This window comes from Cimex lectularius, unplaced genomic scaffold (genome assembly GCF_000648675.2).
Source record: "Cimex lectularius strain Harlan isolate CLEC.00 unplaced genomic scaffold, Clec_2.1 scaffold326, whole genome shotgun sequence".
Taxonomy (NCBI): domain Eukaryota; kingdom Metazoa; phylum Arthropoda; class Insecta; order Hemiptera; family Cimicidae; genus Cimex; species Cimex lectularius.
This window is the reverse complement of record NW_019392931.1, coordinates 257,306-401,484: the sequence shown is the minus strand read 5'-3', so window position 1 is coordinate 401,484 and position 144,179 is coordinate 257,306. Positions and strand designations below refer to the sequence as shown.

The 144,179-nt window shown below is 33.9% G+C and overlaps 3 protein-coding genes and 1 long non-coding RNA gene across 5 annotated transcripts; 3 read left to right on the top strand and 1 right to left on the bottom strand.

The window, feature by feature from the left end:
• The first annotated feature begins 30,847 nt into the window (after nt 1-30,847).
• Nucleotides 30,848-32,418, top strand: LOC106669227. The gene is made up of 4 exons (XM_014398546.2): nt 30,848-30,934; nt 31,861-31,977; nt 32,057-32,176; nt 32,253-32,418. Exons 1-4 carry the CDS (start codon nt 30,861-30,863, stop codon nt 32,254-32,256), a joined length of 315 nt encoding a protein of 104 aa, XP_014254032.1. The 5' UTR covers nt 30,848-30,860; the 3' UTR covers nt 32,257-32,418.
• Nucleotides 32,419-39,830: 7,412 nt separating this feature from the next.
• LOC106669226 lies at nt 39,831-41,856 on the top strand. The gene is made up of 4 exons (XM_014398545.2): nt 39,831-39,917; nt 40,850-40,966; nt 41,041-41,160; nt 41,240-41,856. Exons 1-4 carry the CDS (start codon nt 39,844-39,846, stop codon nt 41,241-41,243), a joined length of 315 nt encoding a protein of 104 aa, XP_014254031.1. The 5' UTR covers nt 39,831-39,843; the 3' UTR covers nt 41,244-41,856.
• A 12,605-nt stretch (nt 41,857-54,461) lies between these two features.
• On the bottom strand, nt 54,462-84,101 carry LOC106669246 (protein son of sevenless). Of its 2 annotated transcripts, none has more exons than XM_014398583.2 (25): nt 83,859-84,101; nt 71,500-71,666; nt 71,333-71,432; nt 71,185-71,268; nt 71,047-71,127; nt 65,633-65,857; nt 64,770-64,910; nt 64,509-64,706; nt 64,333-64,451; nt 64,129-64,259; nt 63,856-64,068; nt 62,829-62,946; nt 62,473-62,629; nt 62,304-62,411; nt 62,114-62,232; nt 61,881-62,037; nt 61,708-61,815; nt 61,472-61,627; nt 61,223-61,405; nt 61,045-61,162; nt 60,810-60,979; nt 60,623-60,739; nt 56,742-56,970; nt 56,450-56,680; nt 54,462-56,381 (listed from the first exon to the last, which is right to left on the bottom strand). In XM_014398583.2, exons 2-25 carry the CDS (start codon nt 71,580-71,582, stop codon nt 56,146-56,148), a joined length of 3,582 nt encoding a protein of 1,193 aa, XP_014254069.1. In that variant the 5' UTR covers nt 71,583-71,666; nt 83,859-84,101; the 3' UTR covers nt 54,462-56,145. The 2 variants fall into 2 exon arrangements, with proteins under 2 accessions (XP_014254069.1, XP_014254068.1); XM_014398582.2 differs by lacking the exon at nt 83,859-84,101 and adding an exon at nt 74,020-74,433.
• Nucleotides 78,135-124,149, top strand: LOC106669247. Its single transcript, XR_001340907.2, has 3 exons — nt 78,135-78,983; nt 115,039-115,063; nt 124,083-124,149. It is a non-coding gene; the product is annotated as an uncharacterized LOC106669247 (long non-coding RNA).
• Nucleotides 124,150-144,179: the final 20,030 nt, after the last annotated feature.

The window sequence follows — 144,179 nt, the reverse complement described above, 5'->3', positions numbered from 1 at the left end:
TTTTGCTATCGGACGCGTTTTCGCAATTCAACATTTCCAGTGGTTTTTATCCGGGTTATTTTGTCAGTTATACATCCACTTTTGTATATTATATTAAAAACTTTTATGCTTTTTTAAAAATTTGCACTTCATAACTGTTAGTACATATGTAATGTGATTTATTTATGTGCACCCTATACATTCTTGTACATACTACAAATGATTCCAATAATTTTTTTTCACACGGTCAAGTGTTCTACTTTACTTAACGTACTTCCATGTTCTCCTGCATTACGCAGGAGAACAGGGAAACGAAGAAGCATATGTCCTTAAAAGAAAGGGTGCTGCCACTCTGGTGTTATGACCCCCCCCCCAATCATTAATTCAATTCAAAAATATCCTTGTAAAATTTGAAAGGAAAGAAATCACGCATCAAGCTGAACCGATGACACTGCAGATTCTATGTGTATCTGGCGGCAACCAACACAGGGTCAAATCAACCAGAGGAACTCCAGTACACAATCTGTCTGACTGTGGTGTTGCATATCAAAAGAACCGTGGATACAGCCATTACAACGTAGTCCATTAGTATCTTAGGTGTACTATAATTTTAGAGTGGTAGAGTAGCGGCGTATCAAGCCGAAGGTCGTGGGTTCGAATCCCGCTCGTGACAATGACTTTTTTATGTCAGCTTAAAACCTTAATTAATTGAATGATATTAATTGGTCAAGCGGACCACGAAAAATAGTAAATTTAATTAATTAAAATGAAGCACACTTCACTAATGCTCTCCGTGGCCATTTCATTTGTCGCCGAGAATCAAATAGATTACACGACATTTGGAAAATGGCAAAAAGGAGAGAAATTCAAAAGGTGCGGTTGAGATGGGAAGTTAGTGCCCTAGGGGATCGAAGTCACGATAGCTCAAGTGGTAGAGCAGCGGCGTATCAAGCCGAAGGGCGTGGGTTCGAATCCCACCCGTGACACTGACTTTTTTATCTCAGCTTAAAATCTTAATTAATTGAATGATATTAATTGGTCAAGCGGATCACGAAAAATAGTGAATTTATAATTTTAGAACCGAGGATACCATAGATATTAAAGAGCTTGGTGTAGCAACCCCCTGAAAATTTAACCATTCAACCATCAGACTAGGATCTAAATACATAAAACGTGGTAATTTTCTCACAAATGTGACCGCATTAATGCCTGCGCTTAACCTAGAGGACAGATGTTATGAGCAACCACCAATGTTAGTACTCAGTGTGAGGGGTTAAGGGGCAACGTCTCGAAGTTATCGTCGATTAAGGATTGATCGAGATGTTGGTGTGAAAATTTTGGAATCGGGGCTGGATCAGTTCGCAGAAGGAATGTTGAGTGACATGAGGTTAGTTGATGACAAAGAGGTTTGTCTATTTATCTGAAGACTTTTGATTGAAAGCATAGGATGGCTTAACAAAACCCCGCAGTTCCACTCCGTATGTCAAAAGTGGTTATGAATTGTTGTATAAAGTTAAAACTGTCAAGACGGTTTTCGGTCCTAGAAATCTATGGTAGTTGGTCAAGTCTTCTGTTCAGTTGTCTCTTAAAATGCCAAATCAGTAGTCATAGTCTTAAGGATTTGACCTGAATTGAGATCTGTATCTCTTTGTTGGTTGTGTACAGTGAGGAAAGGAAAGCCAGCCGACCTCACTAAAATATTCCACAAGGATTTGCATTGTGAAAAAATTCAGGTAAGTTTTGCAATGTGCAAGACTTGCAACTTGGTCGTCTCCAAACATTCTGGCATTGTTTTCTCATTTCGCTTTTTCAATTGCTGGTCTCTGTGTTTGGTCAATTTTTTGTCTTTCACATCCCGCCACATAACATATAACAAAAACAAAAATAGAATGTTCCATCGCAGAATGAATCCAAAGAAAACAAAAGGAGAAGTGGATAAACTCTAGCGGTGCTAGACAAAGTCAACTTATGATGAAACGACCCTCACCAAGACTGGAAAAATCACTGCTGCAACTGGAGAGAGCTAAACTCAGAGGAGCGGTAGGACTGGTCAGTGGCATCTGAGAACATGGGGATACAACGATGATCCCATTTGCAGATTATGTATTGAGGAGGAGGAAACAGCCAACCATATCATCTTCGAATGTGAAGCAACAGCTCAATGGAGATTTAACCTAACGTACGGAAAAAACTTAGGGAATCAAATTGCAGCAGCGTCAGTCAATGACCTGATACTTCCAAGGAGAAGGATTGAGTCTATTGCAGTGAACTAAGGAACTAGGAAGGCTGCAGTGCCTGGGGAACGCAAACCCCGCTTCCTAGTATCCCTTTTACCATACCATATCACCCCATCCCGCCATATTTGAGACCCAATACCGATGAAAACTTTTCTCGAATCTTGTTGGATCCAACTAAAGATCTTCCTAATGTTGATGATCCCAACCATTACAGCCTTCTGGTTTATTGTACTTTCCTAGTTCCATAGTTCAGTCTGTCGATTAGATCCTTTTTTAAGGATTGCTAGGTCATTTGTCTGTCGTTCCTAAGGTTCCTCCTTTCTCTAGGTTTTCTTTGGAACCCAGGTTGCTTCTCCATTGAGCGGTTGCTTCACATACGAAGAACGTTCGGGTAGCTGTTATTCCTTTTCATCACATGATCTACAAATGGAATAGCCATTGAATATGTCGTGTAGATATTTTCTGAGATGCAATTCTTCTTAAGAAATAGAGCGTTGGTTTATTAAGTGGGCGAAAATACTCATTTTGTAAAGTAATAAAAAGTGTCTTTCTTTGCCTGTTTCTATTTGTAATTTTTCGGTTGATTGTGCACTTTTATGTGTTTATAAAGCACGATCGTTACAACTTAACATTTTACCATATTCTAAATTGTCAATAGTTTCGCCTTTAGCTAAGTAAGCCATATTAAGATTTTCATAAGTGTGAATGTTTTCAATTTTTTTATTTTATTTTTTAACATTTTTATTAACAGTTTTATCAGCGAAAGGGGCAGCTTTCTTTATTGTTTCGGACATTCTCAAAAAGAAGAATGAATTAATAAGACAACTTGAAATGTGGAAGAAACAGACCAATACGTTGATGGTAGACAGATCAAAACGATCGTTAACGACCAAATTACTAATGTATACAATTAATTAATCTTTAATTTAGGATTTGGTTGAGATAAAAAAGTCAGTGTCACGAGCGGGATTCGAACCCACGACCTTCGACTAAATACGCCGCTGCCCTACCACTTGATGTATCGTGACTTCGATTTAGCCGAGGGTTGTGGGTTCGAATCCCACTCATGACACTGAATTTTTATCTCAACCAAAACCTAAATTAAAGATTAATTAATTGAAAAGAATTTATTTGGTCAATCGGACCGCGAAACCTAATAGAATTTATTCAATATTTTCAAGAATTTAACACCTTAATGAATACTAAATTGATAAATGTAAACAACAAATTATAAAAATGACTAGTGTGTATTGTATGGAGATATATATATGAAAATATGGCAACTTAATTTAAGGTTTGTTTTAAATCATTCAACTATGTGTGACCGTGAAGCATAGTGGCATGTAGCCATGCCTTAGGACCTCGGTATATCCAATGTATGAGTTAGAATATGTACTACGATTTTTCGGAGATCATGAGATGCGGTCTGATGTGACGTAGGTTTTNAAAAGAGTCAAATTCCTACGAGTAACAAGGTAATTAATCATTTTTTGACCCTTGCCTCTTCTCATTCAAATTATTTATTATACCGTCAAATAATTTTTTCAAAAATAAGACTCAAATTCCCACCAATAACCTGGTCATTAACCATTTTTTCGTCCCTTAATTCTTCTCATTCAACTTGGTGTGCTCTTAAACGATGTATGGTGATAATTCCTTTTTTTTTGGCATGTCCAGGTTGCTAGCTAAACTACGATTTTATTTTCACGAGAGAAAAAAAGGTCTTATTAGGACATTCCCTTGTATGAAGATGTGTTCAGCCCATTCCCTTTACACTCTCGGTTTTGACATTTGCGATTTTGTAACGATGAGCTTGGTTATCGACCTGCTGGAAACGAAGTTTTTTCCGAGGATCTACGGAAGAGGTCAACACAGAGAAAAACCTCCTTTCGGTTTTCGCCGACCTTTCGACCTGTCATCTTCAGGGCCTGTTTTATTATCATATAAAAAAAAATCGACAATTAAAAACATGAAAAAACAAATTGCACAAAAATTGAAATATCTTACTTAAACCTTAATGGGGAAATAAAAAGACATGGTGTTTTCGGCACAGAAGTACATTACGTTTTTGTGGTGCTCAGCATCTAAACATTTTTTAAATTGAATAAATTAATAATTAAAAATTACAACTATAAGTACAATAAAAATTAAAAAACGAAGTCGAGAAAAGGTTACCCCATAAAAGTCTAAAAAACAAGTAAAAACCTTTTTTTTCTTTTTTTCAGGTACATGCGATCACAGTGTGTTTCTTATGCATACATATATACAATTAATTTATCTTACATTTAAATTACTTTACATTAAGATCACAGATCAAAAAAACAAAAAACAAAAAAAGGAGAGAGTTTGTATGTACTTTTATGAGGTAACCTTTTCTCGACCACGTTTTTTAATTTTTATTGTACTTTAGTTGTAATTTTTAATTATTAATTTATTCAATTTAAATAATGTTTAGATGCTGAGCAACAAAAAAACGTAATGTACTTCTGTGCCCAAAACACCATGTCTTTTTATTTCCCCATTAAGGTATAAGTAAGATATTTCAATTTTTGTGCAATTTGTTTTTTTCATGTTTTTAATTGTTGTTTTTTTATATGNATTAATAATTAATAATTTAAAAAATGTTTATAAATCCCCGGCCCTGAAGTTGATCTCAATAAAGATCGAAATGTTGGCACAATAAAGAAAATGTTTTTCTAAACCTATGTCACTCCAGAGCGCATCTCACGTTCTCCAAATAACGTAATTAACTTGCTTTCGTATATTTTTTTGGAAACTCAAGGTTTTCGTAACAAATGAACCGAAACCATAAGTTAATAGTGGCAGAGGCAAAGTTTTAATGCACTAATCATAGCCACTTATTTCCAGAGAAACGCCCTGAATATTTGGCGACGTCAAATAATAGGATGAATTCTTTGCCCGGGCAGGTTTTCTCTTCTAGACTATTTTTTAAATATAGCCGGCCTGTAAGATGCTGACAGTTTTGTTATCAGGTATAATGTATAATTGCACAGAAGGAAGAAAGGTACGGCACCTCCTTTAAATACAACGTCGGCGTGACTTGATTTATGGGCAAGGTCTCTCATATCATTGGCTTAAAAGAGAACATGACCTGCTACGAAAACTGGCACGGCTGATGAAACACAAGAAACAGGTACTAATAATGTATCTTGCTAAATTAGCTGATGCAAAGGAGACTATTTTTTACCAAAATAGTCTTGTGTGTCCAGCCCCTTTTTCCCCCGGGGGTTTGCACTTTCGGCATATTCTCCGAATATTGTGCCTGAAATAGGACGGAGTTCGATCAAAACGGATGTCGCGATTGGTCAACAATGACAAAGCTGACACACGCTGACAACCTGCGTAATCGGACTTATCAGCGAATAATTTACCTCAGGCATTCAAAATATCTCATTTTTCGCTTGTCATTGCTATGACACGTACATACATTCGATCTTCAGAGTTATTACATGTCACATGTGGTCTTTCTCGTTTGTTTAAGCTTACACAATAAATTAATATAAATATTATACAACACTAATCGAAAGTTAGATTTTAATGTTTATTGCTATTATAATATAATAATTACTATATACGGAGATCGTGAGATGCGGTCTGGTGTGACGGAGGTTTTAGAAAACCGAAAGGAAGTTTTTCTCTGTGTTGACCTCTTCCGTAGATCCTCCGAAAAAACTTCATTTGCGATTTTTACTATTCACGTATAAAAAAATTTGACATTTGCGGGAATAGGATTTTAAGGCTTATTACACTAAACACAATTTCAAGGGAATTTTAAATTCGATTGAGTGCAATTCAGATGAAACCGTAACAAGTTGCTGGAAGAAATTTAACATTGCCGACTGCATTGCAAACTTGGCAGTAAATGAAGCCTAGCACAATCAACGCTTGGCGAAGAAAGATATGGCCACAGGTGGTCAAAGAAACTGTACCACCAGTTCAAGATGAAGAAGAAATCTTTCGGCTAGCGCATCAGATTGGAGGTGAAGGATTTGATATGAAACAAGACGAAATTAACCAATTGATGTATTCTCATGAAAGAGTTTTTGGATTAAGGCCTTTTGCGACGAAAAAAAGAGGAAACTAAAGAATCTGAGGAAGTGGTGTGCGAAGACGAGAGCCGGGAAAACACGAGTAGTCTTTTGGCACGTGTTTATTTAATTTTTTTTCTTTCAGGTACATTTCATCTGAAATACAATGTACTACTTTACTTTCCAAAACAGATAAATATTTGTGGTACTGTACCCGTAAGATCCTGTGAAATATGGACCACCCGCCCCCTATCCGTAGTAATAACACTTGGGCCAAATCCAATTCCGTNGAGGGAAAGCTCAAAAGGTGGGGTTGAGATAGGAAGTTGGTGTCCAAGTGGATCGAGGTCAGGATAGCTCAAGTGGTAGAGCGGCGTATCAAGCCGAAGGTCATGGGTTCGAATCCCGCTCGTGACACTGACTTTTTTATCTCAACTAAAAACCTTAATTAATTGTAATTGACAGCAGTTTCTGGAACGAAACACCCGCGAACGTTAATGGATTATTTTATACAGTTTGTCATTCTATTTAGATTTTCGTTTTTACCAGTTGGATATTTATGGAATCTTTAGGTTAGGTGTCAGCTTTCTGATTACCGTATAGATCCATGTGACCTTTAATCCACACAAGAGAAACCCTCTGTTCTATAATAGATAAATATTGACGATGTTTTTAATGTCAGCTACTATATAATTTTTAATAGTTGCGGAGGTATTTTGCAAACATTGTAAACCACTGACACTGTCCGTGCTAATTTTGATTTTTAATATGAGGAGAGTGCAAAACAGTCAGTGCTGTTGCGATTACTGATAATTTCGCCGAATAAATTGTTATTTAATTCTTAAGTGATTTATATAGATGAAGCAATTTCAGCACATGCTATAATATAATTTTTGGGTCTGTGTTTTGTCGTCTTGCCATTATTCTTCTTATTATTATTTGTTAAAATTACATTATTATGATTGATCGTTCGGGTGACAAAATCATCAGATACGTATTTTACAGAACTATTGCCCTCGTTCGACCTTGTACACAAGCCAAGGTTTTACTTAGACGCGAGACGAGGCGGACCCCTTGCTATAAATACAGCATCCTACACAAATACTATATTTATAATGTACAAGATATCTGGACAAGAAAATTATATTACTTATGTTTATATTTATTTGAAAAATGAGCGAAACAGCCAGATTAAACACAAAAAAAGAAAAATTTGAATCTGATGAATGTTTCAAATAGCAAAAATAAATAAGGATGTGTAGAGATTAGTGACCGTTAATCGATAGNCACCCGACCGCAACTCACGATATCTGAATAACTATAAATAAGGATCATAAATTAAATCAGTCAATAGTTTTTCAACTTCTCTAAAAATAATTTCGAAATTAATAGTTCTATCTCTGTAAAATGTAATAATGCACTCTCTGGTATATTTTGTCTGGAGTTCCACAAGGTTTTCATTTATGACCTGTTTTGTTCCTAATTTATTTTAATGATGTATGTCAAATATTTAAAATTCGCAAATTTTCGATGTTAGCTGATGATTTGAAAATTTCAGTTCGATTTTATTGGTTTAATAACTTGCAACTTGAATTAAAAGTTCATGATTGGTGCTATAGTAATAGGGTTCCATTGAACTACAAGTGCAAGTTATTTTTTAATTTTTTACGAGGGTTCGCAACCGATATGATGTTTTTGAAAAAAAAGCCCATTTGTAAGTATATCGGATTCGAATGCGGGCTGCTGGATTCGAACCCGGGACCTTTACCTTACAGTGAGGAGCGCCGTGACAACGCCTAAAGGTTGATTTATACAGACACGTGAAGGGAACGAGCCGAGTCTGTGTTTTGGAGGCTTGAATTTATACATGTACGTAAAGTGACCGTGACGTGAATTGCCACACTTTGTTCAGTTGTGATCAAGTTGCAAGCATGTCGCAGTTCCATTTTTCGATTGAAAATTTGTCTACTGTAGCAGTTTTGTTGGAGGAGGAGGAGAAACGGACTCCTACGAAGAAAACGAAGAAAAGTGGAGTGTCCAGCATGGAAACTCCGCAGAACGCACGGCGAATTTAAAATCTTCAAACAATTAATTCCACACGATCGCATGTTTTTTGAATACTTTAGGACGAGCAGGTCAACATGAATTGCTTCTCAACAAAATCAGACCGCTCATCGAAAAACAAAACACAAACTGGAAGGAGCCTATAACTGCAAGGGAACGTTTCACTGTGTGCCTCAGGTAGAAATAAAAGTCTAATGTCAAAACATTTTTGAATATTTTATGTCACATTATCCGATCTGGTAATAGTATGATTTCTACAACACTTATTTAAAATTAATGTAACTAGGGATACATGTTGAAATATTCACGAAGAGAGTTATCTGCAACTGCGGGTTGTACGATGAAAGGTTGATCACTGTGACAAGAAGACCAAAGTGAATCTCTATCTGGGCTGTTATTCATACTTGCTACGTTTTTGATGTTGAATTTGTATTGAAACAGTTTTGGGAGTACTGAGACGAGACGTTTGGAACGAGATCTTCCCACTTTGCTGCGGAATATCCTCCCAACGGCAGATGATGAGGTTTGGGGCTGGTTGGTTTCAGCATCATTGGGCTCTTCTGAGGGTGTTTCTTCCATTGCCTCTATTGTTCAGTTAGTGCTGATGTTTCTTGCACTGGAACATTTGTTAATGTGTCTGTCATTTGAATAGGACAAGAGAAACTTCAGTTGATCTTCATATTTTATTTTTTGTTCTCGTTCTCTTTACGTTCCCTTTACGTGCCTGTATAAATCCACCCTAAACCGTTGCGGCCACCGACGCCCCCAAGTGTAAGTTATTAAAGTAACCTTTTTTTTAATTACATTTATTTAGATGGGATAATGAAACAATAGGAAGGCCCACCCATCGCACTTTTCCTTATGGGAAAACACGTGTAGCCATGAAGCAGGTAAAACTAGACCACTTCACTTCTCAGTTCCTCACAGGACATGGTGATTTTAATGAGAGGCTGCACTTTAATCTCAAAGACTCCCCACGATGCCCCTGCAATGAAGATGATCTCAATAAAGATCGAAACGTTGGCATGAAAAAGAAAACGTTTTTCCAAAACCTACGTCACACCAGACCGCATCTTCCGATTCCGAATAATATTTATATATTTATTTATATTGTTAATTATTTATTTATTTACTTATTTATTTATTACAACTCCAACAGAAAGAATCTACAAGAGGAGTAGTAAAAAAAAGGCACATAATAACAAAAAGAACAAATGAACAATTAAGCAATAATAACAAAAATACAAGTCTTAATGATTCAAGGCAAGTAAACATTTTAATTTAAATTCACTAATTTCGTGGTCCGCTTGACCAATTAAATCATTACAATTAATTAAGGTTTTTAGTTGAGATGAAAAAAAGGTAATGGCACGAGNCCTCTGTAAACCAACACAGTCGTGAGTAGAAGACACTGAATTAAAACTTTTTAAATCATCCGCCAATAAAGAAAACTTACAACCCTTGAATATACTACAAACATCATTGAAATAAACAAGAAATAATATGGGCCCGGAGTGAGAACCCTGAGGTACGCCAGAAAATGTAGAAATCCTATCTGATACAGAGTTATTAATGAGAACAGAAAAAGAGCTGCCAGATAGAAATGATTCGATGAAGGATAACAAAGGATCACCAACTCCAAGGAATTTCAATTTAAACAGAAGAATCCTTATTTTAATATAGACTTCATCCCTCCGCATGTGGTTTTTTTAACATAAATTTTTCCCACAAATTATTACATTTCTCATATCTCTTTGTATATAAAAATGAATTGTTGTAAATATTAAGAAACCATAGTGAAACTTAACCAACATTCTAAAATTATTATATATATCTTATTACACTTGTACAAATAAAAATTTATTCTTTTCTATTCTAACAAATTTTTATGTGATGTGTCGGTGAAGATAGTTTGTGACTTTAAAAAGTAAATTTGTTACCTAGTTATTCTATTATGGTTTTATCATTTTGCCCCCAATAAAAAAAAAAATCAAATAATTGATTTTTCGTTTTAAGCCAATGATGTGATTTGCTGAATTATTTCGATTTATCCTGTAATTAAATTCGTAGTTTGATTTAAGTAAAAGTTTTGTTTGTACAGTTATTTTTATTAGTCTTTACATTTTTTACCCATAGTTTGTTTGAAATTTTTACGTAACCTCGATTAGAGAAAATATGACGTATATAAATGACGATTTCTCTTTTTAATTGCGTCTTATTCTAAATTGGAAATTTTCTATTGTTATTATCCGAACCATTGGACCGATTGCGTTTTAATTGATCTTTGAAAAAATAAAAAATCTTATCGAATTCTTCCCCGGGCGTACCTTTTTCGGGAATATTTTTAAATGGCCAAGTATCACGCTGACATTTATTTAATCTAATCCCATTTAAATTCAACACTGTTGTTAACTTTGCACTAAAATCTGTCAATTTATTGAAAGTGAGTTAATTGCACGTCATCCCCCAGGAGAGTTGGAGTTGAGTCAGGTAATTATCTTTCGAAACTTCGACGCCGCAGATCCTTTAGATTCTCTCCTCTTACTTTATGATCAAAAACTACATCCTGAAATGTTTAACGAAGGTTTTGCGCTCTAAACACTCTTAAACAAACAACTTTGAACTTGAAAACACCTATGTTCATTCGAATAAAAATTCATAAAAAACAGGCCGATGTTTCGACCTTTATTCATGTCATCTTCAAGGCATAAAGGGTGGTGCTATTCTTGTGGTGTCATATTGGTTTTGTGTGAAAGTCTAACTTTCAGATAAAACCAATATGACACCACAACAATAGTACCTGGGGGCGTCGGTGGCCGCAAGGTTTAGTCGTTGACACGGCGCTCATCACTGTAAGGTAAAGGTCCCGGGTTCGAATCCAGCGGCCCTGCATTCGAACCCGACATACTTACAAATGGGCTTTTTTTCAAAAACACCGGCACCCTGAGGGTTTATATGACCTCTGCTGTTGCGAACCCTCGTTAAAATAAAAAAAAAAAAAAAAAAAAAAAAAAAAAAAAAAAAAAACCACACTTTAAGCCCTGAAGATGACCGGAATAAAGGTCGAAACGTCGGCAAAAAAATAAAAAAGGTGTTTTTCTAAACTACCTCATTCTTGACCGCTCCTCACGACTTAAACATATAATAAAACATTTTTTAGTTTTAAAAATCGTTCCGAATATAATAGTTAAGAAAGAATTTTAGTTGTACTACCAGGACGTTAACATTTAATATTGTGTCGATCAACTTTGTTCAACTTGAATATAGTCGGATGGGTCGCCTACTCACTTGCTTTAGATGTCAGTCAAACCCGGTTCGGGTTACGCCATCTTCAGTGAGAATTTGTCTCAGTACGAATAGTAATCCCAGTAGAGCAATCAATTGCCAATCAGTTTAACAAATCAAAAATCGTTAACCTTTTTTCTAATCCTTCTTAAATAGAAAGGATCGAAAAGGGTGAGAGGGAGGAAAGTACGGAGAGAGAAAGAGAGAGAGAGTGAATAAATTAATATCGTTTTATTTAAATAATTTCGCAAATTTAAAGAAAGAAGGAGAAAGAGATAGATAGATTGATATGTAGATAGATAGATAGACAGATAGATAGATAGATAGAGAGAGGGGGGGTGAATGAATAAAATAATATCGTTTTATTAAAATAATTTCGAATTTCGCAAATTTAAGTAAAGAGAGAGAAAGAGAGAGAAATATGGAGAGAAAGAGAGAGGGAGAGAGAGAGAGAGAGTGAGAGGGAGGGAGTATGAATGAATAAAATAATATCGTTTTATTTAAATAATTTCGAATTTCGCAAATTTAAGTAAAGAGAGAGAAAGAGAGAGAAAGATAGAGTGAAAGAGAGAGGGAGGGAGAGAGAGAGAGAGAGAGAGAGAGAGTATGAATGAATAAAATAATATCGTTTTATTTAAATAATTTCGAATTTCGNATACAAATTACTCTATAATAACAAATATTACTTTTCTTTAATTTTTGAATGTATTTTGAAATTTGAAAAATTAAAAACACAGGGATTTATTAAAAATTGAAACTTAAATGGGAGTAATAACGAGTTTACAATATTTTAATATTTTGCTTATGCTTAATTACATAAATACTCAATTAATATTGTTTTATTTAAACATTTTCGCAAATTTAGAAAGAGAGAGACAAAGAGAAAGAAATGACGGTAAGAGAGAGAATGGGAGCATAATAATAGGAAAGATAGGCAAAGTGGGAGAGAGAGCGACAGAGAAAAAGAGAATGAGAAAGAGAGAGAAAGAAAGGGGGAGAGGGAGAGAGTGGGAGATAGAAGGAGAGAGAAAGAAAGGATTACAAATGATTATTTTATCAGCTTATGCTTAATTACATAAATAGTCAATTAATATTGTTTTATTTAGACAATTTCGCAAATTAAGAAATAGAGAGACAGAGATAAGGAGAGAGAGGATGAGAGAAAAATAATAGAAAAGAGAGACAAAGAGAAAGAGAATGACAGTAAGAGAGAGAATGAGAGCAAAATAATGGGAAAGATAGACAAATCGGGAGAGAGAGCGACAGAGAGAAAGTGAGTGAGCAAGAGAGAGCGAGGGGGAGAGAGGGAGTGAGAGAGCGAAAGAGAGAGAAAGAGAGGGAGAGAGTATGAATGAATAAATTAATGTTAACTTTTTAATTCTGCTTAATTACATAAATACTAAATTAATATTGTTTTATTTAAACAATTTCGCAAATTTAAAAAGAGAGAGAGTGAGTATGTGAGAAAAATAATAGAAAAGAGAGGCAAAGAGAAAGAGAATGACAGTAAGAGAGAGAATGAGAGCAAAATAATGGGAAAGATAGACAAAGGGGGAGAGAGAGCGACAGAGATAAAGAGAGTGAGCAAGAGAGAGAGAGAGGAGAGAGACAAAGTCAGGAATTCTAATAGAGAACCACTAAAAGGGATGGAAATGGGAGAGAGAGCGACAGAGAGAAAGAGAGTGAGCACGAGAGAGGGGGAGAGAGGGAGTGAGAGATCGAACGAGAAAGAGAGAGAGTGAGAGAAAGAGAGGGAGAGAGTATGAATGAATAAATTAATGTTAAGTTTTTAATTCTGCTTAATTACATAAATACTCAATTAATATTTTTTTATTTAAACAATTTCGCAGATTTAAAGAGAGAGAGGGGGAGAGAGAGCGACAGAGATAAAGAGAGTGAGNGAGAAAGAGAATGACAGTAAGAGAGAGAATGAATGCAGAATGCAAAATAATGGGAAAGATAGACAAAGTGGGAGAGAGAGCGACAGAGAGAAAGAGAGTGAGCGAGAGAGAGAGAGTGAGAGAGCGAGAGAGAGAGAGAGAAAGTCAGGAATATAAATAGAGAACTACTAAAAGGGATGGAAATGTGAGAGAGAAGAAAAAACGAGATTGAGAAAAGAATATACGAAATATGAACCATTGAGTGTTAGAACTCGACTAATTATTTGGAACAAATGTTTTTGTAAACAATTTTATCAGAATTGTAAATTTCAAAATTATGCCGATGTGTTGGCAAAAGCTTGAGTAGTTTCACTTAATCCATTGAACTTAAACTTATAACTATATTCGTTTAACAGCGTGACAATTTGAGAGTTCTTAAACATTTTTTTTAATTTCCACATACATAAATGTAATCTCATTCTTTTGATTTTTCAGCGCGTTTTGTTTATTAAGAAATGCGTTTCATTGAACGAAATAAACTCAGATAGTTATTTATAATAAATAAGTTATCTTTACGCATGTCCTAGACTATTTTCTCAATCATTCGATCAAGGTTGACATTTTTTTGTGTTTCTATTTATAAAGGACACGGTTTTAGTTCAACGAATTGTTATACATTTTTTTGTTGTGAGTTACATAACAAATCGAAGATAAAGAAACAAGACGGGCGAAGGTTGATTGAACGAGCGTACTATGAAGAGTCGTAGTAAAAGATAAACCTACAGATAACAAGTCATTCGTCCTACTGATGCTAATAGGTTGTGTTGACAAGATATTCTTGTTGATTTATTGTTATAGAGCCAGAACAAAAATAATAATGAGTCACTCACTTGAGTGACACTTTAATACAACAACTAATAATATAAGATAACTTGGGGTATAATATTTATTGTTCGTCTAAAATTGTCTTAAGCCGGTGCCCGAAGAGTCTGTTCTAATCGGTAATTATTATTACCAAATTTTTCCGCTATAGATAGAAAATATAAATAGATTGGTCTGACAGTATTGACTGATTTAAAAGAAATCTATAAAAAAAAATATTTATTTTACTGCGGTGGTTCTATAGTCATTCAATGTCTTTTTTATATTATTTTATTTGTATCCTACACATATTCGTACATATTACAAATGTAATTAGTAAAAAGTTTTTTCACAAGGTCACAACACCAACACAAATGCCAGGATGAAGATGTTATGAGAGGCTGCCAGTACTGGCACTCATTGTGAGGGATATGAGGGGCGACGTCTCGCAGCCATCGTCGAATAACGCAACCTTCTCGGGATGAAAATGTGTAGCTGAAATGGATGGACCGAGAGGTTGGTGTGAAACGTTTTGATCGGTAGAGGTCAAAACGTGTGCTGAGATAGTTGTGAATAGTGAGGTTAGTGACGTAGTAAAGAACTTGGATGATTTATCTGAGGAATTTTCATTGGAAGGATTGGATGCGCTGGATGTGGGATGCCTTGGTAGAATAGTTCTTTATGTCCAAAATGGTCGCGGTAAAATCTTGTATAAGGTTAGTTTAGTTTTGACGGTCAGATTTTGGACCTAGAAATTGTCCAAGTCTTTAGATATGTAGTTGTCTCTTTAGTCTAGTGTTGGGTTTCCATGTCAATCTGCTGCCTAGGTAAATTCTGAAGTATTTGACTTGAATGGAGCTCGGTTTCTCTTTGTTGATGACGTAGAGTGGAGGGCTGTTTTTCAATGTGAAGTACACTGAATACATTTAGGGTTGTTTTACATTTAGGATCACGGGAACAATAAACGGTAGGTCGTGTTGGTCTCGTGTGTATCCTGAAAAGGTAAGCCAGATTTCCAGGTAAAAAATAATAGTGTAGCCTTGATAGCGTGGCGCACTCTCTAAAGGTGGCCATTCACGATCGCTCCTAGCAGTCCAAACGGAGCGACGCCGTTCCAAAAGCCACGTCAATAGCAAAACTGAAATGGCGTGCCCGGCTGTGCCGAATATTGGTCCAAACTCCATCGCGCCACTCCAAATATCGGCGGGCATGGCAAAGAGCGACTGGCTGTGGAGCGGTCTTGAATGCTCCCTCAAATTTCAGGCACTCCAAATGGAGCTGTACGGCTTGGCGCGGTTCCATTTGGAGTGATCGTGAATGGCCACCTTTAAAGCTGGTTCGTTTTTTCCCAGCGTGCATGATCTCCGTAAGCACCCTCCGCGTGCATATAGAAGATCGGAGAAAGGAAGCGTATAGCATGTGAATGTGCGAAGACTACGCCTACAGAGTCCCCCGAATGCTTTAAGGTAGTTGTTGGCTTCTAAGCCAGCCGCAGAAGACGGGTCATGATCCGGGGCATACGGGGGTTAGGGTCGTCTTGTCTGCACCAACTGAACGACGGGATAACAGTGTTTCAAGTTCCAAGCCCATAGCATGCTCTGTGGGAATGGAATTGTGGTTGGTAGTAGGTGAGACCCCTGGCGGGTACTTAAAGCAGACCCTGTTGTTCGGTGGTGCCTTGATAGGCTTCCTTTGCCGAAAACAGTCTCCTCTCGGTGGTCCAAGTCTTCTGTTGAGTTGTCGTCGGTAAAAGCATCTATGGAGATTACAAGTCAGTCTGCTGACTAAGTACAGTTCTAAGTATGTGACTTGAATGGAAGTGGGTATCTCTTTGTTGTCGGTGTACAATGGATGGCAACAACGTTTTCTCAGTACAGTAAATACGTTTTTCTTCATACAGTCTTGTCTTCCACTTTTTGCCAGTCTTGCTCAAGGTAATCTTGGGTGTTGAAGGTAGTTTGGATAGGATTGGAGGTAAAGGACAAAATTGCACTACCGTCCGTATGTGGTGAGAATGGTATTGGCGTTAATAGGTTGGGACCAAGAATGCCCCCTTGTGGGACGCTGAAAGGCTCTTTCAAGGAAGACACAATGAGTGAGCCGGATGTGGCCGATTCGAAGCCGGGTTTCTTCTATTCAAAAAGTGCTGTACGATGATTACTATTTTTTACTAAATTGAACTTCATTCCGAGGAATACCAGTTGGGGCCTTTCTTACCATTCGTCTGCCTTTTCATTCTTGACTATGCCCGCGTAGCCTGGAATCAATTTAAATAATATTTTTATATATTTTAGATTTGTAGCTGCTAGTTCATTTCTTCTTCATTTCAATATAAATTTTGTTAAGTAATAATTTACAATTTTACACCTTATTAGCATGAGATTATACCTTAAAATATATTTAGTGTCCAGATTCCTTGAGTGTTCAAAAGGTACGGCATGATCTTGAAAAGGTTAGTGTGACGAGCGGGATTCGAACCCACGACCTTCGGCTCAATACGCCGCCGGTAACGAGTTAACGAAGTCACGATAGCTCAATGGTTAGAGCAGCGGCACATTTAGCCGAAGGTCATGGGTTCGAATCCCGCTCGTCACACTAACTTTTTCATTTCAACCAAAACCTCACATAAAAAGATAATTGAAAGAAGTAATTTGGTCAAAAATACCACTAAATATAATGGACTTAATATTATTTTTCTCTTTTCCTTCGTTATCGACCTTATAATTAACTTCCTTTCCAATATTTAATGCCGAATCACAAATCCAGAAAATCCCCATTCTCAACTTCCTTTGAGTTAAATAAAACGGTCCATGATCAAAGAAATTTTCCCAGATTTACCGCATTCGCCACCTTGTCGCAGAATACAAATTCACATTTCACAACACTCACATAAAATTGATACAACACTACAAGAACAGCACTACACTTTATGTGAGTACGAAATACTCGGTCCAAAATTTATATTTACATCTTAACTTGTATTTTTTCCAATCAGCATATGTTTTGTAATTGACCCAGGCCCTGAAGATGACCCGAATAAAGGTCGAAACGTCGGCAAAAAAATGAAAAAAGTCTTTTTATCTCATTCTTGACCGCTCCTCACGTCTTCAACAAATCATTAATAAAATACTTTCAAAAACTTTGCCTATAGCAGATTGTATACAAATTACTCTATAATAACAAATATTACTTTTCTTTAATTTTTGAATGTATTTTGAAATTTGAAAAATTAAAAACACAGGGATTTATTAAAAATTGAAACTTAAATGGGAGTAATAACGAGTTTACAATATTTTAATATTTTGCTTATGCTTAATTACATAAATACTCAATTAATATTGTTTTATTGAAACATTTTCGCAAATTTAGAAAGAGGGAGACAAAGAGAAAGAGAGTGACGGTAAGAGAGAGAGAATGGGAGCAAAATAATAGGAAAGATAGGCAAAGTGGGAGAGAGCGCGACAGAGAGAAAGAGAGTGAGAAGAGAGAGAGAGGGGGAAGAGGAACAGAGTGGGAGAGAGAAAGAAAGAAAGGATTACAAATAATTATTTTATCAGCTTATGCTTAATTACATAAATCCTCAATTAATATTGTTTTATTTGAACAATTTCGCAAATTTAGAAAGAGAGAGACAGAGATAAAGAGAGAGAGAGAGGATGAGAGAAAAATAATAGAAAAGAGAGAAAAAGAGAAAGAGAGTGACTGTAAGCGAGAGAATGAGAGCAAAATAATGGGAAAGATAGTCAAAATGGGGGAGAGAGCGACAGAAAGCAAGAGAGTGAGCAAGAGAGAGAGGGGGGAGAGGGGGAGTGAGAGAGCGAACGAGAGAGAAAGAGAGAGAGAGAAAGAGAGGGAGAGTGTATGAATGAATTAATTAATGTTAACTTTTTAATTCTGCTTAATTACATAAATACTCAATTAATATTGTTTTATTTAAACAATTTCGCAGATTTAAAAAGAGAGAGAGAGAGTGAGAGAAAGAGAGAGAGAGTATGAATGAATAAATTAATGTTAACTTTTTAATTATGCTTAATTACATAAATACTCAATTAATTTTGTCTTATTTAAACAATTTCGCAAATTTAAAAAGAAAGAGAGAGAGTGAGTATGTGAGAAAAATAATAGAAAAGAGAGGCAAAGAGAAAGAGAATGACAGTAAGAGAGAGAATGAGAGCAATATAATGGGAAAGATAGACAAAGGGGGAGAGAGAGCGACAGAGATAAAGAGAGTGAGCGAGAGAGAGAGAGAGAGAGGAGAGAGACAAAGTCAGGAATTCAAAAAGAGAACCACTAAAAAGGATGGAAATGGGAGAGAGAAGGAAAAACGAAAGATCGAGAGAAGAATATACCAAATATTAACGATTGAGTGTTAGAACACGACTAATCATTTCGAACAAGTGTTTTTTGTAAAGAATTTTATCAGAATTGTTAATTTCAAAATTATGCCGATGTGTTGGCAAAAGCTTGAGTAGTTTCACATAGTCCATTGAACTTAAGCTTATAACTATATTCGTTTAACAGCATGACAATTTGAGAGTTGTTAAACATTTTTTTAATTTCCACATACATAAATGTAATCTCATTTCTGTGATTTTTAGACAGGCCCTGAAGATGACCCGAATAAAGGTTGAAACGTCGGCAAGAACGGAAAAGGTGTTTTTATAAACTAAAATAATATTTTTCCAAATCATTAACCACTTAAACGAAGCATTAATAAATTACTTTCAAAAACTTTGCCTATAGCAGATTGTATACAAATTAGTGTACAATAACAAATATTACTTTTCTTTACTTTTTGAATTTATTTTGAAATTAAAAAAAAAAATTAAAAACAAGGCTTTATTAAAAATTGAAATTTAAATGGGAGTACTAACAAGTTTACAATATTTTAATTTTTTGTTATGTATTTCATTCCAGAGATGAAAGCCTAGTATGTACGTTATGACGGTTTTAGTTTTGGCCACACTTCTTATTATAGACATATTATTATTGTTTTTATTACGGCCAAGGTCATTATTATTTTCCTAAGGGCGGTTCGTTAAAATGTAATTGATTAAACGACCTAAGTTCAAACATTTTTTTTTCTCTCTCATTCAACCCATTAGTCCCATTGATATTTAAATATCGTGGTCGTTAATTATATGAACGGTAGTGTGAAAAAATTACGTAATTTTATCGTTCGAGAAGTCTATTATGGCCTAATCAAACAATCTAAGGCGTATTAACAAGGCACGCGACTTCCTTACAGACTGACCGGATTTATTTAATTAGTTTGATTTAAATTCCCGTCGTATCTCTCCGTTTCAAAAACCTCGATAAGAAATGGTCCATGCACTTATAGACTAAGATAAGAAACAATTAATAAATAAATATAAACTCTGGTATTTAGACAGGAATTGGGACTAATGGCTGGTCTTAGTCATGTTTTGTCGTTTTTAACGTTTGTTGGAACTAGACGTTACAGATTGACATGTTACAAAAGCTAAAATCCTTTCAAAATTTTCCCGAGCAATATACATAAAAATTTGCTCCTGTAAGGTATATAATTTAAGACAAAAGCGATTTTCCTTTAATCAAAACTTTTGATGTTGTGATGATTACTTAATTTCGGATTTTTCTTCATTTGAGCACTTGTTTGTTTACATATTAATCTAAATTATCTCATTAAAGTTTGCCAATTTAAACCAGCTGTAATTTTTACATTTTAACTTCATCATCTTCTTAAATACGAGAAATAACAACAAATACTGTATTTATTATTAACTTAATTAAATAAATGAGCCGAAAAAAAATAAAAACGTACATTATTCTGCTGAAATGGAATAGTTCTAATTTGTTAGCGCGCGCGCACACCCACAAATACACACAGACACGAGCACGCGTACCCAATCAATTAGACGATATTACAAGCGATAACGTACTACCAATTTGAACTGGGGCTTTTGGTCACCGCCAGAATTTTATTTTACTGTAAAAAAAAGTTCTATTAAATGTGATGTGTAGGTTTTGTATGTGTTTGACTGTTTAAGAAGAAACCTTTTAAATCTATTGTACAATTAAATTTATCTAAATCCTACAGTTATCATGTTATCATTAATCTATTATAACGATTTGATAGCCCTCAAGTTTCATTTTGAAACTAATCTAAAGTCTAATCTACGAACTAAAGAGAGAGAGAGAGAGAGAGAGAGAGAGAGAGAAAGATCGAGAGAAGAATATACCAAATATTAACGATTGAGTGTTAGAACACGACTAATCATTTCGAACAAGTGTTTTTTGTAAAGAATTTTATCNAACAGAGGTATATTAAAATGTCTGACAGAATTATGATTTAAATTAAGCATAGTTTTAAATTGAATTAACTTTAATTTTAACATCTCTTATAACAGTAATTAAACTAACAATAATAATTAACATAATAAAAATAAAAGAACAGAGAGAAAAGAAACATTTTTTAAAAATTTTCTGACAATGTTACACATACTTTGAAAGTACCCGAGCTTTTAATTGTTTTTTAAAACTTTCTATTTTATTGCATTTCTGCATGCAGTTTGGGAGTTTAGAGAACATTTTGGTACCTTTTACTACAAACGAATTACTAAAGGTTTTTGTTCTATATTTTTGTACATACATATAGAGAGAGAGAGACAGAGTAAGACAGAAAGAGAAAGCACGGGAGAGATACAGAAAAAGGTGCATAATGTGAGAGAGAGAGTGAGAGAGAGAGAATGAGAGAGAGAGAGAGAGCGAGATTGCTTGGAGGTATAAAGACAGAAAGAAACGCACAATGAGAGAGAATGAGAGAGAGAGAGATTGCGTGGAGGTATAAAGACAGAAAGAGACGCACAATGAGAGAGAGAGAGAGAGAGAGCGAGAGAGAGAGAGAGAGAGAGAGAGAGAGAGCAGGAGAGAGATACAGAAAGAGATGCATAATGTGAGAGCATAGGAAGAGAGAAAGGGAGCATAAATGAGGGAAGAATGATAGTAAAAATTCAAACAGTCAGAGAGAGGGAGGGAGAGGGAGAGAAAAAAGAAAGAAAGTAAAATTTGATTATGTCCTGAGAACAGGTTCCCCTACAATAATATAATATACATATAATAGTAATAATAATATATGTGACACATACGCATACACGCATACATATACATTCACACATATATTCACATACATACACACATACAAATATATATACAATATACAACATAAAACATATACATAGTACATATAATAATATATATAATGTAATAAAATAATAATAACAATGCAATATCAAATAAGACAAAATAAAAAGCAGATTAAAAACAAAATATTTTTTTTTATAAATTTTTATTCATTTCTTTGTCTATATATTTTGTTATTTATTTATTTTTATTTTTATTTTTTCATACAAATGTCAATGTTTTGCTCTATAGATAATTTTGTAAGAGGTAACTATATATTACGTTTTTAAAAGTTTGTGGGGTTTTTTATACCAGTGAGGAGGGAGTTCCACAATTTGGAAGGACAGATTAAAAATTGTTTTTGGCAATTCTATATGGAGGCATACATAAACTGCATCAAAACCCCTGGTTGATCTCAATTCAAGCTGACCTCTACTCATAAATTGATTATATAAATATTGAGGGATCTGGTAAGAACCGATAGAGAAACAAATTCAATCAATTAAATAAAATCTCCCAACATTAAGCCACTTCAAACCGTGATGGTATAGTGTTCAATAGCTCTCTTTAGTTTTGTGTCCGAATTTGCTGTGATATCAAGAAAGACAAGAGAACAGTAGTCCTAACACCGTCCTCTAATTTACAAGATAACACATGGACGTAAGCCTGGAGGTCATTTGGGTACATTAAATATTGTAATAACTCTTGGGGGGAGATATATCTTTGACACATATAGAAAATAAAAGTGGGCCTAAGATAGAACCCTGTGGAACTCCGGACTTAAGAGGTTCCCATGAAGACGTTTCACCATTCGCCCCAATCACAGCATGTTTCCCTTCCTGTGAGATGTGGTACAAACCGCTTCAAAATTCAAATTCACTTCAAATTCAATTGCCTTGACATAGCACAAGAGCAAACAATGATTCACCGATTCAAAGGCTTGCTCTACTACTAAGACCATGCGTTTATCAATAGCCCAGCATAGGTCATCCAGTTCCAACATACACGTCTGAGAGAGAAAGAGAGAGAGAGAGAGAAAGAGTGAGAGTGAGGTGAGCAGGGGAAAGATACAGAAACAGATTCATAATGTGAGAGCATATGACACATATAAAAGGAGCATAAGCGAGAGAAGAATGATAATAGAAAAACAGTGATAGAAAGAGATAGAGATAAAGAGAGACACTCGTACTAAAAAGGGGCTGGAATTAAATGATGATTATTTTTTAAAGCAAATGAAATATTCATCAAATAATTTAGTTACAATATATATTTTTTGTATTACGATTACATAGGTTTCTAATTAAATATCGTTAATATACATAACATGTTTGAACCGAAGGAGGTTCTGCAGAATCAATTTCTTGTCGACAATCAGTAGGTGTCAATCAAGGCTGCCTCCTCGGTCTACTTTTGTTTAAATTTTTAATTTAAAAAACTTGTGGATCTCTTGTAGTTCGGAATTAATGTGGTTGACCAAAGTTTCTGTTTGCAAATCGGATTTGTAAAGAGAATATTTTTTATGAAACTTTGCTTCACTACTTAGATTGGTCATTTCTATACATACCGAAACAAAATTGTTTGTAAACTAAATCTGAAGAACGAATTTTGGACTGCACGTAAAGCAAAAAGCAATTTTATTTAAACGTAGCCATGTCAGAAAATTTTTGGTTTTTTCAGAAATTATCTATACAGCAGTTAGGCCCCAAAAATAAATATGCAACTTACACATTGAAGTGTATGTTCGTTTTAAAATAAATGCACATATCATGCGACTTCATATGTTCACTTGGCAACACTCATCGACGAAAATACCAGTTGCGTTTCTTCAGCAAATTTATTTATTACAATATATGTAATGTAATATAGTATTATGTAATCTTATGATTCATATTTACAAATAACATGGACACAGCAAATGTCTTGAGGGGACTGCTCCAATGCCCAGTTCAAATAAGTTTCAAACCTCATCACCAAAACTTTTTTTAATTTTAGAGTTGATGTTGGGTGTTGGTCTGCGAGTCGGTGAACCCATGCTGAACCGGCGTTGGGTCTATTATTGGGTCCGTCTTCACTCGCGGGTTTACTGAACTACAAAAGCGCTTGGGCATTGTGCCATCATCAGTGAGGAACTATACTGTTTTGTTCTCGAATGTTAAGTACTTGAACAAACGGGCCCATGATCCACGATGATACTTTGCTTCGATAAGTGAAACGTGTGAGACCTTGTTTATTTTTTCAAACATTTTGTCCGTTTTTTGTGTTCAGTAATAAATAAGAATAAGAAAATTTAGACTGATGATACACTTTCGAATAGTTTTGCGGATTTTTCATTATTTAACGTGCCAACTCCCAGGTAAAATCGACAATTCCCAAACGCGATAATTGGTCTTTTTCTTGTATATACGCGTTTAAAATCTTCGACACTGGCTGTTTTTCAAATTCAATAACCTCTGACACAGATTGGCCGTGATGTAGCCCAATCCGTCAGTATCTTTGATAGGTGACGCCATCCGATCGCTCTTTTAAAATAAAAACATGTCCGAGGTTATTCATTATGTAATTAATTATAAATTACAAACACCCTCTATTAAAAATTATACAATCCCCTCGCTCAAAACCACAAGATAAAAATCCGCCCAAATGTTATAACCATCAACAACAGACTTACAGCACACATCCTCTTTTTCTCTCTCTATCACGCTTTAATTTTATGTCCCTCTCTGTGTTGTGCTTCATTTTTTCTCTCACGCTCCTACCCTACGTATCTCTGTCTGTCTCACCCTCTCACAAACACACAAATACACATAACGCACTTTCTTTATCTCAATAACGAAACATTTTGCTTCGGTATGTATACAAACAACGAATCTAATTAACCAAGGAAAGTTGGAGCATAAAATTTTTTTTTGTAACACGGCACGAAACCACATTAATTTCGAAGTACAGTTGATCCACACGTCGTTTAATTAATAATCTAAACAAAAGTAGGCTGAGGAGGCAGCCTTGATTGACACCCACTGACTGGGGATTGATTCTGTAGGACCAGCTTTGGCCCCTAATTTAATTAAACCCCTTTATCATAAATATATTTCTCCCCTCCCTCTCTCTCTCTCCTCTCTCTCTTCATCTGTCTAACTTTCTCTCTATCTGTCTCTCTCTTTGTCTCTTCTTCCTATCAAATCTGTTGAATATAACTAACAATATATTTTTTAAGTATCACACACTTTCACTTTCTCTCTCTCTCCCTCTCTCTCTCTCTCTCTCTCACTCACTCACTCACTCTCTATCTATCTATCTATCTATCTATCTATCTATCTATCTATCTATCTATCTATCTATCTATCTGTCTGTCTATCTGTCTATCTATCTATCTATCTATCTATCTATTTGTCTGTCTATCTATTTATCTATCTCTCTCTCTGTCTGTCTGTCTGCCTACCTACCTATCTATCTGTCTGTATATCTATCTATCTGTCTGTCTGTCTTCTGTCTGTCTATCTATCTATCTATCTGTCTGCCTGTCTGCCTACCTACCTATCTATCTGTCTGTATATCTATCTATCTATCTATCTATCTATCTATCTATCTATCTATCTATCTATTTGTCTGTCTATCTATTTATCTATCTCTCTGTCTGTCTGTCTGTCTGCCTACCTACCTATCTATCTGTCTGTATATCTATATATCTGTCTGTCTGTCTATCTATCTATCTGTCAATCTATCTGTCTATCTATCTATCTATCTATTTGTCAGTCTGTCTATCTATCTATCTATCTCTCTATCTGTTTCTCTCTTTGTCTCTTCTTCCTATCAAATCTGTTGAATATAACTAACAATATATTTTTTAAGTATCACTCACACTTTCACTTACTCACTCTCTCTCTCTCCCTCCCTCTCTCTCTCACTCTCTCGCTCTCTCCTTCCCTCTCCCTCTCTCTCTCTCTCTCTCTCTCTCTCTCTCTCTCTCTCTCTCTCTCTCTCTCTCACTCAACCCATCTATCCATCTACCTATCAACATATCTACCTATCACGCTCTCACTTTATGCAGCTCTCTTTCTCTGTCACTCAATTTTCCTTTAGTCTCATTCTAGGTCTTTCTGTCTTTATTTCTCTCTTTCTCTCTCACTTACTCAACCTATCTATCGATTTACCTATCAATGTATCTATCTATCAATATGTATCTATCTTGATATCTCTTTGACGTTCGTGTAAAAAATCATTTCTCAGTTCTCATTTAAAATTTCGAAGTTGTATTGGCTACGAAGTTTCCTGACAACAAATATTTTTAAAAAGCGTTAAAAATTTAAAACTATACTAAAAAATATTAAATACATATGGTTTGCTTTTTTATAACGTATAACGTTATCTTTTGAAGAGAAAACCGGACCAGCTAAAAAGGACGCCCTACAATGTAAATATAAGGTAATGCAAGTAATATTTCCAAAATCGATATTAATAATATAAAAAAGTAAAATTTTTGTTGTTATTGGGTAAGGTAAAACAGTACAGTGTTCACGACAGAAGAGGTCCTATCGAGGTGTAGGTGCTCTTCGAATGCAGGACGGCTGGATTCGAACCCGGGACTTTTACCTGACAGTGATGAACGTCATTCCAATAAAAAAAGATAGACGTATAACAGATTTTTATTTTGAAAATTGTCTATTTGTATTAATCCGTGCTTTAATAAAAATATATAACTAAACTGTTTTTGTAATTAACAAATAAAAATTAAATGAAGTTGAACTTACGGGGTTGAGGATAGACCATAGCGGACGACACGGACACATTTGTTCCACTTACGAGCCTACGAATCCGATGTAAAAATATACCAACGAGTGTATTTTATATTTTGAATATTTTTTTTCATATAATGACGATAAATATTACAATTTAGTTGGTGTTTCTTGTCGGCCGGATGACTGATACATGATTGGAGAATTTGTCAGGACCAGAGAATGTACAATACATGACTTTTTTATTATTATCGACGTTTGGGACTTATTATAGTCCTTCATCAGAGAAAACGTTCTAGAAGGAACGAAATACAAATAACAATACATACACATTATTCTAGTACAGCTTTTAACATTTTAACTTTTTATACTTTGATTTCTGAATGTTGGTTGGTAACTTGTGCAAGCATCTTTTCAATTCCCCTGCCTACATTTCCTAGTAAGTGGCTGTAGTAGATTGTAACGAATAATGTGTAGAAATTGTTATTTGCATTTTGTTCCTTCTAGAATTTTTCTCTGATGAAGGACTATAATAAGTCCGAAACGTAACTATTGGGTTGTCCGGAAAATAATGCAGGATTTTAAGTTTTCATTAAAAAAAATCTATATAAAATATTCTGTTTACGTTTACAGGATTACTCATTTGTATNGAGAGTATGGGAAATTATTTTGATTAAAGAACATTGCTTTAAAGTAACTAGTTTCTTTTTTTTTGTTTAATACCAAAATCCTGCATTATTTTCCGGACAACCCAATAGTAATAAAAAAGTCATGAGTTGTTCATTCTCTGGCCACCACCCTGACAAATTATCCAATCATGTATTACAATTTAATTTCACACTTAGTGTCGAAATAATGCAATTTTATACAACCTTCCTAACCCATTGGTTATCTATTGTTTTTTTCCCTAATCGTTAAGGTCGGTCTGGGTCATGACGCTTTTCAAATAAAGGAGGTGTGTCTAACTGATAAGTTGCTCACATTATCATATTGGGGGGTCCTGACGTTTCCTGACCCCCTACTATTAAATTCGTAGAATAATAATAAACATATCTAATCGTCGAATCTCCTTATTCCTTCATAGGTTTACAAAAAAAGGCAATTTTTTTCAAAGCAAAAATGTATCAAATGTTCTAATATTACAATAGAATGTTTACAAGGCGGAGATAACACTCCATTGTTTTTCGCCAAATGAGTTGTTAAAAATTATTAGAAATAAAACCTTATTGACAAGAAAATAATTATATAAGGGGAACTAAAAATTAATACATTTTCTTAAAAAGAATTCACATTTCATGAACTATCAATTCATAGAACAAAAATAGACAGCTCAAACATTCTAATTCATTTTTTGCGCATTAGGTTCATAAATAATTGTTATTAAAAAAATTAAAATGAACCGATATTCTTATTTTTTAAAAATAAATAAATAAAAATGTTGATTTGATGTACTCATCTTTGAAATATTTGGTGATGTAAACAAAAAAAATAAAATTAAAATTAAAAATAAATATTAAATTCAACAATAATAACCACATTAACAAGTTACTACAAAATTAAATATATATACAATAAATAAATTGATAAGGAAGTCAAATAATAATTTATTCAAAATTAATAAATAAATTCACTAATTTCGTGGTCCTCTTGAGCAATTAATACATTACAATTAATTAAGGCTTTTAGTTGAGATGAAAAAAATGGCAAAAAGGAGGGAAAACTCATAAGGTGGGGTTGAGATAGGAAGTTGATGTCCGAGTGGATCGAGATACGACTGATAGCTCAAGTGGTAGAGCAGCGGCGTATCTAGCCGAAGATCGTGGGTTCGAATCCCGCTCGTGCCATTAGATTTTTTTCATCTCAACTAAAAACCTTAATTAATTGTAATTAATAAATAAGTTATTATCAGGGATGTTATAGGTTGTATTGTACATGCCTATGTTTCGACACGTGGGATTTTTATGCTCTGTCATTACTTACGAAACGTGTCCAAAACATGAGTAGAAAAGATTATATAGTTAGTCAATATTTTATGATATATCCTACAGGGTGGATGTGTGTTAAGAGCTAAATTTTAAACACCGAAAATTTTAATAAATCTTTACCCCTTAGAAAAGCAAAGGCCTAAATTATTTATTTAAAAAAATAAATCGGCTATTGAAATCGTTTCCATATGTTATTAAAATTTTTACAAAGAAGGGCGATCTTCACAGAACTATTTATAAAGTAAAACTTTACAATTACTTAAATAGGATGTTTTTTTCTTGAACAAATAACGTCCTTGGAAAACCAAAAAGTACGTATTTAATATTTTTTAGTATAGTATTAAATTTTTAACTTTTTTTTTAATTTGTTTTCTGGATACTTCATTGCCAGTACAACTTCGGAGAGATGTAGATAGCACCTGTTTTGAAAAATCTCAAGACATTCATAAAACCAACTAGCACTAAAACTGTAAAAACATCAAATGAAAACACTTAATAATAAAAACAGAATTACAATATTACTTTTTAAAATTTGTGCCTTAGCTCTGTTATTCTTTGACCAATTTAAATTGTGATTGAGCCATCGTTTTCAATGTAATATGAAAATAATAAAACAAATAAATGTAATAAAATTATATATATATGTATGTATGTATATGTACATATAGAGACAGAAAGGGATGCATAAGGTAAAAGCGTACGAAAAAGGGAGCATGGACAGTATGGAGTACGTAGAAAAAAAAAATTAAATTTAAATAAAATGAAACAAGTATAAGACGTTTGTTGCAGATTAATGAAGAAATAATTTAAAAGGGCATGTTATCGATTTATTTAACTTCCGTAAAGAAAAAATGTAAATTAATTTAGTAAAATTATATATATACATATACACACATATGTATACACATATACATATACAGATACATATACATATGCATATACATATACATATATATACATACACGCATATACATATACATGCATATACATATAAGTATATATAACGGAAGTTAAATAAATCGATAACATGTCGTCCTTTTAAAGTAAATCTAAATTAATCTGCAACAAAACGTTTACTTGTTGTTATACTTATATANAATGCCCTTGGGCACTCTCAACACGATAGACAAGAATGACACATCAACACGGGAAAAAAACGCTTTGAGCTCTGAAGATGATCTCAATAAAGATCGAAACGTTGGCACGATAAAGAAAATATTTTTTTAACTACACCAGACCGCATCTCACGACCTCCAAATAATTATTTATTTATATTACAATGTGCACGTGTCAATAATGAAAAAATAACCACACAAAAAATTAGTTCATGTTATAAATAGGTTTTTTTACGCGACGTTACAATGACCTATTTAAAAACAAAGCACGAAATTTTTAGAAAAATTAACAAACAAATTACCTATAGAAAGCAATAATAAAAACGAAATTTAGATTTTTAGATTTAGATTTAAAATCTCAATTTAAAATATGATTGAATCAGCGTTTTCAATGTAAAAAATCCTTTAAACAGTAGGTAAAAAAGTATACGTTCTCATTTAAAATTTCGAAGTTGTACTGGCTATGGACTTATCCTATGAACAAATATTTTCAAAAAGCGTTAAAAATTTAAAACTACACTAAAAAATATTAAATACGTATCTTTTGGTTTGACGTTATACTTTTAAGAAAAATTCAGTCAGGCCATCTAAAAACGACACCCTATGTATGTAATTGTAAAGTTTTACTTTCTAGATACTTCTGTGACGAAAATCGCAGTTCTTTGTAAACATTTTAGTAATATGTGCAAACTTTTTCAATAAACTATTTATTGATTATTCAGAAATCGTGAGATGCTGTCTGATGAGATGTAGATTTCGGAAAAACATTTTCTTTATCGTGCCAACGTTTCGATCTTTATTGAGATCATCTTCAGGACTCAAAGTGTTTGTTTTCTGCGTAACTGTGCCGTTCTTGCGTGTCGTGTTGAGAGTGTCCAACTAAACTATTCATTTCAATAATTTAGGCCTTTGCTTATCTAAGTGGTAAAGATTTATTAAATTTTTTGTGGTGTTCTGTGTTTGAAATTTAGTTCTTAAGACACATCCAGTGTGCAGAGTATCTCATAAACATTGACTAACTTTTACCTATTACAGCATTTTTTACTTATGTTTTTTACACGTTTCTTCGGCAATTTAGCCAAAAATACTTGTCAAATGTAGAGCGGTCGATATCTGGGCAAAAAGGTCCATGAGTCCATTATAATGGACATTGGTATAAGGGCCTGGCCTCGACGTCTGGAACCTTATGTCTTTTGGTTGAGGGTTGAGGCGCCAACAGGAAATGAAGGAAAGATAGTAATTGGTTGCATCATACTAAAAAATCGGAGATGCCTGACGAGTCGAAGGACGACGCGCCAAATCCATTTCCCTGTACATAAATCGAGAAATTTGGAAAAATTACTCAGATGCCATCCATCGGCCAAAATCTCCGGAATATGTTTCGATCAATTTTTTTTTCTGTAAATTGTTACAAAATTTTGGAGAGGGGGTTCTCGGGTAGTGGGGAGCGCTATATATGAAGGAGCCGTTCTCTTCTACTTCACAACTGTGAGTGAACTTCTCTTCTCAAAATGTACCTGAGACTTTCATATGTGTTTATAGCCGTTTTATCGGTTGTTGTGTTCTCAGATTGTTATTTCATAAGGTAATAAATCTTATTTACTCGTGATCCTTTTTTTAATCTATATATATGTGTGTGTGTGTGTGTGTGTATTTTTTATTATGATTCGACCATCCATTGATAACAGGGTTCCTTCTTAATCTATTGACGTCCAGGACTGTTTTTTTATATTCAATTTTTTTTCTCATTTTTTCATTTTATACAGTTAAACAAACACACTGTGTTAAGTGTTTTTTTATATTAATTAAAGCAATCAAATATATTTCCAAATATATCGTTTAAAATTTATACAACTTTATAATTATATTTATTTACAATAATGGTTAAAAAGCTTTCAAATTTATTTACTTCTCTTTTGAGAACAAGAAATTCCGAAAAATGGTACTGGGGTTGCAACTCAGATATACTGTTGCGTAAGCCAAACTTGAAACAGCTGAAAATGAAACGTGAACGTGATGTACCATGGTACGCTAGACTAACTAAAAAAAAAAATTTTTTTTAACTGCTTCAAGGTCTTCAAAATACGTCAAATCTCGTGGAAAATAAGAAAGTACTGGCATTCAAATTCCCAATTATCAAACCGAAATCTTTTAAAAATTTGAAGCGTCGGATTCAGGGTGTAAACATTTTGACATGAAAAAAATGATTTTCCAACATAAATTATATTTCATTACTATATCATAGTGTCATTAAATATTTTATTACAATGACAATTTTCCTTAATCCTGGCTGTAGGAAATTTTTTTCAAAAATATTAGGGATATTCTTTGTTTAACAATAAAAAGGGAAGAACTGGTTTATAATTGTTTTCCCCGCGAACGAGATGGTTCTGGAATACTATTCTATACGTGATTTGTAGGTTAAGATGAGTCATATTTAGTCACAGTACTCTTTAAATTGGATCAAAGCTTTTTTAACGTTTACTAAATTATTGTGGGTTTTCTTTTCAGATACAAGAAAGGTTTTGCGATTTCTTCGGATCACAGAATGAACGAATTGCAGGCGGAATCCGTCTTGGTAACTCAGCCTTCTTCAGTCGGTTTTGGAGTGTTGAATGTGACCAAATTGTAAGCATCGATGATTCTACTTTTTCTGTTTAAAAACATATATTTCAGAAATAATTAGAATGACTTTTTTTTTAAACAGCGGTCGCCGGCGACGAGAGCTGACTGTAGTTCCGACCCAAAGCTTAGAAAGAAACGATTTTTTAAAGGAGGACAAAGAAAGCCTTTTTCTTCTGCGATTAAGGAGCCCTCAAAAATTAAGGTAAAGTACTCATTACTTTATTGACTTCAACATTACAAAAAAATTAATGTTTTAATTCATTCCTTATTTTTTGTAGGTGAGATAAGTACTGTCCGTACCGAGCTTCGGACGGATTACCGATAAAGTATTTTTTCGATAGAGAATGCGGTCGGGGGTTGCACTAAAGTTCCTTCTTTATAAAAATATAATAAGCATTGTACTATTGTTTACAATTTGTTAACTATTTTTATATATTTTTTAAACTTATTTTGTTCACTTAAGATTATTTTGTATTATATTACCAATTCAGTATTTTTTATAATTTCTGCTATACTAAACAGTTCAATTTTTTCCTTTACGTTTGTAAGTTTAAAATGATTAGGTTAAGAAAATAAAATTTTAAAAACGTGTAACAATTCAAATCATAATAAAGTACAAAAAGTACGATTAGTTAGAATTTTTAAACTGTATGTGTAAAAAGTTTTTGAATAATGCTATTTTTTTTTCTCTTGCATAGTAGAATTTGTGGAGAAATATTTACGTATTTTGAATGTAATACTTAGTTTAAAATATATTTGTATTCGAAAGAAACATTCCATTTAGACAAAATATTTCTTATTTTTATAAAAGTGACTTGAGAATATTTAATAAGTTATTGAACCTTTTTAAAAATTAATTCTAGTCATGAAATCATTGTGTCCTATTTGTATTATTATATTATGTCAAACTTATTTATTTATTTTAATGAAATAAACGAAAGGAAATGTACTGCATGAGACAGTTTTGTTTATTTTTTTACTGTACATCTTTTATTCATCTTGTAAAAAAATTTTCATATAAATAAATACTGTAATATCTCGTTAGTTTTTCCTTTACGTCCTGTATCACGTGTAGTTTTCTTCAAAAACAAGAATCGATTTTGAAAAAACTGACTAAATCTTGAAACACCTTTTTTTTTCTTTTTGTTCAAACACCCTAGAACGAAAGATTGTTCTAAAAATATGTACAAGTCAGAAGGCTTGCCTACAGGTATGCCACATAAAAAACAACAAATCAATGGCCACCCGAAATCTTGAACAAGGATTCCCTAAAGGTCCTGTTGCGAACCAGGGAGGTCAATATGTCTGGTTTGGTTCCATAACGACCTGTTGTTTTTAGTGTCAGGAAAACCGCGTTTGGTGTACAAAAACTGGAAATAAAAGTATATTGCCCATAAAAAATAAGCACACAAAAGCAATATTAGATTTAACTCGTTGAAACTAAAATAATATAACAAATAAAAGAAGAAGTCAAGAAGCAAACGCATCCTTTCAGATGAAAGGCTCCAACAAGTAAATCAACTAAAATACCTTGGAGCTTTTTTTGACAAATGTTTTAATTTTAGGTTTATGAGGCACCCATAATCGTTCGTGGACCAAATTACCGCATTGATTCCTACATTGCGTATCACATTTTTCCGCCAGTCGGGTTCGTTGTAGCAGCTCAGCGAGGATCAGGGATAACGCAAAAAGGTAAACTATTGCATACAGAATTTATACTGTTGGGAGCAAATGTGATGACGACGTCGGATTCGCAATGGTAGTGCATGGATAAAAGGAGCGGATTCAAAACATACAGCACAAAATCACTAGTTGAGTGAAGAACCTGACCAATTAGCTAAGGAACAGCAGAAGTCGAGAGCAACATGAAAATTACATAGTAAAATCTTAATAGCCTACATTAATCGAAGATCAATAGAAAAAAACCTCAAGAATTTGATACGTAGGGAACCTAGTTCAAACGAGGCGACAACCAAAAAAAAAAAAAAATCCTCTTGCATCTCAGCCATAAAATCAACCCAAGTCAATGGGGTTTCTCTCTCTCTCTCTCTCTCTCTCTCTCCCCTCTCACTCTCTCATTCACTTACTACTTCTCACTTTCTATCTCTCACCATTCTTTCTTTTCTTTATTAAATGCCTTGTAAATATACCATAATATAGTAAGTACACCCTGCTCTCCAAAACACGAGAATAGGCGGATCAAGTGATGGTTAAAATGGATTTTATCACTTATTTTAAATATTACAAAAATAATGTACCCATCTAATCCATAATAAAAAGAAAAATTCAACGTCTAACATTCGACACGATATCAGAGGTAAATAAAAGATTAAAAATTTTGTTCGCAAATTACACTATTTTCAGTTGGTTTCTGATTCATAAGTTGTTAGCTTTCTGATGAACCATAACTTTTGGATCTGCTTATAATCTTATGTTTCATCTGTCGTCAGATCATGGAAAATAGATGGACGCAGTATGATACGCTGGTGCAATTGGAATAGGCCACTTTCGTTCATACAAGTGGTTTTTGCATTGTATCTACTTATTTTAAAAAATGAAAAAGGTATACTATTCTTATAACCTTCGAATCCCTGGGGGTTGAAATGATTTATTAATTAAAAAAAAGGTTTAAAATGAAAAAAAAGGCTTTGTATATATTTTGTAATTGTAGTGCTATTTCGCTTTTTCAACTGATAAAAAGTTAAATAATCAAGAAAATGGAAATAGAACTTGTTTTAATCCTATGACTATTACATTGTGGAGGTTGATTAACTCAATTTTTAAAGATGCATCACGAAATCATTAACAATAGAAATGTTCAAAACACATAGATGACAGATAAAAGAATAACTTCTACAAATTATCAAATAGTCTGTACCATTTTTCAGATAATTCAACTGAAGAATAGGCTTTAGAAAACTAATAAAAAGTATCTTCCATACCTAAGAAAAATATTACGCTACAATTAGTTAAGGTTTTCAGTTGAGATAAAAAAGTCAATGGCACGAGCGGGATTCGAACCCGCGATCGTCGGCTTGATACGCCGCTGCTCTACCACTTGAGCAATCGTAACCTCGATCCACTCGGACACCAACTTCCCATCTCAAACACACCTTTTTGAATTTGACAAAAAGAAATGGCAAAAAGGAGGGAAAATTCAAAAAGGTGTGTTTGAGATGGGAAGTTGGTGTCCGAGTGGATCGAGGTTACGATTGCTCAAGTGGTAGATCAGCGGTGTATCAAGCCGAAGATCGTGGGTTCGAATCCCGCTCGTGCCATTGACTTTTTTATCTCAACTGAAAACCTTAATTAATTGTAAGATGTTGATTGGTCAAGCGCACTACGAAACTAATGAATTTAATATTATGCTACCTTGACAGTTGTAATAATTATTACAATTAATATATCTTATTGAGATCGTTAGGATGTAGACTGTATCGAGTCCAAATCATTAAAAAGCTGGTCTATATTTATATGACTATATCATTTGACATATATGAATTAACTGTTCTTCAATATTTATCTAAGAAGAAAAGGAAATAATTGAATTTTTCTTCTCCCCCATCATTTATTCACTCTGCAACGTGGGTTATTTTCTGTAGGAACATTCCTGAGCCTGAGCAACTAGAGGGAAATCTTGAAAAATGGACAGACTATGAGACATCATCACCGTCTTCATCGCATTTTTCCCCTTTCCGAAAATAAACCACCATCAAGCCGCTAAAATAAACCACTTTGCCACATCTTGCCAACTATGATGATGAGTAACAGCTATAATGCGAGCATAACATTATTACATATTTCAAAATTTGTTTAACATATAAGTTTGCAGGAAATATTAATCTAAGAACTTTTAATTACAGCCATGGTTAAAAAATAAGCAGATAATCTCCTTGCGAACACACAATATGAAGACTATATTTAGGTTTTACTGATATTAAAGCTTTCTATTCGTCAAATTGATTTTCCCATTCATATTTACTTTAATCTGTTCATTATACAGCATCGAAAGTAATTTCAGTTTTAATTAAACACCTAATTCACTCAGAAGAGCAATAAGCCCGATTTTATAATTAATACTTGCCAATCTATAAAGTAGTCAAATAAACAAGGTTTGTAGACCATCGTTCTAATTCATTTTTTAAAAATAATCGAGCTTTTCATCAACCTAATGATTTGTTGCTTCCAAAAAACATAAACTAACATAGTTTCCAAAAAGCCATATTTTACTAAAATAAATAAACTGACAAAATAAGTATTTTTCCTCCTCCACAGTTCCCCTGCAATGGAAATTATTATACCAGTTCATGTGAGACCTCTGGCTTTTAGCTTGCATAAAATACAACGATTATACATAAACATATCATTTTACTATCAACTGTCACTTAATAAGGTCAAATATAATTAATTTATGATTCTTATAAAGACTTTACTCTTGTTTTCGAGAAGCACCTCTAATAACCGGACATTCCCTCCCCTTTCTTATTACTGTGGCACTTTCCTTTTCAAAATTTGGTCACTCGAAGATTATGTGATCCCATGACTGAAGAGAGTTCGTGTATTTTTTAATTTTGAACCTTTTCAGTTAGACGTACAGTGGCCAGTTATAGCTGGATTGTTTTATAGTTCGAAAGATCACTGACAGCTTTGAGGACCTCGTTGGGAAAAATTGTTTGTGTTTGCTTTGCCTGCTTTTGCATATTTTCAAAACGGGTGACAGTTTCATACTGCAATTTCGGACATATATATAAAGGGTTATAAAAACCAACGTGTGCCACCCAGGTATCGACTATTTTCCTACTATTTTTATGAATCCTCAAATATTTATAACTATTCTATGCTTTCCGGCAACTAATAGCTCCGCCTGGTTATTGAAGTACCACTTAAGCCTGGATTTACAACTGCATGTAGGTAAATCCCATAAAAACAGTACAATATAAAGTACAGTAATAGTATAACACTAATCAGAGATGATGACAATTTAATCTTCTATTATTATCGATATTCAGTTCACTTCAACTTTTTCATTATTTTTACCGACTCAAAACGATATAAATAATTACAATTAATTAAGGTTTTTAGTTGAGATAAAAAAGTTATAAATAATGATTATTTAGAAATCGTGAGATGCGATCTGGTGTGATGTAGGNTAAACCTACAGTTCGTTATTGTACATATGCCTAGCCTAGTTTTGCTCTTATGCTCTTTATGATATTAATTAATTTATCGATCATTAATCATGCACATAACGTACATGATAGCTACAATTTTTAAGTTAAATTATGTCAAAATTTCATTATTACTTTGTGATTTTTTGTTTTAAATTTTTCCACAATTATAAACTTGCACACTTATGAAGTGTTATGAATGTCTTGTCTAAAAGTTAGCAAATGTTGTGACAGAATGAAATTGTGCCACGTTTATAAAAATTATTTATTTATATTACAACATGCATGTGTCAATAATTACAACAAACAAATAACCGCACAAAAAATGCCCTTGGGCACTCTCAACACGATAGACAAGAATGACACATCAATACGGGGAAAAAAACGCTTTGAGCTCTGAAGATGATCTCAATAAAGATCGAAACGTTGGCACGATAAAGAAAATATTTTTTTAACTACACCAGACCGCATCTCACGACCTCCAAATAATTATTTATTTATATTACAATGTGCACGAGTCAATAATGAACAAATAACCACACAAAAAATTAGTTCATGTTATTTTATGTTTTTTACGTGACGTTACAAGTATAATGAATGTCTTTCTAAAAGTTAGCAAATATTGTGACAGGATGAAATTTTGCCCCGTTTATACAACTTATTTATTTATATTACAATGTACATTTTTAAATAATAAATAAACAAAAAAATGAGTTCATGTTATTTATGTTTTTTACGTGGCGTTACAATGACCTAATTGAACACAAAGGAGGGTATTTTTATAAAAATTAACAAATTACTTGTTGAAAATAATAAAAAAAATTTAGATTTTTTTTACATTTTGTGCCATAACTTTGTTATTCTTAATTTAAATGCCAATTTAAAATCTGGTTGAGCCATCGTTTTCAACGTAAAATTTTTTTTTAAACATGGAGTAAAAAATTTACTTTCTTATTTAAAATTTCTTAGTTGTACTGGCTATGAAGTATCCTGACAACAAATATTTTTAAAAGGGTTAACAATCTAAAACTATACTTAAAAAATATTAAATAGATATTTTTTTTGGTTTTCCGAAAACAAGAAATCTAAAATCGCCATACTATGTACTTGTGAAGTTTTACTTTCTTAATAGTTCTGTGAAGAAAATCGCAGTTCTTTGTAAACATTTTAGTTATATGGGCAAATTGTTTCAATAAAGGATTTATTGTTTAAATAAATAATTTAGGCCTTTGCTTATTTAAAGGGTAAAGATTTATTAAATTTTTTTGTGGTGTTCGGTGTTTGAAATTTAGTTCTTAAGACACCTCCAGTGTGCAGAGTATATCATAAACATTGACTAACTTTTACCTATTACAGTATTTTTTACTTATGTTTTTTACACGTTTCTTCGGCAATTTAGCCAAAAATACTTGTCAAATGTAGAGCGGTCGATATCTGGGCAAAAAGGTCCATGAGNATTATTCAGAAATCGTGAGATGCGGTCTGGTGTGATGTAGGTTTCAGAAAAACATTTTCTTTATCGTGCCAACGTTTCGATCTTTATTGAGATCATCTTCAGGTCCTGCGATTTACAAACATTGTTTAGATTTAACAAATGCATGTAGGATGTGGAAAAAAGTGAATTTATACAATGCAAAAAAATATATTTTTATATTCAATCAAAGTACGCAGAAAACAAACACTTTCAGTAAGTAGAAATACTTTGATTGAATATAAAAATATAATTTTTTGCATTGGATTTTTCTGAAACCTACATCACACCAGACCGCATCTCAGGATTTATGAATATTTATCGACTAACGGTCACTAATCATCACACATTTATAAAAAAAACATTTTCTTTATCGTGCCAACGTTTCGATCTTTATTGAGATCATCTTCAGGGCCTGGGATTTATAAACACTTTTTAAATTTTACAAATACATGTAGGATGTCGAAAAAAGTGAATTTATCCAATGCAAAAAAATATATTTTTTATATTCAATCAAAGTATTTCTACTTACTCAAAATCCCACGTGTCGAAATATAGGCATCTATCATACAAACATCCCTGATAATAACTTATTTATTAATTTTTATTAAATTATTATTTGACTTCCTTATCAATTTATTTATTAATGTGGTGATTATTGTTGAATTTAATCTTTAAACCTACAGTTCGTTATTGTACATATGCCTAGCCTAGTTTTGCTCTTATGCTCTTTATGATATTAATTAANATTACAGTATTTTTTACTTATGTTTTTTACACGTTTCTTCGGCAATTTAGCCAAAAATACTTGTCAAATGTAGAGCGGTCGATATCTGGGCAAAAAGGTCCATGAGTCCATTATAATGGACATTGGTATAAGGGCCTGGCCTCGACGTCTGGAACCTTATGTCTTTTGGTTGAGGGTTGAGGCGCCAACAGGAAATGAAGGAAAGATAGTAATTGGTTGCATCATACTAAAAAATCGGAGATGCCTGACGAGTCGAAGGACGACGCGCCAAATCCATTTCCCTGTACATAAATCGAGAAATTTGGAAAAATTACTCAGATGCCATCCATCTGCCAAAATCTCCGGAATATGTTTCGATCAATTTTTTTTCTGTAAATTGTTACAAAATTTTGGAGAGGGGGTTCTCGGGTAGTGGGGAGCGCTATATATGAAGGAGCCGTTCTCTTCTACTTCACAACTGTGAGTGAGCTTCTCTTCTCAAAATGTACCTGAGACTTTCATATGTGTTTATAGCCGTTTTATCGGTTGTTGTGTTCTCAGATTGTTATTTTATAAGGTAATAAATCTTATTTACTCGTGATCCTTTTTTTTATCTATATATATATATACATGTATTTTTTATTATGATTCGACCATCTATTGATAACAGGGTTCCTTCTTAATCTATTGACGTACAGGACTGTTTTTTTTATATTCAATTTTTTTTTCTCATTTTTTCATTATATACAGTTAAACAAACACACTGTGTTAAGTGTTTTTTTTATATTAATTAAAGCAATCAAATATATTTCCAAATATATCATTTAAAATTTATACTTTAAACTACTGTATTTATTTACAATGTGTGGTGTTTAGAAGTGTTTTTATTTACAATAATGGTTAAAAACTTTCAAATTTATTTATTTCTCTTTGGGCTCTTATGAACAAGAAATTCCGAAAAATGGTACTGGGGTTGCAACTCAGATATACTGTTGCGTAAGCCAAACTTGAAACAGAAATGAAACGTGAACGTGATGTACCATGATCCTTTAGACAGAAACTAGGAAAAAAATGCTAGAAGGACTTCGAAATATAGTATTGGACTTCAAACTCCAAATTGGCAAACCGAAATCTTTTAAAATAGTGAAAATTTCTAGCAGACTATATCATAGTGTTATTAGATATCCGGTAGATTTTATTACGAATCTTCGTAAATTTTCCTTAATCCTGGCTGTAGGAAATTTGTCAAAAAATTAGGGATATTCTTTGTTTGACGTGTTTAACAATAAAAAGGGAAGAATTGGTTTATAATTTTTTTTTTCGCGAACGAGATGGTTCTGGAATATGGAACTATATGCGATTTGTGGGATATAGGGGTTGTAATAAAACAGTCACCGTTCTCTTTAAATTTGATCAAAGCTTTAATTATTTTAACTACTACTACTATTTACTACTAACTACTTTTTACCAAATTATTGTGACAAATACTAAGTAGGTTTTTCTTTTCAGATACAAGGCAAGTTTTCCGTTTTCTTCGGATCACAGAATGACTGAAATACAGACGCAAACCCGCTTGGGAAATAAGGCTTCTTCGGTCGGTCATGGACTGTACAATGTGAGCAAATTGTAAGCATCGATGATTCTACTTTTTTCCGTTTAAAAATGTATTTAGGAAATAATTATATTTTTTTTTTAAACAGCGGTCGCCGGCGACGAGGGTTGACTGTAGTTCCAACCCAAAGCTTAGAAAGAAACGATGTTTTGAATGAGGACAAAGAAAGCCTATTTCTTCTGCTATTTCGAAGCCCTCAAAAATTAAGGTAAAGTACTCATTACTTTATTGACTTAAACATAACAAAAAAAACTAACGTTTTAATTCCTTATTTTTTCACTTTTTAGGTGAGATAAGTACGATCCGTACCAAGCTTCGGACGGATTGAAGAAAAAGTATTTTTTCGATAGAGAATGTGGTCGGGGGTTGCACTTAAGTTCCTTCTTTATAAAATTATAATAAGCATTGTACTTTTGTTTATAACTTGCAAACTATTTTTCTGTATTTTTTTAAACTTATTATTTATTTTGTATTATATTACCAGTTCAGTATTTTTTTTATAATTTTTCTGCTATATTAAACAGTTCAATTTTTCCTTTATGTTTATAAGGTTTAAAATGATTCGATTAAAAAAATAAAATCTTAAAAACGTTTAACATTTAAAATATTCAAAAATAAAGTATAATTAGATAGATTTTTGTAAACTGAGAGATTGTTATACAATTCTTATTTTGTCCCCTTTTAGAGAGTAGAAGTTAAGGAATCTTTATTAATTCAGAATGTATTACTGAGTTAACATTGTATTTGAAATCTAAAGAAACATTCCATTTATACAAAATATTTCTTATTTTTATAAAAGTGTCTTAAGAATATTTAATAATTTAATGAACCTTTTTAAAAATTAATTCTAGTCATGAAATCATTTTGTCCTACTACTATTATTATGTTATGTCCAACCTATGTATTTATTTTAATGAAATAAACAAAAGTAAGCATTGCATAAGACAATTTCGTCTATTTTTTTACCGTTGTTAACCCATTGTAAACTTTAAGTTCTGTTGTGATGTAGGTTTCAGAAAAACATTTTCTTTATCGTGCTAACGTTTCGATCTTTATTGAGATCATCTTCAGGGCATGATTTACATATAAATTATACATTCATTGAATATAAAAAATGAAAAAAATATATTTTTGCATTGTATAAATTCACTTTTTTTCACATCCTACATGTCTTTGCTAAATTTAAACAATGTTAATATAAATCCCAGGCCCTGAAGATGATCTCAATAAAGATCGAAACGCCGTTTCTGAATAATCATCGACTAACGGTCACTAATCACCACACATTTAAGTAAATAATTATTAGATGGTAGGTTATTGTTGTTTAGCTTTTATTAAGGATTATCGACAGACTCAACCGTAAATTAAACTCAAGTCAATAATAATTGGGTAGTCGTGAATAAGTAAGTGCACATGCATGTTATGAAGAGATGAAAAGTTCTATATTTCTGAGGGCCCAACTAGCAGAATACATAAAGAACAAAAAATGGTAAGTAACAAGTCACTCACTCACTCTCTCTCACTCTCTCTCTCACTCTATCTCTCTCACTCTATCTNTCTCTCTCTCTCTCCCCCTTCCTCCCTCTCTCCATCCATTTTTTGTTTTCTAGTTGCACTTTCTATCTCTTATTCCTTTTCACCCCTCTTTCACTCCATCTCTCTCTCTCTCTCTCTCTCTCTCTCTCTCTCACTCTATCTTTCTCACTCTATCTCTCCTTCTCTCTCTCTCTCTCTCTCTCTCTCTCTCTCTCTCTCTCTCTCTCTCTCTCTCTCTCTCTCTCTCTCTGAAAATGTCTGACTTTGTATTAGCTTTCTCTCTCTTTCTCTCAACGTTCTTCCTTTTCTTTAATAATTACCTTATAAATAAACAAGGATATAGTAAATACAATATAATTCATATTAAAGTATCATTAAATTATTTATTACAATATTAATAATATATTCAATTAATTGAGGTTTTAAGTTGAGATAAAAAAGTCCGTGTCACGAGCGGGATTCGAACCCACGACCTTCGGCTTGATACGCCGCTACTCTACCACTTGAGCTATCGATCCTTTTCCTCTCGGGCACCAACTTCCCATCTCAACCCCACCTTTCGAATTTTCCCTCCTTTTTGCCATTTTTCAATCGAATCCCGCTCGTGACACGGACTTTTTTATCTCAACTTAAAACCTTAATTAATTGAATGTTATTAATTGGTCAAGCGGACCACGAAAAATAGTGAAATTAATAATATAACCTATATAAATAACCTTTTTATGTAAGGTTTTGGTTAAAATGAAAAGTTAAAAGTTAGTGATTTAGAGCGGCGACGTGTTTAGCCGAAGGTCGTGGGTTCGAATCCCGCTCGTGACACTAACTTTTTCATATCAACCAAAACCTTACATAAAAAGATTAATTGATTGAAAGAAGTAATTTGGTCAATCAGACCACTAAATATAATGTATATAAATAACGTTCGCCTGCGATATCATGCCAATAAAAACCAAATTAAATGAGTGTCCATTCTATAATATCTGACAAAATTTACACCTTTACATCTTACTCTCTTAAAAGCAAGAATAGGCGGATTTTAAATATTAAAAATCAGGGATAAGGCCAACTTGATATGAAACGCTCCGTCGTGCTTCCAAGTAAACTAAAATTAAGCAATTTCGTGCCCGGATGTAAATTTGAATTTTAAAAAGGCCTGCTTTTCTCGCTTTTTGTCTGTCTAAATTTTTTTAAATATTTAAATTCTGTAACAGTCCTGTTAAAAAAAAATTCTTCAATATGGCCCAAACCTTTTTACTGTTTATTAGAAATGGACCGAATAAAAATACAAAGGTCGTGAAAAGTAAGGAGTAATTTAATTTGATATAAACCTGAAACCAAACTTTGCGTCATTTAAATATAAAGCAAGGAAGGTCTTTATAGAAAGACAGACAGATGATCGGGATTAACTTCGTTCAGCGTGGGTGAGGACCGCGGGTGATTATTTTTAGAAAGTGAGAAGTATAAAAAGAAAATCGACTGGCAAAATAACACGCAGACCAACCACTGAATAAAGCAAAATGCTAAAAACACCGAGAATAAACTGACCAGAATGATCAGACATAATTAAGCTACTCGGCAAAACTTAGAATAGGCAGGCAGTTCAAATTAAAATGCTTGAAACAAGGGAAACAATTTTTTTTAAAGTGGCCAGGAATCAGTAAGCACTCCACATTCTATTGGTCAAAGTAATCATTGCACATTTTTAAAATTGTATGTCAGTTTAAGTATTTTGACCTTTTGGATTTACAAAGCAGAAGAATAAAGAATGAAGATTTTTCCTTTCTTCAGAATTGAAAATCGTGGTTGAGAGGGAATGCTCATTATCTTTTAAATTCCCTGTACTAACGTATCATTATTTTTTTACATAAAGGTATAATTGAACTATATGTATAAGTTTGTTAACAATTTATATATTTTTAATGACTAAGTTGTGCAATGTTGAAAATATTGCAAAATTCTTCTAGAAATGGGTATGGGCGAGAAATTCGACGTTTCGGTAAGATGTAAATTGATGGACCAACCAAGGTTAATATTTGTCTATAAGTTTCGTAATTCGTGGTCCGATGGACCAAATAAATTCTTTTCAATTAATTAGTATTTGATTAAGGTTTGGTTGAGATAAAAAAGTCAGTGTCACGAGCGGGATTCGAACCCACGACCTTCGACTCTCTACCACTATCGTACGAGCTATCGTGACCTTGACCTACTCGGTCTCCCGATCTCAACCCCACCTTTTGAAATTGAAAAATGGCAAAAGGAAAGAAAACTCAAAACGTGGGGTTGAGGTTGGTGTCCGAGAGGATCGAAATCACGATAACTCAAGTGGTACATCAGCGGCGTATTTAGCCGAAGGTCGTGGGTTCGAATCCCGCTCGTGACACTGACTTTTTTTTCTCAACCAAAACCTTATTAAAAATTAAATAATTGAAAAGTTAATATTTGCAACATCTTAATACACTCTTGAATTTGTTGAGTCCGCCTTCCATCGTTTATGTTTCATTCAAACACGTTTCGGTTTCACGCCATCGTCGTCGAGGAACTCTGCCTTGACCCATGTTTCTTAGGATGCGGAAACAAACGCAGTGTTTCCTTCGTCCATATAACGAGAGATTTACGTGATTATTTCCAAACAGAAAAATGTTTTTTTCATCAGTATCATGGCCATCATCGTAACTAAAAGACGTATTTTTTGCATTCCATTTATGTGCTATTTGGAGCTATTACTTAACTCGATGGCATAGAATGGTAAGGAATGCATTATAATGATTGTCAACCCATTGAAAAGGTACCTCGTATTAAATAAATGTATAAACCCAGACAACACAAATAAAACATCAATCACTGTTGTGGTTGAAAGCGTTCAAAACATTACGTATGAATGACATTGACATAGAAGATGTATATCGCAATTACCCTCCCTAAGTATTATCGATCCAAAGCAACATATTATTTGCGCCCGCGGTTGAAGGAAAGGGGAAAGGTCACGGGGGTAAATGCCCGTCAGATGTTGAACTGGTTTTGCCAAAGAAATTAGCAGAATCTGTCAAAAGTCTAGAAACGATGAATTTATTGACGTTTTGCACATTAATACAAATAAAAATTATGATCACCTTTTAATCGAACTGGAATTTAATTTTTGAGATTGAAAACAACGTTTTGTAATGCATGCTTTTTATAGTATAATACACTCCGAGATGAATCGAATACTCTGGGATGAGTGTATGACGACTGGAGAGTAAAAGTAATTATTAGCGAGAATGGAGTGGGTTCAGCCCCGCCCCGAGGAATAACGAGTACTCTCGGGTGAGCGTGTGATGTCTGGAGAGTAATGTGACGTCTGGAGAGTAAAAGTAATCTATTAGCGAGAATGGAGTGGGTTTAACCCCGCCCCGAGTAATATCGAGTACTCTGGGGTAAATGTCTGACGTCTGGAGAGTAAAAGTAATTTATTAGCGAGAGTGGAGTGAGTTCAACCCCGCCCCGAAGAATATCGAGTACTCTGGGGTAAATGTCTGCCGTCTGGAGAGTAAAAGTAAGTTATTAGCGAGAGTGGAGTGGGTTCAGCCCCGCCCCGAGGAATATCGAGTACTCTGGGGTGAATGTCTGACGTCTGGAGAGTAAAAGTAATTTATTAGCGAGAATGGAGTGGGTTCAACCCCGCCCCGAGGAATATCGAGAACTCTGAGGTGAATGTCTGACGTCTGGAGAGTAAAAGTAATTTATTAGCGAGAATGGAGTGGGTTCAACCCCGCCCCGAGGTATATCGAGTATTCTTGGGGAGTGATAGTGACCATACTTCTGCGTTTCTATCGAGTGTTGTGTTTGTGTTAATTTATTGTAATGAATGTAATTTATTAGTCTGAAAGGAAGGGGTTGTTTATAACCCTGCCCCGAGGAATATCGAGTACTCTGGGATGAGTGTATGACGTCTGGAAAGTAAGTTATTAGCGAGAATTGAGTGAAACATTCATTCGCCTGGTGGTTCATTTTCCTTTCATAGTCAAAGATTTGAACTCATCCGACACACAACATACACCTTACTGTTGTTCGAGCGATTCGTCAGCCGGTCAGCTCCAGGAAGTTCGAGGTGTCCAAATTTATGAACCCAATGCTCGAAGAAGATGAAATCAGAATGGACTGATGGATTTCCCCGTAAGAGGATCAGAATGAAGTGGGTGGGATTTTCAATGGAGATCGCACAGAGTTGGTTGTTGTTCGTGGAAGGTCTTTGACGGCCGCTCACTATGAGGATGAAATTTTGGAACATCGCGCGTTGCCTATCCTGGATTAAATCAGCAACAATCCTATTCTAATGAACGATAATGCACGCCCACATATCGCTACATAGTACAAACCTTCAATAACATAACATCAGGGTCTTAGCTTGGCCAGCCCGTACTCCTGACTTCAACCACATCGAACATTTATGGGATAACCTCAAAAGACGAATAAGAGCACGTCCATCACTTCCTGATACACTCCACGATCGTGAAAGGACTCTTCTTGCTGCTGTCTGCTGCTAACCTGCTAACCTCCAGCAAAACGACATTTCCAGACTGGTAGAAAGTGCGCCGATGCGTCTTCTGGATGTTTTATTCCATAGTTGACAACCTGAGGTACAAATGAGAAGCTAGTATTTTAGGATATCGACTTGGCTTTCATGCAAAAGCAGAGAAAGAAATTGAGCTCGAATGGCTGTAGGATAAAAAAATACGCGTGAAAGACCGGAAAAAGAAGTAAAATTACTCAAAGGGCCGGCGATGACCTCAGCCGTGTGTCGACCCTTAAATTCACTACATTATTATTAAAATGTTGTAATTCCCATTTCATTTAAAGCATGTAAATTTCATACAATTCAGACAATACTTCTAGGCTTTATGATAGCAGGTACGTAAATTAATAATCATAAATGTTCATTTTTCATGCTTATGCGAGCTAGCTAATAATTTGTTTGGAACTCTTTAGCAATTACGATTGTTAAAAAATTTGGAATGATCGGTGAAGGATAAATATGTTTAAAAATACCAACAGTCGTGTTTTGTCAAAAGTTTGACTGCTTCTGTCCACCCTGGTCCGCATAGTCTCGATGTATGTTAACAACTGGCAAGGCAAACTATAATCAATAGTTGCTACAAAAATTAACTCCAATCCAAACAAACAAACAAAAATCAATTTTTACAGATAAACTGACGATATGGGCGTCATTTCAACCGGCAATCAAAATGGCAATTTTATGGCATCACTTTTTTTACGAGGTTATGAGCCGGTGTTTTCGAAAAAACAAAACCCCATTTACAAGTTCGAACTCAGGGCCAATGAGATTCGAACTCGAGACAGAGATGAGCACCGCATCAACGCCGTAAACGAGACCCCCGTCTCAAAAACCTACACGCATACAAGGAAACATTTAATGTAATGCGTGTCAGCATTAAAAATCAATATAAAGAACGATTACAACACACAGTTAAATAGAATAATTGAAACGAACTAACTTAAAAGTTTACAAAAAACTTCAATCAAAAAGAGAGAATTGGCCAATCTATCATGATATACATATCTAAAAAATAAATTTAAAAAAAGAACAAATTAAAAATTTACAAAATATCTCAATTAAACTGAGAGAATTGGCCGAACTATCTTGATACAATATCATGAAATACATATCTAAAAATAAATTTTAAAAAATAAAAAAACGAACAAATTAAAAAGTTTTAAAAAAAAGTTTAAAAAAAAAATTAAAAAGTAAAAAAACCGTAATTAAACAGAGAGATACGCCAAACTATCTTTATACAGTACAATGACATACATATCTAAAAATCTAAAAAAAGAACAAATTAAAAAGTTTACAAAAAAACTTCAATCAAACGGAGAGAACTGGCCAAACAATCTTGATACCCTATCATGATATACATATTTAAAAAAATAAAAATAAAAAAATGAACAAATTAAAGTCTTCAAAAACAACCTCAATCAAACGGAGGATTGGCCAAACTATCTTTATACAATACAATGGATATACATATCTAAAAATCTAAAAAAAAAGAACAAATTACAAAGTTTACAAAAAAATCTCAATTAATCCAATAGAATTGGGCAAACTATCGTGATACTATCCTGATATAGACATCTTTAAAAAAAAAAAAAAAGTAAAAAACCCGTAATTAAACGGAGAGATACGCCAAACTATCTTTATACAGTACAATGACATATATATCTAAAAATCTAAAAAAAGAACAAATTACAAAGTTTACAAAAAAAATCTCGATTAATCCAATAGAATTGGCCAAACTATCTTGATACTATCATGATATAGATATCTTTTTAAAAAAATTAAAAAGTAAAAAACCTTAAAAATTAAACAGAGAGATACGCCAAACTATCTTGATATACATACCAAAAAAATGTCATAAAACCATGTCTTACTCAACCGAAAAATGCTTGGACGTATCTTTTTTTTTTTTCACACAAATCAGGATTATCTTGATATATTTTATGAAATAAGAACTACACCCACACACACACACACACACACACACACACACACGTGCGCGCGCGCGCGCGCGCAAGCACAAATATTCTACTTAGAAGTACCAAGTAATTTTTGTTTCTAAAGTTAATTTATCCTTTATACAGATATAATATGCACTTTACTGCACCCTTTAAGAGCTATTGCATCCACTGTGCTGTACCTACAGCACACTGGTGAGTCGTAATTCAAGAACTTGGACTAGTAGGTCAAGTTCAATTTCTTCCCTCTGCTTCTTTGCAGAATCTGCCCATTCCCTGTTGGATTATACCAATATTCTTCAAATCCCCCCCCCCATTAAGAATCTTATTTCTTTAATGCATACTCTTGCTTCTTTCCTTCCAAAAATTGCTAGAAAATTCTTGGATTGTTTGAAAGGGAATAGAAAAAAATCTCACAATATAAAAGGAAATAGTTGGAAAATAGCTTTTACTTTATCTAGGCCATCCAAGGAACGAGCAAACTGTTAACTTGGCAAAAGAGCCTAGGAAGGATTTCCCGCTTGAAATGAACTTTGTTTTTACACCTTTGTCATACATTGGTCAAAAACTGCAGTATCAAACTTTAACAATATATCGAAGCAGACTAAGAACAGGAGCAACACCAAGAATTTTTCCCAGCACTAAAAAAAGATTTCCTTGTGGCTGTCATTGATCTTTAACCATCATTCGAGGTTTCAACATTCTTAAAGTGTTCGTGATTTATCATGACAAATCCAGTTAGGTGATTTAAGTCGATTATAGATTCGAAAAAAATTCCACAATCTAACGGTTAAATACAAGTTTTATTTCTACTTTCTTGATTATTTCACTTCATTTTAGTTTAAAAATGAAAGAATTTATAAAATGAATATGAACGAAATAAGGTAATTTTTTTTTACAAGATCATATCCACCCAGGGATTCAAAAATAATAAAAATCCATATATGTTTAGCAGTCATAATTGACTGTATTAATTATTTCAATTAATTATATTGTTTATCTAAGGCCTTGTTGAGAAGAAAAGTATATTTAATTTTAATAATAAGAATATTAATTATTTTATGCCTTTTTCAAATCTCTTAAATATTAAAAGTTTTTTTATTTCATTTTATTTATTTATTTTTATTTGCTTTCATAAAAAGTTAAAATGCAAAATCCACATGATTTTAAGTTTTAATTTTAAATTTTACACACTAACGTATCATACTGGGTCCGTCTATTTTCGTAGTTCTGACAGCAGAACAGACACAGAATTATAAGCAGATTCAAAAGTTATGTTAATCAGCTAGGTAACAACTTATATATTAGCAATCACCTGAAAATTGTGCAATTTGTGAACAAAATGCTTAATTTTTTATTTTCCTTTGATAGCGCTGTTGAAAGTTAGACATTTTACCTTTTGTTTCATTATAGATAAGATAATGACAACTGAAAATTTTTTTCTTTTCATAATATAAAATTCTTATTTTCTCCTTATGTCCTTTTATTATTGACTTTAACAATCTTGAAAAAAAAAAAGTTTATGATTTGTCGCAATATATGACATATCTATATATGTATATTGTAAAGATTCTTAGAGGAAACGGGATTAATCTATTTATTTATTTTTATTTATTTATTATAACTCCAACAGAAAGAATCTACAAGAGGAGTAGTCAAAAAAAGGCACATAATAACAAAAAGAAAATTAAGCAATAACAAAAACACAAGGCTTAATGATTCAAGGCAAGTAAACATTTTAATTTAACTTTAACTGAATTCAAGGAATCGCGAAATACATCTATTTCATTAGGATAATAATTCAGCAATCTCATTATCCTCGGTAGGGATGAATTTAGTCCATATTCTGTTTTGTAGTGTGGAACAAAGAAAAAAGTATGGTTCCTAAGTGGTCGCTCAGGCACACATAGCGATAAATGTAAGCTCAGGATATCAATGGCCCCATTCCACAATTTCCAATCCCAAATGAGATCAGCAAAAATACGGCGGGAGCTAAGCGACTCAAGACCAAGCCAGTTCAGTCTTTCCATGTAATTCAGGTGTGCAAGACCAAATCTGAAGGCCATTATCCTGGTTGCTTTCTTTTGTATTTTTTCCAAGTCGCTAATCTCACCAACGTAGTAAGGGGACCAGACGACACTTGCATATTCCAGATGGCTACGAACGAGGGATTGATATAATATTTTAACTGCCAAGATGTTTTTAAAATCTCTAGAAAACCTAGTAATAAAGCCAAGATTGCGTAGAGCCTTACCTCGAATCTGTTTGATATGGTCACTGAAATCACCCTTTCTGCTGAAAACGACACCAAGGTCGGAGATAGTGTCAACCTCTTCCAATCTCTGCCCATCAACGAAATAGTCAAAACAATCAAAGTCACGAGGTCGGATATTTTTAGAAAATTTAATTACCTTGCATTTGTTAATATTCAAAGGAAGACGATTCTGCTCACACCAATTATTGAAGCAGTCCAGTTCCCTCTGTAAACCAACACAGTCGTGAGTAGAAGACACTGAATTAAAAATTTTTAAATCATCCGCCAATAAAGAAAACTTACAATCCTTGAATATACTACAGACATCATTGAAATAAACAAGAAATAATATGGGCCCGGAGTGAGAACCCTGAGGTACGCCAGAAAATGTAGAAATCCTATCCGATACAGAGTTATTAATGAGAACAGAAAAAGAGAGACCAGATAGAAATGATTCAATGAAGGATAACAAAGGATCACCAACTCCAAGGATTTTCAACTTAAACAGAAGAATATCAATGTCAACTCTATCAAAGGCCTTAGATAAATCTTTATACAGCGTGAACACTATTTCAATTCTCAAGGGAATTAACAATAAAATCATAATAATGAAATAAATTTGTACTGGTGGATCTACCCCTTAAGAAACCATGCTAAGGGCCTCAGCAAGAATGGAATCAAACATCTTGGCAAAAACAGAAGATTTACAAGCGGGTCTGTAATTAACAATCAAGTGGAAATTACCTTTCTTATAAATAGGAACCACATAAGAATATTTCCATTTAACGGGAAAGATGCCTTCCCTAATACATCTTTGAAAAATAATTGTAAGTGGCAGAGCAATCGATGAAGAGCAAGTTTTAACAAACATCTCTGGTATGCCATCAGGTCCCATCGCAAAGGAATTTTTCAAAATAGCACATCTTTTTAAGATATCCCTGTTAGTAATGTGAATAAAAGATAGATCAGTCACGTCTCTAGGGATATTCTCAGAGGGACCCTGATTTATTAATCCGCGGCCACCATGAAAATTACTTTTAAAAACCGATGCAAAGTGATTATTGTTTATATTAGTTGTGTGTACCTATGCAGTTTAGGTTGAGATTGAATGTATTTATTAGTGTGAATGTGTGATGTGAAAGGGTTAATGGAATATCGAGTCCTCCATCAACCCTCAATTAGGTTAGTTGTAAAATATGTGTAAAAGTTGTTGAAAGTGAATGTACTTATTAGTGTAAATGTGTGATGAGAGGGTTAATGGCGGACTATCGAGTACCCCATCGACCCTCAATTAAGTTAGTTTTAAAAATTGTGTGACCGTATTTATTAGTGTGAATGTGTGATATACGCACATGTGCAAATTTGAGCCTAAATCCAAACTCCAAATATTGAAAAGTTTTAACTGGATGAAATGTCAAGGGACATCAATAGTCTCTCAACAGTCTCTCTTGTTTTCAATTCGTCGATGATTTGTAAAATGATTTTATCACTCCGTGGTCCATCTGAAGAAAAGTTAATTTAATCACTTGAAGATCATTGACTAGGGTGTGAAGGGCACTTGTCCACAAGAAGGACTTTCTTTTTTACGAAGAAGTTTTTGGTCCTATTTCTGCAACCTATTTCACAAATGTTGTTTTTCAAAAATACAAACTAGATATAACTAGTTTCCCCCCCCCAAAAAATTACAATTGTTTATATTGTAATTGTAATATCACTCTAACTCCGAGAAATGGTTAAATACAAATTCTAACGATGAACATGAGAAAAAGGTAGAAAAAGTAGGCAACTAAATAATACAGCATATACTTTATTTTAGTCTTTTAAACATCGACCAGAATCAACCAATCGCGTTAAAAAATATCACATGGTTCATGGCTACCTACAATGCCGACATTTTTTAAATTCCTTTTAAACAAAACAAAAATGTACCATGTGAAATATATATGTGCATACATCCAAATGCAATATATATTATATAAATACATACATTACATTTAAGGATTTATATGATAATAAATTGTTTTATTTTCCATATACATTTTATATAATTATACTTTTTATATATATTAACAAAGTATCATTAAGAGAATATTATTAAATTTTCCCTATCTATCACAGATACAATTTCAACACAATTATATTAATGTGTTGGCAAAGGTAACATTTCTTTTACATATTTATATCATAGGCATAATTAGGGTTTGAAATTAACATGTCAAATATAAAACTTTAATGTTTAATAAAGTGAAATAAAGTTTTTCACGTATTTTAATTAGGCCTATAATATTTTTTACAAGGATTTTAATTTTGGTCTTCAATTAAAAATTTATGTTGATTCGTATCTTCAATTTGGCTTCATCGATTTAAAATACAGCAGCAATATTTTAAAATGCCTTTATCCTCCTTTCTTTTTTTTTTAAATTTAGAACTTTATACAAGTAAGCACTCTAGTGCTTTGATAATGTAATAAAACTACACTAAATGCTATAAACCGTTTCATATACGAATATATTCTCACAAAATCACAAATAAATGTCTCATTCAATATTTACAAATAATTTTGATATACAAAAAAATAATTTTGTGAAATAACTTAAACCATTTTAATATGGATATAAAAATTAAGGCTATTAATCTATTAAATAACTAATTTTTACAGAGAGAAAACCAAAAAGCAATTACTTCTGAATATTCTATTCGGCACTAGTGACCCTAGTGTGAAAAACTGTTTAGAATTTTATTTTATATTCAATTTGGTGAACCCTCAATTTTGGATACTACATATTTTGTTTCCTTAACAAAAAAAAACTATTTGCTTATTACATAATTAATGTTTCCAATAAATAAAATTTGAATTGAAATGTGAAAAAAAATTGTTAAGCCTTTTCAACTTGAATGTTTACCATTTAAAAAACTGACTAGACAATTCAAGTCAAAACACTGGCAACAATTTTTTTTTTTTTTTTTAATTATGAAAACTTTTTTTCATTACGTTTATTAAACACAACTGATCATTTATTAAAATTATTAAAGCAGAAGTTAAATTTCATTTTACAAAAAAAAAAGATTTGCCTATTTCCTTTGTTTTTATTTATTTGTTTTACTTTATTTATTGATATTTTTTTACAGGAAAGTCCATTGAAATTTTAGTTCTCTCAATTGAGGGCTCGTACAAAAGTTATTGTGGTTTACAGTTTATAAAACTATAATAATTTTGTAAGAAGAAAGTTCTGTTTTTTTGTTTTTTATTTTTGTTAGTTTTTTTTAGGAACCACAATTATGTGCTCAAAAACTGCTACCACGGGCAGTATAAATAATGGAGACAATAAAAATTTCAACGAAGGTAAAAACCCTTACAATACCAACATTTAACTATTCTAATACATAGATACAATTATTGTACTCGTCTTTTAAATATATCATAATCAGTAACTTTTGATGCTACATTTAAATTGTGAATTCATTGAAAGCTTTCATTTTCATAATGTGGACTTAATTCTTATCTGAGGACGTAAACAATTTCTTCATTATGGCAGGTCTGTTTTATTCCTAATTGTCAAAAATAATCAATATAAAAATATACATTTAAAATAATATAGCTACCTTTATAAAGCAGAACTTATTTTCAAAATAAGTCGCACCGGACAAATTATTCTGCAGTTGTGATAATTCAAGACTTAACAAACTTCCACTGTAAGTTCCAAATGTTTGGCGAATGAAAAATAAAATAACTTGAAGCATTAATGGCTTATTTGAATGCCAAAGGACATGAATCTTTCTTGTACGGAGGCCACAATTTATCAAAAACTAAACAAACTCAGTTCAACGGACAAGTTAATCGTTTGTTTTTTAATTACATCAATAGCTGTTAATAAAAATGGAACATTTGCACTCTAAAAACACTATTGATCATAAATAAAATTTATCTTAACGTAAATCATTTATACTTGACAAAGGTTATTCGTATTCTAACTATAAATTTCAATAAAAAAATGCAACATTTACAGAGATTTTCTTAGAATTATTCAAACTAATCAAAACCACTTTCCATTATAAACTTAAATCCAACACAGAATTTGGTCCCTAAAAGATTCATGTCCCGATCCACTCATCCACATTAATGAATAAAATACTTTTGTTATTGGCACCTATATCACAATACAGACAAATATTTTCCTTTCAATCATAATATTAATTATTATAAGTTGATTAACTATAGAAAACTCTGTAAAATCACCACAAGATGGTACACCGAGAATAAACACGTGTATCTTAAACCTATAAATATATCTTACAAAGCGTCATTGGAAATAAACTGCAGAAGAAAATAACAATACCTATCTTACCCATTATGGGCGGTACATTAAATTGTTGAGCTTATAAAATACACATTTAAAACAATTTAATTTCATATATAAACACTTTACCAAGTTTAGAGTGGAAAAGTGAGCCTCTATTCAATTTTCTTGTCGTGGTATTTCCCTTTTAAAAGTTTTTTTTTTTTTTTAATATTTTTTAGATAAATTTAGGCTTTTGTGTTTGCATTTATGTCCATTATGAAAATTTTAAATCATATCGACATTATTAACTGTCTATTTCCTGAGCTTAAATCGTATATTCACTCTGAGATACCACAATGAATCATTAGGTTAGAAAATCAAAGTCAGTACATGTTTCATTTGAGTATTAATTAAATAAACTAAGTCACATTTCCTTTTACTTAAAAATAAAAATCCAAACAAAAATTGATACAAACTTCTGATAGAACATGTGACTGAAACTGAGATCAAGTTAATGTCAAATGACATTTGGTTTATCTTATCACTGAACCTAAGTGTTGGCACTAGTAATTTTCTATTCTAGTATTTAGAGCACATCGAACATGGTCGGATGTGTTCAAGCTGGATTATTTGTATTGCAGTTGAACATGTCTGATCGTTGAGGAAAAGTGAAGAGCGGTTTAGGCGGTAGCCGAGGGGTCAATGTTGACGGTGTCGAGTGTACGACGAGCGATTGCCTATTAGGACGCTCGCGTTCTCGTTCACTATGGCTAAAATGTCTAGGAAGAGTCCCACCTATCATTGGTCCAAATGGTTGATGGGAATGTACACTTGAAATGGAACTCGCTCTCACTAGTATCACAAAAATTTTTAGTCAAATGCATCGAAGAGGTTTGTTGAAAAATCAACCTGTTACTTACCGTGCAGAGTTGACGAAGATTCAGACATATGTCTTCTATTTCGAGGCGGTAGGGGAGGCGGGGACGGCTCCCGGGGCTTTGGCAAAAGAGGAGGATCGACCATAACCTGGGTCGTTCGTCTTACTCTCGGTGGAAGCGGTGGAGCAGGGCCGGGTATTTGAGGAGGAGGCCCCATAATTGCTGTACTCGCATTGGAAATGGCTCCAGGAGATTGGTTACCAAATGAAACTCCTTAATATTACAAACAAAAGTTGAAAATTTTACAAATTCAATATTAACCAAAAAAAATTACCTTGGCCGATCTGGATTTGAGCAAACACAGAATAGTCAGAAGAATGATGCGATGCATCATGTGAAGGTGGTGTGTGCGGTACTGTCAGAGGGGTTCTTGGAGTTGGACTGTCATCATGCGAATCGTCATGTTTATGGACTACGACTAACGGTTGTGGTGGGCCATGTCTAGACAGACTTCTTGCTTTGATCCCTGGTGATTTTAAGTTCAAATCCGGCCATTTACGGTGCTACAAATAAACACCCTCTTTATAATATTTCTCAAAATTTCAAATAAAGCAGATTTTTTGTATGTTGTTCACAGTGTAGGTCATGACAGGCTCCAACTGATCATTTCATCAATTTCATTCTGCTTATGTCATGATTGTCAAATTTTCGAAATGGTCTGCATTCTTTCAACTTTTTGTCAATCCCATCAGAACCTGGCATATGTCAATAGTTTCAGTATATATCTTTCAGTATCGAACAAAATCCTGCACCCTAAGAAAACTTAATTTTTACCCTTGAGATTTAGCCTAGAATAAACTGGTTTTTCCCTCGCAAAGTTTAATAATTTTTAAGATATTTTAGTTGATATCATAATGCCCAAAAACATTGAAATTGTAAAAAAATAATCCCCTCCCCCACTGGTAACATTTTGGAAAATTGTGCCATGCACTGAATGTGTAAATTAAACCACTAGTGATTCGTGATTAGCAGTATCGAAACCAAAACAGTTCATTTTTTTTTTTTTTTTTTGGTAAGCAAGGAAATGAAACGGTAATCTGGTTATTTTAAATAATTCTGGTCTATGTGTTCATTTTGTCAATTGTGTGAGGTATTAAATTAAATTAGTTCAATCATTTTTATTTTAAAATTACTAAATTTAAGGTAGCTTGAGGTGAGAGGTGATAAATCTGTAGATTGGCAATTTCTGATCATCTTGGTTTATAATACTCGCTGTTTTGTTCGTCAGACATAGTCGGCATGTTGCCACTTTCAGTGGTTAGTCACACTTATTACATGACATAATTGATTTTAAAAGAAAGAAAAACAAGAACAAATCAATTGCAGTATTATACAGGGTGATTCACTACTTGTACAACAAAGTTCTTCAGAGGTGCTTCTAAACCCCCTTTTGAAGATATTCAAACTTTTTTTACAACCATCAATGGTTTTCATCACAAATCTACTCGTAGCTCTTGAACGATTCATTTTTGGGGAAAGCCAAAAAAAAGCATTGAAAAAGAAAAATCCAATGTAATTTAATTGTTCACTATGTTTCTTGTCTTTTTTTATGCGGAATTTTTCTTTGTTTTTGCGCTTGTTTATTAGGTTAAAGTTAGTTTAGTGTAGATATTTTGTCCAAATTCTCAGCTTTGGTAGTTTGGTTGTTACGTTCGTAAAACGTAACATAGTATGAGTGTATTGTTGTTGTTTGGCCAGGGGTGCCTCCTGAATTGTAATGCCACCTAAACTAAAATTGGCAGTGGGTTAATCAAAATTAAGACGGCCTAGGATAGGCTTATGAGAGAAGAGAAGTGGGATAAAAAGGTAGGACAGTGTGCGTCGAGACGGATATCCCTACGGCTTGGCCAGAGCAAAGAAAATCATCAATTCCTTGATCAACAAAGGCGATCGCGGACCCACTCAACTTCAGGTGCTCCACATTCCTAGAAGCGGGGATTTTCAATTCAATGGAAAAGAAGCATATCTGGACACTGGTTCCCAGGAAAGTTTAGTTTTTAAGGAATGTTTATTTAGATTTTATGATAATTTAGGTTCCTTTAGTGTGTAAGTTTGTTAAAATGTTACCCGTAGAGAATTAAGATTAGTCTATGTTTAATATTTTAGTTTCCGTTGGAATAAATGTGTTTTTTTTTTTTTTTTTCCTTATGTAAATATTGTGTTGTTTTTTTTTAAATTAATTTTACAGTTATTGAATTTTCTTTGTTTTATTTTATTTTATTTTTCTTTCTTTACGGTTCGCTGTTTCCGTGTATATAAACAGCATGGCGCCCATTTGTTTAAAAATTTAATATTAAGTTCATCATTGTTAATTCATTATGTAACCCCGCCCGTCTCCACGGAGCGAAGCCGGCAAATTCTCGGCGTAAGATGGTATGTTTATTGTCTCTCTTTTATGTGTTTTGTTTCATTTTCTTTCTCTTTGTGTTTTTATTGAGTTAAAGTTTGAAAATAAATTTTACACAGGACAAACAAAAAGTTGAATTACAAGATTGACCTCACCCTTTTTCACACCAACACAACTTTTTTCCCGTTTAATATAAAATTCTGCATTTCGATTCAAAGTAATAAAGAAAAAGTAAAAAAGAAAATACCTTGAAAACAATTTCTCCAATGAGATTACAATTTTTTTCTTTTTACAAAGTTTAAATTTAGCAGTTTTTGAAAGACAGTTTTTTTTTAATCAATAATTAAATTGAGTATTCTAGAAGAGTGCCTTCTTAAAGGAAATTTTAAAAAATAAAAGCTCTTTTCAATGCTTTTTTAGGATTTCCCCAAAAATGAATAGAGAGCTATGAGTAGATTTATAACAAAAGCCATAATTTAAAAAAAAAAATGTTGAATATCTGCAAAAAGGATGAGAATCGTACCATGGTCCATATGAACTTTTTTGTTGCATTTAAGGTGTAGAAGCAAAACTGCTTTACACTTCCTGACCATTTATATATTGTTTTTATTGATTGTAATAAAATTTGGTATGTATCCCTGAAGAAAAGAGGCAGATAGGAAAAAACCTTTGAATCAGTTCATTATTTCTTTGTCCGAATCAATCGACTGAAGGAAAAGAATCAACTAACAAAAAAGGGAAGAGTAGCAACTTTGTGACCAAAAACAAAACATTTCCTCATGAAGTGGAGATTACGTTGGGGCTGAAATGATAAGTGATGATAATGAAAAGTCGATAGCCCCCAGGGCCCAACCTTGGTGGCTGGACAGATAAAACCGAGGTCTTATCCCAGACTGCTAACACCCGGGGTGGGTGAGTCTCAAGGCCTGTCAATAGTCTGTTGTAAATTACAAAAGCTAGAATTGCCGGTGAGCTGCAAGAAATGACAGGTCCAAATCTGTACATGCGTGTATATACAATGTTCCTTTTAGATGGCCCAGTTGGATTTCTCTTGAACCAATGATGGTATAAAAAAATACATGTTTAATATTTTTTAGTCTACTTTCAAATTTTTTTTTTTTTGGAGAAAAATTATACAAGGTACCTCAGGCCTGATCTTACATCATCTACATCTACCTCAGGCCTAGTTCAACTTCAAAATTTCAAATACAACCCTATACATCCTGACAATAATTTTAAGGGATTTTTAACACTGAACGCAATGGTGCAATCGGATTTTAAATTGGTCAAAAAATGACAAAGTTAGGGAAAAAAAGAAACCGGCAGCATAATTTCAATGTGGAACTGAATAGTTTACTTCGCGAAAATCCGAATTCCTCTCCGAAATGTTGGAAGGGAAACTGTCATTTTTTGATGTTTGTTGTCATTTTCTAATTGCACCACTGTTTCAACATAAAAAATCCTTTAAAACGATGTCTCTGGATGTATATGGTTGTATTTGAAATATTGAGTTGAACCGGGCCAGAGGTACCTTGTATAATTTTTTTTCCAAAAAAAAGGTAAAAATTTGAAAGTAGACTAAAATATATTAACATTTTTTTTTTTTTAACCATCCCTAACCATTGGTTCAAGAGCAATTCAGATGGGCCATCAAAAAGAACACCTGGTATGTACGTGCATGTGCAGATTTGAGCTTAATTAGCTTAACTTAATCTGTAAATTTTCTCATGATAAATTCCCAAATTAAAATCACATAATTTTTAATCTTATATTTTTGCTATAAATTTATACTAATTAAATTTACTTACAAAACGTTGGGCTTGACGACAGCTTCTTGGTTCTATGACCAGAGATTTATTATAAAGATAATTACTTATTTCAGCATCTTCCATTCCTTCGAAAGGACATAGGTTTTCTAAAAAATTCTATAAAAAACAGCAAATTAAGAAAAAGCTAAACTGTAAAATCGTAAGCTGAGTTTAAAATTGTATCTACCCTTATTCTTGGTTCAACACTTAGGCAATATGGTTGGTTTTGATATTGTTGAATTTCTCCTGTTATTTCTGCAACTTTCCTTCTTTTACTGAAGTTTATCAGTTGGGGTTGTGATGGAAGTGTGTCCGGATTTCCTTCTTCAATATGCAATATATTGGTCAAATACATTCCTAAATACAATTTTTCCGTTAAATTCAACAATGAAACAAGAACGATAGATAAGAATGAAAAATACCAAAAAATGGGACACATGGGGGATTGATAGACCTCAACTTTTCTTGATATTTTCTGAAGTGATCATTGCTCAAATCTCTAGCTTCATCAAGAGCCTTTTCTAAGCGTGCAGAAATTTGCTGAAAAGAATATTTTATTATTTATTGCAGACTTTTTTTTTTAAAGAATAATAAATGTACCTGGAAAGTACATTTAAGCCTGTACACGGATGCTGAGCCCATAGCGGAAACTATGGCAAGAACACCATTGAAGTTATTCAATTCTTGAAGAACAATCATAACTTCTATCATTCTTGACACTATAGCTACCCGCTCATCGACATTTTCAGCTTCGACAATATTTTTTTCAACCCATCTAGTAAACTAAAAATATATCAATTAATTAATAATTGAAAAACAAATTCTGTAATTAAAGTTAGGGATAGATACATTAGTTGTGTGCTTGATCATTCTCAACAGGTTCGGGGAGGTTTGCTCTTTGTCCTTTTTCGTCCAAACACTACCAACTAGTTCAGAGGGTTTTACAGCTCGGTATAAATCAAATTCGAGAAGAGTCAGTTGTCTCGCTACTTCTATCGGGTGCAACTATTAAAAACAAAAAATTATTAATTAAAAAAAATATATACATATCCAAAATAAAGTGAATTCATCTAAACAATAAATACCGTTAAAATGTTCCACTCTTCTTCGCTGCATTTTATATGCCATTCTATAGGTGGAGGAGAGTGATTAAATGCAAAAGTCCGTTCCCTTTGTTGATCCGTAGTTTCGCACTGTGTATAAAATTATCAAAAAGTAATTAACATACTGTTAAAGCGTACAAAAATTTAGATAATACCTTGCGTTGTATTATTTTCGAAACAGAATCGACCCATTTTCTCATAGATTTAACATTGACCGAGTCTAAAAATGCTTTCAAATCTTCCAGTAATTTTTTATCGCGCTCAAAATCATAAAAATGGTGATCAACCCAATGTCTAAGAACATTCAAAACCCTAAAAATGTTAAGATTAGTTTTATTTTTCCTTCTTGCTTAATCTACCCGGTAAAAAAATTGATAAAAATACAAACCTGAATTGAACCGGTTGGCAATACTTTTCCCTGTATCGCTTCATATCCTCTCTAAAAAAATTCTTGTCCTCTTCAGGTGCTGGTATGTGAAACCGTTCAATTAGTAGAGACAGCAGTTCCTAAATATTTATATACATTATGTATAACGATCAAAAACTTACATATGTATGTAAATTTATGAAATCGGTACCTGAGGTGAACAGAAACTTCTATACGTAGTCAAAAACGTTCTAACAAACATTGGATCTGTGTAGATGTGGTAAGTCAGCCTTTCGACAAGTTTACACAGTGTAGCTCCCTAGGAATAAATTATGAACAGGGTAAGAGTACGATTGTAATATTTTTAACGTAACAATTACTTTAATAAGCGGGACACCGGAGTTTTGCCTTTCTTCCAAAACTATGTTGTCCGAAGAATCCGCCTCGGCAAACCTATAAATCTGGGGTGACGGTAATTTCAAAGGGTGCTTTTTCTCTTCGTTGAGCAGTATACTGTCTAATGTTCTCTCAAGCATGCTGTAATTAAGCAAATAATATTAAATTATGTCTTTTAAGAAGGAAAGGTTAGTCACGGGTAAGTATCGAACGCACAACTTTCAGATTAGTCCACAGGCTATACTGACCCAATGACCAACCTTGTCTTTTTTCATTAATTCTAATTATTACAATACTATACTTCTTACAATAGTGAAGATTATGTTTTATATTTTACTACCTTTTTGTATTAAGCATAATCAAATCAGCCATCCAATTATTTTTCTCTTCAGCAGATTTCGCAACAAGTATTACTGCAGGTGGGACACGTGGTGAGATCACAAAAGCATTTTTTAATTCTACAAAAAAAAAATATTGCAAAAACTTTGCACTGGATGAACAAAAATTAGTTGTACTGATTATTAGAGAAAATTAATGCAAGATTAAATGGTCACAACTATAATTTATTCACTAATTAATAAAGGTAATAATTTTTCTATCTGTTTGGTACTGATCTATGATTATAAAATGTGTTGGGGTCTGCAAGGTAATGAACCTTTGAGTATGGTCAACTCCTTTTTAGGTATTTCATCAACCATTGAAGAATTTTATTCTGCTAAATTACACCTGACATTCAAAACGAATGAGAATAATCTAACTGAAAAATCGCAGGCAATCAAGATATTATAAAATTATTGGATTTATAGCTTTCTGATCCTCCTGGTCTGCCTTTTCTCCCTGGATTTGTCTGTCAGACATTTCAGCATTCTGCTCTCTTTAATGTTCGTTTTTCAGTCTGATCAAAGACGACCAGGGTACAGATTCATCACTTCACAGTACCTTCACAATTTTAGAATTATTAATTTTCTATGAGATTAGATTTCTGAGGGGTGGCAGTGGCCAAAACGGTTTAAGCGTTGACACAGCGCTCATCACTGTAAGGTAAAGGTCCCGGGTTCGAATCCAGCGGTCCTTCATTCGAACCCGACATACTTACAAATGAGCTTTATTGCCAAAAACACCTGCACCCTAAGGGTTCATATTATAACCTAATAGTTGAAATATCTTAGTAAAAATAAATAAATAAATTACATTTCTGCATCAGCATAGAAATTCGATAGTAACGACTACCTTTTATACCTAAAGGCTTAAGATGAAACAAAATTTTTAAATAATCCAGGTTGCACATTTCAACTATGACTAGGCTCAAGTTGACATATTAAAAAACTGCCAAAAAAACTCTTACTATTTATTAAATGAAATCTCACCTTCTGACTCTTCCCAATCGGTGATTTCAACTTTCCTAATAAAAAACCTTTCTTTAAGTCTATATTCAGCAGTCGAACCACCTAATGGTGCAGTGACAGATACAGCTGTCCTCTTTGTATTTGGTTTGCATAATACTAAAACGCCATCAAACAGGAACACTCTCCTCTCAGTCAAACGCCTCCCTTTGGTTGACCATTTACCTAGCATATCCTCTGCAACACACAAAATATTTACGTGAAAATTTGATTTATTATTGTTGACTTAATATTTACCTCTAATTAATTCATTACAATACTGGCCGAGATCTTTGACATCCCATCCGTCTATTGTTTTTTGAAGTTCATTGGTTTTTTCTAAGGCCAATTGTCTTCTAACACGACCGTTTGTTCGGACAGGTGTTTCCCTGAACATTTAAATTTACAAACTGAAAATATTTATTAAAAAAAAAAAAAAATTAATAAGAAAAATCCATTCACCTCTTTAACAAGTTGTTCACTTCTGGTGATGTCAATTCCATTTGTAGAGGTCTCAAAACCCCTTCAACTTGTTTCAGACTTTCCCTATCATCATCTAAAGGTGTTAAACGATGCAGTATCTACATAATACATAGAATTAACCCCGATTCATCATGTACACTCTAATAACAACATACCTTAATATACTCAAAATAAATTAAACAGTGAGAGATGGGTGCAATGACTAGTTTAGGTAGGTAGTACTTGACTGCTTCCCGGAAACCCTGACCGGCTGTCGAGACTTTTGGGTTACTGGCTAAAGTAGCCAAAGCTTCTAACCATTTGGAACTAACGATTTCTTTTGCATATCTACCATAAACATCGAATTCTTCAGCCTAGAAAAATCATATTTTTAATACATATTAACTAAATAATAAAATAATAAATGTAAATCTTACTTCTGCAAGCTCTTCGAAACAACTTCCTAATGCAGGAACTTGGCGTTCTTCACTGATTTCTAACATATCTTCTAGAGATCCCATAAGCGTCACAGATAAATCGTAAATTTCCATTATATTGTTAAACATAGCATCCAGCTCCTATTGATTGCTCAGAATTATTATAAAATGAAATATTACCTCCTATCTTTAAATAATAGTTTTAAAAAACCAAATTTTCAAAGACCATTTTTTTTATTATAGGGTGAGCAAGAAAATTAAGTTGCTATTTTATTTTATTTTTTCACCCTTGGGGTGCAAGAGTAGTCTATTTGTAAATGATACGAAGCAGGGCGGCTGGATTCGAGCCCAGGACCTTGTCAACCGTTGTGGCTACCAACATTCATTGAATTTACCTATATTTATTTTTCCATTGTCATTTCAAAAAATCAAGCAGGGTTCAAGGAGACTATCAATCCTACCAAAAATACTCAATGAACAAACTAGTTTTGACACAGGCAAGTGGGAATTCCACAAGTTAATAAAATTGAAAGTGTTGCCTGAAAACATGCTGAGGGCTCCTTAAAAATCAAAGTGATGTATATTTAAATTTTAAAAGTATTATAAGCAATGAAAAGAGGATTTGCTGGTCTGCTTATCCTCGCTCGGTTGGTTTGTCAGACGTGTTTTCGCATTTTGCCATCGTCGGTGTTGTGTCTAGGGCCCAGGATTTATTTCAATGATTGAAATCGATTTTTTGAAAATACAAAACTTATATAAAAGTTAAATCTCTAGATTGTTTTTATTTATTTCTTGCTCACCCTAATACCAAATTAACGTTTTTCTCAAAAACCGAAGAAAATAAGAAAGATAAAAGACCTTACCTTGTTGTGCCCAGGAGGGATGAGTCGACAAATTTCTTCTCTAAAAACTTTAATTATCATATGTAAATTCCTTAAATGCTGTTTTTCACACTGCAGGAGATCTTTCACAACTTCTTCGTATGTCAAACTGACCCTCGAGCTCCTCCCCGAGCCAATCAAGCCACCTTCAGATTCATTTTCCATGTCCAACAGACCGTCGTCTTGTGAAAACATATCCATAAGGACCTAAAATAGTTTATAACTTAGGTAATAATTGAACTGAGTTTATTCAGAAAACTCTTGGGCTGTTCAGACAGTAAATTCTGTCACAAACTAAAGTAAAATGAACCATACCTTAAAAGTAGGAATCAAAATTTGAATTTTTTTTTTAAAGTTTTTACTTAAAAACTATAAAAAATTTATATTACTAAACAAATCACACTAAAAGCATGAAATTGTTTATATTAAAAAACACAAAATTATGTTTAGAATGTGAAGTGTGTTTAACATTAAAAAAAAAAAGAATCTCTACTCTAAAAAATTAAAGTAGTGGGTTTCTTTTAATCTTAGCTCACACTTTCTATACCATAAACCATAAAAAAGATACTATATATCAATAAACTGATATCATTTACTACATTCACTTCTATTAAAAAAATTGAGTTTTCAGTCTTGAATAAAGGCGGTTCAACATACCTGGACTATAATTTAAGGAATTTAAACAAAACGTAAGTGTAAACATAGAAAAAAAGGTAAATCTATCATTTATTGATTTAAAATGAAATATGTACAACATGCTGTTTTATTTTTATTTATTTTTTAATCAACAGTTTTCTAAGGATAATTTTTCTACAAATTACCATTCCGGATAACGGGAGAAATCTTCAAATAACATGCAAAAACTGGAAAAAAATGCAGAAGGTTCAAAATCCTATCTCTGATTAAAGATGCGTAGCATTTTCTGTTAGTAATTACTATGCTACAATTAAGGGATCACGGTGGTGGCTGAGTTAGGTAAGCTTAATTTAATTTTTACTTTTTTATATGATTAAGCATATTTTTGAATTTACACAACCATTAATGAGCTATGGCAAATATTTTCACTCAAATAAAATTTATAAACATTATATTAAAATAAAAAATTCTCTTAAATTCATTTAATTACAAATATTTTAAAAATTGTAACTTACATGAAAACTTATAGTTCTTAATTATGGGTGTTGACTAGTTTTTAAAATATATTTAAATTACTTAAAAATTTAAGAATAAACAAAATAAAAAATAAAATCAGATACTTATTGGAAATAAATAAAATACAACTGAATCAAAGAGAGTACAGGGTATGACAATATCATAATTATAAAAAAATATGGCTTTTATTGGGTTGTCCGGAAAATAATGCAGGATTTTGGTATTAAACAAAAAAAAAGAAACTAGTTACTTTAAAGCAATGTTCTTTAATCAAAATAATTTCCCNACCAAACAATATCATTTGGAAGAGGATTAATAAGTGTTGACATTCATACAAATGAGTAATCCTGTAAACGTAAACAGAATATTTTATATAGATTTTTTTAATGAAAACTTAAAATCCTGCATTATTTTCCGGACAACCCGATATTATTAATGGATTTATGAGGTTTTTATACTTTATGGTTTTTGTTTAAGTTAACCTTCATCCAATTGAGTGGACAGCACAATTTTTTTTTTTTTCATTTTGACGTGCATTATACCCTAAAGCATGGAGAGAGGCTGAGGAAGTTGCAGGTATCTCAAGTTGGACATTTATCCGTTAAATCTTCCACCTCTGAACCGTACCTTTTACTTTTTCAAAGAAGACAGGTGTTGATTTGATGGATAAACTGCCTTCTTTCAAGAAGAAAAGCGAAAATATTTTATACTTGAATCAAGATTTAATTACAAATTTCTTTGTATAGCTGAGTATTATTTGATAAGTTCTGAATAGTTGAGTATTATTTGGACAAAAAAGGAGAGAAAAAAAAGGCAAAAAAAATAATGGGACTACAAGTTTGGATGCCATATGACAAAAGAATGATTTTTATTTTCTACAAAGAAGAAGGAAGCAGTTGTAGACCTGTCATATGATTGTTGCGGTGACAAAAAAAAAACATTCAAGTCATCGACTACAATTTTACAAAGGTTGTAATTATAAAAACACAAAAATAAAAAAGAAACTTAAGGAATGAAAATGAATAACCCATTTTCAGTCCTACAAGTTTCCTAATTTTTTACGTCTTTACTTTCTTGCTTCGTACTTGTAAGTTTTGGTATTTTATTTTAATTTCCTCTGATTTTTGTAGTTCCCCAATAAACCTATCAGGTAAGTTAATTTATTCTATTACAATAACAAGAAAATGAAGAAAACCCAATGAAGATGGTAAAAAATATAGAAGGTTAAAGTGCCATCCGGGATAGCAGACTGCGTGAGTGGATGAAGGTTGTTAATGTGTTAGAAATAACTGAAATAATACAGTTCAACTTATTGGTTCACTTTTCAATGCATACTTTACTTTAACAAGTTATTAGTTTTATGTTGGTAAAAGTGCCTCTAAAATAAAATCTCCTATAAGGCTTAATAAGACTTAAAAAAATGGTTTATTAGAGATTTTAAAGTTATGCTGTTTTGTCTCACAGTTTATTTTATAACAGGTATAAACTAGTCTTACGGGAACTATAGAAAATGGCCTAATGTAACATGCAATTTCATTAAAATGAATTCTACCTGATTAACTTTCTCTTTTTGGCTGATCCAAGAAAGTTGAAACAACAATTTTTTATTATTACAATGAATTGTTTGCTTTGAAAAATTAAAGTAAAAAAAAGAAAACTAAATCATAATACATTCAATTTTTGAAGAAATTTAATTTCTGACTGGCTCACACACAAATAAATATTCAAGTTGTATAACTTCTTCAATAGATGAGACGAATTTCTTTAAATATTTGAATTTTTAGACCATCCCCAAACATTCTGTCTGCCTACTCCCGCTGATGTCTAATAGACAAAACTAACAGAATGGACTGACCAGAGTGATTAGGTACAATCATCCTATGAGGCATACGCCTCATATTTCAAAACTTAAATTTGTTCTAATAATAAAGGCATTTGCCAATAAAAGTTGCAATGACGAACTTTGGATGAATGTACACAACATAATGACTTGAATCTAACAAAATTATTTTTATTATTTAGTATACTTTATTATTCTACTCCTTGTCAACGTAAACTCAAACTTATAAAAAATAAGTCGTTAATATATTATTTGTAACCTTATGTGCCAATTTTCAGCCCCATGCTTGATTTAAAGCTTTATTTATAATTCTGTATATTTCTTAGACTTTAAATGAAATGTTTCAGGTTAAGACGACCTAAAGCGGGGAACACACCAACACAATGCAACGCATTGTGACTGATGCCACCCGACATCAATCCAATGTCCAATTTTCTGTAAGATTGTATTATCCCCGTGCACATTTGCCTGACGTGACATGCCACTCTACTCTAGGCTAACTCGGTGATGAAACCAATTTCCCACTGTACAGATTTTCATCGAGTAGCGTCGAATATACTCAAAGACAAAAAAAACCCATACCCTCCTATTTTTAAAGAAACGATAAAAAAATGTAAGATCTGACTTTTTTAAAAAGTTTAAAGATTACTCATATTTTTTGTTGTTTATTTTACACTATATGTATTATTTTTGTCATTATATTAATATGTTTAATACACCATACTTATTTTAATGTAAACCAAATTAAACAAGATCAAAAATTCGTTAGTTTTAATCAAAATTATTTAATTATGATGGTTTGACATAAAATTTATCAAAACACTGGAATACCATTTAGTGATAGAATTAATTTTACCATTTATTTATTACTTGATTTTGCTCAATTAAGAGCAAAACTAGGTTTTAAAAAATTGTTAGTTAAATTTTATCCATTTACTAAACGATTTTCAGTATTTTGGTGAATTTTCTTTCATATTTATTTAGAAATCGTGAGATGCGGTCTGGTGTGATGTAGGTTTCAGAAAAACATTTTCTTTATCGTGCCAACATTTCGATCTTTACTGAGATCATCTTCAGGGCCTGGGATTTACAAACATTGTTTACATATAACAATTACATTTTGGATGTGGAAAAGGGAATTTATACAATGCAAAATATATTTTTTATATATTCAATCAAAGTATTTCTATTCACTCAAAGTGTTTGTCTTCTGTGTAATTGTGCCATTCTTGCGTGTCGTGTCGAGAGTGCCAGTGAGATTTTGCTATTTTGTGTTTATACACGTTGGATTTTGAAGGGGTGGGGAAGGAAGTCGGTATAGAAAAGACAATTTTGTATAAGGCGTTGGCTTCTTTGAGGTGAAAAGAGCCGATGAAGGGAAAAAATGTTTCGGCCAGATTATCCTTTCAGGATTATATAGAAACGGATAAATAGGAAAAGGAAAGCTAAATTGTTGGGAATGTGAAAAATATTTGATGTGTGGAATGTAATGTGATGATATAGGTATGTTATCTGTATTAAATTTGAATATCATAATTAATTTTTTTTAAATAAAACTCATGAATTTAAAATCTAATTTAATTTGGTTTATATTAAAAATAAGTATCTTGTAATTAATAGAAAGGTAAAAATAAATATAGGTTGAAATAAACAACAAAATATGTCCGGGGTGCGGTTTTTTGTCTTTTAAGTGTATATATGTTAAATATGGTAAATGGTATATAATTCATGGTATGAACTATATAATATACTATGTAAAATTTGTATTAGTTTTCCTGATGCATTCTTCTATTGCACCATGGAGATAATCAAACTGCTGTTTTGTCATAAAAAAAATATAAAATACTGAATTGATATTTTCAAATATAGAAATCGGCATATGGTATTTGCTAGATACACCTCTAGTGAGGATCACTTCATGAACCTGAGGTTTTTCCGCTTGATGCTGATGCCATTATTTCCATGTCATCATATTCTTCTCAGAGCTAAGCATTTTGCGAATGCTAGTTTGATAAACACTATCGTCTGTCGTGTGGTGTGTTTTATGTGTGCACCCCACCGACATACAATCAGACATCAAGAGTGTTGGGTTGATCCCCGCTTAATAATAGCTGTTTTTTTTTTGTTTTTTTTTTTCTTTTCAATTATACTAAAGTTGTCTTATTAATTAACAATACCTCTTGTCTAAACTACTCTAAAATTATGCTAAATTATTAATATTAAAAACAACAACGAACAATTGAATTTTTTCCCATTAGTGTATTTAAAATTTCCAATTAAATAAATTAACTATTGTATAAAACGATTTAATAGACAAGAAAAAAAAGAAAAAACATTTTTCCCAACATGCTCATTGTTAAAATAAAACATGCACAGAAAAAAATAATAATACACCAATTCTGACCTTGTCAGCACACATGGCCACTCTGATGTCTTGACAGGTAATTTCCACATGACGAATGTTTTTAACATAATTGCCAGCCAACTACAAAACAAATAATGAAGAAATTCCATAATTAAAAAATAAATAAAATAAATATACTTTTAATATATCAGCAGAAATATATTCTAAAACAGCGACGATGTAGAGGGATACTTGTGTGTCAATTTTGTATTGTAGAACTTCCTGTAATAAATTTATATTAATTTAAAAAAATATTTTTTTTGTTTCTCTTTTATTTAAATATTACTTTTTGTAAGAGTTGGTGCAATTTTTCAACAGGCAAAACTAAAACTTGATTTTTCTTGTTTCCTTTTTCTAGTGCATTTTTTGCATCACTCAAAGCCCATCTGTAACGGAAAGTATACAATTAGAATCTATTTTCATCCACAAACAATAAATTTCGTTGGTACGTACTTGTCGATCGGCTTAGGAAATGTTCTCATAACCCTTTCTTCAACATCTGCAACCCGATGTGGCGACGGTCTGGTACATAGCATGCCAAGTAGCCGAAGAATTAAACCTTCTACATAATCCAGTGCATCGTCCTTTGCTCGTAACGATGGATGTACTTGTTCCAACACCTAGAAATGCCCAAAATCAACTTTTTAACTTATAATATGGACAAATACGTGACCAAAACTCTGCATACAGACAAAACAGGTTAAGACGTGCTAAGTGTTATAAATTTATAATGATTGAAGTATATGATCGCAATTACAAAGAACAGAATTGAGAAATGAACTAAAGATGTGAACATAAAAAAATTAATTAAAGTTACAATGAAGTTTAACGTTAGCTACTTGTATAGCCATGATTAAAGTCATAAAAGAAATATATATAATAAAAAATATAAAAAATTGGAAAATGTAAAACAAATCTATAAAGCATCATCAAGCATAACAAATTAAAACTATTATTCATTTGTTTTGATGTTCTAGCTCCATATAGAGAATTGAACAAGGTTAGTTATATACAAAACATTATTTACAGAAAGAAAACAAATAAAAAAACATGTAAATACAACTCATCTAACTAGTTGGCTCATAAACACAGATCTTTATAGGAAAAGAAAGTCTAAATATTTATAAAAATTTTTAAACATTTTCTCGGAACATCGATCGTTAAATGGGTAAAGCTTCTTCAGCAACCATTTAAAAGTTGTTTCCACAAATTTCCATTTTATGTGCACTGTGCTCTTTTAAAGTGTAACTAAATAATTAAGTTAGATTTTGTAAAGCCTCTTACAATAATTACGTACTCAGTAGGTCTCAATGCCCAAATTTAATTATTGTACCTTAATAAATTGATTCTAATTGTATTTATCAAATTGGTTTCCAAGCAATAATGTTATCTCTTACGTATGTATATAAAAGTGTGTTTGCAAACTGGCGATAAATATTGCATAGTCTTTTATTTTAAAAAACAAATTTGACAAGGAGATTCCCGCTCTACTCTTAAATATTTATAAAACAGTAATTAGAAAACTAGAATGATTTCAAACTGAATCTTTTTTAATATTATTTTATTAATGTGTGGTGACTAGTGACCGTTAGTCGATGATTATTCAAAAATCGTCAGATGCGGTCTGGTGTGATGTAGGTTTCAGAAAAACATTTTCTTTATCGTACCAACATTTCGATCTTTATTGAGATCATCTTCAGGGCTCAAAGTGTTTGTTTTCTACAAAATTGTGTCATTCTTGCGTGTCATGTTGAGAGGGTGAGAGTGAGAGATGAGGGCACTCAACACAATATAATCTTAACGCATTTGTTCATTGGCATAATTGCAACTTATTTAGAGTGAAAAACAAAACGTGAAAAGTTGTTTTTCAAAAATGAGAACTGAGGATAAAATTAAACCGGTTCATTCTATTGACGGCAAGCAGGTGGAGGAAGTTTTTAAGATACTAGATTTTGGGGTAATCTTTTAACAATCAATGCAACTTCTTACACCATGTTGGGTGTTTTGCCCCTTTTTGCTATTTTCCGCTGTTATCATTATTTTATTAATATTATTCATCCTATTTGTTTGCACTAGGCTGAATAAACAGTTTATAAGAAAAGAAACAAATAACAAATGTTAAAAGTCCTGAAATTAGCAAATATGAAAAAGCCAAAACTGGGTATTTTGCTCCTTTTTGCCATTTTCCACAGTTATCGATATTTTATTCATATTACACATTCTGTTCATCTGGACTAAGCAGAATAAACAGTTAAAATAAAACAAAAAAAGTCCTGAAATTAGTTGAAACAAATTAAGCTAATTTTGGGTTGATAGTGAAGAAGAAGAGAGGATTTTTGTTGAAAGCTCATCACCTGTTGCTGCACTTGTTGAGATGCGGAAACTTCTGTCTGGATATAGTTAATACATTTTATTTTTATTTAAGAAATCGTAAACTTTTCAAAAAGCATGATTAATTCTCAATGTAAAAAGAAAATTTTGCCAGTCGGGATCAACCTTACATTACTTTATAGTTTCTTATAGAAATCAAAAATTTTTGTGTTGACAGTGAAAAAGAAAAGAGGATTTCTGTTGTTGCATTAGGTGATGTGTGGTAACTTCTGACTATATANCATGATTAATTTTAAACGTAAAACGATAATTTTGATAGTCGAGAAGATTACGGAGCTTAGACGAAAACGTAAACAGAAATACAACAATAACAAAGGGCCTGCGATTGTTGACCCGACGGATCGGGCATTGACGGCGTCTAGAAACCATCCGTAAACGGACACATTGATAAGAGTAGACGATGGCTCCAACGCCGAATACTCGGTGTGTAAAGTTCGATTATGGTAATGATTTATTTTCCAATTGTCAATCGACGATGGGAGAAAAAAAATACGCCGAATCTATCTCAAAACAGAGCCCAAGGTTAAAAAGAGAGAAGGAACAGCTGTAAAGTATAATGCAGGAGTGAGTATCGGCCTTTACCTTGCGCAAAGAGTTGACGAAAACTCCCTTCCATTTAGTTGCGTTTTCTTCTTTTTCGAAGTCATAATTGCACGAGTCGGAGGCAAGAGGGATGGAAAACATATCTCTCATTTATCGGATATTTAGAAAAATCTCTTACGGCCGATAAAACATCCATTTAGCAGCCATGTTTGATGACGGAAAATATGACATTGACAGAAGAGAATAATTGTAATAAAAGTCTTTCGGACCGAACTAAATCCACCGACGGCACTCCGATTGCGTTCATAACGTCGTCCTTACCCAAAGGCAATCCTATTAACGGGATATTCGATAAACGGCTCACAATGTTTATAAACACGGAGTCGAGTAGGACCGGATAATATGGACCCGACTTGTAGTACAATATCGCTCTCCGCGCATGCGTTTTTTATTGTTATCTCCTTGATCGATAGTCAGATACGTTTTTGGATACCTAAGCGGTTGGCAAGCCTGGACGATCCAAAAGGCGTTCGTGCCGCCGGCCGACGACCCATCCACAAACCCGCCCAATAGGTTTATCAACATTATCATTCAACTTCACATTTGGTGCTTCTCGAACATTGACAAAAGCACATCCTCTTCACATTTTTTTAATTTAAGAAGGAGATCTATCACTTTATGCCTTCTCAACTCGATGTTTTTATATGCCTCGCGCAGATTGTTGCACAAATGATCAATTTAAAAAAAATTAAATATCTATGTATCCTATATAAGGGCGTACAACCCTTTGTGGCTCCCAAATCCCCTGACCTCCTCAATAAGTTTATCCCAGAAATTCTTGCCGATTGCAAATTTCTTGAATATTCACATTGTCACGTACACCAAGGCTTCTAAGCTTAAGCTTCTGACCTCTCTGTTTTTGCCAAATTGTTTATTATCTTTACTGGCACTTTCCCCTCCTCCATACTCACACGACCAGCCCAGCTTAATCTTGATAACTTTATTGCATCTTTATTACATTTACGACGTTTGTTTCTTTGTACAGATCTAATTCTTGTAATTCTTCAAGAATTTGCTTACAGAGGTTAAAATTATTTTTCATGTGTCTTGATGATGATACAAGTTAGAATCATACATCAGTGCTGAGTGGATGATGGTTTTACTAGATTTTTTTTTTTTTTTTTTTTGCTGCAGATAAGGCAGCTTTTATATATTTTGAAAGGCCAAAGAGAATTGGACTTGTCCCGAAGGAGTGGATATTACTCTAGTTTTTTCAAGGTTGAATATCATAGATGTGGATTTAGATGTGAAAAAAATGAAGATTAGCAATAATTTTAACACAATGAATTGAAAAGGAAATAACATTTTTGCATAAACGCAAACAAATTATGAGTAAAATGGTATTTCTTTTATGGGTTGATAAAATCATGTTTGAGTGAAAAACCCAAAAACAAAGTGAGGCTTTTTTTAATACAAAATAAAGAAAGGATCTCGTCTATTTTTAAAAAAATCAATTGCAAATTAATAATTGATAATTAATAGGTTTAGTGAAACAAATTGATTTGAAAAATTATGAATGAAATGTCTTTTTTTTGAAAAATCTCCTTTACACTTTTTAGAGACAGCAAATAATTTTAAAAAATCTTTAGTGATGAACGCTGACAGATGAAGAAGATCAGCACAAAGATCATACCATCCAAAGGCAGTATTTTTTTCACAGGTTGCACAAACCCACAGGCCCTTCTAGTCGAAGTCTCTTTTTGTGGCCCTCATGAACATCACAATTATAAACACTATAGTTCCTACTACAAGCTATGATTCTTCTGCTGATCCCATGGGAGATGTTATTAAAGGAGATGTTATATTAGGAGTAGAAATGGTTAAAGACGTTGACTCTCTAAAAGATGTTAAACCTCCTTCCAGTCTTCCTCAGTGGGCCATAACCACATACAACATATAATATTTGGTTTGTCATTAATGGTAAGACCATGGTTAAGGCTGCTTCCTGCAAAGCAATGAATGCACTCTTTAGTTCTGAGAGTGTCCGTGCTATGATGTCCAGGCCAACTGCTGTATGGATTTGGTCATTATGGTTCCTAAGGTCTGGATGCCAGAATCACTGATTACTTTTTCCAAGGCGTGTTAAACACGAGGCAGGCTAGATACTAGTCAATTGCCTAGTCCTTTATCTGTCCTTAAATCAGTGGATGCATCGGCCTGGATCCGCACTTCCCATGTTTCACTTTCATTGTCATTTGCACCAATTTGGGGCAAATAGTGGAGGAGTGAAACAAATTTGCTCTTTGCATGTGGAGCACCCCCAGAACAGCCCAGGCATCTCTTAATTAATTAATTAATTGGTAAATAAATAAGAGAGATATACAAATATTAATACAGTGTTCCGGCAGATGGAGTACCCAGTTGTATTGTTTATTTTTTGAGTACATTTTTGTTTACACTATTATAACAGTGCTTATAAGTTTAATAACTTTATTAATTATATCATTAAAAATTAATATAAATAATTAATAAATAAGTTAATAATTATAATGGTATTACATAATTAATCGGAAAATAAATAATTTATGTAAATACTAATACAAATATTTAATTAATTATTGGTTAGGCCGTCAGACTCTCGGCTAGTTGGTCTCTTGGTTGTGGGTTCAATTCCCACTGTGCCTCTGGATTTTGTTTGACCCTTAAATGAATTTTAAACCTTTATTTAATCAATTGTTTTGTTCTTTATTTAGGAACATGTTTTTTATGTGTAACCCTTGGGTAAAATTTATTTGGAGTTGTTTGGTCTTTTGTATTTTTAAAAGTCATTTTTTTACATTCATAGTATTTTGTTTTTTATCCATGGTAAATTTTAACTTTTGTCCATGCATCATAATCGAATTTGTCCCAATCTACAAAAGGCAATGGAGTTGGCTTTTTATTTTATATTAATTTTTTTTAATTTATTTATTTTGGAGTACCATAACCATTTACTATAGATCTTTTATTTATTTATTTTATATATTTTATTTTAGTTGTTTTTATTTTTTTTCACTCTCATATTCATATATATTCACATACATTTATACACATACATACCTAGACATATACACATATTCATACATACATATACACAAATACTCATATATATTTGGACATACATGCACACATATGCAGACACATACCTACATGTACACATACATATATGTATACTCACATACTCATATATGTACATACATACACAATCCTTACTTTTTTCTGTAAAATCCAATAATTTAAATTAAATTAAAATTTTAATAAATGTGCTATATAAAACCCTAAATATGGGGATTATCAGGTCACTATTACAATTCATGTTGAGACACATGTTTGTACTCCTTCAATCTAATGATGAGAATTTATTGCTTGAAATCCGGATTGTTGTAAACAACAAATTCTGTAAGTAGAACCATAATTTTTTAAATTACAATTCTGCCCTTCAGAGATTTTCATATATTCAGATATATACCTACATATGCACATTCATATACATACATATACAATCATATACATATACACATATACTCATATATATCCGTATACACATATTCATACTTTTTTCTTTAAAATCGAATATCTGGTTTTTTAATAAATTTGTCATATAAAACCCTAATTATTAGAATTGTCGGGTCACTCTTGCAATTCATGTCGGGAGACGTGTTTGTACTCCTTCAATCTGATGATGAGCATTTAATGCTTGAAATCCGGATCGTTGCAAACAACAAATTCTGTGAGTAGAGCCATAATTTTTTAATTTGTTGAAGTGAGGAGCGGCCAAGAATGAGGTGGTTTAGAAAAACACCATTTTCATTTTTTGCCTATGTTTTAACCTTTATTCGGCTCATCTTCAGGGCAAAAATGTGGTGCTATTCTTGTGGTGTCAAATTGGTTTTGTGTGAAAGTGTTGTGCAAGAAGAAAGCACCAAACTTTATGCCCTGAAGATGCCCCGAATAAAGGTCGAAACGCATGGTAAAAAGGGAAAATGGTGTTTTTCTAAACTACCTCATTCTTGACCGCTCCTCACGACTTCAACAAATTATGAAACAACAGGTCATTAAGAAACTCACATAAATTTTTAAATTACAATTCTGTTCTTGTTTGGGGGGTAAAATTTGAAATGTGTTAACGAGTGTGCGGGAAATGTCTGGAGGGGATGAGAAGGGTGTGCGGTATAGAGAGTGGACACTCCTTGTTACCCCTAGATGAGAATATCCGACTTCAGTCTCTGCCCTATAACCGCCAGAAAGCGACACGACTCCCGTTCCCGTACAGTTACCTTTCACTTGACTCAATTTTAATTTTTCCCCGACAATCATTTTAAATGTATATCATATTAAGAACGAATTTCTTGGTAAGTCAAGTCTAAAATATAGGCATGTGTGGCTTGATTGTTTTGTGTACCGAAAATCCGTAGATGGAGTCGTGCCGAGTCCGGGCACGTTTCCCAGCTCGAGGGTTTTCCTCGTCGTAGAGGCGATTTCCCGTAGATTTACGTTCGTCTTAGAGGCCGGGCTCAGAGGCCGTCCGTCTTAGGCGACCCGTCCGACGACGTCGAGATCGCCGGTCCACGGTCCATTTATCCTCATGTAAAAATTGATCCGTTTATCAAGAGAGGGGGGCAAAGGGAAACCGAGATCCGTGAATACGATCGGATGAGGATTTTGCCGTAATTGGAAACGAGTGAGGACCGGATAAGAGGCTCTTATAACGGACACGATTCCGCCGGTTTCGTTCAAATTATAGATTTCTATTCTCCTGGAAACGCGCTCCCTCTCACGAGCTTAGCCTCTTTTTTTGGCAGTCGCCGAAAGATGGCTACCGGTCCGCCACCACTCAGACTTCTCTATTCTTCTTCGAACATTGATTTTCCTTTGCCCATCCGTAAATTTTCGGTTGTGTTTTCCGTTTTATAATTGTCAGGCCAGTTTACGCTTGTCCACGGCAAATATCCGACTTCCATATTGTAAGTAATCGAAACACAAATTTCAACCCTATTCTTGTATCGGTTTAAATTTTCTATTTAGACCGGTTTTTTTTTCTCTTTTTATTTTAACTTCTGCCCATTGGGAAATGTACATTTCGGAACGATTTCAGTCCGTTTTGAACCGTTGTTCTATTTGACGGCACTAGAGCCTCGTATACGACGATTTTCACTCATTTACTTGAGTTAGAGCAGACTTCCACACCCTCGACACCCCACCTTTAACTATATTTTGTTTACTGAATTTGCTGCCTTTTTTTCCCATTTAACTCAAATATTTAAGAATTCGCTTTATTTTTAAATAGTGAACAAGCTGTTCCGGTTTTGGCGTTATTTCAGTGATTTTTTTCTTCTTTCGAGCTGCAGATATTTTGTTATTTATTTTTATAATTTTGTAGTATTTTTGTTTAAATAATAAAAATCTAGACGCAATTTGGAATGTTTTTTTTAAAAATATAATTTACCTGCATGGCATATTTTTATTTTTATTATATTGTTTAAAAAATACACGTAGACTTGATATAACCATTTTTCCCTAGTTGATTTTTAAAAACTGTTAAAAATAGAAAAAATAAAAATTTCCACACTTGACAAATACAGTGAAATTCCTGATAAAATTAAAATCAGAGTCTAGATTTTAAGTTTTTATCGTTCTATGTAGTTTAGTTTTTAAGTTATTTCTATTTGATTTTGTTATTTATCAAAATATAAACTTTGATTTCTGAAGTTTCGTTTTGTTTTGTTTTTTCACTTCCCATTCTGTATTTACATTAATTTTTCCCCTAAATTTTATAATAAAACGCTGTCTTTTTTTTTTTTAATTGTTTTATTTGTATTTTTGTTATCCAAATATATCCAAGACTTAGTATTTAAAAGAGTGTGTGTGTTTTCTTTTGTTTGAATTGTAGTTGATATTTCGCCCAGCTTATCTTTCTAATAGTTGAGCAGTGTTAATTATATTTTTAACATACCATGAATTTTGTCTTATATCATTTTATACAATATCTTTGAAAAATGCAATAACCCTGACGCAGATACAATAGTACGCTTCCGGAAGAAAAAAATTCATTTTTCGATTTTGCATACAATAGTGAGTTGTATGCTTTAATTATGAGAAATTATTTCTTACCAAACTCCCTTTACAATAGTTATATTCGTTTTTTTTTCATATATTTATTTCTAGCTTACGATAACTTTACGGTCTCATAACAACTGAACGTTTTTCAAAAGAAACTGATTTTTTTATTTTAAACTAAAAAAAGTTCATGCAACTGCAAAATGTGCACTTGATAAATCGTTATTTTACAAAACCCTTAGTAATAACAAAATGAAAAAAATCCTTATTTTTCTATCCATGTTATACATAAGAATACGAAATATATTGATACATTTATCGAACAATGGATAATTGCCTATGATTTTTGTTTTGGTTATTTTCAATTTCACACAATATTGCCCATGATTTTTACAATTAACAAATTATAAACAAAGTATACGTCGTTCATACCGGTTAGCCGGTAAATTTATGAACGAAAATTTAGTAATAAAGTTGAATTTTGTTATATTGACGATAAAAGTAATTAAACTGAACTGCAAATTGTCGACAGTACAATGCTTTGTATTTTATAAAAAAGTTTATTTCTTTCTAATCTTCTTTTATATCAATATTAAGCGAATGGTTTTTTGATTGAGATTTTTAGAACGCTTTAAACTTGAAAATATTTTATATTTTGTCAAATGTGATGATCCATAGTTAGGATTAATTTATTTTAAACCAGACTATAATTGATATTTTAAACCTTACGTTTTAAACGTAATCATGAATAGCATATGCGTTAACGTATTGTAAAAGTGTGTTTGATTGATATATAAGGCTTTAAAGTAAGTAAATTGTGATTGTGATAAAGAAGCTTTAAAGTGTTTTAAAAGTGTCTATCTTTAAGATGGTATAAACTGAATAAAATTCAATATTTTAGTATTAAACTATTTCAAGAATGATTATTATTGATCTATTTAAAATTGTAATGTTTTTATGAAATTGATTTAAACGAGATAACTTGATATTTTTGGCTTTAAAACGTATAAAAATACTGGACAATTATTGTAATTTGAAGCTTGAAAGTGTTAATTATGATTGATATTTGAACTTGACTGTGACTAACTTTAAAGTGTTTTAAACCCGATATTTAATGACAATTAAAATTTAAAGAAGGTAGGTGGACATCTAGACTTTTATTAATAAATGTGTACCTAACTAACAAACAGATAATTGATAAAAACATAAGCATAGAAAATCGGTCTACCGAAGTTTAAATTATTTTAAATTTAATTTCAAGCTTTAAGACTGTATAAATTCAACAAAATTGGACATTTTTAGCTTTAAACTATTTTAAATGTAATTATTATTAATACAGTTATTGTAAAGTTGTAAACGTGATTAAATGACAGTTCAGCCTTAAAGTATGCATTTTATAAGCTTTTACGAAAGTGATTTAAACGGGATAATTATTGATATTTTTGGCTTTAAAATATTTTAAACTAGACAACAGTTGCAATTTAAAGCATGAAAGTGTTCATTTTAACATTCGAATCTGAATGTGACAAGCTTTAAATTATTGTGAATGTGACAAATTTTAAAGAGTTTCAAACTATTTGCACCTTAAAGTTTAAACTAGTTTAAATTTGATTTGATTTATATTTCACGTTTTAAGACGGTATAAATTCAAGAAAATTGGACATTTTTATCTTTAAACTATTCTAAATGTAATTAGTATTGATACATTTAAAATTGGAAAGTTTTAAACGTGATTACATTACAGTTAAAGCCTTAAAGTATGCACTTTATATATAAGTTTTTACGAAAGTGATTTAATCGGGATAACTATTGATATTGTTTGCTTTAAAATATTTTAAACTTGACAATAGTTGCAATTTAAAGCATGAAAGTGTTCATGTTAACATTCGATTCTGAATGTGACAAGCTTTAAACTTTTTGTATTGTGACAAACTTAATGTTTTAAACCCGATAATTATTGACAATTATTTTAAAGGTTTTAAGCTATTGACAGCTTAAAGTTTAAAGTACTTGAAATTTGATTACGATCTATATATGTCGCTTTAAGATGGTATAAACTCAACAAAATTGGACATTTTTATCTTTAAACTATTTTAAATGAAATTATTGTTGATATATTTAGAGTTTACATGTTTTTATGAAAGTGATTTGTACGTGATAGCTATTGATATTTTACGCTTTAAAATATTTTCAACTAGACAACAGTTGCAATTTAAAGCAAGAAAGTGTTAATTTTAACATTTGAATATGAAAGCTTTAAATTATTGGAAATGTGACCAATTTTAAAGTCTTTTAAACTACTGACAGTTGAAAGTATATTAAATTTTATTACGATTTATATTTAAACTTTAAGACGGTATAAACTCAACAAAATTGGACGTTTTTAGCTTTAAACTATTTTAAATGTAATTATTATTGATACATTTAAAATTGGCATGTTTTTATGAAAGTGAATTGTATGTGATAGCTATTGTTATTTTACGCTTTAAAATATTTTAAGGTAGACAACAATTTGCAATTTGAAGCTTGAAAGAGTTAATAATAATTGATTTATGAAGCTGAATGTAAGAAACTTTAAAGTTTTTGTAATGTGACAAACTTAAAGTGTTTTAAATGTTTTGATGGATATCTAAAGCTTTAAAGTGATTCAGATTTCCAAACAATGCATATTTTTAGTTTTAATGTTATTGAGATTTGAAGCTTTAAAATGAAATTTTATCTTGATTACGATTGACAGATAAGTTTTGAAGATTTGTAAACTTCCTAACATATTTTAGCTTTAGTTCTTTAAACTTCATATAATTAGTGGTAGATTAGGTGTGGCAATGATCGATCATTAGGATTAAAAATCTTTGAGGTACATTCAGCAAAAAATACTTCGTAATATATTTAAAACAAAATAAATTTACATTTTATATAGTAGAAATAGATCAATTTTGCGAAGTTTGTTCCGAAAAGTCCATAATTCACATTATTGTCCATTTTACCATAATTTATATTATGGTCAGGGCTGACAATAAAAAACCCACATACTTGGTCGTATTATTGTACGGTTTGTTGGTATTATTAATAACAATTCTCTTTATGAGAATTAAGACTTTTATTCTTTATTACTAAAAGTGTCATCAACATTAGAAGGTTGATTGACAAAAATTCATTACATTAAAAACACTATTCCTAATACATTTCAAAGCATCTTATTTTTTAAGATGGAGTTATTAAAACATAAGTGAATTCGAGAACGCACCTGGGTTAAAAACTTTCAAAAATATTATTTTAAACGTTTAAAAGTCTAGTCCAACTATTGTTTACACTTTCAAATAATTTTGCTTGAAAATATTGTTAAGAATCACAGAGTTCTAAGCTAAGAAACATATGTTTTACGGGCTTTTTTTACCTTTGGAAAACCTTGATTTAAAAAAAAAGTTATGTTTATTATTTATGTTAAAAATTTATTTATTTTCCTTGTAGTATGTAGTTATAGTTATTCAGAAGTTAAATATTTTTTTTTTATTTCAAGATATCCTAGAGAAAAATTTAAGTAAGTACAATATTACAAACATCATTTCAATTCTCTGTAGAACAGGTAGGCATTTGGGTATGAAATTTTCGATTTGTCAATTTTTTTTTTAAATATGGTTTATTTTTATATCTTCAAATTTTTCGCCACGCGGATGTTAAAAATTCGATATTTATACCGAGACAAATTGTAATCAAAATGTGGGTTTTTAAACAAAATTAAAAGACCTACTTTGAATTGAATAATGATCTAATTGACTAACCTTTCTATCGTAAAATTTATTAATTTTTTCGATCAATTGATCCCTTATTTGTCGGTTTTCTCCGGTGTACAGGTATTTTGTAAAATGTCATAGCGTCCTGGAATGGTTTAGTTACTCCTATTGTTCTCTTCATAGAGTACTTCTTCCATGGCTTCGTACGTCTTCTTAGTCGTAATTTTACCATTCAAACAGATGGTGCCGAATGAAAATGGTCTTTTATTTTTTAACGAGGGGGTAATAAACATGTGTTTAGAAATAGATGTAACAATTCTTTTTCTTAAACAACAAAAAAGTGCAGTACTATTGAAATTACATGGGATTGTTTAAAATGTGTAAATTATTGCGAATGACTTTTGACACCCAGCAAAACGGATACGATCGTTCTTTTTCAAATATAGCGTTTTATATTCGAGTAAAATTTTATTTTTTAATGTCGTATGTCAATGATTTGTATAGTTAGAATAGTCAAACTAATAGTGTTATGAAATTTTAGAATCTACTTATTGGCCCAATGGTGTTGGTAAATATTTATTTATATTTATATATTATATGCTTCCGGCCGGAATTTTTATCGCCACCTATTTTACAGTTTTAAATCCTAATAAAAAGAAAATAAGTATAATAAAAAGAAATAATCTCCTGGCTCAACTGAGGGATTAAATTTGTACTTTTATCTAGAATCTTTTATGGCTTAAAGATAAACATTGTCTTACTTTTTTCAATTAATTAATCTTTATGTAAGGTATTGGTTGAGATAAAAAAAAGTCAGTATCACGAGCGGGATTCGAACCCACGACCCTCGGCTTAATACGCCGCTGCGTGAGCTATCGTGACTTCGATCCATTCGGACACAAGCTTCCCATCTCAACCCCACCTTTCGAATTTTTCCCTCCATTTTGCCTTTTTTTTTAAATCTCAACCAATACCTTACATAAAGATTAATTAATTGAAAAAAAGTTATTCCGTCAATCGGACCACGAACTCTAATGAATTGTTTTAAATATATACAAAATGTTTAAAAAAATCAATTCGATAAAAAGTTATGTAAATGACGAAGAAGAAGCAATAAACATTCTCATCCTGTACTCTTCATTTTCCTAATTAATTCAGTTTTTTTTTTATTAAACACAAGTTCACAATGGTGCATACCAAGCATATCTTTAAATTTTTTCTTTTCTCACATGCGACTCGTTGTGTCAACGTTTTCCATTTACTTTATAAAATAGCTGAATCGGATGCACCAATAGGGGTGTTGAAATTCACGCAGGTGAGTTTTGATTTCGAGAATGGGTTTTTCTCTAAAATTTCATATGGAAAGTTTTGTAAAAAAAAACAAACTGATTCTTTTCTATTTTCTTGAAAATAAGTCAATCTCCCCCCCCCGCCCAAAGGTTTTCCTTCGGTGTGACGAATAGACATTATCAATTTTTCACGACCCCCTGTTCTATTTTCGGTCTGAACGACTATCGTTGCAATTAACCTCGCAGACCTCATGCAAAAAGAAATCGATGGTGTGCAATGTATTTATTGGCTATAAAATGTTTTACTTCAAAGTGTTCGTTGATGTACGACTTAAGGTTTACCACCGCAATGCGATGAAAGTTAAACTAATTTAATAAACAGTTACTTTTGTTTTCGCATGTTCCATTAAACGTTTGTATTGTAAGGATTTTGGCAATATCACCTTGAAGGATTTGGTCATCATGTTCTTTCCTTATACGCACAAGGTGTGTATTTCATTCTCTATGGGCAGAATTTTGTACAAGTGCTTGTACGCAGTGCCAGCCAGGTGGGCCAATTGTAAGGGTTATTCGCAGAGACCCACCCTTGGCTTGGACCCAACGGCCCTTCCTCGTCCTCCCTTTCCAACCCCATACCCCACCCCTATCCACACTAATCACACTCCAACACTTGATACACCACCCTCCCCTCTCGAAACTGTCATCTGACAAAGCGTTGCAGAATTGTTGATAACGGTTTATTAACGTCCAATAACAGCGTACATTGTCCTAAATTGGAACTCCTGTTGTTCAAGCGAATGTATATTGTTCGTTTGTAATCCCATGATGTTTTTGATGTATATTTTTTTCTGAAGTCAAATACTATAAAGACGAATTTGAATTGATTAAAGAAACTTACGTTTTGTGTTAGAAACGTGACATCGAAAACTAAAAATATACACAGATAAATAATTTAAGTTCTATATGTGGTTGTTTAATCGTTCAAGTTTACCTCAACTTTTTTAATCTCTGATAGTTTTTTGTATTATTTTATTTTTTGTCTTGATTTGAGATGAAAAAGTTAGTGTCACGAGAGGGATTCGAACCCACGACCTTCGGCTCAATACGCCGCTGCTCTAACCACTTGAGCTATCATGACGTCAAGTGGTTAGTGCCGGCGGCGTATTGGGCCGAAGGTCGTTGGTTCGAATCCCGCTCTTGACCCTAACATTTCCATCTCATCCAACCTTACATAAAAAGAATAATTAATTGAAATAAGTAATTTGGTCAATTCGACCACTAAACATAAATGGATGTAGTTTTAAGTGCCGCAAACTTTACTGACATGGTAAACTGAATTTTTGAATAACCTTATCCTTGAAAACAGAAAGTAATTATTACTCGTGTTATTGTAAATTTCATTTGATTACAAATTGGATTATTACAAAGGTTTTAAAAATGCAAAATGCCCCGATAAATTAAACTCGATAACTTTTGACTGTTTTCGCATGAAACTATTTTGAAATTAACTGTCACTAATATTTTACTATTTGAAATCGTTTCACTTTCCAATATTTGAAGCATTTGATCATAATAATATGTTTTTATTGTTGTTTTTTACGTTTTGTAACATTTTACAATTTCAAAAAAACAAAAAAACTGAAATAGTTTGATCGAAAAATAAAACACAAATTTTAAAATAAAAATTAAAAAACAAGTGTATTCAGGGTGTGCTTTTTTCAAAACCCGGCTGAATTTTTCTTGAACAGATCACGTTATTGAAATATGGGCTGATGGGTCTGCTAGCATTTGGGTATGCAAATTTTTTTGTTAATAAACGATAGCAGTTTTTTTAATGTTTGACAATAAGGATCATAGAGATGTTCGCAAGACCCAACATCATCGCAAGAAATTCATAAAAATGACTAGCACCACAACAGCAAATGACAATATTTAATAATAAAAATTTCACATTCTGGGTCGTAACTAAGTCATTCTTAGACCAATTTAAAATATCAATGTTGTACTGACTCTGAAGGATCTTGTCAACCACTATTTTAAAAAAGCGGTAAAAATTAAAAACTATGTCTCAAAAATATTAAACACGTATTTTTCTGTTTTTTGATAATGTTATAGATTCAAGAGAAATTTACCCGGGCCATCTAAAACGGACACCCTGTATAATAATAACATTCTATAAAACTATCTGAAAATAGTAATGCAACTAACTATTATTTAACTTTACAATGTTTTGATATGGATAACCTTTGGTAATTGTTGTTTTAAAATATTTTAAACTGTGTAACAATTTCAATTTGAAGCTTTACAATGTTTGCAATTTCTTAGCTATTGATGTTTTATGCTTTGAAATATTTTAATTGTGATTATGATTGATAGGTGAAGTTTAAAAAACCTTTAAATATGACGAGGGTTTTAAATGTTTGAAACTTCATAAGACCAGACCTTTGAAGAATGGTATTTTAAGTCTAATTATTATTTTTTTTTTTTTTTAGTTTTAACGTGTTTTACTTCATTTCTGTAGGAGTGTATTTACAGAATTTGAAACTTAATTACGATGTATACTTTTCACTTGCAAAGTATTTGATGATTAATTGCAATTTATTGATATTTTAAGCTGTAAACTAGAGATTTTTTGATATTTTAAAATTTAGGAAGTTTACAATATCATTATGTTTAATGAGCTTTCATTAGGTTGATAATTTAACCTTTAAAAGATTTTAAAATGTATTCTTATTGATTTGTAATTTTTAAATTTTTTTAAATTTGGATAACTTATACTTTGGACCTATGAAAATTGCTTATACACAAGTTTGATGCCTTAAAATATTGTATCGCGATTATGATTACATTTGAAAATTTAAGATTTTTAAAGATTATGTTATAAGGGGGCGTAGGTGGCCACAACGGTTTAGGCGTTGACACGGCGCTCATCACTGTAAGGTAAAGGTCCCGGGTTCGAATCCAGCGACCTGCATTCAAACCCGACACACTTACACCGGCAAACCCGAGGTTCATATCACCTCTAATTTGAAATACCCTCGTAAAAAGATTATGTTAAAGTGTAGTTGTTTTTTTTTAAATTTTAAAATAAACGACTATTGTTATGGCGTCAAACTCTCGGCTAATTGATCTCTTGGACGTGGGTTCGATTCCCCGAGGCCCAAAAATTGAACTAAATGAGTACAATAAGTGTGATACAGGCTGCAGTGCCAGGGTGTTTTTCCACCCCCGACTCCAATTATTGGACTAGCAATCCAATAATATTTATTACTTTTTTAATTAATCTTTAAGGCGTTGAAAATTTTCGTTATATGAAATCTTAAATTTGTAGTTTATATTAGCCTTAATAAATTATTATTATTTTTAGCTTTAATGTGTTTAATCTGGCATGCGATTAACACTTTAAATTTTAACTTGTTCCATTTTTGATTATTCATTGTGTTTACCAACTCGATGATTCCGGCAATTTTCGGTTATTAAGCACAATTATAGTCTAATGTGTAATAAATTTATTAAACATAGTTTTAATACGCATTATATGGTGATACAATTTGATTGAAACCATGAGAAATTGTTTCTTTTTTAAACATTTTTCGTTTTTAACTTTTAATTTTGGAGTTTTAACAATTGAAAATATTTTAAAACTCTGATAGATTATCTTTGCTTCAGCTTGATGAATAACAGAGTATGGTAAACATAAAGCAAATTTATAGTCATTTATGACAATAGAAGCTGAAAGAGCATTATTATTCATTTTATAGATTTTTATACGGTTATCTTAAAGGTTTTAAAAATGTCGTACGAATGGCTGACCTTTTCTTCTATTTATAATTAACCTAATTAAATTTAGCCTTGATGCTTTAAGTTTGGAATTCGCGGCTACAAGGCCTTCTGCACCTCGACCTGTAGTTGCTATTGTGCTCCTCTGGTTTTATAACTCACTGGCCAGATTCAGGTTGTTAATCAACCTCCATAGCCTTGCTAGCGGCTCCTTAGCGTAGGATCTTGCTTGCAGCTTTTCCTCTCCTAGTCTACACCTACATAGACCCTAACAAAACATAAAGCCGGGAACACACTTACCGATGCTGCCTTCGCATACCAAAACGTGGCAAGGCGTCGGGTAGCGTCGCATAGCGTTGCATCGGGTTCTGCGGTCTCAGTATCTGTACAGTGTTCGTTCTGTTTGTACTCCTATCTGGTGAAAGCGTTCAACCATAATCCTGTTTCTTCCAGTAATTCCTTTGTAAGTCTTGAGGACGGCCCTTCTATGAACCTCTTGCCTCATGCCTGGGGTATTGTTCCACCAGGTGTTAGGTTCATTAAGGCTTCATTTTTTGTATATATCCTTTATTGTAGCAGGATAACAGGCCATAATGGGATTCGGAGCCTAGAGAATCATATTTGCTCCTTTTTTGGCCATGTCTAGTTTCTCATTGCCTGTGTCCAGAATGCCCAGGGTCATTGATGTCACTGTCTTCCGCCAGGTTTTCCATACATATGCTTTTTGCGTTTTTCTAACCTAAAGCCTTAAGTGCAGCCGTAGGGCTCTTCACAGCAAAGCCATTATTGATTCATTGACGATTCATTCCTCTAAATCCTTTTAAAGGTGGATTTGAAATTCAAGCAAGTAAAAGCCAAATGCCGATCACGTTTGGGTGATTTGCGTTAGGAAAGAAAGTGTCATTATAATCCCCACTAAGCTTATAAAAAAAATCAAATTTCCCTAGTTAATGTTAGTAGCGTGTTACTAAACTGCACTAGCCGCTTAGTTTAATAGCATCGATGCAAATTGCCTTCTACTTCCATTGGTTTTAGACGTTTTGAGAAATTTGAGCGTAATCGATACAAATGTCGGAAGTTTAACAATGCGCTTAATTTATTTTCCTATTATTCACTATATTTTTAAGGTTTCGTGCTTGACCAAATAAATTCTTTTCAATTAATTAATCTTTAGTTAAGTTTTTGGTTGAGATATAAAAGGCAGTGCCACAACCGGGATTCGAACCCACGAAAATTCAAAAGGTGGGGTTGAGATGGGAAGTTAGTGCCCGAGTGGATCGAAGTCACGATAGCACAAGTGGTAGAGCAGCGGCGTATTTAGCCGAAGGTCGTGGGTTCGAATCCCGCTTGTGACACTGACTTTTATATCTCAACTAAAACCTTAATTAAAAATTAATTAATTGAAATTATTCATTACGTTTTTAATGCAAGATTAAAATCGAATAAATTAGTATACACTATTGTCAAAAGTGCGTAAAAGTAGGTAGAAAAACAATACCACTGAAATTTCATACTATTGGCAAGGCGGGAGTTGCATTTCTAAGTTGCTACGAGTAATTTAACTGTAAAAAACTACCTAACAAATAACGTTGACAAACTAATTCACTATATGACATGTGAAATGTCCAAAATGTATAATCGTACAATAAAAAGATGATTTGGTTCGATGATTTTCAGCGAGGTTTGCACTACCAAATCACCCACAATAAAACGAAAAGAGGAGAGTCGAATGCTTTAGTAGATCGCTTTTTCGTGATTAGTTTTGCTTTTATAACCGATACTAATAACATTTAGATTTGTGTATATTATAGTTAAAAACCATGTAGTCAAATCAAAATGGGACTTAATTTAAGTTTCTGATATCGCACAGCAGATTTTAGGGGGGAAAAGCCGTAAGTTTGAATTGATCTGGAACCCTATAGTGAAGAGTAGCTGTGTCAATGTTCCATGCCCTAACCGTTTCGGCCACCGACCGCGTCGCTCCAGTAAACTATATAAATTATTAATTATTTAAAGCATTTTTTTAAAATATTTATACAAAATTTTAACTCAACCAAGACCTTAGAAAGAATAATTAATTGATTGAAAGAAGTAACTTAGTCAATTGTCTACGAAAACGTAAATGGATTTATACAAAATGTTGTGGTAAGTCAAAATTTCTGTTTCTTAATTGGTATATTAGTAACATTGTGCTGTTAGTAACATGATGAAGATCCTAGGACCGAAACGTATTAGCAAAATTATTATAATAATATAGTGGGAAGTCGACAAACAGCTGAGGTCATCGTCTGCCGCCTGCGTGTTTTCCTTCTTTTTCTCTTTTTTCGCGCGTATTTGGTTTTAACTGCAGCCATTTGAGCGTCTCGATATGGTTACTGACTCTCCGATTTCAAATATATACTGCGTTGATATCCTCGAATGTTAGTCCCTCGTTTGTACATGTCAAGGTTTTACAGAATAGAAACAAAACATACCATACATATATATAATCACAACAAATATAGATGTCTGGTCACATTCACTCTCCTAAGCACTCGATATTCCTCGGCGCGTGGTTATAAACAACCCCTTCCTTTCACGCTAATAAATTACTTGTACTCTCCAGACGTCATACACTCACCCCAGAGTACTCGATATTCCTCGGGCGGGGTTATAAGCAACGCCTTCCTTTCACGCTAATAAATTAAATTCAGTCCAATAAATTAACACAAACACAACACTCGATGGAAACATAGAAGTCTGGTCACATTCACTCACCCCAGAGTGCACGACATTTCTCGGGGCGGTGTTATTAGCAACCCCTTCCTTTCACGCTAATAAATTACTTTTTCTCTCCAGACGTCATACACTCACCCCAGAGTACTAGATATTCCTCGGGGCGGGGTTATAAGCAACCCCTTCCTTTCACGCTAATAAATTACATTCATTACAATAAATTAACACAGACACAACACTCAATAGAAACATAGAAGTCTGGTCACATTCACTCCCCCAGAGTACTCGATATTCTTCGGGGCGGGGTTGAACCCACTCCACTCTCGCTAATAAATTACTTTTACTCTCCAGACATCACATACTCACCCCTGGGTACTCGATATTCCTCGGGGCGGGGTTAATTCACCCATTGCTTTCATGCTAATAAATTACATTAATTCCAGTAAATTAACATAAAGTCAACACAACATTTAAAAATCCCTACAGCTCTGAGGTACCCGAACAGCGATCTGGGCCCGCTGCCGTGCCCCATGACTAGGCACAGGTTGGATGATATGCCAAAATATTGTCTTTATACATCAAGCCTGCTACAATTGAAAAGATGGTCGACCGTTATTCTATCCTTGCCTAACCTACCTACGCGGTCGCTTTTTGCTTTACTTAACGGTTAACAAGTTGTAATAAATATTGTATTATGGCGGAAAAACTGACATATTTTATTAATGCATTAATATCATAGTATCATCGAGTACGAGTACTTACACAAAACCGGTTCTTTATTCTTTCTAGTTCTTTTCAATCCATTTTTCAAAAAAAAGCAGTCCCTACCCATTTATTACCAAATCCTAACTAAAATCCTATCTAACTGTCCGCTGATTCAGAGTGAGATGATACGAGTTTCCTAAGTGAGAGCAACCCAGGCAGGCGTCTCATATGGGACTTGGTCCCATCCTATTTATAGTTTATACTGATGACCTGCTGATACATCCCAACACAATCCTTACAACCTAACGCGGACGATACTTTCAATTTTATTTCCTTAGTCCACACTTACCGAACTTCAGGTGCATCTTGCTTTCATTGAAGAATGGTGAAAAATTAGACAGAACGAGGACATATACAGCCAAATTACGTTTATCCTAAACAAATAGCCTTCCCCCATGTCTACACTTTAATAATAAAGAACTACCGATATCTACACAATAAAATCCATAGGCATATACTTAAACAGTAGGCTGAGGTAGGATCCTCACACAGGATGGCAAGAACTAAATGGACGATTTGGACAACTACCAAGTTTTATAGTTGGACTGAAATCAGATTACGGTAAAGAACTTTCTAACTCTGTACAAAACATTACTTTAACCTATTTGGACATAAGGAGCGGAACTGTTTGGTACCAGCAAGCACCACCATCTAACATCCAACGAATTAAAGCATTCCAATTACAAGTCCTCATTAGAATTCTCCAAATTCCTTACTACAATGTGTCCACCCTTAATATTTTTAATTATCTCTTGGGCAATCCTCTAGTGATTATCTTAAAACAATATGGGTCCGTTTTAAAGAATTAGAGGTAAATAAAAGCCGAATAAAATCAACCAGGTTAACAATTGGAATTTGTAAATAAATTTTTGAGTAGTCACTTCTTCGTTCTTGGTTTTTCTGTAAGCGTCTTCTTTCTAACGTTCCGGTGGTTTGATTTTTTTAAGTTGTACCATTTTTAAGTTTCAAATTTGTTTGAGCGATGGTTTTAAGTGATACAGATTCGGCTAGAATCTCAGCACTGTTGGATGATGGAAGAAATCAAGCGCATGTGGCGAGGAGGCTTAGCATTCCCAGAACAACTGTCCGAAGAGTCTTCCATCACTATGGGAGAGTAATCACTGAAGAAGGAATGGGTCGTCATCGTGTCACATATCAGAGAGATGATCGTTTTTTCTAAGTACTCCATAATCGACATTCTACCACTGTCGAGATCAAGCAACGACTTCAACAAGTTAGATTCAATGTCAGTTTACAAGGCACAAATCTGTTCGGTTAAGTTTCAAAGAATTTTCATCAATTCTCTGGTTATCAATGGTCTGAGCAAGATTGAACTAAAATCTTGTTTTCAGATGAGTCAAGGTTTTGTTGAGGTCTTCTGACGGCCGGCCGAGATAGGGTTTGGAAAAGAACAGGAGAGCGATATTCCCGGTATCCCTCTGGATAAGCTGTTGAGGTGGTGGTGATGGTTTAGGCAGGCATTTCTACAGAAGGTTGCACAAACATGATCTTCATCGAGGGTTATGTTATCAGAAGTTGTTCCTTAGCCACTAATTGGCGACGGTTATATTTTTATGCATGACATTGCAAGACCCACACAGCTACTTGGTGACTACTTGGAACGGGCTTCAGATTCATTGGCCAACATGTAGTCTTGACTTAATCCCTATCAAACACCTTTGGGACGAGTTGACAAAAAGGGTAAAAGTCAGTGATGCCAGAGGATTTGCAGAAATTTAGAATGGCGCTGTTGCAGGAGTATGAAAATATTCCTTACTGAATTGAATATTTTCTTCAATGCGTCCATAGCAACATTTTTGGTGAAATTGTGTTACTCAAGTAATTCATCTATATATTGTATTTTTCTTTGAAAATATCCAGTAAACATCATTAAAATTTGTAACGATCGCATGTATTTATTAAAAACGAGGGTGGCACCTTTTTGCCTCTCAATGTATATCTGCATCCTCACTACTCACAATGACCTTAACCCAACAAACATTCGTTCCTACTTCCTTTAAGTATAACTCCAATCTTTCAACCCCCCTAACCCTACTGCTCAAGTCGGCCCAACTTCTTCCGAGACAAAGAACACATCGCCGAAAATATCGATGGCACGAGACCTCGCCTGAACCCGATAACAAACCGATTGCCAGCATTGGCTCGCTTCTCATTACACGTGTTCTCGGGGTGCAGTTTTGGCCGGGATTTTATACCGTTAAGAACATTTTATCTTTTTATTTTTAAGTGCGTTTAATTAATGCACAGGATACAAATGAACATAAATATTATTCTTTAAGTAAGATATTGCTTGAGATAAAGTCAGTGTCACGAGCGGGATTGGAACCCACGACCTTCAGCTATCTAAATACGCCGCTGCTCTACCACTCGAGCAATCGCGAATTCGATCCACTCGGACACCAACTTCCCATCTCAACCCCATTAAAAAGGTGGTGTTGAGACGGGAAGTTAGTGTCCGAGTGGATCGAAGTCACGATAGCTCAGGTGGTAGAGCGGCGACGAATTTAGCCGAAGGACGTGGGTTCGAATCCCGCTCGTGACATTGACTTTTTTTATCTCAACTAAAAACCTTAATTAATTGAAAGATATTAATTGGTCAAGCGGACCACGAAAACTAGTGAATTGAAACCATATTATTCTTTAAGTAAGGTATTGGTTGAGATAAAAAAAGTCAGTGTCAGGGGCGGGATTCGAACCTACGACCATCGGCTAAATATGCTGCTGCCCTGCCACTTGCAAATTCCCACCTCAACCCCACCTTTTGAATTTTACCTCCCTTTTTCTATTTTTCAATACCACCAATACCTAACTTAAAGAATAATTAATTGAAAAAAATTTATTTGGTCAATCAGACCACGAAACCTAATGGATTGAATAAATATTATTACAAAAATTATGTATAAAACACGTTTTTTTCAATAGATGATTTTGCTTTCATATTCATTCTTTCAAGTGCACTATCGTGGATTATTTCCGATTTCAAGTTGTGTGACGTCTCGTTTCATTGAATTTGACTGTAGTTTGTTTATAGATAAATAACCGAAATTTTCATCTTTGAGGCACATAATTGCACGTCGGCTTAATACAAAAACTTCACAGATTTTTTTCTCAACAATCAACTCTTCTTAGCACGAATGAATCAAGCCATTTTAGCCAAACTAGCCACCCAAAATAGTAACATGACTAAATAGTAACCAATCGTACTATCTTTGGTCATATTCACCATAGAAGAAACTGTGAAATCTTTTAGTCCCAACGTTGATTGAACTTTACGACCTATGTCACCTTCTCTTGTTGACCATAAGCCATGTATTAACAAATAAAAATATGAATTTTATTAGGTTTGTTGTTAAAGTTGCCCTGTGAAATTAAATTGGAAAACATCAAGTGTAGTTATTTTATGTTGATTAGGCGTATATGTGTATCTTCGTGTTGTTAAAATTTAACAGTAGGTTTAACTTAAAAAATATGGTCTCGATAGCTCAAGTGGCAGAACCGAAGTTCGTGGGTTCATTTCAACCAATACCTTACATAAAAAGATTAATTGAAAAATGTTATTTGGCCAATCCGACTACGAATTATAATGAACTTAAAAAATATGTTGTCACGTATTTAGACGTGGACACAACCTAATAAAAAGTTCGTCGATTTTCTCGATAAAGCTCTATTTTGTGACATTTCCTTCTCTAGTCTGCGGGATGATATACCTATTTTTGGATAGTTACCTATCATCCTGTTCTGCCTAACCTCGCTGATTTTTGTTGATCCATTAACGTTTTGAACATTCAACCCTTTGCAAATAAGTATTGGCCTGATCCATTCTCGGCCGAAGATGTCAACTTCGTTAAACCGCTTAATCTAGCTTTGTACCTGAACGGATTATAAACTTGGCTAAACCGGATGGAGTGGAATAATACGGACCATCTGCCAATTTTGATTGACTTAATGATTTTTTTCTACTAAGCTTTGTTTTTTGACCAATTGATTGTGCTTTGTTGGTTTAAACTTCCTTTTTTGACCATTTCCTACAATATTAGAATTGTATATAAAAAGTGATTATAACTGAAGTATTGTTTTGGCGAAGGTTGTAGGTAACGAAATGGCTTTGAGATTTATGAGAAACGCACCGTTCTTTTATTGTAAATGGCAGCAATAGTTGGTCAAATTTTGCCTATTTTTTCTTTTTTATCATTTCGTTAGTTGTTCAATCTACGTTAACAAAGCATTCAGCAAGCCACGTATTATAACTGGATAAGACAATAGAAACGGGAAAAGAACATGCTCCAATTTCTATTTAGGTCATCCGCAAGGTCATTGACCATAAATTTTTGTGAATAAGTACTGGCTCCATGACTGAATATGGATAGTTATTCTTCGGTATAATTCACGGCCCTTCTCCATATTTTCGAATTAGAGTTTTGTTTGTTGTCCGTTCCAGGATAATTAAGCGTAAACAAGAATGAGCAGGTTCTGTTCTGGAATCCCTATGCACGGTGAGACCGCGTCGGGATCGATAGTTTCAATGCCTGACGATTTGAGATAGTCCAGGGCCCATTTTAGCTAAGGCTTGAAATTCTTATTTAAATATTCCATGCACCATGTTATTTTTCCATCCGTGAATTAATTTTAAAGAGAGCTGATAACGATCGATTAAATCCAACCACTCCTACATCGAGGCGCAGGAAGCAAAATGAGATCGTTGAGCAGATCAACCTTTTATTTTCTGCAAATATATTTTAAAAAATTAGTTCCAAAAATTACTTCGTTTTATAATTCTACATGCCATGTTTGCTTATCGGCAGGCTATGAATAAGTCTAGGCACTAATTCTACAAAATGATCCACGAGCGAATTAATTCTGAGTTAATTTTTTTCCAAAGGTTCCGCAAAAATCTGTCTTCTCTGATTCTTTTCATTTATTAAAACCTGTTAGTTAACATTGTTTGGTTATAATATTGAACTTATAAATATTAACATAGTACATTACTTCCCTCAAATGAAGATATTTAATGAAGTAAAACCGTCAAAATAACTATTTGACTAATCCATTTACGTTTTCGTAGTCAATTGACTAAGTTAATTCTTTCAATCAATTAACTATTCTTTCTAAGGTCTTGGTTGAGATAAAAGTGTCAAAAAAAGAGGGAAAATTCGAACGGTTGTAGGTTGAGATGGAGAGTTAGTGTCCGAGAGCATCGAAGTCACGATAGCTCAAGTGGTACAACAGCCGTGAATTTTGCGTCGTGGGTTCGAATCCCGCTCGTGACACTGACTTTTTTATCTCAACCAATACCTTAAATAAAAAGAATAATTAATTGAAAGGTTGTAATAAAGTTTAATGTGAATAAATGTAATAAAAGTAAATAAATATATATTATAACAAATAAAATAAAAATCAAACAGTACACATAATTACATTGAAATGTACGTGAAGTGAATTATTAGTAAATTTATACATGCATCTATAAAATAAAGAAATACAAATATAATAATAAATCAAATAAGATTTAATTTATTTAATCAAAAGCTTTCTATACAGAAGATGAAAATATCGTTTTTTATTTTTTCCAATCAGTAGAATTTAAGTGTAATAATAAGATTAGCCACTGTTTTTCTGGTATTGACAGTTAAAACGTATGTGCGAAATATTTATTAAAGTAAGTCTATTAGGTTTCGTGGTCCGATTGACCAAATAAATTCTTTTCAATTAATTAATCTTGAATAAAGGTTTTGGTTGAGATAAAAAAATCAGTGTCACGAACGGGATTCGAACCCACGACGTTCGGCTTGATACGCTGCTAATCTTACACCACTCGAGTTATCATGACTTCGATCCCCTCGGACACTAACTTCCCATCTCAACCCCACCTTTCGAATATTCCCTCCTTTTTGCCACTTTTCAAATCTGTAATCTATTTCATTCTCAGCGACAAATGAAATGGCCACGGAGAGCTTTAGTGAAGTATGCTTCATTTTGCTTATTACATATATTAGGTTTTTAGATAGAAAAACTTCACTAAAACTCTCCGTGTTCAGTTCATTTCATTGTCTCACGTGATAGAGCAGCTGCGTATTTAACCGAGTGTCGTGGGTTCGAATCCCGCTCGTGACAGTGACTTTTTTTATCTCAACCAAGACCTTAAAAAGAATAATTAATGGATTGAAATTATTTGACTAATATTAGTTTTTCTATTTCATTTAAAATGAATAGCTCCAAGATTGGTTTTGAATTGGTTGCTCGCTTTGAATAATTATCTATTTTCAACTTTCATGAATATTATCATGAGGAAATGCCTTGTCTTATTGCCTATGAATGCCCAAAAGCCATAGAAATCATTTTGTGATTTAAGCCTAATGTCTGTTTACTTCGGCCAATTCCAATAGTAAAACTTGCATGGAAGCTGCTGAAATCGGGTTGAGAAGGGGCCGGCCATCAATCTGTGTTGTGAGCCTGTTTTAATCATCCTTCTGGAAAGGGTGCCACGAATGTTCCTATCAATCTGGCTTTCCATTATCTCATCTATTCATCGGATGAACAAAAATAATCAGATCAAACTATAAATTCTGGTAAATATAACGATGAAACTAGATTATCGACCTGCTGGATACAAGAAGTCTTTTCAGAGGATCTTCGGAAGAGGTCAAAACAGAGAAAACTTCCTTACGGTTTTCGCCGAGCTTTCGACAGTTTTATACTGTCATCTTCAGGGCCTGTTTTATTATCATATAAACAAACAATTAAAACATGAAAAAACAATAATTACAACAATAATTGGATATCTTACTTTAAAACCTTAATAGGAAATTAAACAACATGGTGTTTTGGGCACAGAAGTACATTATGTTTTTTGGGGCTCAGCATCTAAACATTAATTTAAATTGATTCAATTATTATTGTAATTATTGTTTTTTCATGGTTTAATTGTTTGTTTATATGATAATAAAACAGGCCCTGAAGATGACAGTATAAAACTGTCGAAAGCTCGGCGAAAAGCGTAAGGAAGTTTTCTCTGTTTTGACCTCTTCTGAAGATCCTCTGAAAAGACTTCTGGTAAATACGTTAAGTCCGGTTTAAAAAAACTGAAAATTGATTTAACCTCATAACTATAAGACAAATCTTTAGACAAGAAATGTTTTTCCCATCTGTTATATTATTTTTTCAATTAATTTTTAAATTATCATCATTTTTTAAAAAAATAATCAAATAAAAATTATAACTCCTCCATTTTTCTGGAGTGTCCCACCAGTGTTTTTATTTTATAATAGCTTCCTTGCTGGTCAGAAAGTTGTTAAGGACAATTCAGAAAAATTAAGGTGTAATTATTATACAACTTCACGCAAAGCATGTAATACATAAAATAAAATGATTTTCTGGACTTTGAGTATTAATTGAAAGTTGTACCGTTAGTCTTTCATTTGTGGACGAATTTAAAGTCTTTTCCTTCACCTTTTCGTTCAAATAAGTTGATGATTTATTAGATTTCGTGGTTGACCAAATGAATTCTTTTCAATTAATTAATCTTTAAGTAAAGTACTGCAAAATGGCAAAGGGGAGGGAAAATTCAAAATGTGATGTTGAGGTGGGAAGTTGCAAGTGGTAGAAAAGCGGCGTATTTAGCCGAAGGTCGTGTGTTCGAATCCGCTCGTGACGCTGACTTTTTTATCTCAACCAATACCTTACATAAAGATTAATTAAGTTGATGATGTTCGATTATTCCAAGAGGAATTTGACTTATAAATAGAAACCCTAGTTTACAAGTAACTTATATCTGAGGGGAAACAAATGCAGAAATAAATATTTGACACATGTTAGAAAATACGCACTTGTAGTATGTACATAGAAATAATGCTTTAATTACGTTCAAATTTTTTAAATACTGTGACGTTTCATTTTAAATTCAAAAATAGAATTTTTAAATACATCCATTTGATTTTACAAACCTAATGCTTTGTTTAATGGGCTATGATTTGCGTAATTAGTTCTCATAGGATATAAAAGGTTTGTTTTTAGTTGGCAAGAGGTTCGTGAATGTCGGTTATTAAGGAATTTAACAATGGTGATAGAATCGTATGATATTAATTACCTTGTTAAGTTAATTATATATTAATAATAATAATGAGGGACGTTTATGGGCCGACAAATAGCTGATGTCATTGCAGACCTTCTGCGTGTTTTTACTTCTCTTTCTGGTCTTTCACGCGTATTTTAAGCCTGCAGTCTCTCATTTGTACCTCAGGTCAACTGCAGAACAAAACGTGTAATTCATATACATTACCACAAACTTAAAGCCTAGTAAGATTCATTCTCCCTTACTTTTACTCTCTAGACGTCATACACCACCCCAGAGTGCTCGATATTTCTCAGGGCGGTGTTATTAGCAACACCTTTCTTTCACGCTAATAAATTACATTTACTCTTCAGGCGTCATTCACTGACCCCAGAATACTCGACATTTCTCGGGGCGGTGTTATAAACAACCCCTTCCTTTCACGCTAATAAATTACTTTTTCTCTCCAGACGTCATACACTCACCCCAGAGTGCTCGATATTTCTCAGGGCGGTGTTATTAGCAACACCTTCCTTTCACGCTAATAAATTACTTTTTCTCTCCAGACGTCATATACTCACCTCAGAGTGCTCGATATTTCTCTGAGTGGTGTTATTAGCCACCCCTTACTTTCACGCTAATAAATTACATTACAGGTGCGACGATATATCAACAAATTGCCTATGAACCTACCATTTGGAATAATTACTATTTATTGTATTAAAAGCGTATAAAGCCTCATTATAAAGATATAACAGAAAATCGTACGTTGCGACATAATGGCAGAACGATTAAAACATAGTTTCTTCTTTCTGTTTGAACTGGGAATATTCTTTTGATGACTTTTTTCCTGTCAAGAAGGCTTGTTCGATGAATTGTAACGAAACGTAAATTTTTTTAATTTCGACTCCTCAATATTGAATCGGGATGGCTGATGACAAAATGATTTCTCTTTCCTTGTTGATCATTGTTGATAGAACAATCTATGTCTGTACATCCCCTGTTTTAGCTTATGTAATTTCATTAAGGAACTTCATAAAGCTTTCAGGACAATTATAAATTAAATTAATTCTTATAAATTTATAAATAAGGATGGGAGAGAGAGGGAGAGATCGTCTATTATAAAACCTTGCAAATTTGCAAAACTTCACTCATTTTAGAGGCCAGTCTGTAAGGGTTATGAACCAAACTGTGCTTAACAAATTTTCACAGTTTCAGTTTTCATTTTCAAAATTCTGAACAATCCATCCCTTACGTCTTTTATTTGACGAATACAATTTGAATTCTGCGATATGATTGTAGTTTAAAGTTTTATTTGTGGACAAACGATGGGCATTAAAAGCATTGATTTCCTATCCGGGCATTCCTACGGTTTCATGCCTGTTCTCTCAAAGAGATCCGGGTGAAAGTACCGCCTTGTTTCGCTTTTTTGTTTTTTCTTTCATTGACACGTTTAAAATTTACGTTTGTACAGTTATAATATGGGTTACAATACAGTTGCCAACGATTAGAAAGAAGAACACGTTATAAATACCTTTTATTTTCAAGTTTTAATGAATACAGTTGAATAAATTCATAAAACAATACAACGAAGAGCCACGAAATTCTTTCAATACAAACTTCGCAAAGAAATGCCATAGATAATTTGAAACGTTCGTGTTTTGCATAACAATAAATTACGATATACACCTTTGATAAGTTAATCATTTAATGTCTCTCAACTTATTTATTTTATGTTGATAGTGCGTTAAAATCTCCCCATGTTGGATTAAAAATTAAAAATACGACCTGATAGCTCAACGGAGAAATAGTTAATTTACCCAAGGGTTAAACTTCGTTACATCATCTGTGAATTATGAAGAGAATTAAGACGGAATGGAATTTTGAACGATCAATGAAATGGCCAGTGTCCACTCCTAATTGACTTGTCTTAATGGCTGCTTCCATTTCGTAAAATTATATGCAACTATTAAAAACTTAATTATTCCAATCATTTATCCCTTAACCAAAATTATTTGCGAAATAAGTTGTTTTAAATGTTAAAACATTGTTAAAGTTAAATGTTGAGTTTCCGAGCTTTAATTAAATATAAAATGGTTAAATTGTGATATCTCCTTCTGCGGTTGCGGGATGATAAACTTATGGTATGATAGTAATCATAATCCTGATTCCTCAATCCTCGCTGATTTTTGTTACTGTATTTGGGTAATATTAGACCAGGATTATAGGGCAACTATCAAACAATAATATGGTTAAATTGTGTTGGGCCGGTTGAACAAGTGTCAACAAAGATAGAATTTTTATTTGGAGATCGTGAGGTGCGGTCTGGTGTGACGTAGGTTTTAGAAAAACATTTTCTTTATCGTGCCAATGTTTCGATCTTTCATCGATTCCACGATTCTCCGAATAACATCTTTCAATTAATTAATGTAAGGTATTGGTTGAGATAAAAAAGTCAGTGTCACGAGCGGGATTCGAACTCACGACCTTCGGCTCAATACGCCGCTGCCATACCTCGAGCTATCGTGACTTCGATCCACTCGGACACTAACTCCCATCTCAACCCAACCTTTCGAATATTTTGCCATCTTTCAAAATTCAAAAGGGGAGTTGAGATGGGAAGTTAGTGTCCGAGTCGATCGATGTCACGATAGCTCAAGTGGTAGAGCAGCGGATATTTAACCAAAGGTCGTGGGTTCGAATCCCGCTAGTGACAGACTTTTTTATACCAATACCTTACATTTCTTTATTGAGATCATCTTCAGGGCTCAAAGGGTTTGTTTTCCGTGTAGGTGTGTCATTTTTGTGTGTCGTGTTGAGAGTGAAATATTGAAATACTACACTGAAACCAAATATTTTGAGCCCTGAAGATGATCTCAATAAAAATCGAAACGTTGGCATGATAAAGAAAATGTTTTTCTAAAAACCTACTTCACACCAGACCGCACTTCTCGATCTCCAAATAATCATTGGCTAACGGTCACTAAACACCACAAAAAAATGATAGAATTGTTGTCGTTGTGTTGGACACATTTTTGTAAATGAATCTAGAAATTTTCAATGGCAGTGTTAAATGTTGATCTATCAGAAAATCTCGAAAACTGACATCTCACTATTGTCAACTAAACTCACCAGATGTAAATTCATCGTTTCTTCCAATTGGTGAGACTATTTAAAAGAAAATAATTTTATTCTAACCAATTATGGTTTTTAGAACTAAAGATACATCACCCATGTAATCTGCAGGATCTATTTTTGGTCTTTTGTAATATGATGATTTTCCTTCAGGGGTTCTATTCTAATTTGGTCAATTGGACAATTCACTATTAGTTTAGTCGGTTTTGGACTAAAGTAGTAATATGCCTTTGGCATCTAAATTATCTGCTAGATTAAGCTGGAAGGTTTTCTCAATACGAATGAAAAGCTACTTGGCGGAATGGTACGCTGTTGTAACCGATAAATCCCGCAAATCCATGACATACGTCTGAAGTCTTACGATGAGAATAAAACGACGCGTAGATAAAAAAAATAACTTAGTTTATGTATGGCCTATACTTATCGATTACTTGATGGCCACATATTTTTGTAATATGTAATAATATCTTGACCGTGGAATACAGTTGACACGTTGACCTTCTATCTTCTTTCTTCGGATGCATTTTGTTTTGTTTATGCCGCCTTGTTTCTATTTTAGTTACGTACTGTTTTGAGCATGAATGATCAACGGTCTTGTCTGTTTAGCATTTGGCCACAGTGGTTTCGACCTGTCACACATTATACAGACTTGTAAAAGAACATAATTTATGAAATACCACTAGATTAACCGCTGGTGATGGTAGTTTGCTCAAGCTGAAATATATTGCTAACCTCACATGTTTAGTTTTTCTTAGAATATAAAAAAAATTGATCAGGTCCATCAGAATACTTTGAAAATGTAAAGTGAAGCTCTTTCCTGGTTTTTGATTTGCCAGTTGCTGCATAATTTTTTATTACATTTTGTTCAAAATTCACTATGTGCGCTTAAAACACATTGTAGCAGTCCTTGTGGGTGTAGTTGCTTAAGTCAATCAACAATTTTTTTTTGAGAAATAATGAAAAATCCTTTGGTGATCCACTATCAGCAACGTGTAGCTGTTGATTTAAGGTGTGATCAGTCAACTAGAAACTCAGGTACAAGTTTGCAGAACATACACGATTACTTCTTCGAACTTCAAAGACTTATAAGACGGCCAGAGTGTTCCAGAAGATTTTTAACTGTGAAATATTTTCGGTGAACCTTCAGCTTGTGATCATTTCAAATACTGCGTTTTCTCGTTGGTTTTGGCTATCAAGTACCCAAACCCACAAGATTGATGAAGATTAAGGCGAAAACTTTAAGCTTCAGTTTTATTAACCTCACTGACCTAGCTGAGTTGGTTAATCTTTCAAAGTGGTTGTGGTTTGTTGAAGTCTGAGAGGCTGAACCTGCAGCTTGATCATTCAATTATTATAAGCATCACCAGATCTTCCTGGTTTGAGATCATTCGCGCATGGCACATGATAGACATATACCAACTCATATACCAACCACTAAAGATGGCGAAAAACTCAATGTGCAGTCTTACCTAGTTGATTAAGCTAATTTAATTAATCTTACAAAGCTATGAAATGTTTTGTTGAAACATTCTAGGTGATGAATCTGTAAAATTCAATCAAATTGTTGAGAAATCCAACATTAATTCCTAAAAAACTGTTAAATCTGCTTACATTGCATATCATTCCACTTCGCTTCACATAATCTTTTCACTATCGCCAGAACTTTCATCTATTATTTTAAAAAGAAAAACGCGTAATTAAACCTGAAATGATAATAAAAGGGTGGCTGTAAATTTCCGAATTGTTACTTGGACCCACGTTGGGCGGATGGATTTAATCCTGCCCTTGTGGAAGTCACGAACGACCCAGAACCAAGAACTCCGTTAATATTTAAACGTTTTAATATTTTATCAGCCATTTAGCCCGCAATCACGTGTTGTTACTATTAATATTTCGTTTTCGAAGGCGACAGCTTTCATTTCCGAAAGCAGGCATTCTTTTATCGGTTATTACAGGCTTGTTGAATCGGGCAATATGCAATCTATAAACAATTATCTTTTATTCTTAAAACTGTTCTTTATGACTTTTATTAAATTACCTGTTTTGTTTGTTTTGTATGTGGGAGTTCAAAGTGAATATATCTTGAATATATGTTGTAAATCAGTGGCTGTTTCAATAAGGGTTAAACATTTTTAAACTTAATTTTAGATCTGGTGGATTATTACACTTCTTTTTGGTTTATACATAATTAAAACCTTTTTTTAATATATGTAGACAATAGATATTTGTACGTATTATGTGATCACAGAACTTTTGTTCTCATGGTGACACCAGTAACACTAATACTCTGCACCGGGAGGATAGATGCCGAGAAACCAGCCAATCCTGGCACTCAATGTGATGGATGGTGGGGCAAGGAGATCTCGAGACCATCGGCGATTGAATGTTGCCATGCACGTACGGGAAATTCTCAAATCAGGATTTTTTGGGCGAACTTTCTCTTCCGAACCTGCGTTCACTCACGAACAGGATTTTCCTCAAGGAAATCCTCAAGGTAAAGGCCTAGTTCTGTGTTGACTGGTGGTGGTTGTTGGTTGTTCTCGTGATTTTGGCCTCAACGCGATAAATGAATTGATCTTTGTTCGGGATTTCCCTCCCACCGCGGCCTGAGGAGGTCGCTGCACAGTTCAAGAATTCCTCAAGACTTGGACTGTTCAGGCCGAAACTTGAGAAAATCCCGCTCGTGTATGGCTACATTAAGATGGCGCGGTGGGTTCTCAGGATGGGAATGTGTAGAGAAGGCTTGATCAGTTGGGTTAGGGTAGGTCGAGAGGTTGGTGTGAAACTTTTGGAATCGGGAACGAAGAGTTCGTTAACAAAAGGACTATTGAGTTCGTTGTGGATAGTGAGATGTGTCGTAGCATGGAATTTTGACGGCTTGTATGAGGACTTTTGATTTGAAGGATTGGATGTGCTGGATTTGGATATCTTAGCAGTGTGTGGAAGCGACCAAGCTCTTACATTACCGAAACATGGTCAGAAGATTAAAAAGAACAAAGCCATATGAACTTGTGTAGTTAAAAATGAATAATGAATAGTGAAATGTAAATTTTATTGTACCAATGGGTTTATAAGAATGTACACATTTATTCTTTCTGTAATATTATTGTAAAATTAATGGTTGGTCTAATAAGGCCAGTTTTAATAAATAAAATTAATTTTTAAAAAAATCTGAGCAGAACCCGACGGTTCAACTCCGTATGTCCAAAGTGGTCTCGGTAAAGTCTTGTATAACGTTTAATTAGTGCTGACGGTCAAGACGGATTTCGTACTTTGTAGTTGTCTAACTCTTCTGTTATGCTGTTGTCTCTTAAGTCTTGTGTGAGAATTCCACGTTAGTGTACTGTCTAGGTATACTCCTAAGTATTTGACTTAAATGGAAATCGGTAACTCTTTGTTGTTAATGTAAAATGGAGGGCAAGATTGTTTTTTCAATGTAGACGTACACTGAGTACATTTTTCTTTATTCAGTTTTGTCTTCCATATTTTGCATCAGCCTTCGATAAACTCAAGGTTCTTTGGTGTTGGAGGTAGTTCGGACAGGATTCGAGTTGAGGACAAAATTGGAGTATCGTCTGCGTAGGTGTTGATGATGGTATTGGGGTGTGCAGGTAGGTGAGCAGTATAGATGATATAAAGGATGAGACCTAGAATACTCCCTTGTGAGACGCCGGCTTATATCGGTCTGATTTCCGAGAATTCGTTGGGAAAAAAATGTTATGATTTATGTATTTGATTACAAATATAATTGTTTTGGATGTTTAGGGACCTGCAGCAAATTAATTTTGGGTGATGAGATCTTTAGAGGTCATATGGAGCAAAAACAACTTTTTTGGCTGTCCCGAGCTTTCGGTGGTTTATACACCATCATCAGGGCCTGTTTACTATTTTAAAAAAATTAACAGGCTAAGATTTGCTTCGGGCGATCGTTCAATTTAAAATGAGTTTTGACCTTCCAAAACATGCGGTTTGGTATATAAAAGGGTTGGAATTAATCTCGCTGTTTTTTTAAATATTTTATTTATAATCGTCTCGATTGTGTTTGGTCGTTTTCCGTAATACAGCTCATTATTGTTCTCATCAGTGTAAATACAATGTGCATTTCTTGGTTTTCTTTTCAGGAACTAGACAACCACCAAACTCATTTTCTTTTTATTGAAAAAAAAACTTCCGGAAAAAAGAGTAACAAATATAGAATGTGTATTGTTCCCGTGTATTATTATTTTTTCTTCGTAATGATTTCTTTGACTAGATTGATGATGACAATAGGAAACCTTGTTATTAATACATCCTCCTGTTGAATTTTAATTTGATTGTTTCTACCTAAGACCATATTTCGTTTACCTAATGTTTGTTACATATTTCTGATCAAATTCCGTTTGGATAAGTTGAAAATTATACAATTCAAATTTATATACATTGCATAATGGCGGTCGCAAGAAGAAAGACATTTGGTTTGGATCTAATCTATATTTCGACTGTTTTTACAAGACTAATTGAGGATAATTTGTCATAAAAACGGTTCTGTACTTTCGGTTTATTATAGAATTTCGACAGCTTGAAATTCCGTTTGGTCGGATTTCGAGTAATTTTGAATCATCTTCTGGCTTGGTTAACATTTTGTATAACTTATTTACTTTTAGTGATCAATTAATCAAGTTACATCTTTCAATTAATTATTCTTTCCATGTAAGGACTTGGCTGAGATAAAAAAGTCAGTGTCACAAGCGAGATTCGAACCCTAGATCTTCCGCTTCTCTACCACTTGAGCTATCGTGACTTCGATCCACTCGGACACCAACTTCCCATCTCAACCCACCTTTTTGAATTTTCGATCCTTTTTGCCATTTTTCAAATGTCGTATAATCTATTTGATTTTCGGCGACAAATGAAATTGTGGTAGAGAAGCGGCGTTTTAGCGGAAGGTTGTGGGTTCGAATCCCGCTTTTGGCACTGACTTTTTTATCTCAACCATGATCTTACATGGAAAGAATAGTTAATTGAAAGATTTAACTTGGTCAATTGACGGCTAAAAGTAAATGAATTAATATTTAATAAGTAATAAGAAGTATCACTTCCCTTCTTTATAAGTAAGGTCTTGGTTAAAATGAAAAGGTATCACGAGCGGGGTTCGAACCCACGACCTTCGGCTCAACACGCCGTTGCTAACCACTTGAGATGTCGTGACGTCAAGTGGTTGGAGTAGGCGGCGTATTTAGCCGAAGGTCGTGGGTTCGAATCCCGCTCGTGACACTGACTTTTTTTATCTCAACCAAGAGCGCATATCTGGGTGAGTTTGTCTCTGACACGAGATATTATTGAAAGCATTAACGTGAAACTATGTTCACTAATTGGAATTCATGGAAAGAATAATTAATTGAATTTTGTATAACTTTCGTCAGTTGTGATATAATTTAATTCTTCAAATTTATAACCTCGTCGTGTAATAGATTGATTCAAATTTTGAAATTTGGTCTTTGTTGCATAAGGCACAATAATCCAATCGTGGATGTGAAGCGGATGTTTTGTCCATTGCGACCCTGTTGTTTGGAGAAGAAAACCTTTTCCCGATGACGAATTTGTTGAAAATTTATGGAAACTCTAGGAAAATAGGAATTTTGATAAGGAAACACGTAATTTACCTTTGATTATGTGTGTGTGTGTGTGTGTGTGGTGTGTGTGTGTGTGTGTGCGCGTGCGTGTGCGCGTGCGTGTGTGCGTGTGTGTGTGCGTGTGCGTTTAATGAATTAACTGAGATCTGGGTATGTTTACTGCCGTGATATTTTGTTTTAAATATTGATTATGGAAGACATTTCCGACCTCTGGCCATGTTTTCGGATTTCTGTTCGCTAAATTGCTCCGAAACGGTTCATTTAGTTTTCCTATAAAATTATGCACTACCAACATTTCTCTACTATTTTACTGAACGCGTTTTGCTGCTGGTCATCATAATTTTTGAGACCAGGTCTGCCCGTAACCTACCCGATAGCCCGAACAATTTATACAGGTTCATAATTTGTAAATAAGTGATCTTTTTTTAAATTGGTTCCAGATTGGAGGTCTGTTGGAAACTTGTCAATAAACAATCGAAATGTTTCGTTTTTTTGTTTGTTCCCTAGCCTTACCTACTATTTGTGATTTACTTAATAATGGAACTGCTTGTTCATATTCGCTAAGATGAGGTTCAATACTCAAAAAGAATCTGAATTTCGAGGGTATTTGATTCGAACCTAAATGTAGCTCCTGAATCCTATTCGAGGCCATTTTACAAAAAATATCAATTGTTTTTGATGATAATTCAATTTCCAGACTTTACAAACATATTTGGTTTCATACTTAATTTTAATTAAATATTTTTTCATGAAATTATTATGTTAGTTTGTTAAATATTTAATAACAAAATCGGTACGACTCCATTGTCGGTAACTCCCACAAAAAAATAACTAAAAAATAATAAAATATTTTACATAAACACACAAATATATTTACACGGTCCCTCACGAAAGGTATCGAGAAATAAAAACTGGTGGAACGGTTCACAAAAATAAAGGCGTAAATATTGTACTTCGCGCAAAATAAGTAATACATAAAATAAAATCTTTTCAATTAATTAATTTTTTATTAAGATTTTGGTTGAGATAAAAAAGTTAGTGTCACGAGCGGGATTCGAACCCACGACCTTGAGCTAAATTCGCAGCTGCTCTACCACTTGAGCTATTGTGACTTCGATCCTGACACTGATTTTTTAACTCAACCAAAACCTTAATTAAAAATTAATTAATTGAAAAGAATTTATTTGGACAATCGGACCACGAAACCTAATAGATGTAATAAGCAAAATGAAGTATACTTCACTAAACTCTCGAAAGGTGAGGTTGAGATGGCAAGTTGGTGTCCGAGAGTATCGAATTAACGTGCCTTGTGCAACAAAGAGAAAATTTCAAAATTTGAATCATTCTGTTACACGACGAGATTATAAATTTGAAGAATTAAATTATATCGCACATGACGAAAGTTATATAAAATTAAATTAATTATTCTTTCCATGAAAGGTCTTGGTTGAGAGAAAAAAAGTCAGTGTCACGAGCGGCATTCGAACCCACGGCCTTCCGCTAAATACGCCGCTGCTCTATCACTTGAGATGTCGTGACATCAAGTGGTTAGAGCGGGATTCGAACCCACGACCTTCGGCTACGTACGTCACGACATCTCAAGTGGTTAAGAGCGGCTGAGCCGAAGGTCGTGGGTTCGAATCCCGCTCGTGGCACTAACTTTTTCATTTCAACCAAGACCTTACATAAAAAGAATACTGAATAACGTTGAAATCTCTAGTGAGTGGTACAACATAGTCAAATCAATTGTAAGTTTCGTTAAACATGGCATTTAGTAAATTTTTCGTGAAATTCTATTATGCATGTATAGAAATTCAGTTCATTAATTCTGAGGGGAGACAAATGCAGAAAAGCATATTTGAAACGTAATATTAAATGCGCACTTGTAGTCTATACATACAAATTATAACGCTTTATTAACTACCATGTTCAATTTTTTTAATGCAATTCAAAACTAAGATTATTAAATTCTTCAATCTGAGAATCATTTTGTAATCGTAATGCACTGTTTAATAGGCTATGATTTACATAATTAGTTCTCATAGAATATACCAAAGGTTTATTTTTGTCTTGGGTTTCAAGAGGTTCATAATTGTCGGTTATTGAGAAATTTAACAATAGGGGTAGAATCGTATAATATTAATTACCTTGTGATAATAATAATAATGTGGGAATTTGAGGGCCGAAAAAGAGCTGATGTCATTGCAGACCTTGTGCGTGTTTTTACTTCTCTTCCACGCATGTTTTAACCCTGCAGCCATTTCATTCGATGTATTACTCTCTCTCTGCTTTGGTAACATAAATAAGTCGATATGCTAAAATGCTAGCATCTCATTTGTACCTCAAGATGTCAACTGCAGAATAAAACATACAATACATATATCACCACCCGGCATAAACATAAACGTCTGGTTACATACACCCCCAGTACGAAATCATGCTGCGTCGATGCTTTTTTAAAATCTGTATAAATTACATCCATTTGATATTATTGATGAAATGCATCTAAAATGTTTTGCTTAAATTATGTACTTAAATAAATAAACCTAAATAAATAAGTTAAGTATAATTGGCATTGTACACATTGCTTGGTAATTATTTACATTATTTATATTTTCACTTTTACTGTTAGTAACGGCATAACTGGTTTTATACTGGTTTGGGAATTGAGCAAGCCTCAAAGAATAAAAAAATAGAGAATATAGTGGTTTAGGTAATTAAATACATTAAATGCAAATCTATAAACGCCTAATTTAACAAAATCTAAAAACTATTAATTTCAAATTCTGTACAAAGAGAATGGGAAAATCGCTAGGCTCGTAGAAATATATATAACCCTGCCAAACTGTGACTGGTTAAGAAAGAAGTCGGTCCCTGGTCCACGGAGAACGGTTCGAAAAGAGAAAAGGCCATACTCACAAGACTACGCATAGGTCACACAAGAATAACGCACGGGCACGTTATAGCCAGAAAGCGTAGGTGCCCGTTATGCAAGGATAGTATAACGGTCGACCACCTTTTCAATTGTAAAAGGCTTGACGTATGAAGACAATATTTTGGCATATCATCGGACCTGTGCGTAGTCTTCGGGCACGGCAGCGGGCACACATCTTCGTGTACCTCAGGGCTATAGGGATTTTTAAATGTATATAGTTTTTTATGTGTGTTTGTGTTCTGTCTGTGTTTACTTTATGTTCATTTATTGGAATGGATGTAATTTATTAGCATGAAAGGAAGGGGTGATTATAACCCCACCCCGAGGAATATCGAGTACTCTGGGGGGAGTGAATGTGACCAGACTTCTATGTTTCCTTCGAGTGTTGTATTTGTGTTAATTTATTGGACTGAATTTAATTTATTAGCGAGAAAGGAAGGGGTTGCTTATAACCCCGCCCCGAGGAATATCGAGTACTCTGGGGTGAGCGTGTGACGTCTGGAGAGTAAAAGTAATTTATTAGCGTGAAAGGAAGGGGTTGTTAATAACACAGCCCCGAGAAATATCAAGTACTCTGGGGTGAGTGTATGACGTCTGGAGAGTAAAAGTAATTTATTAGCGTGAAAGGAAGGGATTGCTTATAACCCCACCCCGAGGAATATCGAGCACTCTGGGGGGAGTGAATGTGAACAGACTTCTATGTTTCCATCGAGTGTTGTGTTTGTGTTAATTTATTGGACTGAATTTAATTTATTAGCGTGAATGGAGTGGGTTCAACCCCGCCCCGAGGAATATCGAGTACTCTGGGGTGAGTGTGTGACGTCTGGAGAGTAAAAGTAAGTTATTAGCGCGAATGGAGTGGGTTCAACCCCGCCCCGAGGAATATCGAGTACTCTGGGGTGAGTGTATGACGTCTGGAGAGTAAAAGTAATTTATTAGCGTGAAAGTAAGGGGTTGTTTATAACCCCGCCCCGAGGAATATCGAGCACTCTGGGGAGTGAATGTGACCAGACATCTATGTTTGTGGTGATGTATTTATACGTATTGTATGTTTTGTTTCTATTCTGTATTTGACAACCTGAGGTACAAACGAGAGACTAGCATTCTAGGATATCAACGTAGTATATATTTAAACAGAGTAAGTAACCAGATTGAGACGCTCAAATTGCTCCAGTTTAAAACAAAATACGCCCGAAAGAAGAAAAAAGAAGGAAAACACGCAGAGGACTGGTAATGACCTCAGCTGTTTGTCGGCCCATAAACTTCCCACTTTATTATTATTATTACAAACGTCTAAAAATCTACCAGACTATCATCTTCACTTCGTAGGTACATACGAGAAATCGACTGAGTTTTCGTGAATGGCATTATAATGCTAATAGGTTCATATTGCTCATAATCTTTATATATTTGTAAAATATTTAAAATCAAAATTTTAATTGTCCGCAGTTTAATATTTCTGGATCACGTCGTCCGCTGTGCCGATCCTCTTGCTGTTTGTGGATGCATTGTAACAAATTAATCAACGTTGATGTAGAAATGTATATTTTAATTCTCTTCAAATTTGTATCCCGATTTATTATGAAATATAAAGATTCTGACCATAAATGGTGGCTTGAAGGATTTCTCTCCTCAAAAATCGTGTGCCACCACTTTTGCAGGTACGTAGAGTCCGCGAGGATCCTCAATCAAAAGTTAAGATGACAGCCGCACATTTCTGGAAAGCAAGTAGAAAAAATAGTTCATCGGTCACTTCAGATAGGAACAAACTGGATCAAGGTATGGTCTTGAACAACCTTGTAAATGTAACGTTACATTCCTTGGCAACGTTAGGACTGAGTCGGTCTTGAAGGAAATTTGAGATAGCCTGTAAAAAATTACCACCTGTAGACATATTTAAGATCGTTTTACCCTGATGATGTTAGAATAGGTCGAAGGTTTTTTTTTTCAAGACCATATCTTGATCCGGAATGTTCGTGAGTGAAAAATGGGTCGATCTTCCTAATACGGAAAACTTCGGGTATAGAACTGAAAAATCCCCTGAAAATGTTTTACTCACTGCTGAGGTCGAACTTACTTTATAGTTTCCTGGTCGTAGTATACGTAGCGGATGATGAAAAATATCGAGTATTCCACCATCCTAGTTGACTGTATGTAAATAGGAAATAATGTGTTTAAGGATGAATGAGATTGTGCATAGTTAAAAAAACTTGCATTGAGAGCCGAAATGCTTTTAAACTTTGCGTCGGACAGACGTCAAATTGCCCAACTATAATTCAGAAGTTATAAGCTCCATTCTGCACATATGCGTATTTATTGAATTGAACTTACACAAATAAATAAAAAATAAGCAAATATAAATACATTTTTTTAAGTTGCAGATTTGAACATTGTGTATTTTTAATTGGAGGAGTTTTCGAGATTTTCTGATAGATCAACATTTAACACTGCCATTGAAAATTTCTAGATTCATTTACAAAAATGTGTCCTACACAACGACAACAATTCTATCATTTTTTTGTGGTGTTTAGTGACCGTTAGCCAATGATTATTTGGAGATCGTGAGGTGTGGTCTGGTGTGACGTAGGTTTTAGAAAAACATTTTCTTTATCGTGCCGTTTCGATCTTTATTGAGATCATCTTCAGGGCACTCTCAATACGACACACAGGAATGACATCTACATGGAAAACAAACATTTTGAGCCCTGAAGATGATCTCAATAAAGATCGAAACGTTGGCATGACAAAGAAAATGTTTTTCTAACACCTACGTCACACCAGACCTCACCTCACGATCTCCAAATAATCATTGGCTAACGGTCACAAAACACCACACGTTATGTATTTTATAGTTATTAGAAATATCTTAATGTTTATTATTAGCACAATTTAATTTGATTTGTTTAGTAATGATGACAATTTTTTTCAGGTCAAAAACGCCCCCATAGCAAGAAGTGAGTATTCAATTTATTATCCTTTTCAAGTTCTTCATTGATCATTTTTCTTCTAAATCGACCATTTTTAAAATAATTATGATCGCAAGATAATTCAATACTGTTAATATTTATTATGAATCGATTAGGCTTCGTAGTCCGATTGACCAAATAAATTCTTTTCAATTAATTAATCTTGAATTAAGGTTTTGGTNAATATAGATGATTAAGAATCCCCTGATAATTATTTACATATTTCAATTAATTATTCTTTCTATGTAAGGTCTTGGCTGAGATAAAAAAGTCAGTGTCACGAGCGGGATTCGAACCCACGACCTTCGGCTAAATTCGCCGCTACTCTACCACTTCAGCTATCGTGACTTCGATCCTCTCGGACACCAATTCTCCATCTCAACCTACAACCGTTCGAACCTTCCCTCTTTTGCCAGTTTTCAATGTCGAGTAATCGGATTGGGTTCTCAGAGACTTATGAAGTAGCGGCGTATTTAGCCGAAGGTCGTGGGTTCGAATCCCGCTCGTGACAATGACTTTTTTATTCCAACCAAGACCTTACATGGAAAGAATAATTAATTGAAAGATGGAACTTGGTCAATTGACCACTAAAATGTAAATGAAATAATTATTTACTATATATCAATATGTGTGATATATAAATGTGGTGTGGTCGTTTCCGACATTTCGGTCCGCCGATTTTCCATACTTTACAGTAACTCACAAACTCACCACTGAAGATGCCGAGAATCAAAAACGCGTCTGATGAACCAAAAACGCGGGGATGGGCAGACTAAAATAAAAGGAAACGACAAAACTATTTTAAAAAATAAATAAATAGTTTTTGTTACGGTTCAACGCTATTATCCAAATTGCCCGCCGAGCCGGGAAGTCATGCAATTTTGCCGATTCGGCTACGCCTTGAATTTTGTTTATTTTATCATTCAACCGGTTCATGGGCGAATAATGAATCGTGAAGCACAATTAGGGCGATTTACCTTTCTAAGATTTTTTTAATCGTATCTCGATTAAGCCAGTCATATTTTATGTTGACAAACGAGCCATACGAGATGGCACATCATTGACGATTCGATCAATCGGTATTTTCACTATCAAAACACCTTTTACAATATTTAAAAAAAATCTATATATATTTTTTCTTTTTTTACGGCTTTATGAACTATGCATATTAGCCAATCCCAGACAATATGTTATGCATATTCGTTTTGGGGGGAAGGGTATCGTGCAAAAAAGTCCAGAGGCGACGGCGGGAATTGAACCCACGACCGCGGGGTCCACGAGCCGAGAGTCTCTTACGCTAACCAAATTCTATATATTCAAAGACGAAAAAAACGAACACTCGTGTTTTGTTGTTTATTTCATACTATGTGTATTTTTGTTTTTATATTAATTACAATTTACTTGTTTTAATGCAAACCAAATTAAATGAAATCAAAAATTCAAGAGTTTTATTAAAAATGATTTAATTATGATAGAATAAATAGTTAAATTTTAATGATTTTATTTAATGATTTTACAGCGTTTTTGTGAATTTTCTTTCAAATCATTAATTTTTTTGCCTTTGTTATTACCAATTAGCCAAAACTCGAATTTAATTAAAACCCGTGAATATCTGATCTCTTTTAATTTGTTTTACAAATATTTTGTAATTAATAAAACTAAAAAAATACTACATATAGTTTGAATATGTATAACACGGAAAACACAAAATAAGAATTTCCGGTTTTTTGTTTTTTTTTTTTTTTTGTCTTTCAGTGTATAAATTAGATTATACCCAGAGATCGCATATTAATCTTACACACAATAAATAAAGAGAATGGTTATTTTTTTAGATATTTTTCTCACCCTACAGTTTACTTATATGTATTTTGATTTTTACTTCAAGGTTGTCATCGTTGTGAAATATATCTAGCAATAAACATTAATACGCGTGAGTTTCCATTGTTGAGAAATTTTCGATTCAATGTGCAAAGATGATTTTGAGCATAACAAATTGCCTTAAAATTCTCATATTGAGATGAAAAAACAGTAAAATGTGACTAAATGTTATTAAATACATATTTAAAAATTACAAGTTATGATTTTTACGCGCGCGCGTGTGTGTGTGTTCGTTACGTCCATTGGCGACCTTATGTCTGCGATAAAACATTACCGAGAATCAAAGAAAACTGCTAGCCTTAAACCGGTTTGGACGGTACAGGGGATCGGGATACGGGTAATTAACTTAGACCGTATGCTCTGAATACGGCGGCTAACCGTGTTAATCGTGCTGTTGAACTATTAGCAATTACAGTTTGACTGATAACGGCTCGTTTATCTAAAGGATATTTGAATAAGGATCTCAAATAAACATACATTGATTATTCGGAGATCGTGAGATGCGGTCTGGTATGACGTAGGTTTTAGAAAAACATTTTCTTTATCGTGCCGTTTCGATCTTTATTGAGATCATCTTCAGGGCTCAAAATGTTTGTTTTCCGTGTAGTATCTCAATATCTCACTGGCACTCTCAACACGACACACAAGAATGACACATCTACACGGAAAACAATTTGAGCCTTGACGATGATCTCAATAAAGATCGAAATGTAAGGTGTTGGTTGAGATAAAAAAGTCAGGGTCACGAGCGGGATTCGAACCCACGACCTTCTACCACTTGAGCTATCGTGACTTCGATCCACTCGGACACCAACTTCCCATCTCAACCCGACCTTTTGAATTTTCCCTCCTTTTTGCCATTTTTCAATGTCCCATGTCCGAGTCGCATTTCCCTTGTTTGCCTTTTTGTTAACATGTTGCAATCAAATTGCTAAGACAGGTTATTTTTTATATTGAACTAGAATTAGTGACATATTTAGATTAGAGATATGTACTCGTGTGTACAGTCGAGGTATCACTTCTCGCTTTTCTAATTTTCAATAAACAAACGGCGGCCTCGAGAATCACCCATCCTGGGGTCGGCAGTCCGGGGTCAGACCTCGCTCAGCCTCCGTCCAATAGCGAGGTTGAGCTTAGAGTCCTGTCAATAGCTAGGCCAATTCAACACCCAACGTATTTCCTAGATCTGAACTCATTCACACTCTCACTCACTCTTAAATTGGGGGGGGATTGGAAAGCACTATATTCTCCACCATATACCGCCATTGGCACACTTACACATTCACTCCAATAAATACATTCACTCTCAACCCAAGCTAGATACCCAAAACTATCAGTACTATACAAGCCAAGGAGTTGCACCCTTCAATTAGGTGAGACACATTGACCAACCTTTCACTGCAAACACAATCTTCGTGTGTCAGCCTAGCATGGCCTATCCTTAATTGGGCGAGAATGACCCTTCTTCTAAGAGTCAGATCTTCCGAGAGTACGGTGTTCTTGATACCTGAGAGCTTCGCAGCCGACCGGGCCCATCAACGCTGCCATCTTCTTTAAATCATGTTTTATTGAATTTTTAATATTTAATTATATTTTCATTGAAGTTCCCTTTGCGTAGCTCCCTCCCTCCAAAAAAGGACGATAAAGAAAAGAAGTGTTATTGTATTTTTTGTATGTAGTTTTTTGTAGTTGTTTAGTGACCGTTAATTAATGATTATTTAGGGATCGTGAGATGAAGTCTGGTGTGATGTAGGTTTATAAGAAAAACATTTTCTTTATCGTGCCAACGTTTCGATCTTTATTGAGATCATCTTCAGGGCGTGGAATTAACTCACTTAAGATAGAAGTTTTAAATGTATCAGTTAGGGCGTGGAATGACATTAGCCGTTAAACAATAAAACGCCCTTAAAAATTAATAATAATAAGCAAAGTGGGGGGGGGCGCAACGGTATAGGCGTTGACACGGCGCTTATCACTGTAAAGTAAAGGTCCCGGGTTCAAATCCAGCGGCCCTGATTCGAACCCGACATACAAATGGGCTTTTTTCAAAAACATCGCCACCCTGAGGGTTTGTATGACCTCTGCTGTTGCGAACCCTCTTAAAAAAAAGAATAATAATAATAAGCAAGTTGAGGATTATTTTCTTAAGAGAAAACCGTAAAAAATTAAATTAAAATAAAATAAAAAAGACAACATTGGATGTTATAACAATAATTATAGTGTTTATGTCTTTTTTTTTCAAATAACATTTTTTTTGGTCATTTCAGCCCCGAGCGCATGCGGAATATTGCAACACACATTCACACAAATAAATGCATTCACACCTATGTACATTGCTCAAAATACAGTTGTATGGATAATTGTCCATCTGCATAGTTGATTTACATTTTTTTTAATAGTAACCATTTATGAAATTATGTCGTAATATTTTATTTTCTAAATTGTTAATTACTTAACAGAATAATAAAAAGAAATGATCAGGCACTATAGGAGAAAATTAGAGTTGAACGTTTTGCCAACATTTATATTCTAAAAGCGATAAATTAAAAAATTAATTGTAAACTGGGGCAGATTTCGAGGTTTTTATAACACCTTCTTATCTAGATATAATAAACAGATTAGATTAATCTTTTAAAAGCTCCATCTAATATTTTTAAGCTATAATATTGACCAGGTAGAGTACAAAGTGTTTCCTTATTTCAAATGGCTTCTGTACAAAAATATTTAGGTTCTTACATAAATGTGTGGTGTTTAGTGACACGTCACACAAGAATGACACGTCACACAAGAATGACACACCTACACGTAAAACAAACACTTTGAGCTCTGAAGATGATCTCAATAAAGATCGAAACGTTGGCACGATAGAGAAAATGGTTTTCTAAAACCTATGTCACACCAGACCGCATCTCACGCTCTCTGAATAATCATTCTTACATAAAGCAAAATTAGTTATAAAGAAAGCTTACATATAAACTGTTTTTTTACTGAGAGAGTCTGAGCGTTGATGAACCTGTCTTTTCACCCTTATATTTTACATGTATGCAGTATGGCAAAATAACCCTCAGTCTATCCACTGCGTCTTGGCAAACCAAGGAAAGTTGGAAACAATTGCCTAAAGTCTATTATTAGTTTGTAATATTCCAGTAAAACTAAAATTTGTTCAATTTTTTTTTATCATTTCTGATCCCTTGGGGGTGAAAATCGTAAACTATCCATAATATTTCGATAATTACAATTGAAACCATCTTAGTAAAACTTTTATTTTTTTTTATTTTACTTCTATTATTTGTACATTTTATTCGAAATGCAGCTTTATTTTACTCATTTTTCAAAAATTGAATACTGACCTATTTCAATGAGTTTCAAAATAATTACTAAAACTGCTAAAATGGGTTCTTGGCTGGTGGAGGACGTTATATAACATGGTCGTTTGCTCTAGTTGTAGTTATTGATTGAAACAAACGGATGCTAGAAGGGATTTTACTATTTCTACAAAGAAAAACATTGGCCACAGTTCAAATTTCATTGCAGTATTTTGAAAACGATGAATTTTTTTGCCTACAGATCGATTTAGTTTTTTTTAAAATTAATTAAAATTTTCAAAAAATAAGCGGATGCAATAAAGCAAATGATAAATCACGATTCTAAAAAAGAAAAAATTTCAAAAACTGTCCAAGTTTTGACCTAAAGGGTTTTCTGTCGCGACAATCGTCACCCAGTGGAGTAAAACTACCCGGAGGGAATTTTTTTAAATTTATCATTACGTTTAGAAAAAAAAACGGACCATTTTCACACGAACGACAAAGGCCAAGTTCACGAGGAGGAACGCGGAGAAAGTCTAGAGAAATGCCGCAGTGGCCTTGATCTGATCAAGGGTTTCACAGTCGTGTTTTCTATCGGGCTAAGTGCATACGTGCACATTTTTTCCCATATTATTTTCCACGGGGCAATCAATAAAAAATAAATTCCCTAGCTATCGACTTGGAATTGATCAATTTTTTTATATTTAGAATTCGGTTTTTCGACGTTGTAACCAGATGAAGATCAAGGAAAGTCATACTTTGGGGCATTCTGTGATATCGTGTTAATTAATTTATACAGATCAAACGGTTAACAATTTCTTTGTTTCCGTGCTTAAATTTTTTCAGAACAAATGCTCTTCTACTCATACTTCATACCCAGAATGTAGTAGACACTAATTGTATAAATCAAAATCCATTATGCCTAGTCTACCTATTTCAAAACTTTTAATTGGATTGTTTTTTCTAAATTTCTATTATTAATCTTTTTATGTTTATTTCAAACAAAATTCAGAAGAATCTGGACTCCTTTTATTTACACGTGATAGTCCTTGGCCTGTCTATTTTGACATCGTGTTCGATGATTCGTCTGTTATTTGTTCAATATTGTCCTTTTATAGGTTTTCGAAACACGCTTCTTCGACCCCTTCATGTTTGGGAATAACATAAAGGTCATCAGATCTTAACAGAATGTCTCACAAGCATTTTAATTGGTGAGGTGTGCGAGGTGATGAATCTGTAGTCATTTCCGATCATCCTGGTCTTACTATTATCAGTTTTTCGTTGGTTTAAACGAGTTTCTTCATTTCAAAATCCTCATGGGTTTGTTTATGTTATTTGGTCACGCCTGTCCTTTTATAGGGTATCTACTTCAGACTTAAGATGACCTTCTAACCAGGATGTTTCACAAGAAGTATAATGAAGAAATATTTGGTTAAGATCTGCGAGGTTATAACTATTCAGCTTGGTCCTTCATATTCTCGCTGGTTGTTTTTTTTTTCCTGTTATGGGCCTTTGAGTCTGTGTGATGATACTTTGAGTCTGTGTGATGATACTTTTACAGGTTGTAAAAACACGTGCCTTCCGTTCTATCACAGGACAGCATAAATCACCAGAATGTTTGCAGCTTGGTCGACTCCGACCATTTTTCCTTCACATTCTCGCTGGTTTTGTCTGACAGACGTGTTTGGTCTGTGTGTTACTTGGTCAGTTATGTCCCTTCACTAAGATTGTAAATTAGCTCTTTTCGTACCTTCAAACTTTCGAAACCTTTAAAAGGACAGAGGACCTCAACAAAAGTTAAATTATGAAACGGTTTCGGTGATATCTGCGAGATGAATAAACCTTTAGGGTATTAAATTCACTAATTTCGTGGTCCGCTTGACCAATTAATATATTACAATTAATTAAGGTTTTTAGTTGAGATAAAAAAAGTCAATGGCACTAGCGGGATTCGAACCCACGATCTTCGGCTAGATACGCCGCTGTTCTACCACTTGAGCTATCGTGTCCTCGATCCACTCGGACACTAACGTCCCATCTCAACCGCAGGCTTTTTTAGACTTTCGGCTATTTTTGATCATTCTGGTTTTACTATCGCTCGTTTTGTCTGTCAGAGGAGTTTTCTCATCTCACCATTTTCTGTGGTTTGTATGTGGGTAATTTTGTCACTTGTGTCAGGTTTGTAAGTTTTGTATGTTCAGGTCTGTAAAAAGGACAGCAGAATTGGCAAGAATAGCCAAAAATAACCTCTTAGCGGATAATTTTCAAATCGTTATTTTTCCCCTCATGACCGTCCAATCAATACTACACGAATTCAACATGATCTAAATACCATCAGCCTATGGGCTGTTGAAAATGGACTCTTTCTCAATATCAATAAGGCCCAGACTGTAGTGTTTGGATCCCAAACACCAATCCCCCTTTTCCTCCGCATTGCATGTACAACCAAACGAAAATCTATTCATCTGTCAAAAACCTAAGAATTGTCCTTGATCAAACTCTTTCCTGGAAACCACACATTTCCCAAATCTCCCAAGACAACTCTAACCAAGCTACCAAACTCCCGATTTCCTCCATTGTGTTTCCCCATTTCGATTAAGGCTGTTTGGTCTACGGCGGACTCACCAGCGAGCTTGTTAACAGGCTCAAAAGAAATTATAAACTGCTCTCTTCGGAACATATTTAGTGCTCTCCAAAAAGATAATCTAATATGTATTGTGGTTTGAAATGGCCGTACCACCTCCTCCCTCCTCTCGCAGTCTATACTTCCTTGGCTCCTTCCTCTACCAAACAATTTCTTCCCAGTCCCCTTTCTATATTTATAGTCTGTTAACAAAGACACAAATTCGTTCATACCCTCTGATCTTTACCCCCTCTCATACAAATCCACGGCTCCGAGTCACTCCTTCCTCATCCGTTCCATCAACCTCTGGAATGACCTACGCCCCTCAACCCTTTCCACCTTTAAATCCCGTCTTTTTGACTACCTCATGTCCCTACAATTTAACGCCGAGGATGGTTAATTATCTGTTAATTTTCCCCTTATTTAATTTAGTACGTTTCGTTTTTTTTATGTTATTACATTTAAATCTTTATTTATATATTCATTTGGATACGAATTGTGCCGAATTTTGTACTTTTTTTGTTATTCAAGGATGCCCAAAGCCCCAAATAAAATTTATTTTTTCTTCTTCTTAATATTACACAAGGATTTGAATTATGAAACATTTTGGCCAGTTTTGAAGGTGAAAGACCTGAAGCTTCGTCTTTTCCATACGTTCTAACCTTATATTTTGTTTTCCCATTTCGCTATTTCCATTGCTGATCTGTGTGTTATTTTGTTGATTTTTCCTTTCAGCATCCCGCAGTCTTAAAAGAAAATATTTTTCTAAGAATCATAGGATTGTTGAATAAACCAACTGTAGATCTTTTCTATGAAGAAGACTGTTGGTTCATTAAAGAGGGGAGGGTCATGAAAAATTTCTCTTTCCCCTTTGTAATTATTTGGCCGGTTGTGTGCATTTATCTGTTTATTAAACTCTCTCCTCACCATTTCACATTTTAATTGAATATATTAAAAATTGAATTAAAATTGAATATGTGTTTAGGATCTGGTTTCTGGTCAGGTAACCTGACCAGAAACCAGATCCCAAACACATTAATTGCCATTGTTGATTTCTTCCTCATCAACAAAATTAAATATATATATTCTATGATCCTTTTACCTTATTATTATTTTTTAATTTTTTTTTTTATAAAGTTGTTTTATATCAACAGTTTTATCAACAAAGTGGCAGCCTAACCCGATTTCTCTTCTGTTTCAGATATTCTCAAAGCGGATGAATGAAGAAGATATCTTGAAATGTGGATGAAATGACTTGCTATGGCCTTTACGTTGCTAATCCCACGCCGGCTATCAAAGCCCACCACACCCCCCTCAAATAAATGACAAAGTGGAAAACAATAGAAAAAAGACGCTAGTGATATATATTATATAATANTATATATATATATTATAAATATATAATAAAGAAATTAATTAGTTAACTTTTAAGTGTAAAGGAATTTTTAAAGTAAAAAGAAAAAAAGTTAAATAAATACTCCGAATATGAGTGAATACGAGGGAGTAGCTGATTTCTTTTCGGGTCGATCCGTATTTGTAACTGGGGGAACGGGGTTTATGGGTAAAGTCCTTGTCGAGAAACTACTCAGGTCATGCCCCGGTGTTAAAAACATCTATCTTCTCATGCGGCCCAAGAGAGGACAGGACATTAACACGAGGCTCGCCGACCTTCTAAATGCACCTGTAAGTCAATAAGTAAATATTTATACTGTTTTATCTTAAGTGAAACGACCAAATTCGACCGTTGTTCATTAATTACCTATATTAAGATAAGGGTTTATTGCATTTTATTTTTATAATCATCTTTTTTTTAAATATCATGATTTGAAACTTACCAATTTTTCCATATTTGTGGTGTGTGCGTTATGTGAGTTTTTCCAATGGGGCACAAAGACCCAGAATATTTTTTTTCCTCTTCTATGTACATATGAAATTTCTTGTTTATGTATTCCAATCATTCACTAACTTTTCATTATGTATAACATGTATATAATGAAAATCTCATTTCATCCCTCTGCAGAAACAATTATTTATTCATTTATTGACGTCATATATCTGTTCTGCATATATACACGCATAAATGGAGACATTAGACAGTAGTTTAGTTTTCTAATAAATCATTCTCTTGTGATTTGTCATGTGTAATATATCAATATTGAAATGTTTTCGACTGGTCGGAATTTCAAGGTATAACAGGCATTTCATGTTTCTGCAGAAATAAATGGCCAAAAAATTACAGGCTATATACTCTGTACTTAGACACACATATATTGATTGGTAGGTGGAGAGTTAGATTCAAAGTCTGTTCAGTCATCAAATGATAATCACTAATATGAACAAATAATAAGTTTTACCGATTAGAATGCCAAGGTAATCCATTCGTGCCTCCATAGAAATAAATTACCAAATTTATAGTTTTTTTTTTTCTTTTTCGGCCGGCTAGCTGCCTGGGCTATTGCCGGCACCTCACATTTCTTCCACCTCAAGTTTTAAAAAAAAAATTATTTTTATTTTTATTTATTTATTTTTTTTTAAGTTAGCAAATAATAAATATAACATAATTTTAGGCTCAGATAGAATTTAGAATCTCATCAATTAGGCTTCTATTTCCATCATTCCACGGCCCAGCAAGCTTTCGGTGTGGGTGTCAATTTCANTTTTGATTAAAGAACATTGCTTTAAAGTAACTAGTTTCTTTTTTTTTGTTTAATACCAAAATCCTGCATTATTTTCCGGACAACCCAATATAAGTGATAAATAAAGATGCTATAAAAAAAATCTTAAACGTTTTATTCCATTTCTTCAAGTATAATTTTTTTATTTAAGCCACATTTATGTTATTATATCTAGCTGAGAGGGGTGTAAACCGCTGTAAAATTTGCTATCTATAAGTGCGGTCGTTTCAAAAAAATCGATATTTTACAGATTTAGAAAAAATTCCGAATGCATTAGATGGCGAGCAATTTTAGAAAAAAAATATATTTTTCATTTTTTGATACACTATAATTTCTACTAAGGTTTTTTCTAGAAATAATTAAGTAATACATTCAATAAACATTGTGTTGCAAGATCTTACAGCATGTTTCATTTGACGTCAGAATTTAAATGCTTCTATCCAAACGAGTCTGTTTTATCAGATTGAATTCCCTATAATAAAAATATAAGCACACGGTTGTTTTTAAAAGTAGTGTTCTCAGTAGTTGCGTACAAATAGAGAAGTGATAAGAATATAAATCAAACCCTCAAGGATACGGATTTTTTTCCTATTCTCCACAGATCTAAATGGAAAAATCTCGCCGGAAGCAGAAAAGTATGAATTTCACAGCCTTGCTTCATACTTCTTTGGACTGATTTTTTTTTTTTTTTTTTGGGGGGGGAAGGGTTAGAGAAAACCGGGAATGAAACTAGTAAATTAACTCGCTTGTGTTAAAAAATTTAAGAAGACTTGACATTTTTAATTACAATTTATTTCATTTTGAATTGAGACGTATCTCATTAAACTGCGATTAAAAGGATCTTGTCCTACAAATTAGTTTATTCTACGCATCGTCCAGTATATGGATCATATTTTTCTTCAGATGAAGTAAAAGCATCCTTTTGCTTCTTACCTATCTTCAGTATTTACCCCTAATTTCGGCATGACCAACTTTAAGAATCCTTATCAGATCTACACACTCCCACTAAACCCTTTACTCCTTTTGACGTAAAAAAAGAAAATCTCTAGAAAGCACCTAGATATGACATCTTTACCACTTTAATCTTTTGTAAACTCACAACAAAACCGTAGTTTTTCTTAATCACCTTTTAAATGATCAACTCTCTGTACCTCTTCCCGACGCCAAGGAAATTTTCCATGGTTCACCCAATCCCTAAACACAACCAAACACACCACCTTCCAAATTCCAACTGTTCTATCATTTCAACCAATTCTTTGTACATTCCATGAAAAACTGCTTACTAAACACACACCCAAAATTTTGATTTTGGCGTCACCATTCCACTGTTCAACGGTGAGACATCGTGTTGTGGACATCGTCTTATTCTTCTTTTGAAGAAGAAATGCAGCTACGGTTTATGATGTAAAGAAAGACTTCGATCAGGGGCACTCAGGGTAGCTCTGAAAGCTTAAGGCAGTCACCTCTTTTACAAACTTCCTAACGGCCTACATAACGGACTCAACGTTCAAGTTACCAAACTCTTTTCTATCAACCGGTCATTGCAGAGATGCAAATGAAATGTCAAATAAGCTTTCGATCGAGTCTGGCACCTGGATTTATTCTAAAACTACGAGAGCCTCCTATCCTCTATATTATGTCCTACCTTGGCGACAAGTACTTTAGCGTATTGGTCGGATCCTTTCACTGTCCAGGGGGTGTACCTCAGAGAAGACTCCTGAGTCCGTTACTGTACTCAGTATATACTGCTGACAGCCTTTCCCATCCTGACACCACTGTCGTAACATACGCAGATGGCGCTGCAATTCTATCCTCCAACGCCGACTCAGTTATAGCTTACCACACCTTCCATACCTAAATTCTCTTGAGTAATGGTTCAAAAAATGGCGAATCGATCAACACCAATAAATCCCAAACCTTTCACCTTCCATTGCGTCACTCTACTTCCGATCTATTACAACCTCATCCCCTTTCCATCAAAAACGTGATCCGCTAACATAGGCTGTATCCTGGAATCCCCGTGCACGACTTAAATGTACAGAATAGAACCGGCGATACCGATTACTTAAAACACTAGACGAACAGATCTAAATTCTAACTCGACAACAAAATGCTCACTTACAACTCAACACGGAAACTAATGTGAGCATATGGCAGAAATGTAGGGTTCAACCAAACTTTCAAGTCTCCGCAGAATCCAGACCCTATAGTCACGATCCCTTAGATCCATGTCAACGCCCCTTCTAAGTTTCGAACTGCTCCATCCATGCCGACCTAAATAACTTTTATAAAAGAAGTTGCAATATCCAGCTGCATAATATTTCACACCAATCTCAAACCAATTCTAGTTCTCACTTATCTTTTCTCACGATCTCCTACCAATAATCCTTACGTCTGAAAATACAGTAGCCATCTAGTTTGGTGGTCGCTTTTTCTAGAGTGTTAGATAAATAGGTTTGTTAATTAAAGCAATAGTGTTCAGTAGGAAGCTGTAGTGTAGTAAGCAACTGCAATAAAGTAAGTCAAAATACATTTTTGCTATCTTAATGGGACGGATAGAATAGTGTATTCAAGGGGGAAAGTCGATTTCATCCCTCTTTAGAGAAAAAAACACCAGAATTCGTGAATAACGATGTTACGGAATAATTTATGCGAGTGTTTAAGAACAATAGATTTTTCGGCTTATTTTAAACAGGCTCATGACAATTGTTTGATGAACCATGAATTTCCTGTTTAACAACGCCTTGAACGTCGCCAGCCTGCGGTGATATTAATTCAGTCATTTAGATTATACGGTCGATAAACAAAAAATAAATAGTAGACGACTTCTTTTCCCATAAAACCCAAATGTAAATTAGTTTAGGTGCAAACGTGAATGTAATTTATGTCAGTCCCTCCTTGGCTCATATTGGTATATTTATCGAAGGATCGAAAGGGAGACGATAAACGTGTCATAAGTGTCGCCCGCGTAATAAAAGAAAGGTAGGCACGAACAGCGGGGGTCTATTCAGGCCATGAATTTACAGCCGGCCAACTTTGGAGAAAACACTTGATTACAATATTATTCCAATATTGTCTCCAAAAGAACTCGAAGATAAAATGTCAAATTATGACTGCGGTAGAAGGAAAAATATGCTCAGAGGCAAAACATCCATTTAAGAATTTATTTTCTATTTGATACTAATCTATTGTATAAAAGATTATAAATTTATTTACGGTCTGAAATAAAATTCCTGACCCTGCGTGTGTTCCGTGATTTCGGGCAAATTGAGAGGTATCAAATCAACTCACAACGAATAGCAAATTGTTTAACGCATAGCATATTAATTATAGCGGATCAAAGGAAATGAGTTGCAAAAATATAAAAGGGAGGGAGTCCCAATGAAAATGTCCTGCTTTAAGAACTTCTTTATATTTTTTGTACGGATTTTTTGGTCTTAAACATTCTCTATTGTGTCCGAACTCTGTTAATGGTTTTCCTGAAAGTTTTCCGTTTCCTTAATGAAGTAAATAATTCTACTCAGGTGTAAAGAGGTCTACATCGGTCAGCAATGTTATAATAAGGTAGTATATGCTCTATTGTACCTACCTTCTCTAGACATAGTTGATATTGGTCATCAGTTAATGGTCCTATATATAATTTTAAGGTTTTTAGTTTCTTTCTATCCACTTGGGTCGTTCTGTGAATAGTCTTTTTCCTTGACTCTGTAAGAGGTTCCCTGTATTTAATATTTCAAAAGGTATTTTGGCATATCTGTTGTACTGAGGCTTCTTTTATACCTAGGGAGTCGGCTGTGACGTTACCTAAAACTCCCACTTGATCTGGGACATGCTGTAGCGTTAATTATTTTGGATCCCAGTTTCATAGTATGTTGGTAGTTCTACAGTAGTTTTGGCAGTTGCACAGGTTGCCTCCTTGAAACATAGTCGAAATTGGTCATCTATAAATGGTCCCATTTTTTTTATTTTACTTTACATTTTTTGTTTGTATCTTCAGTTTGTTTCTATCACATTGTGTCGTTTGTTCGTGTATTATTTTTGCTGACTGATGTTCCCAGTATTTGTTGTTTTTCGATAACTCAAGATTTCACGTATTTTTAATGTAGCTATTATTTATCCCTCAAAAGGAATTTGGGCTTATCCATTATTCCGAGGCTTCGTTTATATCTACGGTATCTGCTGTCTCGTTGCCTGAAACTCCTACTTGATCTGGAACATGCTGTAGCGTTAATTATTTGGGTCTAAGCAAAACCGACATTGGGGGAGTATCTCTGGACTAGTTTGAGAGGACTCTGAGGACGAAACACCTACGTTCTCAAGTAACAACAGAAGAAAAATCAAAGGTAGCCAATTTGTCAACGGCAAAACCAGAAAAAAGGAAAATACATAAAAGTACAAGTAATGGTTCCCCTCCGTCAACGCGTCAGAAAAGTGCGTCCTCATCCAGTGACTGGCATGTGGGTCCTCGACCCTTCTCTCCATTGATGAGTCCAAAGCCTAAATAACACATAACCTTCCATCGTTCTACCGTGTAATTAGTCTATTGCTTATAATGGGCAAAATTCTAGAAAAACTCCGGCTTAAACACATTTTCTCCATCCTTAATTCTTAAAACCTTATCTCAGACCAGCAATTTTGTTTCAGATGTTCTCATTTCACTGTTCAGCAGCATCATCGCGTTGTAGACATCACCGCTACCGCTCTTGAGCAAAATGAGTGCTGCTCCGGTGTATTCCTACATGTTAAGAAAGCCTTCGATCGACTCGGGGCTCTTCTGGAAGCTTATGAAAGTTCTCTCTTTTACCTTCTACCTGATTTTATAATCCTACCTATCCGGCAAATACTTTCAAATCATCAGTCTCTCTACCAGCTGAGTATCGCACAGATGCAGGGGTCCTTAGGTATCTTAGGACACATCCTCTACACAGTACTCCTGCAGACATTTTTACTCTTCCAGAAACGATCCTTACAACTTATATTGATGATACCGCCATCTTTGCTCCTTGTCATTTTAACCAGAAACCTGCAAAGCCATGTCACATCCTTTGAGCAGAGGTTCAACTAGTGGAAGACGACAATAAATATACAAAAATTGGAATTTGTCACTTTCACCCTTCAGAGAATAACCTCTGCTCCATCTATTACAATAGTATCCCTCTCCCACCAGCTAATTTAGTCCACTACCTTGGGCTACACATTGACAAACGACTGACATAAAACCCTCACACGCGACTCAAAAGACAAGAGCTAAACGGACGATTCAGAATCCTCAAAAGATTGCTGGATAAACGGTCAAAACTGTTTTACAAAATAAACGACTCATATATAACCATTTTGAGGACCATTTCGACGTACGGCATCGAACTTTGGGATTCAACAAAACGTTCCAACGTGCGTTGGCGTATCCAATCCCTACAATCAAAAATCCTTCGAACATCGGCAATGCTTCTTTCCATGTATCCAATCTTACCATTCATAATGACCTCCATATCCAATATGTCCTTGAAGTAATGAAAAACTGCTACAAGAAATTTCACAAACAATTATCCAGTCACACAGACCCTCCTGTCAGGAACCTTTCATCCCGCACTCTTCCAAATAATTCTCCCCGACGGCTGAAACTTGGCCGAATGGCCTCGCGACCTCCTGACTGACAGTGATTCACAGTGAAAGTGATTCGTGCTAATAGATAGGTGTGTTTACTAATGAGTAGTTCCTCTTTTTTCTTTTTTATGTAAGCATTTTACAGCGTAAATACTACGCAGTATATATAAATGCTATCAAATTTACTTAAGCGCAACAATTGACGCAGATGTAAATAAATAAAGGAGAGAGAAAAAATAGTTTTTTAGAGTATTTCGGCAGTTTTGACTAGTTTGGGGCAGTTGCATAGGTTGTTTCTTCTAGACGTAATCGACAATGGTCGTGTGGTATTGGGTCAAAATTTTGTAAAATTTTGTTTGGTTTTTGGTTTCAACCCCCTCACGATCCAAATGGTCGTTTTTGCGATTAGTCTTTTTACTTGGGTCATGCTTGATGATCCCAGCATTTTTTGTGTTTTTCAGTAACCCAAGATTCCACTTATTTTTAATGTAGCTATTAATCCCTTATGACCAATAACCCAATGTGATGTTAAGTTATTTGTGGATTCGAGTTTTGTAGAGCATTTCAGCAGTGCTTGATTAGTTTGGTGAAGTTGCAAAGGTTTCCTCCTTTAGACTGGTCTACATTTGTCGTCTATTAGTGACCATTTATTTAAAGTGGTATTTCACTAGAACATATTCTGTAACTAAAATATACCTGTCCTCTTTCAACAGTTGGTTCTTTTCGTGAATAGTCTTTTCATTTCCTTATGCCTAATGCCCCCGTATGTGTATGTCTCAGTAATACATTTTATAGAGGATTTTGATCATGTCGAGGTTGGGCGGATGAATGATGGTCAATTTTGATCAATCAGCTGTCATACTTTTTAAGGCAAGCTTAAATGAACGGTTAGTTTTTCTGCTGTTTTGTTCCTGGAGATAGCCCTGGGCGGAAACTGGTTCGCCTATCCGAACTGTATTAACAGACCGGCTCCGACCAAGGTTTTGTTGACAATTAGTGGATTCGTATGAATCCATGATGAATTTTTATTCGTCGAGATAGGCAGTTTCAATTGGAACTATAGGGAAAGGAAGATTCGACCATTCGGGACCGGGAGGTGGCAAGGGTATTTCGATCAAGTCTGGAATGAGAAGGCGGATCGGTTCTCGAAGCCGAACAAAAACTATAGGTTGACGATGCCGAATCGGGCGAAGCGGGGATGGAACGGGTTGATGGACAGGCGGGGATAACTTGTTATTAGCCTGCATTGATTGGCCATAGCCGATCCCGAACAGTTTTGACACACTAAATATCGGTGTTGAGGACGAGATAATAGCGACGTGGCCATGGGAAACGTCACTCACCCCACCCACACTCACACTCAACTTTTCGGTATTTATACCAGACCCATACTTTGCCCACAGCTCCATTCGGCTGTGAACACAAAATCCTTGTTCAGGACAGATTTAATTGGATCACGGGGCTGAGAGGAGGAAATGAGCGTGCTTAATCCTCTGATTATGTTTCGGATCATATATTAAAACGCGAGTACCGAGCCCGCTCCAAGTAGTCACCAACGATTCCACCTGTGTGGGCCCCACGCCTTGCATTGTCACGCATAAAAATTAAACCGTCGCCAATTAGTGGCACAATCATTGGTGACTACTTGGGACGGGCTTCCAAGTATGTAGTAACGAATTAAACTATCCAACATCTTTGGTACTTGTTGTCAAAAAGGTAAAAAGTCGCTCAGTGATGCGTGAGAAACTGCAGGAATAAGAATGACGTGTATGAAAATATTCCACAGCACTATCTCTCTCTCTCTCTCTCTCCCTTTCTCTCTCTCTCTCTCTCTCTATATATATATATATATATATTATTCCATGCCTAGCTCCTTCTCTTTTTATACATCGATATTTTAGTTTTTCTCTTGATCCCTCTTTCATTGTTCTTTCTTACTCTCTCACTAATTCTACCTTTTCCCCCTCATACTAACTCTATCCTTCTTTTTTTCTTACCCATACCCGTTATATTTCTTCTCTCGCTTATCTAGCTATCTATCTCTACCCATCTATCTATAACTTTCTTATTTTCTTTCATAGTCAAACTCTTCTTCACTCCCTCCGTCACTCCCCATTGTGTTATTCTTTCTTTGTGTTTACATGAACCTTCGGGGTGCCTCTTTTTTGCAAAAAAACTTATTTATAATTATGTATGTCGGGTTTCAATGCAGGGCCAGTGGATTGGAACTGGGTTTTTTTACCTTACAGCGACTCAGCGACTGAACCGTTGAGGCCGTCGCATGACCGGCCTTAATAGAGTGCCCTTTCGCCCGCCGGTGGTTTGATAATGTATCCAATCGCTTTATTCAAAAATAGCTGTCATCAAGACTAGACTCAAGAAGAAACAATTATAAGTGATATAATTGTTTTTGAAAGAGTAAAATTACTCTGAGCATAATTATGATCAACTCTTAGTTTATAATGAAAGAAATTGTACTTAATCAATTCCTTTTTCTTGTACCTCTCTAATTCGCTTGTTTCAATATTCTTCCTCATAATTAGAGCTGTCAACTCCAATGGACGGACTGGCAGTTAATCAAGTCGAATGTCGTTCTACAACTGAAAGCGATGGTAAAAAGATGCGTGCTTCATGAGATAAAATATGAGATGAAACAGTACTCACGTTCTTGCTTTAAACGTGGTTCAATCAATAGCGGCAATTCATAAGTTATTTATTAGACTTCTAATTTTTTTCTCGCACTTGTAAATTTATGCTGATGTGATTGTTTACTTTTTAAATTTTATATAAATTTATATACGACCTACTTTCTAAAAGTAAACAATTGCCTGAAAAATAAGCGATGTATGCCGTTCAGTGTTAAATACGTGCTGGAAATAAATGAAAGTTCTGAAGCGTTCTAAACTTGTTGTTTCGATATTTTGAACGAGGTTTTTAATGTTCAATCAATAAAATAAGTATTAAGTTTAAAAATTGTTTTTCTTCTGGTGGCCCTATGTCAACCTATGGAGCTTTTTTCGCTTTAAAATCTAATGCTCCAACATTTTATAATACAACAATATTGTACCTTTGTAAAGTTTACATGCTGAAATTAGATTGAATTAATTAACGTCAAAAGCCCTCGTCATTTAAAAAAAATCTATTAGTGCTGTTGCATAGTGTAGTAGGGTTGCTGTAAAAAAAAAAAAATATTAACTCAATGGTTTTTTGTCAAAAACGTTCAGGCATTCCAGAGAAACCACTACACTTGAAATTATTTAAGTTACTCTTGGTATTGTTTTTCGAAAATTCTTCTTGCTTTAGGGGTGAAGTCGAATGGTGACAGTCAAAATTACTGTTCAAAGTTGATGGTACTACAAATAAACTGTAAGCCTATTTTGCGACGTTTTGAAACATTTGCTCCTCGACTTTGTTTGTTCGTTGTGGTGTTTTTTATATTACATATTATAACTGGCATATATGCCCTCCACGCATGGATGAGCTGTTTGATGCCCTACGCTAGAAAATAAAATTTGAAAATTTACATAACGTACATTAAGTCAGTTTTAAATAAATTGGAGTTTTTTATTGAGAATCTGAACACATTGTGTGGTAGACCACGAGTGAAAACAATAGTTAATAACACACACGCTGAGCATAACTGGAGAAGGATGAAAAAATGCCAAAACCAAGCCAGCAAAAATAAAGGGCCCAAACAACTCAAAAATTTGGTTGGTACGCCCCACCTTCGTCTTGTCTACATCAACAAGTTGAATTAATGTTATAAAGAATAATAAACTAGCAAATCGAAATATGTGAGAAAATTTATTCTTGTTTTCTCAGGATTCGACCCTCCTTAGTAGACCCGAAAAATGTTACTGGGCTATTTTAAGCACTGTGAGGCAGTGTAGTGTGTCTTCCTGTTTTGACGTGAAGCACTGGTCATAGTTTTACATTGTAATATGTGTATTAAATGCACATGATACAAATGAATACCTATATACAGATTTTTTTGTGATCTTAAATTAATAGGGCACAAAATATTAGACACGTTCTTGCTAATAATTCAATGATTGATTTGTATTTTTCAATGGCTATTGTTTATCACGTAGGATGATAAAATAATGTAAAAAATCGTATTAAATGACATTAAATGTATGACATGTTTTTAGCTTTTTGTATTTTATTTATTTTTTAGAAAATTGTATTAAAGACTTTAAATACGAATTTTAGCAAATACAAATTATCCAGTTTAGGACAGGAATAGACATTTTTGCAATTGTTTGCTTTGGCTTTGGTTCGGTGTTCCACCTAAAAATTAACATAGTGGACCGCGATGGCTGATTGGTTAAGCGTCCGACAAATATATGCGTTAGAGGTTCTGGGTACGAATCCCCTGCACGCCCTATGGTTTTTATAATTTTAAATAGTATGAAAGAAATATTATAAAATGGTCTGACCACTTCAAATTTCAAAAAATCAGTCAACGCTATTGTGTCTTTGAAATTGTATTTTGTTTTCTTTCTGTCTAAGTCAACAGCGTTTAGGTTATATGCTATTATAAGGGAAAATTAACAGATGAATTTGAAAGAAATCTTTTGGAACGTTTAATTTTATATATTTCTATTCTTATTTTTATTTAGGAAGACACTATATGTGCAATTACGTGCAATTTATAGGATTTTAAACCATAGTAAATCTCCTTGTAAATCAGTGGCATTTTAGAATTACTGTAATCATTTTTGTGATCTTGTTATAATAATTTATGTGTAAGTTTTTTGTATTAGCAATTAGGGATTAGGTCAATTTAAATGAAAACAAAAACTTGAGAGAATAAAAATTGAGAATTTTTTATTATTTTGTATCCAAAAGATTTGAATTCAGGGGTATATTAGGGAAAACATATCAATTTTGTTTGTCCCCGAACAAATATTTTAACCGACTTAGCTTGTCCCTTTGTTACTACGTCAAAATTGCAATTGTCAGCTAGTATAACAGCATATCATAGATAATGAAATACAAAAATTTGTTACAATTATTGACTGTTTGATAATTTCGGCATTCGCTTAATATTTTTTGACCTAGTATCATAAAAAGAAAGATTTTTTCAATTATTTTTTTGTACCATACACATATTAGTAGGTACATCTTACAAATGTTATCACAAACGTTTTTTTACACGGTCACAACGCTAACACTAATGCCAGCGCTGCACCCGGAGGACACAAGCCATAAGAAACTACCTTAAGAAGTTAAAGAAGTAAAGTCCCTTAAGTACCTTAAGACACAAAGTAAAGAAGTTAACGTAGCGCGTCTCGGGGTGGGAATGTGTAGTGTAATTTTTGAGTGTTAGGGTTAGGATGGATCGAGAGGTTGGTGTGAAACCTATTAGCTTTTGGAATTTGGGAATGGGCATGTGAAGAAAGAGCTCCATCATCGGGCTTAGGATGAGAGGTTACTGTGAAACTGTTTGAATCGGGAACAGATCAGTTCAATGACAAAAGGAATGTTGAGGTCGTTATGGATAGTGAGGTGAATGACGTGTAAGGTGTTTGAAAGGATTAGAAGCACTGCATGTGGGATAGCTTGGCAGAACCGGCATAATTCCACTCCTTTTGTCTAAAGTGGTCGCAGTGCAGTCTCGTCTAAGACTAGTTACTGTTGACGGTGAAGACGGAATTCGGTCCTAGAAGTGTTTGTAGATGTGCAAGTCTTTTGTTAATTGTCTCTTTAGTCTTGTGTGGGGATTATGTCTCGGCATAGTCCCAAATATTTGACTTGCATGGAAATCGGTTTCCCTTTGTTGATGATGATCGAGGGCAAGACTGTTTTTGCAGGGTGAACGTACAATGAATATATTTTTCTTCATTCAGTCTTACCCTCCACTTTTAGCCTTTGGATAAGCTCAAGGTGTTCTAGGATGTCTGAGGTAGCTTGGATAGGGTGCGAGTTAAAGGACAAAATTGAGGTAACGTCCGTGTAGGTGGCCATGATGGCATTAGGGTGTATAAGTAGGTCATCAGAATAAATTATATAAAGGATGGACCAAGTTTACTGAAAATAATAAATTTCCCAATTGTTTTCGTGGCCAGCATAAAGAAGACGCTGGGATCAAGACTCCTTCCATGACACCCGAGCAAAGTAGAGCAAACTTCAATTCTGCACCTTGAGACAAAACTGGATAAATCAAATTTTGACAAAACGAGATAAGTACAAAGTATTTAAGTCTTTAGACCTAGCAGTCTGCGAATAATTTTTTTAGGTCGAGACTTTAAATTTGATGAAACGTGAGTGCATTGGATGTTATTATAAAAATTGAATTTAAACCATAGGAGTTCTATACTTTAAAATTTGGCTTTTTTACTCATCCAGTTTTCCCCTAAGGGTGTAAAATTAAATCCAATACGTTTTGAAAATAGTTTTTTTCCCTGTGGTGATGGAATTCCTACATAGTTTTAAATTCGTAAGTTCTTGCCATTTTCCTTTCAAAATTGGTTGACATCACATAATTGACGAGTTTACGGTAGTTAACCAAGGCTCGGGCTGTTTTTCAAGCCGGTTAAGTATGCCCGTTTAACGTGTAGAGGTATGTAGTTAGTTTGGGCAAGACGCTGATCTTATTGTTTGTCTTTCGGCATCTTGGTAATTGGGCTTTGCTGACTCTTAGACAAAGTTGGGCCCTCTCGACCCGCCTAAGAAAAACCTGTGCTAATTGACGGCCGGGCGGCGATATATATAATCACCCGCCAAATTAGCCTCGCCCTATTCTCTCATCAACGTTTTCGTACTCAAACAACCCTCGGCAAACTAATGCTGTACCTAGTACAATCAAAAGTAAATTAGTTGAACCCTTTAGGCCAGCCAAATCTTTTACCCCAAGCGTTAATGGCCCCGCTCGATCCGTCCAGAAATTTGTATTTTCATTTAGTTGTCAACGGGTTTCGTAATCATTCATTTAACATTGCATTGTTAAATCTTCCATTCACCTTCAAAGGAAATATTGTATAATTTTAAAGAATGAACGCTCGCCCCCTCACTTCCATGAACCTTTCAACTTTTTAACTTTCGAATATAAATCAGAGAAGTACTTGTAGGTCGCCTCACGTATACCTCAACTTTTATTAACGTTAAATTTAAAATAGACCCCGACATCCAATATCGTGTCAACAGAGACTGTCGTGTTTCGATTTGAATTGTAAAGAGTGACGAAACCAAACCGCAAAGAAAAGTACACATCTTTATAATAAATAAAAACTAACGAGCACCATTATCAAAGAATGGGCAAGGATAATAAATCAGCAATTAAATGTAAGCAAACGATAAAGTTAGCATACCTTGAGAACTAGAGTAAATAAGGATAGGAAATCCTCTATATTTCTAAACCTGCATTGTTAAATTCACCCCTTATGCGATATTGGTTTAATCCTTTCAATTAGCCCCCCACATACCCACATGTATTATTGGATCTATACGGCCTTCCTAAATTCTATTTGTTTCTTAATAGTACAAATACGGTACATCTCAGAAATCAAAAATAGGTTTTTAATTTCATCCTTTGCAGTGTTATCTTTCGTTGGGTGAAAGATATATGTTCACCTTTTTTCATTGTCAACCGCTTCAACTGATCAATGGCTATGACATGGGTTTGAAGGTTTCTGGCTGACACTCATTGGGACTCAAATTGATATTTTGACGGTGTTATAATTGAGGCGTTTGTTTAGTAGAGTTGATTTTGATCGTTAGTCAAGCAGTCTTTTAAAAAGTCTGAAGTCTCTGTTGAGGTGTTGTTTCGAGTCACTACTCTCCGTGGGTCTATGTAATTCGTTAATCAACATATAACCCAACATGACAGGAAAGGGATGCACTAGTAGATGGAAGCAACGGTTATCCTCTGCAGGTTTAAAATGACATGGTTACATTTCTCTCATTTTCTATTGCTTGAATTGCTCAAAAGATGAGACTGAGTTTGAAGGTTTTACGGTACAGATGACGGGATTTATATGAGAACACATGATGTGTTGGAGGTAAGTGGTAAGGATTGGTTCAGAAGGAATAGGAACGTCTGCAGTGTATACTGTGAAAGGATTGGTCCTAAGATACTTTCACGTGATACCCCCTGCATGTTTGAGATAGCTGGCTGATAGAGAGAAGAATTGATTACTTGAAAGTGTCTGTCAATTAAGTAGGTGAAAGGGAGAACTCATATACTCAACTGTCATATGTCATTCAGCCCCGAATTACATACTCGATCTAGACATCACACCTAGGAATGAACCGGAATTCTTGTGTTTTAAGCGGCGTGTGTGGTTTCCATATATGTTGTTTGTCAATGTACAGCACAACGTACCATATTACGTGGTGGGAGAGGGTCGTAAGAGGATACTTATTATTTTAGTAGATGGGAACAGTTTGTCAATTCCTGTCCGATTATAGGATCGATCTGATACTAGGTACAAAGACTGACTTAAGCTTCCAAAGAAGCCTGAGATATATACCCGATCGATGGCTTGCATTACATTTAGGATTACACCGTTTGCAGCACTACTTTTGAGCGACATTAGTAGCGATTATGTCTACACCAAAATGTCACTGATGAAATTGGAAGTGCTTCTGGACATGAACTGATGGTGAGGTACATGGTTGCGAAAATGAAGTAACAGACTTGTTATAGGATAGACAAATTGGACGATAGTATAATCGATGGCTGCGTAAATTTAGGATGTGGTATGATCTGGTAGAGGAAATTTTCAATTGGAATATGCGAGGAGCAACTGATGACTTGAAAGTTATGTCGCGTATGTGAGTTTTATGGTTTCACATCTAGGAATTTTGTCCTAGTCTGACTGTCTCACTGTTTTTATTTTATTTTTATTTTTTCGGGTAGAGTCATTTAGGCATACTCAGAGCGTGGTTCTCCTTTAGGGAAAAAGGCTTGAAATTTCTCTAAGACACTCAGTATACGCATTGAACATTGAAGATAGCGAAATGCCAAAAAAAGAGCGTAGAGATTATGCCTACAACGATGTATCACCATCTTCAGTTCAGCTTGTCTACGTTTATTCATATAATTTAATATTATTATCCACATCAAACTTCAAACTATTACGTTGAAACTACTTTTCCTGTTTCATGTAAAAGTGTGTCAAAGTTCTTTGCTCATTTGTGGGCCATAAAATTTAAACTTGTACTAAAGTATCTTCAAACTTAACAAATTTTTACATATTCGAAGCTATTGGATAATGAATGATGTCAATAATATATTTCATAACTGTTTGTTTACAAAACTTACAGTTCAAACAGAGTTTTTAAATACCCCATAAATGAATAGTCAACATTACGTTATGTTATATATATAAAAACTTAACAATATCTAACAAAGAATAAGCTTCAAAAAGGTGATCTTTTTACAACACTAAATAAGAATGCAGGTTATAAACCGAACGCAAACTACAAAAAATTTTAAGACTAAGATAAACAAGATGAACCAATATAGAACAAAACGGAACTTTAATTTGTTCTAATAATATGGATTATACTATCGTTAAGGCTCATTGTCAAATAGTTTCCCTTCGGACATCCAACCACACTGGCATCACGTAGAAAGGACACAACCTGGATTTAGACACGATCCACCGTACCGTGTATTCAGATATCAAAAATCTCAAGATCCAGTTTGTTTAGTAAAGAATCTCGGTTCACAAGTGAATCATCTTGTTGTGAGTGAGTCAGGCCGATTTTGTCGACGTGATTCGTTTTTGAATCTTTCCAAAGACGAGGAGTTCCCAGGCTATCCGAGGTTATTATGAATACCCGTAAACGTTCCGTTGTTAATATCTTGCGGCCCTGACAGGAAATCAATCAAAGGCCGATCTTGTGAGTCGCATATTGCGGCGTAAAAAAACGATAAGATCGAGGCACGTTTGGTCCAACTACGTGACATATCCAACCCTTGGATTTATTGGGCATTTCCAGAGTCAAAGAAAGAGCCGACTCGGCTTTAAAACAGATGTACCTCACGTACGTATCATATCTGCATATTTATTACAGGGACTACTTTATGAGGAAAACGTATATTAAATTGCGACCGGTTGAAATGTAAATGTCCAGTTAGTCTGAGCTTAAAATACGCCATGTCCTTAATAAGGCCGTCTCCGGTCCACACGTAATTTTGTAATAATCAAAGAACCTTTTTATTACTCGGCTGGAAATGGCGCAACTCTGTTTGCCAATGAAATGACATATTTACCAACTTCATCACTCTTTCAACAGAAAACAAATGAAATATTCATTTCTATAATCAAACATAGGTAACGATTAATAATTATATCATTTGGCATTATAGATTTTGCATAAAATAAGAAAAGCGCTCAAATATGTATTGCTCCTCAAAACAATCTTTATGTTTTTACTAGTACTTTGTCAACCCATTAATACCTAAAAACACAGACAAAAACGTGTGAACTATATTTCTCGTATTAACCCACTGTAAGAAGATTTGGCGTTTTGTTAATTTTCTTTGATATACATACATGTGTTAACATAAAAGAATCCCTGGAACATTCTACTAACTAACGGAAATTAAAAAAAAAAGGGAGGTGGTTTCTGTCTTTGCTGTGACTATTTTAAGGAAATATACCGGGTGAATTAGACGCCGAATTAGATTTCAGGGGTTGACATCAACTAGGTAGATTCAGTTTTTTTTTTTTAGATATCGGAAGATAATGAATAACTTTTCCTCAGTTGTGAAAATTTTTCTTAAGGTTGTTGTATGTGAACATGCAATTTAGTCGTTTCAAAATATTAGGTTTGTCTGACGCGTTCCCAATATTCAAGGGTAGGTTTGTAGACCGTATAAAGTAAGTTAAGTAATTCCTATCATAACGAGGTAATAACGTCCACGAGAGCCATGAGAATCACCCAATTCGGGTTTTGGCAGGACGGGGTCTCATCCCTGAAGTTAACTTCGTGGAGTTGTCATTTAAATCTAAACCCCACTTAATTTTAAATAAATTCTTTCCTACTATCATTATTTCAAATAGGATTGTGTGTAGTCCATATTTCTATCATGCTTTACATATACTACCTAGATCTATGTGGTCCATAGTACCAAGTAGTCACGTCGATAGGTGGACCTCGGAGGATCTGACTTGTTTAAGAAGTGTCATCGTCACCCAATAAGGATAGGCCATGCGAGGTTGAAACGGACAGTTACTTTTGGGCCAATGCTCAGGCTTATGTTCGCCAAGTAGATATTGCTCGATGAGCCCCAGTTAATAGAAGGGAGCCCTTACATTTGGCTCCAGATTTGGAGCGTATAGGAATGCCATCCGTTATGAGAATTATGCTCGAGCACGGCAGCGAATATGCGGGTCCCCTGTTCCCATTTATCGAGGAAACAGGGCTGTTTTACTATATTTACTACTTTATAGATATTGTTTTTTGTGAGTGTTGAGACTGAATGAGTTTATTAGCGTGAATGTTAGTGTGAGAGGGACGATAGCGGAATATTGACTGCGCCATCGACCCTCAATTAGATTAGTTATATGATATGTGTGTTCGATGTTGGAGGAATATCAAGTACTACACCACCCTAACTGAGGAAATGGCATATAAATAGGACTGTGAAGGTGATAGGTTCAGCTAGCTCTGTATGTATGCACGTGCTGCAGAGTTGAGCTTATACAAATCGGTAATCATATTCACTACCGTGCTCTAGCTAAATTCTCATATGGGGTGACATTCCTATCCGTTCTTTATATAGAAGCAACGAATGACATCCTTTATTTGTGTGGAATACATCGAGCAGCCTTTCACTACATGCAGGACACATACGGGGTCCGATAGTGTTTCCTTTACGTGGTTTGATCTCATGAAAAGCGCTTATGTTCATATTCGGCAGTTTAATGATATGAATGACGAATTTTCAGAGTGGTCATCTCTTTACAAAACGAGAAACAACGTATTAGAGACCATATCGAATGCATCATTAACCCTCCCCCTCACAACACCACCGAATAAAGCAAATAAAAAATGTTTAATTACTCAAAACGATAATGGTCTAAATAATTACAGTAAGTTTTAATGGACGATACCAGATGGGGCGTCAAATTAAACCTGATAGCCGACAATTTTCCGCGCTCAGCACGGATTTCGGTCGGGTTTACATAAAGAGACATTCCAGCCGGGAGCAGGTAGCAAAAGGGCCTCCTTATAACACCTCGGCCTCTACATGTCAGCATTCTAAGGGATGTAAACATACAATTTCACCTTACATCTGTCAGCCGTCAAATACAGATTCTCACGGCGGCGATACCAACAAAAACACAACGGCCGAATCTATCGACATGAAACGAATTTTTCATGCCGGACGGCAACATCATTAAAATTTACAATTTCGTAGTTGATGTAGTAATTTTTACACATTAAAACATCAACTTGACTATTTCAGAACTGAACAACAACGTACGAACTAATTTGAGACAATGGAACAAAACGTGAAATAATCTATGATAGAGTTTAAGGACAGACAAATTTCGACGTCGTGTGTCGACGTTACTTTAGAAATGTACTAAATTTAAGAAAGAAGGGATGACTATACTAAGATGGATTAAAAAGTGTTGGAACATAAAAATGCCATTTCAAAGAGGTCCACAACACATCAGTATCAATCCGTTTTTGTTAATTCTTATGGTGATGATCTTTCTAAATCTTTCGGTTGTTAAAAAGCTTATACGTTAACTTATACAAAATTATCTTTTGTAATCATAGAAAATGAACAGCTACAAAAACTGGAATATGCTAATAATGTAAATAAAAAAACATTTACACACAAAATTTTTAGATTTTTTTTGGGCATGATGGGTGACGAGCATGGTGGGAAATCAAGAAGGTTCAAGTGAATTAATGTTTTCACAATTTTTCACGTATGAATTATTTTTTCCTGTTTGATATATGCTCAGAAATACACACGATAAAATACATAAAATGTATGGGATTCACCTCCGGCTTTTTTCTTTATCAACTTCATAAAACATAAATAG

What these genes read in the sequence shown, in the direction of transcription:
- LOC106669246 (XM_014398582.2), bottom strand. Translation starts at nt 74,130, where the DNA reads ATGAGAGATATGTTTTCCATCCCTCTTGCCTCCGACTCGTGCAATTAT. An exon ending in GTTTCGAAGAGCTTGCAGAA is followed by an intron (nt 64,707 to 64,769) that starts GTAAGATTTACA and finishes TGATTTTTCTAG; the next exon opens with GCTGAAGAATTCGATGTTTA. An exon ending in CCCATGTGTCCCATTTTTTG is followed by an intron (nt 60,980 to 61,044) that starts GTATTTTTCATT and finishes AATTGTATTTAG; the next exon opens with GAATGTATTTGACCAATATA.
- LOC106669226 (XM_014398545.2), top strand. Translation starts at nt 39,844, where the DNA reads ATGTACCTGAGACTTTCATATGTGTTTATAGCCGTTTTATCGGTTGTT. An exon ending in TCAGATTGTTATTTTATAAG is followed by an intron (nt 39,918 to 40,849) that starts GTAATAAATCTT and finishes TTTTCTTTTCAG; the next exon opens with ATACAAGGCAAGTTTTCCGT. An exon ending in CTGTACAATGTGAGCAAATT is followed by an intron (nt 40,967 to 41,040) that starts GTAAGCATCGAT and finishes TTTTTTAAACAG; the next exon opens with CGGTCGCCGGCGACGAGGGT.
- LOC106669227 (XM_014398546.2), top strand. Translation starts at nt 30,861, where the DNA reads ATGTACCTGAGACTTTCATATGTGTTTATAGCCGTTTTATCGGTTGTT. An exon ending in TCAGATTGTTATTTCATAAG is followed by an intron (nt 30,935 to 31,860) that starts GTAATAAATCTT and finishes TTTTCTTTTCAG; the next exon opens with ATACAAGAAAGGTTTTGCGA. An exon ending in GTGTTGAATGTGACCAAATT is followed by an intron (nt 31,978 to 32,056) that starts GTAAGCATCGAT and finishes TTTTTTAAACAG; the next exon opens with CGGTCGCCGGCGACGAGAGC.